The following is a 144,179-nucleotide window of genomic DNA, read 5'->3' on the forward strand; positions in this document are numbered from 1 at the left end:
CTTCTGTACCTAGGCTCAGCAAGGAGATGTGCTTCTGTACCTAGGCTCAGCACGGAGATGTGCTTCTGTACCTAGGCTCAGCAAGGAGATGTGCTTCTGTACCTAGGCTCAGCAGAGAGATGTGCTTCTGTACCTAGGCTCAGCAGAGAGATGTGCTTCTGTACCTAGGCTCAGCACGGAGATGTGCTTCTGCACCCAGATGTGTATTGTCTCATAATCAGATGAACCTCATGCATATGGCATATCATGATGCACATTGCACTCACAGTCTTTGTTTTTATGTTATTCATCTATGGAGAATGCATTATATTTTTATATAATTTCTTATGACCCTTTAAGGGGCACTAATGCAGAGCAATTTCCGTTGACTGGTTGTTTCTTTTTTTATAGTTTTTCTCCCATGAGTACCCGGATGATATCCCAAAATTCGTGACCTCTCCTGCACCACCTATATGCACAACTGTGACTGACCAACAAAGATAAAGTCATTATTATGAAAACAAATGAAATACTTTGAAGTTAATCATCTGCCAGTGATGAAAAAAAATTGTTAGGACTGAAAAATAAAGAAGTCAGTGTACATTTGTCTTATGACCATAGTTAGTTTCTTGACACATTTGTATGTATTTTGAAAGTTAGTTTAAAAAAAACCACAGTCTCCTTATACTTATAGTGAATTTAACACGTGACTGTAATATCTAAACATTGTATAAGTTACCAACATGAATCATATTTCACACACCTGCTGTTGGTGACCTAGTGCATGTTTTCTGTAATACAGATTCTGCTGAAAGCTACAACGAAAAATACCTCGTTCAGGAATGTATCCATCAATATCCACATGCAAGAACAATATTCCATTCATCTGCAGCTGGGATATGATCCTGCTCTATGTCTTGTGTCTTTCAACAGTCATATATGAGAAAAAGTGACACATCTTTTCAGAATTTTTCACACTATAGCCTCACTGGTCATGCTAAGATAGCTCACCTGTGAACTAATTTAATGATGTCCGCAGGAAGGATGTTGTTTTTATACTCATTTTTTGCGACAGGGTGTAGTCAATATTTGTTAGTAAATCCACACACATAAACACCGCCTTTTGACTCATCCGCTGTGGAAGTAATTAATCATTCAGCGTGTTATCAGGTAATCCTTAGGTCGATGTTTGTTTTTGTAACTGTCGGGTAATCCAAGTTGGGTTACCACTAACTACACCTGTTATAAATTCATTAACTGACCATCAAGTGAATGATGACAAATAACACAAAAAACAACTATCTAAATATACAGTTTTGCATTCTATCAGACTTTTATGAAACAAATGGTTTGCTAGCTACGTGCCTGTAGACCTCATAATTTTACATGATATGATTAAATATTGAGGTCAAAAACACAGAAATGGGATCAAATTGGATCAGTCACTATACCATCCAGGCATCAGGAAAAAACTACACTGCTGGGATATTTTATTTTATACAGACAAGGAACACTGGGGATGTTTTCAAATAATGGTCATCTGGCCTCCTCACTCCTAATGCAGACAGGAGCCCAGTTCCCGTGTCCGTCAGTCAAGGGAGTGGGTGCTGACCAATTTGCAGCTTGGTTTCGTACTTAGACTGTTGCGAGAAACATTATTTGCTCTGCATCAGTGCCCCTTTTAATCAACAGAATTTGTCTTTTTTAACTTAAGAAATGATCATTGTAGTATTTGTCTTGGATTTTTGTTTGTTTAGAATTATCTTAGGATTTTGTTATTGTGCAATCTTTTCAAGACCAAAGTTTGTGTCCATGTGGTCAGTAAACAGGATGTACATGCTCCAGCTCTGCGTGGATTACAACTGACCACTGGACAACAACCTCAGACTTAACTGCCTAGCAAAATGTAAGACACAATATATTTACTGAAACCAACTAACAGACAAAACCATTTTAATTCCTGCTGCACCTTATATCGTCATGTGCTATTTAAATAAATATTATTTTACTGCCATATTTGTTGTCATTAATTAATGCTATGCCTTCCTTAGGTAATCCAGGTTGTAAACTTGAGATTCTTTTATTCCAAATACCCAAGACTCATTCCCCAACAGCCTTGTATTGAAAGTCTTGTCTCAAGCTCAGCACAGGTCAGTCAAAGAGATGTTAATTTGATTGTCCGGGGTATAGACACTTTAGCAGATGGGACAGGACAGTAATGGTAGTGTACACTCTACACTGTGTTCTTTGTCAAGTTGACGATCGATATGATTAAAGGTCAGTGTGAGGATTGAGTGGACTGACCTCAATCACTGACCAGTCATTGGTTGTAATAAATCATCACCAAGTAAACAATGTATTTGTATAATCTGTACAAGTTATATTACATGTACATATACGATGTGTATAGTTTGTGGCCTGTGGCCATGTTACTGTGCTCTGGCCTGAGGCTGCTGCTCAAGAAGACACACAGCAATGGCGATGATATGGTTTTATATTGAGATGAAGAATGAAACTGTTGCTGACTGTCAAACCTGATAAAGAGAAAGATGTTTCCAGTGCAGCAACAACAACTGGAGTCAGAAAAAATTTAATCAAGTAAATAATTTTAGCAAATATTGAATAGTTTCAAATATCCTATAAATAATATTAAATATAATGTGTTATTCATGACAGGTTATTATTTTAAGTATTGGATTAAAGATGTTGCACTTTGGAAAGCACATGGTATCAGCCATGTTTATAATTTACACTAATTCTAAAACTGATTTACTTAATTAAGTGTATTTTTTAAATAATCAATATTACTTTTATCACTGAACTAATATTATTTCAAGAACATTTTGCACCCTTTTATGGGGAATTATGAAGTAAAGAGGCACATGGAAACAGGGAAATCCTCATGGACAAGGCTCAAGAAAGCACAAGGATATTGTGAAGTTGTATAGAGGCAGCATTCAACATCAAACATGAACAACACATGGACGTTTAACATCATGATGTTTATGTTGAATATAAATGTGTTTGATGTGATACATGATGAAATCAATTGTGATTGAGCTTGGTTTCTGACACTGTTAATAAAAGCACTGCAGAATACAGTACAACAATGAACATTCTGGTATGTATAAACAAACTATCATACAAGGAAGTCCGAATACCTGTAAAGGTTTGAACAAACTATCATACCAGGAAGTCAGAATACCTGTACAGGTATAAACAAACTATCATACAAGGAGGTCAGAATACCTGTAAAGGTATAAACAAACTATCATACAAGGAAGTGAGAATACCTGTAAAGGTATAAACAAACTATCATACAAGGAAGTGAAAATACTTGTAAAGGTATAAACAAACTATCATACAAGGAAGTGAAAATACCTGTAAAGGTATAAACAAACTATCATACAAGGAAGTGAAAATACTTGTAAAGGTATAAACAAACTATCATACAAGGAGGTCAGAATACCTGTAAAGGTGTATCAATTTCTAACATAGTCAATAAAGATGAAACAAAATACTTTAACCTTAATACCTTAACCAACAAGTCAGCCTTTCTTGAGCATGATGACAGTTCCAATGTTTAGTTCATGTACAGCTCGCATCACTACACTACAAGTGCTCACACCCAGGGGGTGATCATGAGGGTACATGACCATCAGGGTATGTGACCCCTAGGCCAGGTGTTCTCCCAATCTGGCCCCAAGGCCCCATGTGATCTACCAGTGTATGTGACCTCTAGGCCAGGCAGTCCCAGTGTATATTGCCTCTAGGCCATGTGATCTACCAGTGTATGTGTCCTCTAGGCCAGGCAATCTCCCAGTGTATATGACCTCTAGGTCATGTGATCTACCAGTGTATGTGACCTCTAGGCCAGGCAATCTCCCAGTGTATATGACCTCTAGGTCATGTGATCTACCAGTGTATGTGACCTCTAGGCCAGGCAATCTCCCAGTGTATATGAGCTCTAGGCCAGGCAATCTCCCAGTGTATATGACCTCTAGGCCATGTGATCTACCAGTGTATATGAGCTCTAGGCCATGTGATCTACCAGTGTATGTGACCTCTAGGCCAGGCAATCTCCCAGTGTATATGACCTCTAGGCCATGTGATCTACCAGTGTATGTGACCTCTAGGCCATGTGATCTACCAGTGTATATGAGCTCTAGGCCATGTGATCTACCAGTGTATATGAGCTCTAGGCCATGTGATCTACCAGTGTATGTGACCTCTAGGCCAGGCAATCTCCCAGTGTATGTGACCTCTAGGCCATGTGATCTACCAGTGTATATGAGCTCTAGGCCATGTGATCTACCAGTGTATATGACCTCTAGGCCATGTGATCTACCAGTGTATATGACCTCTAGGCCATGTGATCTACCAGTGTATGTGACCTCTAGGCCAGGTGATCTACCAGAGTGTGTAACCCCTAGGCCAGGTTATCTCCTGGTGTATGTCACCCCTAGGTTAGGTGATCTCCCAGTGTATGTCACCCCTAGGCCAGGTGATCTACCAGTGTATGTCACCCCTAGGCCATGTGATCTGGTGTATGTGACCCCTAGGCCAGGTGATCTCCCAGTGTATGTCACCCCCAGGTCAGAGCTCTCTTAGCGCTAAGATAAGTGCAATACATTAACACTAATTTACGACTATTTTAGTGCTAAAAGAGTTTCAAAAATCAAGGATAAGGTGATCTCCCAAGTAGCTGACTTTCAGATTCACTGACACCAGGCATTGTGAGCACAAGTTTGGTGCCGTCCTGTAGCCCTGTCCTTCGCTAGCTATCTAGGCCTATACAGCATGTCGTCATCCAAGATGGCCTTCCGTGCATGTGGTCTTCGCTTGTACTGGTCAGGGTCATCAAGGCGATAAGATGCTACGCTAGTTGGCCGGTCATCCACAGCAGCCTCAATGGCTGTGATAGCTGCCTGAGCTTCAGGACTGATGTTGTGGACGTCCCCGGCGAGGATGTCTTGAACGGCACGCATCATCTGCTTGACCTCCTCAAGCTGAGTAACAGTCTGCGGACAAAACGAGACAGGGCTGTAAACTGATACATTCAATAACATTGAATCTTTATGATCTTTATATACATTAGCATATTTCTTCCTTTGTTTTGGAGGGACAGGTTTTACTTTTTGTTAGTAAGACCACTTCCCAGGGTATACTTTTCCTAACTTTATGTGAACATCAACGCTCAAATGATACATGAGTGTTTGAAATCAACCACACGGCCATCAGGCCAACAAGGGTGCAGAGATTGAATTATCTACTTACAGGTACTGTCATTAAATTGATTTTTACATGCGCTTCAGTTATTGTTATGTAGCTTCATTAAATGATCGTCTACATTGTAATTACCCATCACTGACGGTATATATTGTGGCGGCCGGGACTCAACCTTTCAATAAACCTTGTCAGTCTTGTTTTCAGGAACAGTCAAACACTTCTTTTCAATGAATAAATAGCTGTTTATTCATGGGTATAAATATCTTTTTTTTCAGCACAATGCTCTTTTTCACTAAGTAGATCCCCCTCAAGCTTAAGGTTTATGTGCATGGACCAGTGTTAGGGCAATAAAAGTATGACCTATGGCTTCAGTGGTAGTCACTGTTATGTAGATATAGTGATGGCTTTATTACTTGGTAATCTGAATAACTCGATGGTTATTAAGACAATAATTTGTGTCTGTGTTCGAAAAGTGCAGTCTATTTATAGCATCAGCTATTATAATTGTAAGGACAAGGGGAACTTTCAGGCTGAATTATCTGCCCTTAGTTTGAGACTGACCTGTAGACTGCCAAAGTCAGAATGACCCAAACTGGATCGCATCATATTTACAGGTGCGAGAAAATGGTCACATGTCAGTTCTAGACCAATCAAATCACGAGATATTACGTCCCGTTACGTCCTTATTCTTTTGAGGGATCTACTTTCACAACATGAAACCACTGAAATACAGGGGAAGACGCATTACCTCAGAAGGTAATCTGATACGAAAATGACTATTTTTACCCACCAATTAATTGCGCGTAATTAATTCATTAAATGCCCTCCAGTATCATAAGATTAACAATTGCGTCTCTCTACGTCCTGCTACGTCCTTGCTGCCTGCTCAGGGGGACGCAATAACAACGAGTGACGTCGACTGGGAACAATGATGGACAATTCAAAGAGGAAGATTACAGATGTCAGGAGGCAATTGGAGCTTATCCGGCACATAAGATGTTTAACAACATGACTCAGTCGCTCATATAATTTGACAGTGGCACTGAAGTCATATTTATAGAAAACACGTTCATAAATAATAATGCTGAACATCGCGTATGACTACAACAGTGGGAATCACATAGTTCCCGTTGTCAGAATTAACATCGGCTTTGCAAGATGAACCGACATATGATCAAATACAATTCTGGGTTCACAAGATTACGTAAACTTATAATGCAAAACACTAATCTGAGTCAAAAGTAGCGGTATCCCCATTGCGACATAGGCTGGCGGGCGTCACCGAAACACGTAGCTCGGCCCAGATCACAAATTCACCAAAGAATGGTTAATTAACAAGTGTCACAGGGATTATGTCACAGTTTGTCGAAGGACAAGGTAAGATCAATCCATATCTGATAGTAAGCTTTCGAAACTGGATGCTTAGAACAAGGAAATATAAAAAAAAGTGTGGTCAGTTCAAAAGTGCTTGAAAATGTAAACAAGATCGTCTTGACAGGCGACGTTATTGACATTGACTCTTACAAAGTACAACTGTGTTCTAAACCAATAGCGTAATGTGATGGCAATGGCTTATGATATTTTACGAATGGCAATACATTATAATGCTTGAAACAACATGCTATCATCTTTGACAGATTTCTTACCAAAAAGAGATTTCAAAACACTGAATTACGTGAAAACGAGGTTGCCAATAATATTAGTATATACTCGCAAAACTAATTACATGATAATTATGGTAATAATTTCTGCACTGCCATTATAACTATAAAAATTACAAAAGGGAAATACATAAAAAGATATGTCATAATGACTAATCATTTACAAGCTTTTGTATCTTATGAATTTTGCAATTTAACTGGAAAAAATAATTTCTCAATCTTCGTGATGGCCATCACAATATGTTAGAGAAAACACTTTTCCTCGGTTTTGGTAGACAATGTAAAACCATCGGGGTCCCTCCCCCTCGAGTTTTACATTGTCTACCAAAAACTTGGAGGCGTGTTTTCTCCTATACATATTACATATTTCTGCTTGAAAGGTGATCTTGTTTCCCCACCCCCAGCTAAACCTGTAAACATCCCAAAATATTTACATATTTGATCAATATCAAGTTTATTTCTGCAGTGGACACATACTTGAACCTACATGTTACACATCCCCGGGCAGTTTCCTCTATCACATGTCAGATCACATCACAAGAATCAAGTCTTCTTTCACTGATTTACTGGTTGAAAAATTGAACCAAGAAATGATATTCAGCAACACAAAGCCATTTAGAAAGTGCTCAAATATAAGATGCTATAATTGGGATTACAACTTTTTAGCAAAGTACAGATTTTGGTACACTTGTAGGAAGTCGCGGTAGCTGAACAGGTTACACGGCTGACTTGTGTGCTGGTGACTCAGGTGTGGGTTTGATAGTGTTAGCTGAGAGGAGGTAAGCTTCACCACCAGGAGCTTCCATGTAAGTGCCTGGTACCGACCATATTATGGCCATTGTTGGATGCCACAGAGTTGGAGGAAAGCCTGAGGCATGTTTGTTTATAGGTTGTTCAGCTTGACCTGAGCTACTCTACGCATGTATGACCTGGGAGGTGAGATGGCACGAGCGTCTGGTCAAGTTAACTTCACTAAATTAGGGAGCAGAGAATGTTGTTATTATTGTATTCGTGCGAAACACCCAATCATTTCATGTATTAACTGAAATGTCAGTCACTTTCACAATCTGATTCACTGCTGTTTCTCGCTGACAAGCACCTGAACATGATACATTAAACCATCAGTAGCTAATTGTTAAAAGAAAGTTAGGACATTGCTGCTGACTTCTCAAACCTGTGATGTCAAATGGCGACGTTGCCTCGGTGGTTCGAACATGTTGACATTCACCTGACAAAGGCACACCCCTTCACAATAATAGACCCAAACAGTTGTGACATGGTCTCTCCGTGCATTAGTATTCACTTGATCAGGTCAAACTGAACAACCTTTACTATAGTGTTGGTGGAAAGCCTGACCTGAAGCATGTCTGTTTACTAGACCAGACTGAGTGAAATCACAAAGCCAGTGAGGAATCCAAGCCTCTGATGAAGTGACTTGTACAGCTCAGAGAGGCAACAGTTGCATCATTGTTTTGATGGAGCATATGAAGTCGATGACACCCACCTCATCCTCCATGGCCAGGAAGGCCTCCCCAGTGTCTGGATCTATCTCAAACACTGACTTCAGCTTCATCTGGACAAACTCCAGCATGGAGAATGGCTGCATGGTTTTGCGAGCTTCAAGGACACCTGTGATCTTTTCCTGAAACGCCATTGTCATCCTGTGTAAGGTCTTCATGTCCAGTGGGTCCTGTGAACAGGCAGTTGTGTTTTGCGTACCCAATAAATTGGAAATTACCGCCACATCAAATCTGTACTCAATACAGATTAATGTACTCGCCATGTATCATGAGCCTTCCGTAAACCTGTCCTGTATTAAACTCAACTGTGCATGTCTCTCTGTCACAGTCCAGTATTAAACTCAACTGTCCATGTCTCTCTGTCACTGTCCTGTATTAAACTCACCTGCACATGTCTCTCTGTCACTGACCAGTATTAAACTCAACTGTACATGTCTCTCTGTCACTGACCAGTATTAAACTCAACTGTACATGTCTCTCTGTCACTGTCCTGTATTAAACTCAACTGTACATGTCTCTCTGTCACTGTCCTGTATTACACTCAACTGTACATGTCTCTCTGTCAGAGTCCTGTATTTAACTCAATTGTACATGTCTCTCTGTCATTGTCCAGTATTAAACTCAACTGTCCATGTCTCTCTGTCACTGACCAGTATTAAACTCAACTGTACATGTCTTTCTGTCACTGTCCAATATTAAACTCAACTGTACATGTCTCTCTGTCACTGTCCAGTATTAAACTCAACTGTCCATGTCTCTCTGTCACTGTCCAGTATTAAACTCACCTGTCCATGTCTCTCTGTCACTGACAAAGATAAAACAGTCAACTGTACATGTCTCTCTGTCACTGACCAGTATAAAACTCAACTGTACATGTCTCTCTGTCACTGTCCAGTATTAAACTCAACTGTCCATGTCTCTCTGTCACTGACAAAGATAAAACAGTCAACTGTACATGTCTCTCTGTCACTGTCCAGTATTAAACTCAACTGTCCATGTCTCTCTGTCACTGACCAGTATTAAACTCAACTGTACATGTCTTTCTGTCACTGTCCAATATTAAACTCAACTGTACATGTCTCTCTGTCACTGTCCAGTATTAAACTCAACTGTACATGTCTCTCTGTCACTGTCCAGTATTAAACTCAACTGTCCATGTCTCTCTGTCACTGTCCAGTATTAAACTCAACTGTCCATGTCTCTCTGTCACTGTCCAGTATTAAACTCAACTGTCCATGTCTCTCTGTCACTGTCCAGTATTAAACTCAACTGTCCATGTCTCTCTGTCACTGACAAAGATAAAACAGTCAACTGTACATGTCTCTCTGTCACTGACCAGTATAAAACTCAACTGTACATGTCTCTCTGTCACTGTCCTGTATTAAACTCAACTGTACATGTCTCTCTGTCACTGACCAGGATAAAAAAGTCAACTGTACATGTCTTTCTGTCACTGTCCAGTATTAAAATGAACTGTACATGTCTCTCTGTCACTAACCATTATTAAACTCAACTGTACATGTCTCTCAGTCACACTCCAACATACAACTCAACTGTCCATGTCTCTCTGTCACTGTCCTGTATTAAACTCAACTGTACATGTCTCTCTGTCACTGTCCTGTATTAAACTCAACTGTACGTCTCTCTGTCACTGTCCTGTATTAAATTCAACTGTCCATGTCTCTCTGTCACTGTCCTGTATTAAACTCAACTGTCCATGTCTCTCTGTCACTGTCCTGTATTAAATTCAACTGTACATGTCTCCCTGTCGCTGACCAGTATTAAACTCAACTGTCCATGTCTCTCTGTCACTGTCTAGTTCTACACATATCTGTATGTGTTTCTGTCTCTGTCCAGTTGTACACTCAACTGTATCTGTCTCTGTTACTGTCGAGTAGCACACTGAACTCTAACTGTCTCTCTGTGATTGTCTGGTATACACTCAACTGTACACGTCTCTCTGTTACTATCCAATACTACACACAAACTCTACTTGCTGCTCTGTTACTCTCTTGTCTCTCTGTCTCTGTCCAGTACTATACTCAACTGTACATTTCTCTCTTTCACTGTCTAGTACTACATACAACTCTACCTCTCTGTCCCTGTCCATTACTACATTCAACTGTACCTGTTTCTCTGTCTTCCCTGTTCTGGCTGTTCCAGCCTTGCTGCTGCTGGTGTTAAAGTTGCCGCCAGTGTTGGAGTTCTTGCCACAAGTGTCAGGAGCAACATCAAGACTCTTCCACTTGTCATACTCCATGGCAAAGATGGTGAGATCCTGCAGGCCCTCGATGAGGTGACACACGTACTCAGCCTCCGCCGCGTTGCTGTGCAGCATCCGCCACGCCTCCACAACATGACGCTGCTCCTGGAACATTGGGGAATCTGGGCAATGCAAGGGTGGAGGATAAGTTACTTGGAGTCAGTTGAAGGTCAGGTATGAGGCCATGGATGGTAACCCATGTTATTCCCCACTCCTACCTGTGACATGAGGGTGCGGAGGAGCAGGAGCCGGTGAACATCCAGCCACTGTGCTTTGTTCCGGGCCTTCAGGATATGGTCGTCCAGGGACTGGAAGGCAGTGCGGATGTTGGGGCCACTGAGAGGGTTCCCGCTCCTTGGACCGCCATTCTGATAGTGGAAGGCAGCCTGCCATAGGAAAACCATGACAGATTTATTCAAGACGCAGGAGTAGCCCAATATCTACAGTGTTACTCACACTGCTATGCTATAATGTATCTACTGATTCACACACTGCTTTGCTACAATGTAACACAATAATGGTCTTAAACGTCCACACTCACCCTATCCTTTGTTAGGAAGAGGCACTGATAGAAGGAGCAGGGGTCTGAGGGGAAATACAGCTCCTTCCTGCAACACAACAGGCAGATCTTGGATTAATCACCACATGCAGATGTTAGATAAGCATAACATGCAGAACTTAACAAACACAACATGAGGATCCTTGATAAAACCCAATGTGCAGATCTTTGATAAAACACAATAAGCATATCTTGGATGCAACATAACATGCAGATCATTGGTGGAACACAATATGCAGATCATTGATAAAACCCAAAATGCAGATACTCATTAAAACCCAACATGCAGATCCTTGGATAAATCAAAACATGTAGGTCCTTGCTAGAACACAACATGCAGAACATGTACAAAACATGAGATGCAGATTGTGGATAAAACACAACATGCAGATCTTTCATAAACATGCAGATCCTTCATAAAATACAGCATGCCTGTCCTTGATAAAACACACAACATGCAGATCCTGGACAAAACACAGCATGCAGATCTTGGATTAACAGTGTAGCAGATTCTTGATAACACATATAGATCCTTTGTAAAATGTCACATACCTGGTGAAATAATGGTGAACAGATCGGCAAAACATTCCAATCACAGTAGAGCAACATTCTTGATCTTACAAATTACACAGTTACCTTAAAAAGACATACATATCTGACAAAACCCCAAGGAATGATTAAAGGTTTCCACTGCCACAACAAATTGAAATTCAAGGAACTGTCAGCATTCACTCACTGTTCAGTAAGAAAAGTAAGGAGTACATTTGAATCAGTCCTTATGTTTTCTAGGAATATGTTACAACTGAAACCAACCCATTTTAGGTCCATGGTAAACATGGAGAAGCACTTGATACTGAAAGCAGTACCTTGCCTTATTGTTCTTGATACAGAAAGCAGTACCTTGCCTTATTGTTCTTGATACAGAAAGCAGTACCTTGCCTTATTGTTCTTGATACAGAAAGCAGTACCTCGCCTTATCGTTCTTGATGCAGAAAGCAATACCTTGCCTTATCGTTTTTGATACAGAAAGCAGTACCTTGCCTTATTGTTCTTGATACAGAAAGCAGTACCTTGCCTTATTGTTCTTGATACAGAAAGCAGTACCTTGCCTTATTGTTCTTGATGCAGAAAGCAGTACCTTGCCTTATTGTTCTTGATACAGAAAGCAGTACCTTGCCTTATCGTTCTTGATACAGAAAGCAGTACCTCGCCTTATTGTTCTTGATACTGAAAGCAGTACCTTGCCTTATTGTTGTTGATACAGAAAGCAGTACCTCGCCTTATCGTTCTTGATACTGAAAGCAGTACCTTGCCTTATTGTTCTTGATGCAGAAAGCAATACCTTGCCTTATCGTTCTTGATACAGAAAGCAGTACCTCGCCTTATTGTTCTTGATACAGAAAGTCTTGATAAAGAAAGCAATATCTCCCTTTATTGTCCTTGATGCAGAGAGCCTTATCTTCCCTTATTGTTCTTGATGCAGAAAGCCTTATCTCCCCTTATAACTAAACTGGTCCTGTATGCGCGTTCTGGGCATGATAACACAGTCATCCCTCTCACAGTCCAAACAGACAATATCTATGGTATACTAGTCACCTACCCAAGACGGTCGTCAGTCAGCCAATGGAACAGGAAGTGTTTCTTCACACCCACGTACCGCCACTCATCCAGCTGCATGTATGCCTGGAGGACATACCACAGGGACAACTCTTTACACATCATCAGTCTCATGACAGAAAACAGTTCAGGATGCCACTATTCAGGTGTCAGTTACTCCTGCAGGATATGCAAATTTCAAAGATGCTCGTGGTACTCAAAACATGAAGTACTGATAAAAAAACAACAACATGACCTAAACATTGTAAATAAATATCATTACCTTCCCTACTCCTCCTACTTCCCTATCACTGAAACAACACACCACCACATACAGACCTTGAAGTAGATGGGCTCTCTCCTGGAACACACCATCTCGAACTCAGTGAGGAACCCTTGTCTGGAGTTGAAGATGTCCTCCCAGGACCAGCGGATTCTGTCATTGCCCATGTAGACTCCCATCACAGGGTAGGAGGACAACTTGATCAGGTCACACAGGTGGTTGTACACTGTGGAGTAGAGTTGGATTAGATCAAACAGATGGTTGTACACTATGGAGGACTGTTTGATCAGGTTACACTGTGGAGAAGAGATTGATCAAGTCACTGATGGCTGCACACTGTGAAGGTGGTTGATCAGGTAAAAAAGGTGCTTGTACACTGTGGAGGAGAGATTGATCAGAACACACACATGGTTGTGCAATCCAGAGAATTTTATCAGGTAAAATAGGTGGTTGTATACTGTGGAGGAGAGTTTGATCAGGTCTCACAGGTTGCAGACTGTGGGAGAGGAGAGTTTGATCAGTCACACAGGTGGTTACACGCTGTGTAGGAGAGTTTGATTGGCTCACACAGGTGGTTGCACACTGTGGAGCTAAGTTTGATAAGGTCATACAGGTGATTATACACTGTTGGGTTTGATTAGATCACACAGATTGTTGCGGTCAAATGGCCTATTTATAGTTACATTGGGATCATGTGATCTGTGGTAAGTCACATGACTAAAACAGGGAAGAGAACTTGGGGCAGGGGCATGTGGTGCTATGCAGTGTTTGGGAGGCTGGCACAAGTGACAGTGTCAGGCAGAATTCAGCGTTGCCATACGGTTTTTCAACCAGCAATAACAGGGACACAGTGTACACAGAATTATGAACAGAATAAAGGTTTGCTGTGTTGGAACCATAGAAGTTATTTGAACAGATATTTGCAGCGGTGACACAGATGGTTGCACACTGTGGAGGAGAGTATGATCAGGTCACACAGGTGGTTGCACACTGGGGAGAAGAGTTTGATTAGTTTGCACAGGTTGTTGCACAATATGGAGGAGTGGTTTGATCAAGTCACAGAGATGGCTGCACACAGTTGGGGATTTGATCAGGTCACACAGATGGTTGCACACTGTGGGGGAGGGTTGGATTAGATCAAACAGATGGTTGTACACTATGGAGGACAGTTTGATCAGGTCACACAGGTGAGAGTTTGTACTTGGCATCACAATGTGGAAGACCAGATTTGGGTTATATGGCACCCATGTGGCAAATCAAACTAGGTTTTCACATGAAGAGTTAACAGTTTACCCAAATGCTTACCCCACACCCTTGACCAGATGTTGAAAGTGATCAGGCACTACAGTTTACTACTTTTAACAAAACAAAGGGGCAACACAGGTTAGTTTGTGCAACCATTGTAATTTTTAGGCATTTTACGAAATACACAACCAGTGCATCTGTCAGTGGGTCACATCTTTCAGTGTCACATATACAGTGTATCACATATTTCAGCAGGTCGCATCTTTCAGTAGGTCACATCTTTCAGTGGGTCACATCTTGCAGTGGGTCACGTCTTTCAGGCCGTCACATTTTTCAATATATCACATCTTTCAGTGGTCACATCTTTCAGTGGGTCATATCGTTCAGTGTCACATATATAGTGTATTACATATTTCAGTGGGTAAAGTCTTTCAGTAGGTCACATCTTTCAGGCTGTGACATTTTTCAATGTATCACTTCTTTCAGTGGTTACATCTTTCAGTGGGTCACATCGTTCAGTTCACGACATCTTTCAGAGGGCTACATCATTTTGTGGGTCACATCTTTCAGTATCACATCTTTCAGTTCATCACATATTTCTGTTGGTCATATCAGTCAGTGGTTCACTTCAGCCACTTTCTTATAAGGATGTTCTTTGCGAACACAGTTTACTGTGTTTTAAAGATCATGTCAGCCTAATGCGGTTGAGAAATTAGAAGAGGTCATGAATATGAAGCATCCAGTTTATGTCAAGTTAATGCCAGTGCAAAGCTAGCATCAGCACCTCAGATCACTCAGTCACCTGGATGCAGCATGTTTGCAGAACAAAGAAACAAAACCTATGTTAACATAAATAATATTATCAACAGTAGAGCAAAAGTATCTTACCCATTTTAGCAAACAAGTTGAGAGCCTCACTCTCACATCCCTGAGGCCCCTGCATATAGTAGTGCTCCTCCAATGTCACAGAGTTCAGGTATGGCTGCATCTGTCCGTACAGCAGACACGACCCCACAATCCCCATACACACTCCGATCTGGGGATACAGTTGTACACTACAAGTTGTAGCTGTATCACAGAACAGTTACAGCAGACACAACCCCACAATCCCCATACACACTCCAATCTGGGGATACAGTTGTACACTACAAGTTGTAGTGATCACCTAAAACCATTTACACAAATATTTTTGGAATTATTAAGGGCTATTGGGTTTTTTCACGTTACCCAGATAAACTGCATACAACAGGTCAAATACTAGTTTTTTGTATGCAGTCTCAGGGGTAATACCTTTAGGGTCACAAAAGTGTTTTTGAAACATTGCCTGTTCACCCTTTGGGACGGCTTACGTTTATGTTTGTCCATAGTTCCCTCTTATATCCATATAGCACTGAGACTGTCCAGGTCATTACATATAAATAATTAAAATTCACTGACCACCCACTCACCCTGAATGGCCCCTTACGGTGGATGTAGTTTTTGGATGAGAAATTCTGCTGCACTAGACGGGCAAGGTTGACATAGGCAGCAATGTCTAGCACTGTCAGAGCACTCCGCACACCTGCCGACCAATCGCAAACTCAGGTGTTGCCATACACTTAGAGAAAACCCTATCATGAGCATGTAAACATAGGTTAGAAGTACAAAAGAAATGAGCTAGTTTCAAATAATATTAAAATAATGAATTAAATAGTTTCTGCTTTCATTCTACCATGTCATTCTGAGAAAGATGTCTACAAATCACAAGGAAAAGAGGGGAGACAAATCCAACCCATTCTGCCAGTGATGTACACTGGGTACCAAGGGGAATTAACTCCACATAGTGCTTACATATTAAGCACATACATTTTCCCCTTGTACAGTTTAGGGAAAAGAGAATTCTGTGACGTGACAGGGCTCGAGCAAGAAGTTTGATAACATGAAAATTATTAAAATCTAAATATTTTAGATATTTAAATACTTACCTTACCATAGGTCTTATGCATATTACCTCAAGCTTCGCTAGAAGAGATCAGACAGTCGTTGATTCGCCATTCCCTAGATAGCTACCTCATGTAATCTACGAATGTAGTCACGGAAGTGACGTGATCTCCCCACTCGTGCAAGCGCGAACAATCCAAAATCACTTTTACTGGCAACAGGAAGGTCTGAAGAGTCCAGAGTGGGGAGGAGCATCCAGCGTTGGGAGGGAGTCACCACCCTATGGTAAGGTAAGTATTTAAATATCTAAAATATTTAGATTTTAATAAATTTTTAACTTACCTTACCATAGGTCTTATGCATATGGCTTCGACAGATGGATGGTGGTGTGGACTCCGGAGGACCAACCCTCAGCAACCAGTGCACATGCATCAGGAGAACCTGGGAGACCCATGCCAACAGTCACAGGACAAACCTGGAAGCAGGACAAAGAGTAACCCAAGGGAACTCCAAAGAAAAAAACGACGCACCCTGAGGGTGAGGTTAATCTTAAGACCAACGGTAAGAAACAGTGTTATTACCTAATGGGCAGACGGCCGGGTAAGTTGCTGGGCAACCACCAACGGACTGAAAGACTGTAGTGTCTCCATGTCCTCAACTGCCAAGTCCCTCAGGTAGTGGGAAGCGAAGGCAGTAGACGACTTCCAAAAGCAGCCTTCCATAGTTTGTGGCACTGTGCAATTTCCAAGGAGGGCCATGGTAGATGCCAACGCTCTGATCTCGTGTGGGTTGTTCGCCACCGGATGAGGTAGATGCTTGGCATCAAAAGCCGTCAGGATCGTAGATCGAAGCCATAAGGCGACTGTTCCTGTTCACCTCCCCTTTGCAGGTAGTCGAAAGTGGGATGAACAGTCTTTTACGGGAACGTCTCTTAGAAGCCAACTTCAGGATGTAACATCTGAGGGCTCGAACGGGACACAGCAGCACCTCCTTTCCAAGTCATGTTGTCCCAAGACTGAAGATGACGGAGAAATGGAGAACAGCCTGTCTGGCTGTCCAGGGAGCTGATTCTTGGCCACAAAATCTCACAGGAGACCCAAGTGGGCTCGTCCATGCCTTGACTGCTCAAAGCACACCTGTGTGACATCCAGGGCATGATTTTCACGAACTCTAGCCGCGATAGCCAACGCTAGAAGGAAGACCGTCTTATAGACAAATACATGAAGGAGGCTTCCTCTAAAGGCTCATACGGAGGTCCTCTAAGATGTTGTAGGACGATGTTGAGGTCCCAAGCTGGAGGACGAAGCTTAACTTTCTGGTCCTCCAATTTGAAGGCCTTGAGTAGCACAATAAGCTCTGGTGCCTTGGAAATCTGTTTATCCGCTTCAATCGCCAAGAAGAAGTTCAAAGCCGACAGTCCCCAAGGTACTGCCTCTAAGATGCTTGCAGTTATGCAGGAACAGGAGGAAGTTTGCTAAAAACTGAGGAGAAACTGTCATAGGATCATGCGATCTTGAGCACAAAAAACTCTCAAATGAGCATCACTTGTCATCATATGAGGACCTAGTGGACATATGATGCGCACAAGCTAGGACGCTTGCCACGCATAGAAGTAGCCCTTCACTCTCAATGCCTTCTGCAGATGACCCAACCGTGAAGATGAAATCTCAGCGGGTCCGGATGAAGCTGCCGACTGTGCGGATGTCGAAGCAGACGTAACTAATCTGGGAGCTGGTACGACTCTCTGCTGGCGAGACGACGCAGGTCGGGGAACCATGGCCTGGCTGGCCACCAAGGCGCGGCCAAAAGCAGTCGAAGGGTAGAAACGACAAGTGTAGTAGAGGTCGAGGCGTCGTTGACCCTTGTTTACCTAGAAGGCTACTATAGAGTTGTCCGTAAGGATCATCAGTAGCTTGTCTCTCGGTGCTGTCAACCAATGATAGACATGCATCACCGCTTTCATCTTCAACTGGGAGATGTGAAGAGATAGATCTCCACTCTTCCAGACTCCTGCTGCAACCTCCTTGACTAGATATGCACTCAATCCTAGGAGAGACGTGTCTACCTAAAGATGGTTGTTGAATGACGGCTCTAATATGTAAGTTCCTACGCAAACATTGACCAGCGAGTCTACCACAGGTGTGGTGTCAAGACGTCCAGTGTCGTAAACCTGTCTTGAAATCATGATCCTGAAACCGCTGTCATATACGTAATAGTAGACGTCTACGTCTGATCATACCCTAAGGTGACGTGAGCAAATCGAGTAGACATTATCACTGACATAGTGATAACGGACAGAGCACAGCTTGTTTATAACATCGCATTGAACTTGGTCCCCCGAACCTGGGACGGCGATGTGAAGAATCAAATCCCACAGAGTTTGATTCTCAAGTCATCCAAGCTCACTTAACAGTCTGATAATGAAGTCCACCTCTCTCAAGATAAACTTGTATGTCGTGAAGAATGCGTCATTCTTCGACTTCAGAAGGACCACTCTGTTCATTATGAATGTGCTGACATTTCAATGACGTCAATTTATAGCTAGCTGGCTGGCTGTCGGATCAGAAACTGACATACATTGCTGCACGCCTCCTGACAGGCAGCGTTCAGACTACTGTTAGAGGATCTGTATGCCGACTAGAGAAATCCAATGCTGCTGTAGACAGCTAGTCTGGAGTGTAAACGACATCTTTCCATCGTAAAATGACTGTAAGTCACTGCAGACAACTTCCTAACACTAGAACAATAACAACACATTCTGCGCAGGGCGTTGTCCCTCGATGACCAATCAGACAGTAGATGTAACGTCCCTGGGATCCTTTGCAGGGCGTTGTCTCTCGGGGACCAGTCAAAATGTAGACGTGACGTCACCGGTGTAGCAGATAACTGATCATCAGGAAATCTTGTAAACGGTGATACCCTGCTAGCCTCTAGGCTTGACATTAACCATGCTGTTGGGTGAGCACATGTGTAAATGAGTAAAGTGTGCGAAAACCCTTCCACCGCTTGAAACTGATGTAGACAAACTGCTTTTCAGGTAGATGTGTTGGAATTTTCCCCAAAGATAGATGCTGTCCTCTCTTGTAATCGAAAAATCTTCGTGACAAAATGAGTAAAGCATGTGAAAGAAAACTGTCTCCGCTTGAAGCTGATGTAGACAAACTGTAATGTAAGGATCTTCGAGGATGCGACCAGTCCCTCCAAAGGACACCCAGTCTCCCGCCTACCGGTATCGGGATACCTGGTAAGGTGATTGATTCTCAAGGCGTTGTCTTCAGACCAGTCCATCACCGCCGCCAAGGTAGCTGACGCCAGCGCAGACGGCTTACGCATCCGCTTCAGTTCAGTCTCCATGGCCACCCGCATAGAATCCTGCACTCTGTAAGAGAGCTGCAAGGAGCCCAATAACTGCTACAGAGATTCACCCAGGACAGCCACGCTGTCCGCGAAAGCCAGGCTGCGTATCTTGTAATCGGACTTCCTGGACTTACAGGCTTTGAAATTCGGATTAGATGACAATTTTGCAAAGACCGCATCTAACACAGCCATGGCGTCCGCCACCATAGGATGAGGCGGGATGAGTAGCTCCGTAGATAAATGAAGTGCTGCAGGGTTGCTGGAATCAGCCGAAGGCGAAGGGCAGTCCGGTAACCTGTCAGCAATCCACTCGAAGACGACTGATAAGGGTATTTAAGTGCCATCACCATCGCCTCCTGCCTCCTCGTCAAAGTCCGGCCAAAAAACTTGTTCCTCCAGGTCCTCCCAGGACACGGAATTTGAATCACGCAGCAGTGTAGAAGACGAAGTTGATGCATGAGCAGCAGATTCCTTGGACGGGATCCAAGGAATCCGCAAACGCAGAGATCTAGAGGAGCGCTGAGGTGATATGGAACGGGAGCGCAAGCAACGTCTTCAGCTGGTAGTAAAGCGAGAGTCCTCATTCAAAGGGCGACGCGGGGATCGTGAGCTTGACCGAGAACGCCGACAAAGACTACTGTGGAGGGTACAGGATCGCTGACTCCCAGGGAACCTGGAGCGTGATCTGCGCTGAGAGCACTCGGCCTCCAAGAGCCGAGCCCGCCCTTCATCCAACTGTCGTTGCAAAACCTCTTCCCTGGACAACGTATGCAACACCCTGGGTATACGGTAAGGCGCAGGCGCAGACGCTGGTGCTGGCACAGGGTCCAGCGTCGGCGTCGGCGCTGGTGTCGGCATAGGCGCTGACGTGGGGATAGGCGCTGGCGCAGGCATAGGCGCCGGCGTAAGCACAGGCGATGGTGTAGACATAGACGCTGGTGTCGGGATAGGCGCTGACGTAGGCATAGGCACTGGCGTAAGCACAGGTGCTGGCATAGGTGCTGGCATTGGTGCTGGCATAGGCATAGGCGCTGGCGGAGGCTTAGGTGCTGGCGTAAGCACAGGCGCTGGTGTAGACATAGGCGCAGATCCATGATGGAATCCGAGCGAGGTGGTTCCGGGGAGAAACATACAGGCGTCACGGACGAACGCCAAATCCCAGGCGTCGGCACAGGCGCTGAAGGCGGTTGTAAGTCAGGGTCGTCCGGCAGAGATCCCAACGACGACGCTGGAGATGACATCCTTCTCCTCCGCTGTGCAAAATGCTTCCTCTTGAAGTCTTGAAATCCGCCACCAATAACGCCTTGCAGTACTGGCAGCGTCCGTCAAAAGAGCAGGCTAGAGACGCACAATCCGGCCACCAAGGGTGGGGAACTTTCGCCGATTTCTGCCCCTAGCAGATAGTGCAAAACTGGCGAGACATCAGCGACTGTCTGATCTCTTCTAGCGAAGCTTGAGGTAATATGCATAAGACCTATGGTAAGCTAAGTTAAAAATTGTACTGGTGCACACTGAAGCACTGAGTACAGTCATGCAGTGTGTGCATTCGTTCTGCAGAGTTATGTTCTTGTTTCTGTGCAAGAAGAGATGTGATTCCAAGAAGAGTCTAAAACTGCATACCGTAGCCATCACAGCCTGCCATGTAGTAGACGTAGTTGTCGGGGTCCGCTTCCTGTGGGGTCCCAGACATCAGCTGTGTCAGCAGTTTGGAGGACTTCTCATAACACAGGTCCATCCTGAGGCAGATAGCATAAGAGACATTAATTGCAACAGTTACTCCTCTGCTGTATACACAGTAATTATAACCTGATGTTACTCCCCCGTTGTCTACACAGCAATTCTGACCTGATGTTACTCTCCCGTTGTCTACATAGCAATTCTGACCTGATGTTATTCTCCTGTTGTCTGCACAGCAATTCTGACCTGATGTTACTCTCCTGTTGTCTACATACCAATTCTGACCTGATGTTTCTCTCTTGTTGTCTACATAGCAATTCTGACCTGATGTTACTTAACCATAGAATGCATAGTAAATATGACCTGATGTTAGTCACTTATAAATGTAATTGTCAGCTGATGTTGCTTCCCTTCTGGAAACCCAGACCTTCATCTCATGACAACAAATCCCTCCTCGAAACCCAGACATTGTCACCTCATGACAACTCTCCACCTCTGGAAACCCAGACATTGTCACCTCATGACAACTCTTCCTCTCTGGAAACCCTGATATTGTGACCTTAAGGGTGGGTAACACAAGGTCAGTGGGTGTTTCCATGGTAACCTCTGTCTACACTCACCTCATGACAGACTCCCGACATCTGGTAACCAGTCTAGTATAGGGGTTTGGGGGAAGGTATTTGCCTGTGAACAGTTCCACTTGAAAATCCTGCCACATCTCATCAATATGTGTGTCTGTGATGTACTGAAATAACAGCAGAAATTGTTAAAAAGCCAAAACATGCCAGCAAGACTCACTAATAATTCCCACAACTTCAACTGAACAGCAATGATTACTCTTGACTAAACTGCTAGATCTGTACCCAGCTTCGCACACTGCATTTTGTCATAAACAATGAAGTCATCATCCAAATCTGACAATATGTTAAATGATTGACTGGTTGCACAAATGTTAATAAGGGACTTTTCCACTTATCACTGTAAAGGTTCCAAGTAGATCATCTTAAAGACAGTGTAACTGCCTTAGATGGTTTGGTGGGGTACCCTTCTCTTCAGGCAATACGTAATATGCTCCATACTGGACTACTTTGAGGTTTCCTTGTGTGAGGGTGGATTAGCAGATAAGGCTAATCTGGTAGATGCAGTGTTGCTTGTCCCAGGAGTTGTATTGTCTTTGAAGTTGTATTAGGTCTTTGACCTTGCAAACAAGATCAGTCATAGGACTTTGGTCTGGTTAATCTAGTGTAGAACTTGTGGCAACAAGATCAGCAGCAGGAACACACATGCGTTCAGTCCATCCCAAGATATAGCCTGAGCGCCTGTGGGAGTGCCCAGACTTGAGGATCTGCTACTGGTGAGACAAACATTGTAATCTGGCAAATAGAGCTTGTCGCAAACTGATCTATGAGGGAACAGGGTCAGCAGCTGGAACACTTCCAGGTGCAGCATCCAGTCTGCAGGTGATGGCCAGACCAGTCTGGATGAGGTCATCAGCTAAGATGTTCTTCGCACATCGAATATGGCAAGTTTTCAACAATGTTGTGTCACTGTCCTTCCATCTCTCCTTTGTTGAAATATGCTCTCCATCATGACAGTCAACAGAATGTAGACAAATAGATGAAGGTCGCAAACTGACTCTTCTAAGTAGATTCCTCCTAAAAGTTTCAACTTGGTCCTCCATCACTGGTCCTCCATTATTGGTCCTCCATCACAGGTCCTCCATCACAGGTCCTCCATTACAGGTCCTCCATCACTGGTCCTCCATCACAGGCCTTCCGTCACTGGTCCTCCATCACAGGTCCTCCATCACAGGTCCTCCATCATTGGTCCTCCATCACAGGTGTTTGTTCAGATGTCACAGAAGATGAGTCATCAGAGAATACGACAATGTCTTAGTAATGATAACAAATATAATCAATATTATCCATTCACATATTACCCCTGGTCAACAAGTACTGAACACTCAGTGTGGAGAATACAACTGGTTGCCTGTAAGTCTTTCAACCATCGTATGATAGCAGGTACCCAGTTTACTGCTGGGTGGACGGAGGCAATTTTGGACAACTCACTTTTCAGTGAGACTACATGTATCACATGTGCTTTGTTGTGGGGCATGTCTGAAGGTCTAGAAACTCTCAGGAGTCATGCTCTGATTGTTACCTGAGTACACCACCAACAGCCACACACAGTCACACACAACCACACAGAGCCACACACAACCACACACAGCCACACACAGCCACACACCACAACAAACAACCACACACCACCACACACAACCACACACAACCATACACCACCACAAACAACCACACACCACCACACACCACCACAAACAACCACAAAGCAAGCCCTGCTGAATTAATGTAATTTGATGTCAACTCTTGGTTCGTCTTCAGCACAGCCATTGCCAGACGAAACATTCTTTCACGATCTCATTGATGATACTTTATGTAATCAACATGAATAAAATAACCTTATGGATAGCTACACACAACCACACACAGCCACACACCACACACAACCACACACAACCACACACCACCAGACACAACCACACACAGCCACACACCATCTTAAACAACCACACACCACCACACAGCAACACACACACACACACACCATCACAAACAACCACACACCACCACACACAACCACAAACAACCACACACAACCACACAGAGCCACACAAAGGCACACACAACCACAAAGCAAGCCCTCCTGCTGAAGTAATGTAATTTGATATGAACTCTTGGTTCGTCTTCGGCACAGCCATTGCCAAAAGAAACATTCTTTCATGATCTCATTAATGATTCTTTATGTATTCAACATGAATAAAATAACCTTATGGATAACCACACACTACCACACACAGACACACAGAGCCACACACAACCACACACAAACACATGCACACAACACCACACACAACCACCACACACACACAACCACACAGCACCATACACAGCCACACACCATCACAAACCACACACAACCACAGACAACTACACACAACCACACACACAACCACGCACCACCACACACAACCACACACCACCACACACAACCACACACCACCACACACAACCACAGAGCCACACACAACCACACACCATCACAAACAACCACACAGCACCACACATAGCCACACACCACACACACAACCACACACAACACACAACCACACACCACACACACAGCCACACACCACCACACACCATCACACACAGCCACACACCACCACACACAGCCACACACCACCACACATAACCACACACAGCCACACACAGCCACACACCATCACAAACAACCACACACCACCACATACAACCACGCACAACCACGTACCACACACAACCACACACCACCACACACAACCACACACCATCACACACAGCCACACACAACCACACAGAGCCACACACAACCACACACCATCACAAACAACCACACACAGCCGCACACCACACACACAACCACCAGACACAACCACACACCACCAGACACAACCACACACCACCACACACAGCCACTCACCACCACACACACAGAGCCACACACAACCACACACCATCACAAACAACCACACACAACCACACAGCACCACAAAACCACACACAACCACACAACACAACACAACCACACACAACCACACACCATGACACACACTCAAAAAGCAAGCCCTCCTGCTTAAGTAATGTAATTTGATATGAACTCTTGGTTCGTCTTCGGCACAGCCATTGCCAAACGAAATATTCTTTCATGATCTCATTGATGATTCTTTATGTATTCAACATGAACAAAATAACCTTATGGATAACCACACACTACCACACACAGCCACACACAACCACACACCACACACAACCACACACAGAGCCACACACAACCACACACAGAGCCACACACAACCACACACCATCACAAACAACAACACACCACCACACACAACCACACACCACACACAACCACACACAATCACAAACAACCACACAGCACCACACACAGCCACACACCACCACACACAGTCACAAACAACCACACACAACCAGATACCACCACACACAACCACACACAACCACTTACCACCACACACAGCCACACACCACCACACACAACAACACAGAGCCACACACACCCACACACCATCACAAACAACCACACACAACCACACTGCACCACACAACCAAACACCACACACAACCACACACAACCACACACAACCACACACCATCACAAACAACAACAAACAACCACACAGCACCACACAGCACCACACAGCACCACACACAGCCACACACCACGACACACAACCACAAAGCAAGCCCTGCTGCTGAAGTAATCTAATTTGATATGAACTCTTGGTTCGTCTTCGGCACAGCCATTGCCAAAAGAAACATTCTTTCATGATCTCATTGATGATTCTTTATGTATTCAACATGAATAAAATAACCTTATGGATAACCACACACTACCACACACAGACACACAGAGCCACACACAACCACACACAAACACATGCACACAACACCACACACAACCACCACACACACACAACCACACAGCACCATACACAGCCACACACCATCACAAACAACCACACACAGCAACACACCACACACAGCCACACACAACCACACACCATCACAAACAACCACACACCACCACACACCACCACATACAACCACACATCATCACACACAACCACACACCACCACACACCATCACACACAGCCACACACCACGACACACAACCAAAAAGCAAGCCCTACTGCTGAAGTAATCTAATTTTATATGAACTCTTGGTTCGTCTTCTGCACAGCCATTGCCAAACGAAACAGTCTTTCATGATCTCATTGATGATTCTTTATGTATTCAACATGAACAAAATAACCTTATGGATAACCACACACCACCACACACCACACACCATACACAACCACACACAACCACACACCATCACACACAACCACACACCACCACAAACAACCACACACAACCACACACCACACACAACACACAACCACACACCATCACAAACAACCACACACCACCACACACCATCACAAACAACCACACAGCACCACACACACACACATCATCACAAACAACCACACAAGACCACACACCACCACACACAACCACACACCATCACAAACAACCACACGCAACCACACACAGCCACACACAGGCACACACAACCACAAAGCAAGCCCTGCTGCTGAAGTAATGTAATTTGATATGAACTCTTGGTTCGTCTTCGGCACAGCCATTGCCAAAAGAAACATTCTTTCATGATCTCATTGATGATTCTTTATGTATTCAACATGAATAAAATAACCTTATGGATAACCACACACTACCACACACACAGCCACACAGAGCCACAGACAACCACACACACACACAACCACACAACACCACACACAACCACCACACACACACAATCACACAGCACCATACACAGCCACACACCATCACAAACAACCACACACAGCCACACAGCCACACACAACCACACACCATCACACACCACCACACACAACCACTTACCACCACACACTGCCACACACCACCACACACAGCCACACACAACCACACATCATCACACACAACCACACACCACCACACACAGCCACACACAACCACACAGAGCCACACACAGCCACACACCATCACAAACAACCACACACCACCACACACAACCAGATACCACCACGCACAACCACGCACCACCACGCACCACACACAACCACACAACACGTACCACCACACACAACCACACACCATCACACACAGCCACACACCACCACACACAACCACACAGAGCCACACACAACCACACACCACCACAAACAACCACACACACCCACACACCACACACACAACCACACACCACGACAGACAACCACACACCACCAGACACAACCACACACAGCCACACACCACCACACACAGCCACTCACCACCACACAGAACACAGAGCCACACACCATCACAAACAACCACACACAACCACACACCACCACACACAACCACACAGCACCACACACAGCCACACACAGCCACACACCACGACACACAACCAAAAAGCAAGCCCTGCTGCTGAAGTAATCTAATTTTATATGAACTCTTGGTTCGTCTTTGGCACAGCCATTGCCAAAAGAAACATTCTTTCATGATCTCATTGATGATTCTTTATGTATTCAACATGAATAAAATAACCTTATGGATAACCACACACAGCCACACACCACACACAACCACACACCATCACAAACAACCACACACCACCAAACACAACCACACACCACCACACACAACAGACTCCCTGTTTAGACCCTTCAAAATCAGCTTGATGTTCCCTGGACCAAGTAAGCATTTGCTTCTGCCAGAGTAAAGAGATAATGTGCTTCATATCCTACATTATATACTTTACATTATCATACAAGGAGCAAAACAGATCCCATAAAACAAACTCATTTTCAAACTCTGAACATCTTGTAACATTTGTGTAAGACAAAAGCAGACCTCACCTTCATAAGAACTGATTCTGTAGACATAATCTTGGGCGCTGTGTCTCTCTCAGTGCACATCTGAACATCAATTACTGAAAAAAGAAACATAGAGGCTACCAAAAACCAAAAATTGCAAACTGAGTCCCTCCCCTCTCCCACTCAGCTGCTCCCCTCCCCTCTCACCCTGCCGACCAGTGTCCCTTCACACGATCAGTCAGCTGCTCCCCACCCTCATCCTGCCAACCTGTGTCCCTCCACACGCGAAATCAGCTGCGCCCCTCCCCTCTCACCCTGCCAACCAGTGTCCCTTCACACGATCAATCAGCTGCTCCCCACCCTCATCTAGACAACTAGTGTTCCTCCACACAATCAATCAGCTACTCACCACATCCACCCTGCCAACCAGTGTCCCTCCACAAAATCAATCAGCTGCTCCCCACAATCATCCTGCTAACCAGTGTCCCTCCACACATTCAATGAGCTGCTCCCTACCCTCACCCTGCCAACCAGTGTCCCCCCACAATCAATCATTAGCTGCTCCCCACCCTCACCCAGCCAACCAGTGTCCCTCCATACAATCAAACAGCTGCTCCCCTCCCTCACCCAGCCAACCAGTGTCCCTCCATACAATCAATCAGCTGCTCCCCACCCTCACCCAGTCAACCAGTGTCCCCCCACAATCAATCAGCTGCTCCCCACCCTCACCCTGCCAACCAGTGTCCCTCCGAACAATCATTAGCTGCTTCCCACCCTCACCCAACGAACCAGTGTCCCTCCACACAATCAAACAGCTGCTCCCCACCCTCATCCTGCCAACCAGTGTCCCTCCATACAATCAGTAGCTGTTCCCCACCCTCATCCTGCCAACCAGTGTCCCTCCACACACGAAATCAGCTGCGCCCCTCCCCTCCCATCCTGCCAACTAGTGTACCCTTCACACACCCAATCAGCGGTGCCCCTCCCCTCTCACCCTCCCAACCAGTGTCGCTCCACACACCCAATCAACTGCGCCCCTCCCCTCTCACCTTGCCAACCAGTGTCCCTCCACACACGAAATCAGCTGCGCCTCTCCCCTCTCACCATCCCAACCAGTGTTCCTCCACACACTCAAAGTGCACCTCCCCTCTGACCCGGCCAACCAGTGTCCCTTCACACACCCAATCAGCTGTGCCCCTCCCCTCTCATCCTGCCAACCAGTGTCCCTCCACACACCCAATCAGCAGTGCCCCTCCCCTCTGACCCTGCCAACCAGTGTCCCTTCACACACCCAATTAGCTGTGCCACTCCCCTCTCATCCTGCCAACCAGTGTCCCTCCACACACCCAATCAGCTGCGCCCCTCCCCTCTCACCCTCCCAACCAGTGTCCCTCCACACACCCAATCAACTGCGCCCCTCCTCTCTCACCCTCCCAACCAGTGTCCCTCCACACACCCAATCAGCGGGGTGCCCCTCACCTCTCATCCCGCCAACCAGTGTCCCTCCACGTACCCAATCAGCTGCGCCCCTCCCCTCTGACCCCACCAACCAGTGTTCCTCAACGCACCCAATCAGCTGTGCCCCTCCCCTCTCACCCTGAAACTCATGCCTCATGATCTGCTCCTCTTCATGCCCATGTTGGTAGACTGCTGCATCAGTGTGCTGAACACCTGGCTGGGACAGTGAGTACATCGTTAAGGTATGTGTCAGTAAACTATGTGTCATCAGGGTACATGTCATCTTAGTATGTGGAAATCAGATTAAAAGAAACTTTTGAAATTAAATGTATTCCCTTGAGCTGATTCAAATATCTGGGGTCCAAACGACCAAATTACCAGAGGTAAACATGACCCCTGATCAGTATAAGAACTGGGAACAACCTTCACCTTTTGTTTAGCATCTCGCTTTAGTATCCGTGTAACAGGCCTCTTGGCTTCATCAGGAAACGTCTCCTTCATTTTCCTAATCAGAACCTACAAAACCAAAAGTATACTCATTAAACATTTTACATCAACAATGTTCTATGAATGTCACTTGGAAATGTCTGAATCGGTAATATGTCTAATGACCTGGTAACCTACTGATCTGGTAACATGCTTCATGACCAGGAAACCTACTGACCTTGTAACATGCCTGATGATCTGGAAACCTACAGACCTGTTGATATGGTAGGATTTCTACTGACCTGATGATCTGGAAACCTACAGACCTGTTGATATGGTAGGATTTCTACTGACCTGATGATCTAGTGTCCAGATGTGACATGGTGACTTACTTGCAGTTTGGGACACCAGAACATGGCATCCTCCACAGCCTGTATCAGCAGTGTCATGCAGTAGTTGTCAATGTTGCGAAAAGTCTCCACCACCTGTCACGTTTGCAAGCACAAATGACTGAAAGTTCTTGTGATAGTGAGTTAGAAACTGGCAGGTGGCAGATTGGCAGATAGGAAACAATAGATGAACGTTCCTACATACAAATGAAGGTATCTTCTACAAGGCTGAACTGACATGCTCCATATATTAAAAAAGCCAGTTAAGGTGTCCCTGACAACCCCCACGTTAAACAAGACAATCAAGGTGTCCCTCTCACAACCCCAGTATTAAAGAGGACAGTCGAGGTGTCCCTCTCACAACCCCAGTATTAAACAGGACAATCAAGGTGTCCACCTCACAACTCCAGTATTAAAGAGGACAGTCGAGGTGTCCCTCTCACAACTCCAGTATTAAAGAGGACAGTCGAGGTGTCCCTCTCACAACTCCAGTATTAAAGAGGACAGTCGAGGTGTCCCTCTCACAACCCCAGTATTAAAGAGGACAGTCGAGGTGTTCCTCTCACAACCCCAGTATTAAAGAGGACAGTCGAGGTGTCCACCTCACAACTCCAGTATTAGAGAGGACAGTCGAGGTGTCCACCTCATAACCCCAGTATTAAAGAGGACAGTCGAGGTGTCCACCTCACAACCCCAGTATTAAAGAGGACAGTCGAGGTGTCCCTCTCACAACCCCAGTATTAAAGAGGACAGTCGAGGTGTCCCTCTCACAACCCCCACGTTAAACAAGACAATCAAGGTCAAAGAGGACAGTCGAGGTGTCCACCTCACAACTCCAGTATTAAAGAGGACAGTCGAGGTGTCCACCTCACAACCCCAGTATTAAAGAGGACAGTCGAGGTGTCCCTCTCACAACCCCAGTATTAAAGAGGACAGTCGAGGTGTCCCTCTCACAACCCCAGTATTAAAGAGGACAGTCGAGGTGTCCCTCTCACAACCCTCATGTTAAAGGTCACATGCAACGTAAAACACAACTGATGCAGATTCTGATACCTTTCGGTATGCACTTACTGAAACAAATCAGAAAAAATGCCAATTCAACCTATAAAGTTGAAAAAAACATGATGAGAAAACAGCCCACAAAATCGAAGTTCAAATGATTCGCTAAATTTCCCCCAGCGCTGGGGGGAAAAGTGGTTACAACAGCTGTGCTGTGCTGTGTTCATAACGCATGCACAGTGAATAGGTTTGCTGAGCTTGAAACAGTGTGCATGTCTGGAGTATGAGGTCGTGAGCAGTAGTCTTATCTTGGTTGTGTACACAAACTAGTAAATAATCTACTCGTTACATAAGAAACTGGTTGATTGTGGTAAGCAGCCTCTGTTACAAAGAAAGCTCAATGTCTGGTTTATTGACATCTATATGTCTATCTGCCTGTCTCTTCCTATTATAGGATATTAAACTCGTTCCCCTTTCATATCAAGTTTATGTCCTGAGTGAAATAATTTTGGTTTGTCACTCGCTTCCCCTTTCATATCAAGTTTATGTCCTGAGTGAAATGATTTTGGTTTGTCACTCGCTTCCCCTTTCATATCAAGTTTATGTCCTGAGTGAAATAATTTTGGTTTGTCACTCGCTTCCCCTTTCATATCAAGTTTATGTCCTGAGTGAAATAATTTTGGTTTGTCACTCGCTTCCCCTTTCATATCAAGTTTATGTCCTGAGTGAAATAATTTTGGTTTGTCACTCGCTTCCCCTTTCATATCAAGTTTATGTCCCGAGTGAAGCTCGTGACAAACCAAAATTATTTCACTCGGGACATAAACTTGATATGAAAGGGGAACGAGTTTTGTATCCTATTTATTACCCACGTTCTAAAAAGTGAAAATATGGTTAAAATACAGCAATATTTTGCTTTCCTATATAGAACCATGTAACGTGGATTAATACATCATATTGGTGATTGGAATGTCAACCGCTTCACTCCAGGAAAACATACGCTGCGTAGAGGCAATGTATTTCCTCTACGGCACCAAATCACAAGAAAATAAACAAATTAAGACAGAATCAAGTCGTAATGAAAATTTAATTCTTTTCAGTTGAGGATTTGTTTTCAAAAGCATTAATGTAATTCATCAAAACACTTGTGAAGTGTAAATATTTTGAACTTGACTACGTTACCTAAATCTTGCCTAAACGTCAGTCAGCCATCACTGTCGAGCTGGTCGTCATGTTGAGGAGGGTTCACAAAGAAGAAGATTATAGGAAGCATTTAATTAAGAGTGACAAACTCAACAGCAAAGATGAACGTGAATAACAGGGAACTGTATGTCTCAAATAGTTGAGCTTATTGTTCTTCATCGGAGGACGAGTTACTGTAAACAATTCGGCGTCGCTTTGAGCAGGATGCCAGTGACACCTTCTCATCTCGGCTTGGAATTCCCACTTGTCGAGATTCGATGTTTATGTTGAAGACTCCAACGAAAATTGCGTCTGAAAATACAGCCTACAACCTCGAATGAAGACGATTTCAAACCAATTGTGTTTAGATTCTGGGAAGTGCTTTTGACCCCTACATAAGAAACCACGGGAGGCATGACAGTGACAATATGTTTGTGCGGGAGGACGCGAATGGATACGGGTGACAGTGGCAGTGATAGAGATACAAGAGCATCACTCATCTTTTGATGCATGTTACTGTGCAGTCCTGACAACGTACACGCAAAAGGTTTTCAATCTCTTCATAACATTCACAACACTTCCAACCAACTGTCCATCAATTTTGACGAAATCAATCTTTTACGGGCGACACCATATTTGTTTACACCCATGAGTGGCCTACTAGACGTATTTGTTTACGTATTTCAATAGATTGTTTTATGTTCATTTTTATTACAGAAACTTGAGTTAGCATAGAACTGAAAATAATGCTAGTAACCACAATAAATGAAATAAATTTTATCTAATTCCATAGAAGTGTTTCCGTTTTATATGCTCTCAGGCGTGAAAATGTGAATGAAAAGCATGAATGAATGAGTGATGAAAGTAGTACCAGTAATGTCAAAGTTCACGTATTAGCCAATCAAATCACTCGAAACACCTTTACGAAGTACCACATGGGTAGTAATATGCAATACACAGCTTCAATCATTGACCACATGCAATACACAGCTTCAGTCATTGACCACATGCAATACACAGCTTCAATCATTGACCACATGCAATACACAGCTTCAATCATTGACCACATGCAATACACAGCTTCAGTCATTGACCACATGCAATACACAGCTTCAGTCATTGACCACATGCAATACACAGCTTCAATCATTGACCACATGCAATACACAGCTTCAGTCATTGACCACATGCAATACACAGCTTCAGTCATTGACCACATGCAATACACAGCTTCAATCATTGACCACATGCAATACACAGCTTCAATCATTGACCACATGCAATACACAGCTTCAGTCATTGACCACATGCAATACACAGCTTCAGTCATTGACCACATGCAATACACAGCTTCAATCATTGACCACATGCAATACACAGCTTCAATCATTGACCACATGCAATACACAGCTTCAATCATTGACCACATGCAATACACAGCTTCAGTCATTGACCACATGCAATACACAGCTTCAGTCACTGACCACATGCAATACACTGCTTCAGTCATTGACCACAGGCAATTTGAACTTAACACCTACAAGGCTGTATGCCATAAACAAAATAAATTGATTTATGACTTGTGCACCCGAGTCCTGTCTCATTATCTAATTAGGCAGGTATGATACTTGTACATTTGACATGTTTTTATGTCTGTGGGTTGCAAACAAACTACACGTACATCCATTTTTTTGGATGACTGGGATCTGACGGAAACTGGTGCAAACTCTTGTCAGTTTCAAGTCCTGTTTTGTACTTGAACGAATGGCAATTTCCAGCCACGCAGCAGTTCACCATCTCTACTGAGAAGATTTTTTATTGGATCGAACGCAAATTCAGAGAACATGCATTTACAAAACTCAACATCTCTATATACATTCTTTATGGATAACAACTTCTTCCAGTGTATATGATTTTGTTTGACAATGGTATGTGAATCCATACTGAAACGACGCATCAAGTACAATAAAAGAAGTTGTTATCCATAAAGAATCTTACGTTCTTGTGATTCGCCATACTTCTAAAATGCCCATCAAACATATCATCTTTCTGAACACACAATGAGCCCTCAGCTTATCAGCAAATGAACCAGCCAATCGGAAGTTGTCGTTACACTTGAGTGCACATCCACCTGCTATGACTGGGCTCGGTCTCCAGAGGGCTTCGTTTCGAGGGAAGTAAGCCCAAGTACAACATATTGCACTTTTGAATCGCAATTGAATGCTTAATATTTTGTTTATGTGTTTTTTACAAGCAGCAATGTATATTATATGTCATGAATAAGTGATAATTGTGTTTTAATTATGTTTGATTTTTTGGTTGCATGCGTCCTTTAAACAAGACAGTCGAGGTGTCCCTCTCACAACTCTCATGTTAAACAAGACAGTCAAGGTGTCCCTGTCACAACTCACATGTTAAACAAGACAGTCAAGGTGTCCCTCTCACAACTCTCATCTTAAACAAGACAGTCGAGGTGTCCCTCTCACAACTCTCATGTTAAACAAGACAGTCAAGGTGTCCCTCTCACAACTCTCATCTTAAACAAGACAGTCGAGGTGTCCCTCTCACAACTCACATGTTAAACAAGACAGTCAAGGTGTCCCTCTCACAACTCTCATGTTAAACAAGACAGTCAAGGTGTCCCTCTCACAACTCACATGTTAAACAAGACAGTCAAGGTGTCCCTGTCACAACTCACATGCTAAACAAGACAGTCAAGGTGTCCCTCTCACAACTCTCATGTTAAACAAGACAGTCAAGGTGTCCCTCTCACAACTCTCATGTTAAACAAGACAGTCAAGGTGTCCCTGTCACAACTCACATGTTAAACAAGACAGTCAAGGTGTCCCTCTCACAACTCTCATGTTAAACAAGACAGTCGAGGTGTCCCTCTCACAACTCTCATGTTAAACAAGACAGTCAAGGTGTCCCTCTCACAACTCTCATGTTAAACAAGACAGTCGAGGAGTCCCTCTCACAATTCACATGTTAAACAAGACAGTCAAGGTGTCCCTCTCACAACTCTCATGTTAAACAAGACAGTCAAGGTGTCCCTCTCACAACTCTCATGTTAAACAAGACAGTCAAGGTGTCCCTCTCACAATTCACATGTTAAACAAGACAGTCAAGGTGTCCCTCTCACAACCCCCAAGTTAAAGAAGACAGTTGAGCTGTCTCTCTCACACCCCTCTTGTTGGACAGGACAGTTACCTGCTGGAGGTGAGATGTGGAGCCAAACTCAAAATCATCAGATGCCAGGAGATCCTCGACTTGGCCAGATATGGCCTTGCCAGCAGTGGTCAAGTCACTCGTCCTTTCCTGTCTGTAATGGAGCAGATGCAGGGAGTTATCCAAGATTCCAAATTAAAGTGTTTTTGACCAAATAGTGACTTGTTAAGAGATTGAGAAGTCTGTTTTTGAGGTCCTCTGATCAGGGAAGTCCCCTCTACCAAGGTTGATTCTGACTACAACTTGAGAGAAAAAATTGCAAATATTAGCTTTACCCATGGAAGTTTTGCTGACATTTGCCGTAAGCTTAGGTCAGAATATTGTAAATCATTAAATTTTTGCGAGCGTGATATTTTGTGAAAATTGCGAATGACTTGAGCTCGCAAAAATATCATGACGCAATTTGCTGGTAGAATGCAATGAATAATCAGCAAAGAACCTGTCCTATCTCCGCTTTATTATTAACCACTTCATATAATTAACAATAGATCTAGACAATACAGACATTAAGCAATGACAACAACGCGAAGAATGACTAATTACTAGCATTACTTGTAGTCATGTGTCACATGTTAAACAATGGATACCTGAACAAAAGTCTTTCAATCAGTACGTCCGATAGTCCAGACAGGCGCCAGCAACACAACACCTATTTCGTAGAGACTGTTTGAAAGACCGAGACAATCCAGTGGGCGTGGATAGGTTTCATGACACTTATCTGGAGATCAACAGCTTTGCCGACTCTGACTTAACTAGTTCTTCATCAGTGCCAATTTATTAGAGTCATTCCATTTAATTTAATCCCTTTGAACTGTTTTAAGCTTATCTGGCCTATGCAGCAAGTGTTGTTTTTAGGAAAACATCACTGATTGCATACACGCGGAAGTACTCCACTGAATAGTGTTCAAGATAATCATTAATATGTGATTGGATTTACTTCAGATAAAACTTTCAGATGCAAGTACGCTTTGAAACTAAACTATGTTTTGAGAATTAGGCAAAAATATTGTGACTCCCAAAAATATCTTGACACAAACATTTCGTGATTTACAGTATATAGAGTGCTGTTAAACAGACTAAGCATGATACTAGTTGTTGCTTAACAGAAATTTGGACAGAATTGGGGGAAACTTTTAAATAAGATATTAAATAAGATTTAAGATATTCATATTCTTAACTTAGGTTGGGTATTTGATCCGTGTGTACATTGACTGTTCAAGGTCTGTGTGTACATTGTCCTATCAAGGTCTGTGTGTACACTGAGTGTTCAAGGTCTGTGTGTTCTTTGACTGTTTAAGGTCTGTGTGTACATTGGCTGTTTATGGTCTGTCTGTACATTGACTGTCCAAGGTCTGTGTGTACATTGTTGAAGGTCTATGTGTGCACTGACTATTGAAGGTCTATGTGTGCATTGACTGTTCAAGGTCTGCATGTACATTGACTGTTCAAGGTCTGTGTGTCTATACTGACTGTTCAAGGTCTGTCCATACATTGACTGTTCAAGGTCTTTGTGTACATTGATTGTTCAAGGTCTGTGTGTACATTGATTGTTTAAGGTTTGTGTGTACATTAGCTGTTTAAGGTCTGTATTAGTACATTGACTGTTGAAGGTCTGTGTGTACACTGACCGTTCAAGGTTTGCATGTACAGTGACTTTTCAAGGTCTGTGTGTCTATACTGACTGTTCAAGGTCTGTCCATACACTGACTGTCTAAGGTCTGTGTGGATATTGACTGTTCAAGGTCTGTGTGTCTATACTGACTGTTCAAGGTCTGTCCATACATTGACTGTTCAAGGTCTTTGTGTACATTGATTGTTCAAGGTCTGCATGTACATTGACTGTTCAAGGTCTTTGTGTACACTGACTGTTCAAGGTCTGTGTGTACATTGATTGTTTAAGGTTTGTGTGTACATTAGTTGTTTAAGGTCTGTATTAGTACATTGACTGTTGAAGGTCTGTGTGTACACTGACCGTTCAAGGTTTGCATGTACAGTGACTGTTCAAGGTCTGTGTGTCTATACTGACTGTTCAAGGTCTGTCCATACATTGACTGTCTTAGGTCTGTGGGGACATTGACTGTTCAAGGTCTGTTTGTACAATGACAGTATCAAGATCAGTGTATACACTGACATGTACATGTTTTGTTGGACAACATATATGATGTAGTACTACTTCCACAGAGAGATATCTCAGAAATGCTCCACAATAATATTGTCAACATAGTTTACTTGGAACTGACAGCAGTTCTGTGTTGGAAGACAACATGCTGTTTATACTCACAGACTATTTGCCAGCATCTCTTCCACATCACGCTTGAACTCAGCTAAGAGTTGACGGAGGAAATGAATGTTGTCAGACTGAATGAAAAAACAACTTATGTCCAATGCAGTTACCAAAATGCTACTTACATGTTACAATGATACTTGTAGACATGGTATTCCTCTGTCTACAGTATACAGAACTTTGAAGAATATTCGAACAGGAACCGGGATAGAGCACAAAGCAGGGGCAGGTCGGCCTAGGAAATTCAGTGTTGTGGATCGCCGAAGACTAGGGCAGATTGTGAGTAGGGGCAAAGTGAAAAGTGTTGAGAACATCAGAAATGAAATGATTAGCAGAGGAAGTCCTCAGGTATGCAATGAAACAGTTAGACAGGAATTACAGAGACTTAATTGGGTGAAAAAACGTGGAATTCCCTCGCCGTTGATGAAAGATGCACAAAAGGAAAAACGTTTAAACTGGTGTCGGGCTCATGAAAATCAAGATTGGGATAACGTTTTCTTTTCGGATGAAAGTTCTGTTTGGCTTTTCCCTAATCGTGTGAAAATTTGGACCAAAGATACTGTCAAACCTATCTACCAGCGACCAAAACATAGCCCAAAGTTTCACATGTGGGGTGGCATATCAGCTCGCGGAGTGACGCCATTGTGTGTTTTCACGGGAAACTTGACAAAAGAAAGATACATTGACATTCTAAATGGTCACCTTCTTCCGACAGCACAAACATTGTATGAAGATGATTGGATTTTCCAGCATGATAATGACCCAAAACACACTGCGCACTACACAAAACAGTGGTTGTCGGGCGAAAATGTTCAAGTTTTAGACTGGCCCAGTTACAGCCCAGACCTAAACCCAATTGAGAATGTGTGGGGAGTCATGAAGGACAGAATAAACCAAAAGGGACTGAGAAATATTGAAGATATGAAGGCCGAGGTGGTCCAATATTGGGATACCCTGTCACACGATTACCTACAAACTTTGATGGGTAGTGTGCCTAGGCGTATTCAGGCATGCATTGCTGAGCGAGGAGGTCTAACAAAGTACTAAAACAAGACTGAGACTGTAAAAGGATGATGTTTTAACATGTTTATGTAAGTAAAACGCCAGAAGTTAATAAACGTAATGAGTTACATGACGCAACATGATTCTCAATAATTTCTGGGAATACTATACTTCACAATTACTAACATGACTATATTTGAGGATGTTAACACAATGGTACACATTGACTTACACCTGCAAAGCCTCGGATGAGTGCTCGGACAGCTTTGTTGTGCTCCATGAGTTGATGAAGTCGGCCTGGGGTGCCGTGCAGGACACAGTACACTTCAGGGAGGAGTTCCTTGTCATATGATATCCTGCAATGCAGTAGACTGAGTGTGACTGACTGAGCGAGAAAAACAGCAAACTGCCTCTCATCATCAAAATAATGACAAGAGAACCCAGCATGTGTTTCATCAGTGACCCATTATTGTATATCAGTATCAATGTTGTGTTCATCAGCAAGCCACTGTACTTTATTGGGAAGCCACTGTTGTTTATTGAGCAGCCACTGGTATGTATTGGAAACCCACGCTTGTGTGTTGGGAAGCCACCATTGTTTATTGGGAAGCCACTGTTATGTATTGGAAACCCAGCTTGCATGTAGGGAAGCCACTGCTGTGTGTTGGGAAGCCACTGGTATGTATTGGAAACCCATGGTTGTGTGTTGGGAAGCCACTGCTGTGTGTATTGGAAACCCACTGGTGTGTGTTGGAAAGCCACTGTTGGGCATTAGTAAGACACTGTTGTGTATTGGGAAGCCACTGATGTGTATTAGGAAGCTACTCATGTGTTTTTGGAAACGACTGTTGTGTATTGGTAAGAGTGATGAATTCACAGAGCTCACCTGTCTGTGAGAATGAGGATGATGATGTTGTACAGACTGTCAAAAAGCTCGCCGTAGGGGTGGAACTTGGAGACATTTTTCTGTAGATGTGCTCTGACATGGAGAGAAAAGAATAATATTTTTAAATCATCCAGATTCACTAACTGGTGGTCTCTTTATTCCCTGTGGCATTTTAGAAGTTGAGGAAGAAGATGAAAGGTATTATACTTTCTGGATGACTAAAGGTGGATGGATGACATGTCCATACAAAATCTTATACCGTTGACAAGTAAGAGTGAGGTACAACCATTGAACAGGGATTAATTAAAACAACCAGAAGGTACACATCAAAAGGATGACCAACAAACCAACAGTTCCTGACACATATGACACTTGACAGTACTTTTTCTCAGTGAAGTACAGAGCCTAGTTCTTTTGTTGGATTGAGTCCCATCCAGGATTTTAAGTCCCACTCTCAGAGTCATTCACCTAATTTCCAGCACACAAAGTCAGACACCTAACCTGCTCAGCCAATGCAATTTAAACAAAAATGGGGGTTGGACAACTGGTAGTCTTGATCATTGACTTTGTGCAACCCTCTGACAAGATGTAAATTGGCATGGCTCACATGACGTCTCAAAGTTTAGAATGTGGTCTAGTGAGTAACACAACACCATGAGTACCACTCCTGATGGCTGTATCCGCTTTCCCCTTATTCATTTCATATATGTAACAAAAAAATGACAGCAAAACCGTATCCCGCCCAGATTGTGAGTGGAAGACCGCACCAGCACCTACTTGAAAGGAGTTACAATCTGCCAGGCAAAAGGTCCAAAACCAGGATCTTCTCCAAGTCGGAATCCATCAATGCGTATTTTCCGAGGTCTGAAATGTTCCAGTCGTCCATGAACATGGATATGAATACTCTGTCGGTCCGTCTCCACTTGGGTCGTCCCTTGGCCTGTGCGTCGAGTGGCCTTTGACCCAGGTCGAGCTGGAAGAAATGTGAAATCGTTGTTTGTTTGTTCCTTGTTCCACACAAACCATAGTTTGTTCCAGCTTTATCACTGCATACATGGGGAGATGTAGATCGATCTGATTATATCTTAGAGTTCTGTATGGTGACACAGACCTACCTGCCTGTATCTTAGAGTTCTGTATGGTGACGCGGACTTACCTTACTGGATCTTAGAGTTCTGTATGGTGACACAGACCTACCTGCCTGTATCTTAGAGTTCTGTAAGGTGACGCAGGCCTACCTGACTATATCTCAGAAATCTGTATGATGATGCAGGACTACCTGACTATATTTAGAGTTCTGTATGGTGACATAGGCCTATCTGACTGTTTCTTACAGTTCTGTATGGTGACACAGGCCTATCTGACGGTATCTTTGAGTTCTGTATGGTGACGCAGTCCTATCTGACGGTATCTTAGAGTTCTCTATGGTGACTCAGGCCTACCTGATTTTATCTTAAGAGTTCTGTATGGTGATGAGGGCCAACCTGACTATATCTTAGAGTTCTGTATGGTGACACGGGCCTACCTGACAATATCTTAGAGTTCTGTATGGTGACACAGGCCTATCTGACTATATCTTAGAGTTCTGTATGGTAATGAGGGCCTACCTGACTGTACCTTAGAGTTCTGTATGGTGACACAGGGCACCAGACTGTATCTTAGAGTTCAGTATGGTGATGAGGGCCTACCTGACTGTATCTTAGTATTTTGGATGTCAACACTGTCCAGCTGTGGAGAGAAGATCGTGATGTAGGCCTCAGCATGACTCTGATTTAGAAACACTCCTTCGTGTAGAGATGCCATTGGAAACTCCGAAAAACACATCAGACTGCAATCAATACACAAGCCTGATATGTTTGCGTGTTTTGACACATTGAAATTAATATCACTGTGTGACAGTTTCATTCACTTTCCTACAAGTTGAGGGTCAAATCTACACCAGCATAACATCCGATCAGAGTCCTAAGGTAGATCAGTCTTCTAGGTGTTCTAAGAATCAAAATCTTACCCTTCCTCCCGAATCTCATCCACAACCTCGATGAAGTTGAGACCATACTGCTTCTGTCCACGCATGTATGTCGACATGGCTGGGTCCAGTCTGAACACACACTGCAATCAGAGCTCACTGGTCCACACCTAGTGTCTTCTATTTCTTAACATTTACGGAAATGATGTTTTATGAATATTATTTTATGCTGAAGTGAGTAATTATCCAGCTACAACACACTGACTTGGAGACAAACAGACAACAAATCGCAGACAGCCTGGCTACAATCAGGTTGTAGGTGTACCTGTGTTTTCATCCACAGCTTTATTTAACCCCCTGGATGCCGAGGGTTTTTTTTAGGCGCTCATTTTGATAAGGTTTGAAAAGCAAACATTGTGTGAGAATTAGGCTTGTCTGCTCCTGAATCTGCATACCGCTATAAAATTACATAGAAATGTAGAATAGTAAATTTCCTATCCATTGGTATAAATATAAGTGCGACTATCTCCATAGTGTGAGAAACAGACACTGAGAAATGTCAAAAATTTTGTTATGTGTTAAAAAACAGTAAAGTTCTCCGCTTTTCATTGTGCATGGATAAAAGTACTCTGCTACAATTCTTTTCTTTTGGCATCTTTGCGGAAAGTGTGAGCAATGAAAATACAGCCTGATATCTGAACAACATAAGTGTATTTGAAATGGGTGTATGTGCTTATGCATAACGTTATGAGCTCAACATAAAAAATGACCCGGGATAAATGTAAAAAATGGATTTATGACGTCAAACGTCGACAGAGAGGTCATGCACATATGTAGATGAGGGGGCATAACTCCGCTATGCTTAACATTAGGTCAGTGTAACTCATAACATAGAGAGAATTTGCTGTGGATATGGACAGTACAGTATATTTTTGGTATGTTTAGTTCACAGTGACTATTCCAGCATCCCATACATACATTAGTTCTTCTATTCTCATGTTCTCCTGATTTTTGACTAATTTTGCATAATTTTTAACGGAGTAATAGCCATATCTTCAGACGTATTGAAATTGCTGAAAATAATGTAATTTACTGAATAAAATTGATATTTTATACTTATCCTGACTCATGCTTAATTGCGTATCTCCTCATCCTGGCGAAGGTAGTGGAACACCTCAAAATCCCTCGAAGATCCCTTCTAAAAGAAGCAGACATAAAAATACACTCACCCACGAGTAGCCTCCTTTTACCCACACCCATGGTCAGCTGATCGGCCATGATTGTCACTCTCTCCTTAATAATCGCCCGACACGAGAATTATAGGAATTCAGCGTGCCTGTGAGGGGCAGCTGGGAGGGCTTTCATCATGAGTCAGGATAAGTATAAAATATCAATTTTGTTCAGAAAATTACATATTTTTCTCTTATCCTGACACATGTTTAATTGCTTACAGACGGTGGGTCAGGACACGCTGGATTCTGCTGGCTGTCAAAATTACGTCCAACAATTTCCCCCCAACAGGAACTTGTAACGGTGATAAATCGGTTCTGTTCTTCTAATATTCATTGTAGATTCTGGGAGGATCACGTCCAGTTGAACTTGTCTTCCGTAGAAGGCTTCGTTGACAGGCACGTGATGACATCAAAAGTAACTAGTATCCTGCTAGTTTCTGATGCAACTAAATATCAAGATATAGCAATCAAGACTAGTTGCGACCCATCTTCATGTACACATATCTCCATTACAAGTACAGTGTCCTAATCACTCATGCTAGTCTGTTCAAGACGCATGGACTTTCCACCATTATACTCCGCAGAGCGTCTGGCTTTCACAAGTCACCTGATAAATTGGGTGAGTGAACTCAGCGCCTTCAGGGAACTGTTAGTTGCTAAGCAACGACAAAAGGCCCAAACTGATGAATGCCAGTGATGTCCTCCGTGGTTATGTCTCGTAGGTAATGGCTGGCAAACACCGTGTGACCCTCCATTATAGTTGATAGCGAGCAATTTCCAACTAGCGCTAGTGTAGAGGCTAGGGCTCTGACTTTGTGCAGGTTGGAGGCTCGCGGAGGTTCCAATCCTGCTGCTTTATATGCTTTAAGTATAACAGCTCTGATCCACACTGAGATAGTGTTGCGGGATACTTCTTTAGGTGTCTCATTAGATATAGGGGTAAATAGGTGCTTCAACCGTTATCTTTTAGACTTGGTACAAGCAATGTATATCAATGCTCTGACTGGACATAATAAGTCTTGCGTATCATGAGGACCCAGGATTGAAGACAAGGCTGGTATGCAGAACTGTCTGTTCGGTTGACCTGGCAGTTGATTCTTTGTGATGTAATCCCATCGTAGACCCAAGTGAGCTGTTTCTTGGTGACTTGCATCAAACTTTGTTTGATTAAACTCTAGAGCATGAATTTCTGATATTCTTGCAGCTGTAGCCAAGGCAAGCAAAAATAGTGTCTCCTGAGTTAGCAGTTCGATTGAGGTCCAATTGAGCGGCTCATACGCATCACTTGTGAGATGTTGGAGTACGACACTTAGATCCCACGCTGGAGCTCTAAATCTGCGTTGTTGATCTTCTAGCTTGAAGGAGTGTAGTAAGGCAAGTAACTTACGTGAAGTCGGAACGTAGATTGCTTGTCGTGCACCTGTTTTGTGTGAGGATGGACGAGAAGATTCTTCAAATCTGGTAATTGTAGCACTGGGTGTCCTAACTCTTCTATAAGTGTTGGAAACCAATGTCTTGTTGAAACTAAAATACTTTATGGTTCAACTTCTTTATTATACAAGGTCACAACATTTCGAGACAGATTCTAGTCTCTTCTTCCGGTGAGGTGAGTTGACTGCTCTCAGTATGAGCTTGTATGCCGTGAAGATACGTCATTCTTTGTCTTCAGATCCTCAACCCTGCTCATTATGAGCAAGTTGACATGTGAAGGGAGTCTATTTATAGTTGGTTGCCTGTCTGATCAGAAACTGTCATTCATTGCTGCAGATCACCTGATAGGAAACGCTGGATCTGCTGTTAGAAGACCTCTAAGCCGTCTGAAGAATCAAATGACACTGTAGACTGCTGATCTAGTGTGTTATTGACATGTTTCCATTGTTGCAAATGTGAAAGTTTAACGTAGACGACTTCCTGACACTGGGACAATAACATCACATTCTGTGCAGGGCGTTTTCTCTCGGGGACCAATCAGGTTGCAGACATGATGTCAGCGGCAGGGTGTTGTCTCTCGAGGACCAATCAGGTTGCAGACATGATGTCAGCGGCAGGGTGTTGTCTCTCGAGGACCAATCAGATTGAAGACATGATGTCACCTGAGCAGCAGTCAACTGACCATCGTGAAATCTTGTTCAAACCCTTTCTTGCACTCAGACTTGTCCGTAACCCTGCTGTTTGGTGAGCACGTGAGTAAAGCTTGCGAAAAAAATTCTGCAGCTTGAAGCTGATGTAGACTGTCCTCATGGTAGAAGTGTCGGAATTCTTTCCCCGAAAATAATACCGTCATTTCTTGTGATCGAAGGTGTAGTCTGCAGTGGTATCTTGTAGTCGTCTCGAAGAATCTTCGTAACGTACGAGGGGATGTCAATAAGTTTTGAGCCTTGCATAGAAAAACACAAAATATTGGTATGAACCACATTTATTTTTCAACATAGTCTCCTTGTGAGTCTAGACACTTGTTCCATCTTTTCGGCCATGCACTGATGCCATCTCTGTAGAAGGTGCCATTTTGGTCCTCAAACCAAGCCTCAGTAACAGCATTAAGCTCATTATCATCCTGAAATCTACGACCACGCAAGTGTTTCTTGAGATTTGGGAACAGATGGTAATCACTTGGTGCTAGGTCTGGAGAGTAGGGGGGATGCGGCAATATTTCGTACCCGCACTCCTTTACAGCAGTGGCTGCAATGCCAGAGGTGTGTACTGGAGCATTGTCTTGATGTAGAAGAATACCACATCTGATCTTGGCCCGGCGCTTCTCCTTGATTGACTGTCGCACTTGCATCAACAAGTTAGCGTAATATTCCCCATTCATTGTTCTTCCTTTTGGTAAGTAATTCTATGTGGATGACGCCTTTGCTATCCCAGAAGACTGTCGCCATTACCTTCTGCACTAACCTGGAGGCTTTGAACTTTTTGGTCCTGGGAGAAGTGACATGTTTCCACTTGTATCTGGTTAGCATGGAGTTGCTTATGGTGACCCTTGTTTGCTTCATTTCATCTGTAAGCATTCTTGGCATCCATCTTGCGCACACCTTAGACATGACAAGATGTTCATGAAGAATTGTCTCAATGGATCCGTGTGAAATGCCTGTGGTCTCCTCTAACTCCTGGAGTGTGATTCGACGATTTTCCAGCACAAGTCTATGAACTCTGTCAATGTTTTCCTGAATAGTGCTTGTTGTTGGGCGACGTGGACGGGGTCATCTTCTGACTCTCTCTACCATGCTTAAATTCATTGACCCATCGTTTGATGGTAGAGAATGAAGACTTCCCATAAACTGCTGAAAGCCTTTCTTCAATGTTCTTTGCCGAGTTTCCTTCAAGAACTAAAAACTTAATTACTGCTCTATACTCAATTTTATTCATTTTCACTGCCTTGAGGGGGGTCTCTTTCTGTCAATGTGAGCTGTTCAATAACTTCTGAGAGTTGGATACCAAAACTTATATATAACATCAGCTACACCCCAAGGTTCAATGTCGTACCATAGGCTGTGACACCTGGGTATGAAAAATGATCAAGACTCAAAACTTATTGACATCCCCTCGTATTCATCGTTGAGAATTCCCCAATTGAGATGTCCACCCACTTGAGACACTTGTGTGGGAACAGCTTAAGGTAGAAGACTCCATTTGTTCAGACCCTAATCTTCAGTGCTTACCTCCTCTCTGGACTCTGGAGAACTTGGACTTGTTAGTGTAAAGCTGACTTGTCTGCTTGAGCACCGTTGTCAAGGTGTCGACAGACTTGATCATCATGACTTCTCTGGAGTCTTGGGTGACCATCCTTGCTACCTCATTAATCTTGTTGACGAAGTAGATTCAGTCCCACACTAGTTCAGGCGAGGTGTTCAGACATGAAATACTGATCCCTCATCTGAGTGACGAATGCTGACAGGATCATTCTCTTTTCCTCGTTGGCAGGTTTGCTGAACTTTGCGATGAGAGTCTCCCTGACGAAAAAAAACAAATGCGCGACATAGTTGTGTCAAGTCGAGCAAGTCCCTTGTTGTCTACCTTGTAAGGTTTGTTGCAGACGGGACTGATGATTTATAAGCTTCATCGACGTCTGGTGCTCTGACGATGGAATCCATAGAATGAAGAGGGAAGCGACGAACGTTGAATGATGGTACATGATGTTGTTGAAACTTGGTTGCCGACTTAAATGCCATCGATAACATCTCAGGAATCATAGATATCGGAGGTATTGGTGGGAACATAAGTGTATCAATGTCGTCATCCTTCATCATATAAGTAATAGCTTCAATAGAGTCCTTGGATGGTGAAGCTAAGTCAAGTCCATTTGTGATCCATGATGTAACTTCAGAGTCCGAAAATAGGGCTTCCTCTGATGACGATGCTCAATAATGTCTATCTTCATCCCTCCATGAGTGTGAAACATTCATTCCACGTTGACGATCCCTCCTATAAGAGTCCACGGCTAAGGGGGTTGATGATTGTTGACAGCGTCTTCGATGAACTGGGGAGAGAGGATGAAGACCTTCTGCGTTGACAAGTGAAGCCGCAAGTGCACTCACGCGAGCGGGAATACTCACTGGTGCGAGTGCACTCACTAGACGTAGGTGGATCTCTCTGTCCGGACTGGGTGCACTCACTCGACGTAGGTGGATGATAAGGGCGATGGTGACGATCTTCCTCAGCAGGTTCGTGCATACGCCTCCTCTTCATCCTCTGGAGTGTGTGCAGATCTAGTTGAGCAGCAGTCGATGTAGTTGAAGATTGTAGTCTTCGTTGTTCTTCAACATGGCCTCCAAGCTCATGTTGCACGTAGGTGTCTGTGTCGAACGGCTGCATTGAGTGCAGTCACAGCCGACTCGTAGAGATGTCTGCTGTGATGACCGAGGCTGATTGCTGACTAAGTCTACATTGTCTGACGATCATGAGCGGTGATGATGTAGTTGTGGCCGATCTAGGAGCAACCGTCCATGCAGTTGAAGATTGTAGATATCTCTTTCCTGTAGGGGGATGAACTTGTCCCCACAAAACGTCGAAGAATGTTGATTTTGCAATGACTTTGTTGCAGACGACTTCGTCTTCGACGACGATGGTGATCTAGGCTTCTCAGGCAGTGATGGCCCCGTACCCGGTGAAGTACTCTTCTGTGGTCTAGGGGACGACTTGCTGGACCCAAGGTATAACCGTGTTGACATGCTTGACTGGTAACTGGAATGAAACTCAGCAGTAAATCAAAAACGGTTACCAAACCTAAATCATCCGATCAGACATGACTAATGAAAGTCGACATTGCTTGTCCCTCGCACGCCTCTGAAAAGAACAAATTTATACAATAAATTCTGAAACAGATACATTTCTGTAAAATTCACAGCAAATAGTGGAAGAACATAAGGGCTTAAACTCCGGCGAAACTAAAAGCGGGTCAACTGTTGACAGACGTAATTTACACTGTAAACACGATTTCATCAACTGAGACTAAGTCTCGGTTGACGAAATACATACTATATCAACACACAATAATCACGAATAAACAAATTGTGACATATATATACATAATCCAAATACCACAAATGACATAAATATAGTTAAAGGACCGAAATAATTGAAAAACTTATCGCCGTAGTGGAGACTCCGGGCAACTCCAGCCGCCCTCGTCGGGCGATAAGGAGAGAGTGACAAGCATGGCCGGTCACATGACCTAGGCATGGGAAAAGGGAGGCTACACATGGGTGAGTGTATTCTACATCTACTACTTTTTAGTAGGGAAGTTCAAAGGATTTCAGTTGTTCCACTACCTTCGCCAGGGAAGAGGAGATTCCAATTAGCATGAGTCACGATAAGGAAAAATGTATATTTTAATCAAATTTGAATTTGACAATCTCGCACCTGGTCAATCAATTATCATAAGTGTTTTGACTACAAAACGACACAAACAAATTCAGTAAACAAAAATTAAAATAATACCTTTAATATGTGCATGTACACATCATAAAATGTTTTCATTTATACTATTAATTTTACTTATATGGTTGAACTGAATCCCTGTTTATTAACCTGTTCATATGAAACTGCAATATTAGTCCCAAAGTATTGAATATTGCACATCACCGGAACTAAAGTAATGGCTACATTTGATCTAACACTTGTGTAAAGATATGTGTATGGTAATACATCACAAAATCTGGAAATTTCATATGTAATTTCCTATGTAAATATTATTCAAACAATCAAAAACTTTCAAAGAAAAAAGCATCTGTATCGCTATATCCATGTGAGATATGCTACTGAACATAGGTAAATGTAGATACTGACATTACTTTCAAGAAAAAATATGTAAACACTACCAAAAATATACATCATAATACTGAAAGTGTAATTGGATGTAGAGGGTGAGTGTGTTTGCTTGTGTTCAGCTAACCTTCAGATCAAGGAAAAGGGCCAAGTATCTACAACAATTTAGACGTGTGACATCACTACCACTGACCAATTTCTTCCAACATGGCAGCTTCTCTGACAAGGGTACACAGGATTTTGCGAGGAGTCTTCCACTGAATCAAGGATCGTTTGTACAAAAATATGAGAAGTAAGTAATCAGAATGAGTCTGACTATCTGTGTACTGTTACATTTTGTATCATTTTCATTGTAAGTAAGAGGAGAAACCAGAAATGATGATAACTATCATTGTCATTCGGTGTGATTTTGCACCAGTCATGGCATGACATTGAATGAAAACTTTGACAATTTATTTTGCATTGTTTCTATTTCTAACTTTCTATATCTTGCTACAATACTCTTTCCATGCATATTCTAAAGGTATTGAGCCATTCAACAGATGACTGACATATATGTGATGTAATAGGTGTATCAATACTGGCCTTCACAAAACGTAATTTTGTAAACACTACCCAATATGGCGGAAAGCTCATTTCGGCATTCATGTAAGTGCTGTTGTCAGACTGTCATGCATGCTCACACTGTCAACCAGTGCCAGGTTCAAACTCACTCTCTTACTCCTGGAATTGTACACATCTGGCGCCTACCTCTACATATATAAACTTGTTCCCAATAACAGCATCGCTCACAGTCTGGAGAAACTCCGCCTGGAAGGGGAAACAATTAACCTCATCTTCCTTAACAAACAAACAAGAAATTTATTAAAATCTAAATATTTTAGATATTTAAATACTTACCTTACCATAGGTCTTATGCATATTACCTTAAGCTTCGCTAGGAGAGATCAGACAGTCATTGATTCGCCATTCCCTGAATGGCTACCTCATGTAATCTACGAATGTAGTCACAGAACGATGTGATCTCCCTACTCGCGTAAGCGCGAGCAATCCAAAATTCACTTTTACTGGCAGTAGGAAAAAAGGTCCGAAGAGTCCAAAGTGGGGAGGAGCATCCAGTGTTGGGAGGGAGTCACCGCCCTATGGTAAGGTAAGTATTTAAATATCTAAAATATTTAGATTTTAATAAATTTTTACTTTAACTTACCATAGGTCTTATGCATATGGCTTCGACAGATGGACGGTGGTGTGGATTCCGGAGGACTTTCAACTCTTCAGCACACGCACATGCACAGGAGACCTGGGAGACCAATGCCAAACGTCACAGGGCAAACCTGGAAACAGGACATAGGATAAGCCAAGGGAACTCCAAAGAGAAACCGACGCACCCAGTGGGTGAGGTTGATCTTAAGACCAATGGTAAGAACAACATAATTACCTAATGGGCGGAAGGCCGGATGAGTTGCTGTGCAACCACCAACGGGCCAAAAGACTGAAGACCCTCCATGTCCTCGACCACCAAGTCCCTCAGGTAGTGTGAGGCAAAAACGGTGGTCGACTTCCAAAAACCACCCTCCATATTCTGTGTCACCGTACAGTTCCTGTGGAGGGCCATTGTGGACGCCAGAGCTCTAATTTCATGGGGGTTGTTCGCCGTCAGATGGGGAAGTTTCTTGGCATCATACGCCGCTAGGATAGTCAAACGAAGCCACAAGGCAATCATGTTTCTGTTTACTTCCCCCTTGCAAGACGAAGAAAAAGGAATGAACAGCCTTTTCTGTCAGCGTCTCTTAGAGAAAGACCTCTGGATATAGCATCTAAGAGCCCTGACTGGACACAGGAACTCCTCCTCAGTATCATGTCGTCCCAGGATAGTCGATAAAGGCGGGATGGAAAACCGTCTGTCCGGTTGACCGGGGAGCTGATTCTTGGCAATAAAGTCCCACAGTAGACCCAAGTGGACTCGACCATGCCTCGCTTGTTCAAAGCGCACATGTGTGACATCCAGGGTATGAACTGAACTAACTAGCTGCCGTAGCTAGGACTAGTAAGAAGACCGTCTTTTTAGACAACAGTTCAAAAGAGGCATCCTCTAGGGGCTCATATGGGGGTCCTCTCAAGTGTTGTAAAACAACATTTAAATCCCAAGCTGGAGGGCGGAACTTGGGTGGGAGGTCCCAATCGTAGGCATCCAAGGCTTCAGCGACCAGAGTAGGGGCGCTTGCCTCTGCCTCGCCCTGGCGTTGAAGGGGTGTCCCGGCTGCGCTCCTGGCGCTTGCGCTGATTGTCGTTGTCCTTGGCACGGCCATGCCCCCTCCCAAAGGAGGAATGGATGGATTCCCTCCTAGGAATATATCGTTTCTTGCCGCTACCTCTGGCTCTGCCACGAAAGGCAGAACCCAGCGCCTCAAAAGTAGACAACGCTACCTCAGTGTTAGTCAACTCCGCATGAGACTTGTAGACATCCGGGATCTTATCGGCGAATAGAAACTTGGAGGTGAAGGGCGCACGAAGCAATTGGCGTTTAAACTCTTCCTGCCAATTGCACGCATCCAAGAAGCCGGAGCAACGAACAGATGTAGTCATGGCCAAAGCTGCACGCAAATGACCGAGGAGGTCATGAAGAACCTTGCCTTGCCACTGAAAGACTGTCGTGAGGTGGTCCACCCTGGAGGCGTTGTCCTCTGACAAGGCCACTGCAGCCGCTGAGGTGGCCGAGGCTAACGCACAAATAGGTTTCAGCATGCATTTAAGTGTCAGTGGCAGCCAACTTAGAGTCCTGAACTTTATAGGTCGAAAGTGTAGAACCTGACAGGCGCTTGAGAGAGTCGTCCTGAGCAGCTCCATTATCCGTGAAGTCTAGGCTGTGGATCTTATAATCCGACTTCCTTGACTTGGACGCCTTGATCGTGGGATTCAGTGAAAGCTTGGCAAAATCCTCGTCCAGGAGAGACACTGCATCCGCCACCATAGGATGAGGTGGAATGAGTAGTTCAGGAGACACTGTGATGCACAATCCGGACACCAGGGGTGGGGATCCTTAGCTGACTCCTGCCCCTTGCAGATAGTGCAAAACTGCCAAGTTGTACACAGTTAACTGCAACAGATAAACATAAACCGAAGCGTGAAACAAAAAATCAACGCTAGAGGGGAGAAAGAAAAACACCCCTACACAAAAAATGCAGCAAAAGTGCACCCCCAACAAGAAGTGGGTACGCATGTAAGTTCGCGACAGCGACGACCCAGCAACCAACATGTATGTGCCGTACCGCAACTGTGATCCCGTTGCTGTCTACATGGTCTGGTAGCAAGAACATCTGGTCTAAGAGTTGCTTGGACCTGGTCGTGCCCTGGTTCCGGATAATCCAAACGACAGTGGAATTGTGCCCCACCCTAGCAGGGCGCGTCCACGAACAACTCATGGTCGTGACTGAAGTCTTTCAAACAGACGCCGGTGCAGACATTCGTTTCTACCGTCCACCACCGAAGGTACTGATGTAGATGTGGAGATAGAAGGAACTTGGTTACCTGCGAAACACGCCACGTGGAATAAAAAACAAATGAAAAAAGGGGAAAACAAGGACAAATTACCATATGAAATGGCAGAACAGATGGAGGAAGCATCCGAAACAGAATAAAACCTCCTAACCCGCCATGGCACCTTCACAAACGACGCAGGAAAACCCACACCGAAGTGAGAGAAAAAATTTACAACACAAGGTAGCAAGGTAAGTGAAGTTAAATCCAATTTAACTAACCACGCACCTAGGGAAAGACACACACCTACCTGTTGAGAAACAACTTTATTCAACACAGATAGGAAACTTCGAGCGAACCAAATACGTCTGATCAGACGAACGCTAGAAGTAAAAGTGAATTTTGGATTGCTCGCGCTTGCGCGAGTAGGGAGATCACGTCACTTCTGTGACTACATTCGTAGATTACACGAGGTAGCCATTCAGGGAATGGCAATTCAACGACTGTCTGATCTCTTCTAGCGAAGCTTGAGGTAATATGCATAAGACCTATGGTAAGGTAAGTTAAAAATGTATTTATTTAGTCCAAGTACTGTTTTTCATTAAATTAAATATACTTTTTAACTTTTCATGAGTTATTTTGATTAGGGAAGAAAGAAGAAAAGTTGACCCCTCATACAATTTACGCTTTGCTGTTTAAAGCAGCACTCAGAAATATTCCAGCTATATGGAGGCAGTCTGTAAATAATTGAGTCTGGACCAGACAATCCAGTGATGAACATCATAGTATCTATCTATGCCATTGTGATACAATGATATGTATCAACCAAGTCTGTGAGACTGAGAACCCGATCCTGTTAGTCGCCTCTCACAATTTGAGACTTGGTTAATGAAGACCAATTCTGACTCAGATCTTCATGAGTTCATAAACAATGTTGGGAGTCATACTGTTACATGCAAATGATGATGTGATCATGTCGGAAGTGTTTCAGATAGTGGAGTAAGCTGTCATCTCAATGTTGACAGTAGTATTGACAAAAGATCAAGTGTTGGCACTCAGCAGATGTTGTTGACCATGAGACCATTACAAAACATATACAAAAACACCACATCACCCCCGCAAACATCCCCCTACCTTTCCCTCCACAAACATCTCCCTACCTATCCGTCCCCTAACATCCCCTACCTTTCCCTCCACAAACATCCCCCTACCTTTCCCTCCACAAACATCCCCATACCTTCCCTCCACAAACATCCCCATACCTTCCCTCCACAAACATCTCCCTACCTATCCGTCCCCTAACATCCCCCTACCTTTCCCACCATAAACATCTCCCTACCTTTCCCTCCACAAACATCCCCCTACCTTTGCCTCCAGAAACATCTCCCTAACTTTCTCTCCACAAACCTAGCTATCCTTTCACAAACATCCCACTACCTTTCCCTCCACAAAGATCCCCCTACCTTTCCCTCCACAAACATCCCCATACCTTCCCTCCACAAACATCCCCATATCTTCCCTCCACAAACATCTCCCTACCTATCCGTCCCCTAACATCCCCCTACCTTTCCCACCATAAACATCTCCCTACCTTTCCCTCCACAAACATCCCCCTACCTTTGCCTCCAGAAACATCTCCCTAACTTTCTCTCCACAAACCTTGCTATCCTTTCATAAACATCCCACTACCTTTCCCTCCACAAACATCCCCCTACCTTTCCCTCCACAAACATCCCCTACCTTTCTGTCCTGAACTCTGTCTGGGTCCCAGAACTCCTGGATCCACTCATTCTTGTTGTCGTCCACCAGAGTCGGTACGTTGACCCCTATGCAACACAGGCAACTCATCCCATACCAAGTAAACATCTACATTGAGAAAAATCTTAAAATTCTGTTTGTTATTTGCTTGATGGTTGTTTCTGCCTGATCTGCAATATTCCAGCTTCACTGACCTGTCAATAGTCAGTTCTTGACCAGAAAACAGTGATTCCAACCAATTATCTCCCCTTACTTACTCAGGGATTTGTGGTATGGATGGTTGTAAAATTATCTCCCCTTACTTACCCATGTGTTTGTGGTATGGATGGTTGTAATTATCTCCCCTTACTTACCCAGGAGTTTGTGGTATGGAAGGTTGTAATTATCTGCCCTTACTTACCCAGGAGTTTGTGGTATGGATGGTTGTAATTTTCTCCCCTTACTTACCTAGGAGTTTGTGGTATGGATGGTTGTACATAGCATCAATGTCCTTCATTAAACAGTTCACAAAGATTGAAACTCCCTGCAACAAGTACAAGAAGTTTATCAGGCATCATTAACAACTTCTTCACCACCACCATCAACAACTTAATTGATGACATAACCAACATCATCTACATCATCGACGTAACTTATAAATCATTAACACATCACTGATATCATGAACTTCATCCATATCATCTCTTCATCTTCATTACAATAATATCTGACCTCTGTCGCCTGTAGCCCTGCCACCAGGTACTCCAAGCGTATCTGGACGAGGTGAGACTGGGAGTAGAAGGTGCCATGGAATATGGTTGGTCCCACCAAGGCAACCATCACTTGTGTCTGTCAACATTGTCAGCATCATCATTCAGTACTACTGGATACATCAACACATATACTTTCTAGTACATACAGTATGGCAGGTAGCAATATACATACTTCAAGTGTCTCTCTTAGTCCCTGATATTTGCTTCAGCAATTTACAAACAAACATTCACACCAACACAGACTTTCGCTTCAGTTTGGTTTGACTGATGAGTTTGGGGTTTTTGTTCATGATGATCATCTTAGCTGTTTATGTTGAGGAACATTTGGGGACAACTGACAGTTGTACAGGAGCAATGAGGCATTTACTGTACCATTACCTTTATCTCTGTCTTTAACTTTACCACTATTTCTACCATTAACTTTACGTCTACCATTACCTTTACCATTATCTCTACCATTAACATTACCTTTATCTCTACCATTAACTTTACCATTCACTTTACCTAGAGTACTAAGTCATGTATATCCAACATACCGAGTATTCATCTGACTGGTACATATCATCAGGGCTGGGTGTGATATTGTCCATGAGCCATTTGTATCTCTGTAGGGCTGTTGGGTTGACCGTCCGCAGGACACTGGACAAACCCCACACAATCTCGTTGTCCTTTGGGGTGTACAGATTGAGCACTGATGTCTCCTGTAGGGGTGTTCCTGGTAAATAAACAGTACATGGTGTATATGTGTGTGTAGTGGTGTGTGTTTCTAACCTACGGTAGCACACTGGCAGTTCAGATGTCAGGACTCAGTTCCTCTCCGTCCAACACTCTAATGAGATTGTTCATTGTTCCCTTTCTCTTGTGACTTCTGTTGTGATTATAATGCACTTACCCAACACATATTCAATTTTTTCTGGACTGTGTGAATCTCTGTAAAATCTGAAACATGTAAAACATATATTCAAAAATTGATTGTGATATGTAAGAGGAAATGTTGCACCAAGACAACTATGTCACCACTAATTGACTATCACGTCATTTGAGGCATCTAAGCCAAACACAAAGTCATATGTGGATCAGTTGGAAATAACACAGGAATATTCATCATGAAGTTTGAATAATGACAAGAGGATCAGTGATTATATAGTCTGGTTCATAATTATTGAGAATTTTTCTTCTTACTTTGAGCTATCCTAACACCTCAGCTGATTCACTGATACTTAAAACTAAGTAATGGTATAAGGGAGGTAACTCATCTTGGCCTACTGAGTATAGTACAATTAGAGTTACCTCCCCTGAATTTGTAACAGACGTCATTTTCCTCAGCACTGTCAACAATGTCTGCTGAAGATAAAAGAAGGTTGATTTTTGAGTTGTGTAATCAAGGAATTGGTGATGTAAATACATTGGCAGAGAGAACAGGAACTCCTCTTTCTACTGTGTATAGGATTAGGAAGAATTTTAAAGAGGGAAAGGATTTTGGGCACCAGAAAGGAGCAGGGAGACCCAGAAAATTGGACTTCTCAGATCGCGTCCGGCTGGGAATTTTAGCGTCTAAAAAGCAAAGGGCAAGCATCTCCAACATCAGGTATGAAATGATAGAAAGGGGATCAACAGTTGTATCAAAATCTACAGTTAGAAGAAATTTGATTGATCTTGGATGGGAGAAAAAGACTGCAATTCCTTCTCCTCTCATGAAACAAGAACATAAAGACAGGCGTGTTGAATGGTGTTTGGCACATGAAAACTTTGACTGGGAAAATGTGATTTTTACTGATGAAAGCTCAATATGGGTATATCCCAATAATGTGAAAATATGGACAAAGTCTGCGTCAGCACCGTTGTATCGACGACCTAAATACAGCCCAAAGTTTCATGTATGGGGAGGGATATCCTTATTAGGAACGACCCCGCTGTGTGTGTTTGAGGGAAATCTGACAAGTCAACGCTACACTAACATATTAGATAATTTTCTCCTTCCAAGTGCACATGTGTTTTATGGAAATGACTGGATTTTGCAGCAACATAATGATCCTAAACACACCGCAAAACATGCCAAGCAGTGGTTTCAGGAGAAAAATGTGACTGCATTACCATTTCCTGCATATAGTCCTGACTTAAATCCCATTGAGAACATTTGGGGGATGATGAAGGAATGTGTGAATCAAAAGGGGTTGACAAAAATTGAAGACATGAAGAGAGAAGTGGTCCGATACTGGGACAGCGTAACTCACGAGACACTAACCTCTCTGATAGGAAGTATGCCTACCCGTCTTAGACTGTGCCGTGAAGCTCTAGGAGACTTGATAAAATATTAAATTGTTACCTACACAACATGAAAAGGTCAGTTCACTTTCACAATACATTCAATTTTATCTGATTTGTTCTCGTTTAATAATATGAAATGCTTTAGCTATTCTCAATAATTTTGAACCATACTGTATTTACTACGATAACCAAACACAAGAATGTCAGTGTTCAGTCTTCCACTCAACACTTTCAAGTTGTTTGCCTTCAGTTCACCTAACATCAGCATCAGTAAGTGGCCATCCAAGCCCCATAAAACAACGACAATGGTAGTTTCAGTGTCAATAAGCCTGAAATAATACAGTGAATAACCCACTTCTCTACATATGGACGTAGTCGAGATGCGAGGCCAGGGTAGGGATTGTACGGCAGCTTCTTGCGCTCCATCAGCATTCGGAGGAGTTGTGTCAGGTTCTCCTGCATCTTTGTGTCCTCCATGTACTGTCTGATATAATGCAGGGACTGTACCTCGTACCCCGGTGGTGCCCGGTACCGTGCCCGTGGTGAAATCTCACACAGTAGCTGTAACGGCCAAAATCGCATCATGTAGTTTTTTCTTTAGTGGTTAGCATTAACTAGGTGCTATGGCAGAGTTACGTGCCCCACAGTGCCCATGCTCGCTGTTTTTTTGGGTTTTTTTCAAAATTATGCCCAAGAAATGCCATCTCATGCAAACGGTATCTATTATAATATTATACATGCAATAGTATTTCTATCATTAATATTTTTATGCTGTAAGTTATGCAGAATAAGTCTTTTTTTGGGTTGTTTATCATATATTGCGTTGCTGTAAGTTCATGATGTGTAAACAATGTTTACAGTTAATTGGTAAAGTTCATTTTCAAGGTTCAAATTATGTTTGTAACATATTTCATAGCCTTTTGGTATAATATCATTTATGTCTTTGCATTCTGGTGAAAGTTTTTCTGTAAAGTTTACACTTTTTGTCACAAATTCCAAGTTTACCGTAAATATCCTATAATTTGATACAATCTTTATTTTCCTAAGAAATAAGCTAAATGTTTCATTCTTTTCTCTCATAAGGTTAGGAAAGCTTTTTGAAATATTTATTCCACTGTAGTTTTACAATATATTTTCTATATTGCATAAGGCAATTAGAACTTTCTTGGTAAAATTGCATAAGGCAACATCATTACTTTATTCAATGTTTAATGTATATATTTGTAGTGTTTGCATAAGGCAATATTTTGTAAGTATTATACCACAAATAATTCTACATTTCATGGCAATATTGCATAGGGCAATTACATATTTATCATTCTAATGCAGACTACTGGTATTTACACATTGTTCATCACAAGTAAGCATTTCTTTGTTTATTTTTTCAGTCAATCTGCATCAAGCTGTGAGAAGCTTTGTGAAGTTGTATGAATCTGTACCAAGTAAAAGTAAAGGACTAAAATCAAGATGAAGCAAAGTTGCACTTGAGTCCTACAGTAGCTGCACCCCATTGCCAATGGCAGGCAATTCATTTGATACTTCCTGGTAGTACTTCTCTATCTGAAATAACACTGAATCACGCATGATATCTTATCAGTGTTTTGTGAATGCAAATCAGTGGAAGGGAGGTAACTCTAAATCTGCAGAATCTAGCAATGGCTACAAAAGGATTTGCCTCACATTCCAATAAATAAATTTTGAAAAAATTAATATAAAGATGGGGAATTACATCTCGGCAACTTTACTAAGACAATACCTGTGGTTAAAACAGCAAGATGCACGATTCAAATCATAGGAATTATCAAACAGGTGAAGTGTACAATTCCATACCCATACTTCAAACCGTTCAAAATCAACATTAAGGTGTTCCGTAACATAAATATGTTGTTAATTTGTCCCTTGGGAACCATGGGTTGATGTACCCTTGATGTTTGCTTACATTTCCTGAGCCCTCTCAGTGACAGCCCTACCTCAGTGCCCTCAAGTAAGGCCTCCCCACCAGAATCTGAGGCAGGAAGAATGGATCCCTGTGTTGACTGGTGCCGTGGAACCAGACTCGGGCGCCGAGACGACACCCTAGAGTTGCCTCCTGACTTGTAGTTCGCTTTCTGAAATCAGACATCAAGTAAACAAGTTGTTACTGAAAACATCATTCTGCACCAACACCATTTGTTCCTATTCTTAAAGTTTACAGATTAATAATCTGCATCAGAAGCTAGTGATCCAGCAAGGTTGAGGTGTCAGGATCGAGCCCACCTGTCACTGGATGCAAAAACCTTGGAGTCAACTTTGTGTGCAGACTCTAAGACTCTCCGTGTTGTCACAACCCCTAGTGTGCAGTACACAAGCTTGAACTCACAAATCTGTTGGTATATGACCAGATGGTGGCCACATGAATACGTGCAAACACCTAGTTGCGGGTACAGCAATGTGCAGTAAACTTGGACAAAGTACTGTAACTATGTGTCCCAGTCCACAAACCTGCGAAGTGAGTACCTCATTAGGATAAAAGAGCCACAATAAACTAGGTGCGCCTACTAGTTGTATACTCCCCAGGTAGTTGTGTTTGATAATACAATGAGATGCTAAGATTGATATCCAATGATCGAGGAAGCAAATCCAGCACCTTGAGCAATCAATAGTTGCATGGATATGTGCGCTATATAAATGTCCTATAATAATAATGGTAACAGCGGTACTAGCAGAATGAAGGTCAAACAACTGTTCTTCATTGCCATCTATGAGGGAGAGTTTTTCACCATTTTCAACAGTTTAATGTATGAGAAACACCTATACAAAGGCTGTATGTCCACACATTTAGTAACCCGATGCGACGCCCTCCTAAGGTCACATGCAACGTAAAATGTTAACTTTGCAGATTCTGATACCTTTAACTCATTCATTTACTGCTCAACACCTGGAACCCCGTGCTGATTGCCTGGCTGGCTGTGGCGAGACTAATTAGGGCTATTCACGCCTGATATCCCAGGCAGGTTTCGGAGATTACAGGAAACTGTCTCGTCATACGAGCAAGTCCTGATTGTTTAATTGCGTTGTAAAGGTATATGTTGAAAGAAAGCAGGAGTGAATACATGTCATATATGTAACGTTTTATGTAATTTTATTACACTTTCACTTGTAGACTTTTGGTGGCGTGTGTATTTTCTTAACACGTTTGTATTCTTTGTACGTAAGACATACTTAAACAAATTGTCCCTCTCATATCATTGTGTGAGGTTAAATTGTTCAAAACATCTATGTCAGTGGCAGTAAAGAAGAGTTTACGCACATGCCTAATAATCTTGGTGCATGTGTATTTTCTTAACACATGTTTGTATTTTTTGTATGTAAGACATAATTAAACAAATTGTCCGTCTAATATAATTGTGTGAGGTTAAATTGTTCAAAACATCTATGTCAATGGCAGTAAAGACGAATTTACGCACATGCCTAATAATCTTCTATGAAAGAAGCGTTTTCGCTGATACGTTGCTAGTATATACTGAATATTTTAAGGTAAGTACTAATAAACTAATGTGTGACTTACATGGAACAGATTCACAGTTTGTCACTTTGGTTCATCTAGATTTAACGCAGAAAATATACGTTATCACACGAACATACATGTGTGCATATTGTATAATGCATTCCTTGCACATACATAAGACAAAGGGTCATGGGATGGGCGTCATCAAAGTTCCCGAATTTCGTATCTCAACTGTTGAATGTAGTGGCTGATTTGTTATCTATGACCAATTGTATCATGAGATACCTGTCACAGAGGAAACGACAGGTGATGGGGCGTGGGCTAAATTTCTGAAGAGCACTTTCGGTCACAAGACAGCTTGGATACAGATTGACTATTGGTTTGATCGTTGATCAATCGATATGCTGAATTTCGGCTTTATCAACTCTAGCTGTCATGAAAAAATTTGTGTATCGTAAACATACATACATAATCGTAAGGATGCCTGAAATGTACATGTAGGACTAACAAGCACTTTGACGAGTTTATTTTTCTTTAAAGCTCTCAAAGCGCTACAATCCGATTATTTTTACCCCGGATAACCCAATCCAATCATTGAGTAGAGATAGTATTTATTTGCATAAACATTTTGCGCACACTACTTGTACATCAAACACACTGGCGTGCTGAACATTTCAATATAATCTGCACATTGTTACGAATAAATATCACAATTCAAGTACATGTATAATAGAATTAAAATAACTTACACGATACTGATTTATTGTGATGTATACACATGCACTTGAATCTCCCCAAATATTTATGAAGATGGGCATACGTATATTTGTTTTGAAAGCAAACGAACTTCAGAAGATTGACAATGGATTCCACAAAATGAATGATTGAATGAATTAATTTAGAAAAAAGTTTTGGAACTTTGCCACCATTAATTCAATCAATGTGCAAACATAGTAACTTAGTATTCACTCCCAATGACGAGTAACAAACACTTACCTCCTGCAACAACATCTCATAATCCCCTTTCTTGCAGACGTGTTCATTTGCCAGTATAAGCCCCCGACATTGCAAGCAATTGTTATCAAAACACATTAATAGTTCTTCTGAAAGTAGTTCACAGAAAGTAACCTCTCTTGTAAGAAAAGCTAATCTTTGACATTACTGCTAGATGGATTGAAATAATAGGTACAATACAAATGTAAAATTTAAAACCCCCAATACGCGGCCCTCGCTGAATGGGAGGTGCTTTTTATCACCCCCAATATGCGGCTCTCGCTGAATAAGAGGTGCTTTTTATAAGCCCCAATACGCGGCTCTCGCTGTGAGAAGCTAATTAATTTGCCCCACATATGCGTCTCTCGGCCTTAATGAGTTAAGTATGCACTTACTGAAACAAATCATCAAAACTGCCAATTCAACCTATAAAGCTAAAGAAAATGCAATGAAAAAAAGCCTGTTAAAATCAGAGTTCAAACGATTCACTAACTTTCCCCCAGCGCTGGGGGAAAAATTGGTTACAACAGCTGTGCTGCGTTACACCCATAACACATGCGCAGCGAATAGGTTGGCGGAGTTTGAAACAGTATGCATGCCCACAGTATGAGGTCGTGAGCAGTAACCTAATCTTGGTTGTGTACACAAACAAGTAAATAATCTACTTATGACATTAAAACCCTTGTTGATTGTGGTAAGCAGCCTCTGTCACAGAGAAAGTTCAATGTCTGGTTTATTGACGCCTATATGTCTGCCAGCCTGTCTGCTAAAGACAACATGCAATACACAGCTTCAGTCATTGACCACATGCAATTTGAACTTAACACCTATCAGGCAATATGCCATAAATAAATTGATTTACGACTCTTGAACCCGAGTCCTGTCTCAGCCGCATTATGCAATTAGGCATGTTTGATAGTTGTTGTACTTGCAGTGCCCCTGATATCCTGTTAACCCATGTCCCCAACATATTCTGCAGTGCACCTGATGTCCTGTTAACCAATGCACCCAACCTATTCTGCAGTGGACCTGATGTCATCTTGTTTCCATTGTGCCCAACATATTCGGCAGTGCACCTGCTGTCTTGATAATCTATTTGGCCAATGTATGTGCAGTGCACCTAATATCTTGTTAACTCATGTGCCCAACGTATGTGCAGTGCACCTAATATCCTGCTAACTCATGTGCCCAACATATTCTGCAGTGCACCTAATATACTGTTAACCCATGTGCCAAACATATTCTGCAGTGCACCTGATATACTGTTAACCCATGTGCCCAGTGTATTCTGCAGTGCACCTGATATACTGTTAACCCATGTGCCCAGTGTATTCTGCAGTGCACCTGATATACTGTTAACCCATGTGCCCAGTGTATTCTGCAGTGCACTGATATACTGTTAACCCATGTGCCCAATGTATTCTGCAGTGCACCTGATATACTGTTAACCCATGTGCCCAGTGTATTCTGCAGTGCACCTTATATCCTGTTAACCCATGTGCCCAATGTATTCTGCAGTGCACCTTATATCCTGTTAACCCATGTGCCCAATGTATTATGCAGTGCACCTGATGTCCTGTTAAACCTATTTTCCATTACATCGATCTTGTAATCACAAAATGTCTTTAAGACCAATTCATGGAAATTGATATGTAGACTTTTTTCTCCGATAAAACAGCACATGCTTTATTATACGGTGATAAATACTAATCAGAACACTTAGTAGTTTTCTAAACTTCTTTATGGACTCATTTGTCACAATATACTGATTATTTATCAAAAAGTATTAATTCCATGACAATGAACGTTTTTCCATGATTGTCCATTCCATTAGTAGCTTTCTGAACAACAGAACAACATGTTTACCTGTTACTGCTGGGGACCAAGTAACTCCCTTGTAATATTGAGTTTGTAGGTCACAGGTCATTTATCATAATTAACCCTTCCCTTGCTAAAGCTAATATCACAAAGACTTCAGTCTCACTGTAACCAAGTTTCCTACCACTGTATATACAAGCTTTCTGAAACAGACAGAACACTACACTGTGTGAGGAGTCAACAACTACTCTTCAAACTGTCCCACAGAAACAATTCAGCAACAGCAGTCAGTTGGTTATTGTTTGTCACTTTGCCCACAGTTGCTTATTTTAATATCTTTTAGAATGATAACCAATCGGTCATTCATCAGCCCTCCCACTGATGTCTCTTTGTGCATATTATTGATTACTAAGCCATCTGAAATCACAGTCTGTGACAGGCAAATATTTATTCCTCTAAGAAAAAGCTGGTCCAAATTTTAAAACCTGCAATCTTGGATGCATCGTTTCCCTGGCTTGCAGACCGATTCGTAGATGTGGAAATCCGGGGGATTTGTAGACGAATTGAGCAGTGGATACGTAGACATTAGTAAATGATGTTCGTAAATGTTAGTTTGGTGTTATTATTAATTATGACATTAGTGTAAATGAAACGTGAGTAGTATAGGGAATAGGGGTTCTGGACCACTTTCAAGAAATGTCTCTACAAAGCCTTATTTACTAAATAAGGCTTTGGTTGGGTCATTAGCTCTTGCTACTATTACCCCTACTACAAAAAGGTTGGGTGTCTATGAAACAGTTTACCGTGTGTTGGTAGGAGGTAACACTGTGCCGTACGGTACGATCAATAATTCTTCTCTTACAAACCCCCTACCCGGCCCATCCCTCAAGTAGTACAAGTTAGGTTCGTCGGCTTTCATATCCACTTTATCTATGTTGTAAGTTTTGACTGACCATATAGGATCGGTGGCCCGCTTACGGCTATCGCCCTCGTGTTCCCCCGGCTGGTATAGATACCTCACTAGGGCCCTATCTGGTATCTGTTTCTCCTTCCCACGCAGTGGAGCGGCCGACTCTGCAACTATTGATGTTAGTTTGATAGCGTCTGCCGGTTTCTTACCGGTGAGACGGGTGACTTCATGGTTGATTGCCGACACCACCTTGGGTAACCTCGTGACCCATTCAGTCGATCGTTTTCCAGGGGTGGCCATCTCCCTAGCATACTGATAGCCGAACAAGCGCTCAGCCAAAGTCCTATTAAATCTCTCAACTATGGCTTGGCTGCGATGGGCTCCGGCCGTGCCACGCCTGACCTTTGTATCGTGTTTGGCTAGCAGTTGTGACACGGCACCCATGAACTCCCGTCCGGGGTCAACTTGCAGCTCTGTTGGCCACGTCAGCGGACTGCGTTTGTATATGCGTTCGAATCCTCTGGCTACCTGGGCCGAATCTTTCGTGGTCAAGGGTTCGGCTTCCTTGTAACGACTGGCTACGTCCACTACGGTTAAGGCATACTTGTACCTCTTGTCGTGGGGTAGGAACAGTAGGTCTGCCTGGTGAACGCTATTAGGTATGTTAATACCGAACCTCCTTCTAGGCACGTAGCGTGGTGCCGGCAAATAGATCTGCCACAGGGCTTGTTTTTCAAGCCACGCTTTGGCTTCCTCCGGGGGTACTCGCGCTATTTTAGCTAGCTTATCTACTGCGCTAGCTCCTTTCCAGTACCCACGCGGGCTGTAGTAAATAGCCTCAAATTTTTTCATGTCCATACGCGTATGTGTTTATCCCATCAATAGCTATCCAACGTTTCGTGTCCATAGGCGACAGGGACGTCTTGTTTATAGTCAGTCCGTATATCTTATGTCCATCACTTCTAAGTGTGTTCATTTTATGTCTAAAGGTACGGGTCTTGAACAGGGCTTCCTTGAATCTGGCGTGTTTGATGTGTTGTTTCACCACATACTTCTTAACCCCCTTAGCCTTCCGGATCTCACTATTGTCGGCTTTCAGTATGGAGTACATCTTAGGTCTCAAACCTATGTACTCGGCTATGGGCGTGCCAGCACACTCGTCCTTCATCTTACCTAGGACCTTTTTATTTACCGTACTGTGTATGGCATGGGTCTTAGGGTAGTCGCTGGTGTCGTATAAATCAAGGTGTTTTTTCATGTCCTCGTACACGTCCTCGGTTCGAATCTCCATCAGCAGGGAATCCGTGTCAGTGTACAGCACTTCACACCTGTCGCCGTACTGTTTCTTGAGCTCGTTGTAGTAAAAGTCGTACATCAGGTGTTTGGATAAATCGAGGATGCTCATCCCCACGTAAACAGGCCGGTTGAATTTTATGTGACTTTTCTTCATGTGTAGGGCAACCAGGTTGTGAATATCTTACTACGGTTGAATGCCGGACTGGCTATCAATCTCCTGAGCTTGTCTTCCTCACTCGACCGAACCAGCTTCACGGTCACACGTTTCCTCAGGTTCTCCATAGTCTTACCAAACACCGAGTTGTTCATGAGCTTGTAGAGATTTTTCTCAAAATCACTGGTGGCTTTTTTTCGTAGGTCTGTGTTCATTCTGATGTAGGGCTCCATCCATGGACTCTGGTCGAACATGAGCACCCTGTGTATTTTGGTCAGCCTCATACCCAACGACAGGTACAGCTGTAGGTTGCGATAGTGAACGATGTACTTGGTCTTATTCATTAAGTTAGGCACGAGTTTTTCAACGTCTGTCACACGCCCACCTGACAAGTTATGTTGGTACTCAGACATCCAGTCTGGGTTAACCCTCATACGTTCGGGGGCCAGGGGGTAGCTGTTGTGCGATGTGTGTAATTCCTTGGGATACTCTAAGTCAACCTCGAGGATATAACCTTTGTTCGAATCTGGTGCAACCCCCATAACATCAACGTGGGGTACCCATTCGAATCCCCCTGTAGGTAGATACTGACTCATGGCCCAGCCGTACAGGTTGTTTGCGTCGAGGTAGAGAATGTGATTAGTTGGTTTGTTAGGATCGTAACCTTTCACGTATTGATTATTTGCTTTCGCGTATCGTTTGGATGCCATGGAAATCCCACCTCGCAAACCTTTCTCAATGAATAGGTGCATGTCGTAATCTGTGAGCAATTCCAAATTAACTCCGGTCTTTTTAAGCAAGGCGTCCCACGACAGACCTGGGCTGGTGTAATACCATGCGGGGTCGAGTTTATACTGCTTGAAACATGTCCGCCTAAACGTTTCAAACACGTCGGCTAACAGCAGTACATCTGTCCTCAAGTACAGGTCGTGATAATCACCCAGGTTCTTACAACCCAGTTTATTCCATACGTTAGTCGCGTGCGAGTAATCATCTCGTGAGACGGACGCCTCATTCAGCTTGCTATAAAAGCAGTCAATAGGGGGTAGTCTGGTCTCGGTGAACTTAGCCCAACTATCCATGTACTCATAGGGGTACACACCCTTCCTCATAAGCAGGGGTCTAGTCTCGGCGTCTGTGTATCGATCGGTGATAGGGAAGGTATTGTTGGCCTTGACCAGACTGTCGAGTGACGACAGGAGGAACTGAAACGAGTCAATGAACCTAAGTCCGTTTAAGCTGAAGGAGATGTATCTCTCCATGTTGTTGGGGATGCACGTTATATTACCATCGATTTTCGCGATGGCCTGCATGATCAAGTGTGAGTCGTACCCTCTCAAGTTGTGAAAGACAACGGGGATGTTTATTGTCTTAGGGTTGATTTTAAGCTTGAGGTTGCACGCGTTGTGAGCGGCGCCTCTATACTTACCAGTTATGTGACAGTGATCTCTCACCGAATCACCGTTAAGTGGTGATTCACACACGTGACAGTTAGTGCTACTAGCGTGGGCTAGCCTGTCGACTCGGGTCAGACGCATGGGAGCGATTTTATACAATGCATTCCTAATAATTTTTTCTTCCTCCTGCAAACACTTTAGAAACCTTTCAGCCGCGTCAGGCCCCCTATACACTACCGGAGCTTTCGTTTCCCCGTCACAACGGACGACAATGTATCCAAACGAACAGGCTTTATGCTCTTGTGTCTTGTGGGTGATGGGAGCCTCGCCGGCGGCAGCCACTAAGGCTTCGAAGTCGGCATATATAATATAAGGCACAGACATTTGGTTCTTGTGGTTATTGAATTTTAGGATATTGTCACCTTCCTTAGGCATGTCGACTTGTATGGCCGTCTGCCCCACACCTTGACAATCATCCCGGTGGGATTCTAATAAATCAGCTCGGGTGAAGCCATGTAGACATCGTTCACAGAAGTGGGTCTTTCCTTTGTATGCTGATTGGTCATACAACAGCTTGCTAAAGTGTTTTATCCATGTGTAGTGATACTTTTCACCTCGTTGGATCATGAATATATTGATAACTTCGCGATCCTTCACCGGGCTGACCCTGTGTACTATTGTTGTGTTACCTTCGTGCCCAAAGACATTTATAGCCAGATTATTCTGTTTTTCTACTTTAGTGATCTGGGATATGGGGGTGGGTTCATCTATACCATCCCAGTTGAGCCCATCGTCTTGGGGATAGCTAGAAAGCCTATCTGAATGAGTGCCAGCTGGAAATAAGGCTGACCTGATAGCTAACCTCAGGCAATCGTTTCCTCTATTCTTAACGTTTACTATGGCATGTTTGTTCCTATAGTAGGGAGGCAAGGCTAGGTATGACCCGCCTCTGAACGGCACGTAGTTAGCTATGTCTAGATAGACATTATCGATTTTATCTACAGCCCACCCGGACCCCAAGTGTGTGTAGCGTTCTAGGTATTCTCGTATCTGCTGAAAACTGGTATCGATTGATGCGTCAATGGTCTCTGTATGTGTGACGACCTCTTGTTTACCTCGGAGGTAAGGCTGAACATATTCAGTGGTACTCCCAACCTGCTTATCGAGCGACATTTTCACTGTGATCTGAAACTTGATACTTCCTAAGTTATTTAGTTCCTGGTTGACCTTATCAGCTATCAGAGGCTTGATATCTGTAATGTCTATGTTTCTATCAACGTGCATGCGCCAACCTCTCAAATAGTTGCCTACAGCGCGCTCAGTGCGCACGAACTGTAGGTCAATAGCTCTATTCTGTCGTAATAATTCTAAAAGCTGTGGTTTTCTCATACGGGAATACCCGCCTAAACCCAAATCGTGTGCCTCGACTTTCAGTTGTTTTACAGTGGGACGTGCTACGGGGGCATGTGATAACAATGCGGTTAACCCGGCTCTCCCCAGGTTTGAATAACCCGTGTATCCAAGCTGTTTTGCTTGAGCTTTTAATTGTTTTACCGTAGGAGGGGCTTCTAAACCTAGTAATCTCAACAATGCTGACTTCCGCATTCTAGAATACCCGATCACACCTCTCTGTTTTGCGACCCGCTTGAGCTCGCTTACAGTAGACATCGTGTTTACACCTAAGAGAACCAATGTCTAATTGGTTCACAGTAAGGGGAGGTAACCCTTTCACGCACTGGAGTCTATCTTGAGCAGTCGCCTACGTTCTTTTATGTAGCCTTTTTTATTCTCGTAGATGAGTTGATGTCTGACTACGTTCGCTCCGTGAGCTTTACATAGACAGTAGTGTCCTTTAACCCCGATACCACACACAGAACACGTGTAGTTAGGACTTCCCATATGGAAACAACAGAACCCCTGATTCCTGCATTTCCTACCACAGGCCTCGGTCTTCCCCATAAGTATGTATTCGCATCGGTATGGAGCGGGTCTCATGTTTACTTATATAGGTATTTTAATTTAATTGCTTCGCAACCAACGCAGTAGCTGCTATACCCAACACTATGAAGCCCAGTTCACGATTCATTTGTCCCTTGGATGGTGTGTAGTACTGAGCGAGTGTGGGTTTATTGAGCGGTTCCAATTGTTTACCAGTTAGTAGATAGTATTCTTTCATTGCTTCATCGACATCGTAGAATGTTTTAATGGCATGGTTTTCACGCTTGAGTTGTTCGTTAATAAAATCGATCCTCTGGAGGCGTTTTTTAACGTACTCGTCCTGTGCTCTTTGTAATTTCTCAGTAGCGAGATCGTGTCGCTTCCTTTCTTCCTGTATTTCAGCCGCGTGATCATCTCGTAGTTTCGAGAAGAGGAAATTACTCCCGGAAAATGCCAGGGCATTCACTAACGCCCCACCGACCATCATAGCTATCGTGGCCATCCCTATATTTATTTCATTATATTATCAGGTATTATTCCTTGTTTTACTAGGATGTCTTTTGTGGCCATCGCCATACCAAGGTTCATTATGAGCATACCCATATCCTGCAGGTTGAAATCTAGCTTGATAGTTGGTTGTTTAAGCACCATTTTAGTCAACCGAGCGTACCCTACGGCTAGACTGGCTACCACTGTGGCGTGGTATGCGTCGTTGACGAACGTTTTCCCCTCAGACATTATGTATATGATATAAAATATTAAAATTATAACATGATATGCGGGTCAATAGTGGGGGATACCCCCACACCCCCACTGTTGGGGGTTACCTCACTGTTGGGTGGTGGCTCACTGTGGGAGGGTACCCCCACGTATAACCATGTTATAACCACGGCAGCAGTTACGCCTACAGCCAACAACAGTCGGGTTGGGTTGGTCACTTTATGTTGGTTACACCACCGTTTTTTACCGGCAGCTACTCTCTTAGGATTCTTCTGCCTGGTTACTGTGGGGGTCACTTCCCTCACTGGTTCCTGTGAAGGGGTCTCCTCCACTGTTGGGGGTACCTCCACTGGTTCCTGTGCAGCATCCATCTATACTATTATTATTATTCTTTCTCTCAAATTGACAATGTTTTGCCGTGATAATCGCCGCCGTCACTGGAGCCAACAACATGCCATATTTGTGGTACAGCCCGCAGCTGATAGAGCTCACGGCGTGTTCGATAAAAGGGTCTTTCTCGAGGTCCTCCCACAGGTAAAGTCGGCGCTCTGGTGGAATGGGAAGGAAGTGTGATACAATACCGGTGTATATCTGGGTCATAGCCGATCCTATTGTCTTTGTCATTTCTGCTCCGAGCCGGGACTCGTATCTAGCGTATAGCTTATCGATTTCTTCGGCTGACATTTTGTGAATTTTATCCGGGGTGTAGTCTCCAAAGTAATGTTTGGCTTTGCCGCCAACAGCCAACGCCACCAGTTTCTCTCGCTTGGGGGAATCCCCCACAGTGGGGCCTGCCGGCGGCGTGGTGGAGACCCCCAACTGTTCGAGCAATTCCTCACACTCCATCTTATAATATAACAAGTAAGATTTAGTTTTAACTATATAATACCCGATGCAGACAAAACACAGAGAAATGAAGGTTAAGTTGCACACGATAAATACTTCAAATATCATAGCTATATACTTAGCTTTGCTTAGCTTTGCTTAGCTTTGCTTAGCTTTGCTTAGCATACTATATATGCTACTGGTTGGTCGGTCTTTAGCACGAGCTTAGCGTGTTTAGTTTCAGCGAGCTGTTTCTTCACCCGCTCCCGTTCTAATTTACTCATCACATCGTTCTCTCTCAAACACTCCTCAAACGAATCCCTGTCCTTGCAGTGAAATAAGGCTACCCATCGCGTCTGCTCCCTGAGGTCTTTCAACACCGAGTTGAACTTCTGCGTTAGCACCCAGACGCTGTGATTTGCATGCCGGCCGGAGAAGGCCAGGTACGATAGCATGTCTCTCTTTTTTGTTATCTCGCGATTAGCGCTGCAGTCGTCCAGTATGAACAGCGTCGGTTCCCCTTTAAATTTCTCGTGAAGAGCTTTCAACCAGTCCTGGAGGCGTGTTCCAGGGTCGATTTTGTGTACGTCCGGGTCCGTCATCACCCAAGGTCGCGCGTACGTTTTATTCATGCTCAGAGTAGGGCACATGATAACGATGTTATCGAACACACCCTTGTAGTAACCCTCCAACATATCCAAGACGAAAACGGTCTTCCCACAGCCAGTCTGCCCGCACACTATGGCGCAGTGTGGGTCAGTGGGGAGGTGGGGCAGTTTATTGTTGGGGGGGTACCCCCGGGGGGTGTGGGGGTCTTGTTTATTGTTGGGGGGTGTGGGGGGGTACCCCCCATCAGTAGATGGCTTGCACGAATCTCCCATTGTCTATATTAAGTTGCGCGTCCATAATAACGTACAGATATAATTTCAACTTACCAGCGGTTTGAGCCTTCTTAGTAATCTGGATGGTTATCCCTTCGCTGCCGTTATCTATACGGCGCCCGCTACCGTGCAGTTTATCATCATCTGTGGATCGCATATCCAACCATAGGGCGTACTTGGTGGTCAGGTATTCACCGATCTGCACGGAGCCGAGGTCCAGGTCCTTTGTTATGTAATCCCCCACTGGTAGTTTTTTTATCTCATCCCACTGCTGGTGTGGTCTCATACCATGACTGAACAGCTGGTTGGGCACGCCCTCGATGGTCACTTCCACCTTTTCAATCTCTGGGTTGAAAAACTTCTCGCTGTCCCTCCGGAATGGATCGTAATACTCCACGGGGACGACCAGGATACCTTTCATCGATCGCGCCGGCACGTTCAGGTTGATATTCCACACAGTGTCGCTCTTATCTCGCACGACTGATCTATGCCTCAGTACGCGATCGTACAGGATAGCCATCTTCCCAGAGTACTGGCTTCGAACCTGCCTGGCCAGCTCCGGGCTAGTGACCATGTCGAACTCCAGAGAGATGTTGTCTATGGCATAACTGGCCTCATCACCGTTCGGCGTACGCACTACTTTGCTATAGTCGTTAAACGTGAGCTCGTATTCGAGCCTATCACCCAGCGCGGCCTGGTAAAACGGCGCGTGTCCCGTGAGCAACTCGAAGTCGAGCGGCACGCAGAATCGATTCCCGTATGTTCGAGCGATGGCCTTTTCACCGTCCGATAGCTTGTCTTGCTGGTCTTGCGTGAAGACGTATCCTATGCGCGCCCGGGTTGATTTGCTGATACCCTGGTACACATCATTGACTCGTTCTCCCTCGCTTTTCCAGAGATCCTTGTAGCAGTGAAACACGTCGCTGTCGTCGATGCTCAGCACCTCGTTACCGCTGATCTTGACGGTCGTTTTCTTGATGATAGCTCGACCCACGTTCCGCACTAGCTCGCGTTTGTCGTTGTCGGAGGTCAACGTGATATTGAACGCCAGTCGAACAGTGCCTGGTACAATGAGGTCATTCTCACCAAGGTTTGGAAATCTAACCAGCAGAGTTTGATTCTGGTCTATCTTGCTGGGATTGTTGGTGATGGTCACCGACTGGCGCACGGCTCTGGCTCCTAATGGCTCTCTCAATCTTCTGAAAGGATCTAATTTTCTGCCGTACATTGTTATATAAAAGAAATATATTTTTAATACTAATGGATGAAGACATAGATATGACGGAGATGCCGGGCGCTAGTGCCCAGGCATTCGATGATGAGCAGGAGACCTCATTTACTAGTTCACCATTGAACCAAGAACTCTTGGAAACAACGGTAAATGATTATTACGAAAGTTTAAGAAGAGATAAAAACTACGTTGAACCACAGGGTCGATACCATAAGAATTTTTTTATTGATACAAAGGGTGTTCTACGCCTTAAGTCTGACCCAGGGGTTGACCTCTTTAACAAGAGCAATAAAAAACCACTGGCCTTGTCAACTCTAGCCAGCCGCCATGGTGTCGAATTTATCCGTGAACATCTAAACATGAATGATTACGGTGGTGCAATACCTAAGGCCGTTAAAGAAGATCTGCAAGCTACCAGATCCCACCTCACCACTAGAGATGAAATGACACCACAGCGTGCTACAGAAGCCTCGGACAGCATAGAAAAACTGTTGAGCACCTACTGGGACAAACCGTTACCGGGGTTTGACTTTCCGGTAAGGGAACTGCGCGGCTTAGACGAAGCCGTGAAACGCGTGCGTGGAGAACTCGTGAACAACATGGGGAAACTGAACGAAATCGACGAGCACATCGCTAGGGAAAAAACCAAACTCAACGAAACTGAAAACGATGATATGAAGCGTCGTATCAATGAACGACTACGCGATTTAGAAGACGAGAGACGTACACGATTGGAAGCCGCTTCCTCGAATCGTGAACAGCTTCGATCCCAGATCAGTCGTATTCGGGAAACAATCGATAGAATACTGAATGAGGATACAACTTTAGCCAACAGGATTCGGATATTGTTCCGGGAGCAAGGGATCACCATCGCCAGCATTCTAACTGCATTGGGTTTCATCATATCAACCCTGGTGGTGTCACTGACAGGGGGAACCCCCACACCTGCTGGCGGGGGAACTCCCACTCCCACAGGCGGTGGTGTTAAAGACTGGATAAAAAAACTCGGGGAAGGCCTAGCTAAACTGGCTGGTAAAGCCGCCGAAGCCCTTCCCAGCATCCTGGGTAGCATCGTCTCGTGGTTGTTGAGCGCTCTGTCTAAAACTGCCATGTGGCTCAGTCAAAACCTGTGGGCAGCCATCGTCGCCGTGGCGGGTCTGGTGTACGTAGCGGCTAAGAAATCTTTAACCAAATAAGTCCCAAAGTTACCCCACCAACCACTAGGGCTGTTTTATTATCAATATGCTGCTGATAGGGGGGTCCCCCCACATGAATATGGGGGTGTGGTGTTGGTTGAATTTTAGGCTCCGGAGGTGGCGCCACTATACCCTTTTCACGTGGTGGGATGTGTGGGATATAGGGGGTGTTAATATCGGGGTTGATACCCAACTTTTGGTCCGCCGTGGCTATGACTATTTTGTTGTTATAACCCACCACTTTTTTTATTCTCAGTTGCATATCACTCGGAGCCATGTACAACCCCACGCCGAACACGTAATTGACTTTCGATCTGGCGCATTCTAACACGTTTTGGTAACGGTCGATGGCCCTCGGGAGATCAACTGGAGAATTGATAGCATCCTCAACGTTGGAAACGAATTGTGTCTGAGCGTCGTAAGCAGTTCCCTTACCGAGGATGTTGGAACGCGTCATCGACTGCGCACCCAACAGCGCCCACACGTACGTTCGAATCGAGTCGTTCAAGCGTATTGTACCAGCACGAGTGAATTCTTTCGATGTTTTTGAGATCATTTTAGTCCAGGCTGTGGCTGCATCAGGATTGGTTTGCTTTATACAGCTGACATGGATCTTTTCATTCGTTGTGGGGCCTGTAAATGTATGACGGTTTGGGTTGTATGAACCATCTTTAGAACCGGCATAATATGTTCCGGACCTGTAGAAGTACACGAGAACTATACCGAGACCATGGTTCACACCAGGAAGGCGAAAGTCTTTATTCGTTGGAATCTCAAACTCCCCACAAATATGTTCATAAGCGCGTCTATCATAGGGGTTATTCGTCATACTCCACGCTTTATCTTGGGGAAGAGGAGCACTTATTTCCTACAATATTCGTCTCGTTTGATAATAAATATGAAACAAAATAACCGCCTTACTCAGTTCGTCTATACCGTAGTCTGGTGTCACACCAGACCCTGTCGTCGCACACCACACAGCAAAGTTGAGTTGGTTCTGCCAAAACTGCATTGGATTTTGATTCCAGTTTACCACCGCCTGCGCGTTATTAACGGACACGATATATTTTTCAAAGATATCAATAAAGGTTGTTTTAAACCCCGTACCATCTGCATTCACCACGATTTTCAAGTGTACTAAATCCATATTATAATATATAATTCATATATTATAATATGTACATAACACTTCCAGGAATAACGAGCGGTGAGGCCGTTCAGCTGACGCACGCGATCGATAACACGTCAGGCCAACTCGAAGTCGCACTCTGCGATATCACCTACCTACCGCAATGGACTAACATTAATATCAGCAACAATAAGCTGTTCGTCAGTGGAACTCGCAGTCAGATAACTGACGGCTACTACAGCGTGTGCTCTCTAAACGACGAGGTCTTCAAACCCCTGGGAGCCGAACTCAAGATGAACGACTCAAACGGCACAGTGGTGTTAATCAACAACGGAAGAACCTCCTTGAGGCTCGGCCGACCATTAGCGAGGATACTCGGTATGTCTCCTGACGAGATAAAACCAACAACAACCGTCACAGGCACGAAGTTACCCGACCTAGTACCGTACCGAGAGCTGTACATTCATCTCGGTCAGGTGAGCACAACGTATAACATTCAAGGAGGTCACCCTTCCACTATACTGAGAGCAGTGCCGGTGAAAACTGAGAAATTCAACGACGGTAGAACCGAGTCGTTTTCACCACGGCAGTATAAGAGATTAACCCAGGGCAACATACCTGAGCTGACAATATCGGTGTTAGATATAAATCATAATCCTGTAAATATAGGATACCTCAGCTTAACGCTTCATGTAAAATGACCAGCGCACAAGGGCCCGGAGTGAAAAAATGCGTCAATATCGGGATCTCCGACCTCGGAGACACGCGCGGTTTCGACGCTCCCGGAGTAGATGGTAAATCGTACGCCTTGCAACTGAAAAACAACATTTACAAACGCGTTGAAATCCCCTCCGGTGGAACCCTAAGTGATATGATAGATACCACAAGAGCAACAGTCAACACTAAGTACGCCCTTGTCAACACCGGTGATAATAATTGGATAATATACCCATCGTTCGGTGGTAAACTGTTCGACTTAGACGATGTTGAGAGCACTACCGTCGTCCAAAACAAACCATATATGCTCGTCTTCACCGAAGATGACAAGTGGGTGTTGTTACCCGATAACGACTGGTTTCTCAATATTAGACTCGTCTCCCCCTACGTGTTCACTGATAACAAAGACAACCACCTAAACAAAGTCGTGAACAATGGAACCCTGCTCGTGGCTTACGTCCCAACTCAGAGACGTAGCATAGTCGTCAGCCCAGTCAACACTATAGCAGCCCACATGCTATCGAGTAAACCAGCCATACAAAACGTGAAATTGCAGTTGGTGTCTGAATTCGAAGGTGTGGTTAAGATACTAGAGAGTCTACCGGCAAACTCAACACTGATCATCAAAGTCTACCTAGGGGAACCATCGGGGAATGATGTCGAGATCGTGAAGGGGATCAAACTCGGGTGGGTGAAACAACACCAGTTTCAAGTTTGCAATGTTTACGTGCGGGTGGGTGTCGACTCCAAGACCAGTCTGCAGGGGGTCAACGTGATCGTGGAAAACAAGATATCACTAATCAATATCTTCCTGCCTGACAACATACACTTCATGGGTATGAAGTTAACCCCTGAATTATTATCAGAAAACCAGTTGGAAATTATATCGTAATAGTATAATAATGACCAGTCATCATCCCAACACTACGCTTAACGACCTAGGAGACACGGAGGGATTCGATCAGCCTGGTGAGGAAGATGAATTATATATCCTGCACTTCAAAGACAACGTGTACAGACGGGTGCCGTTATCAGATTTTAAAGAGCCCAAATGGCTGATCAACTTAACACTCACCTCACCTTATATCACAATAGACGAAAATGCGTGGATCTCTAAGATTAGGAACAACAGCATCTGGGTCGGGGATTTCATTCCGGATGGGAAATTATACATGAGAACTATTATTAACGAAAAAATAAGGTTAATAACTATAGTAAAAAATAAATTAACATTTAGCAATAATACTTATAGCATTGTTGATAGAATATTAAACCCTTTCACACTCATCATAGAAGTCTTATTTAAAAAATTAGACAATGAAAACACCTCAAGAGTACACCAAATTTTACCCGGGGTGTCAATACACTGGGTTGACGAACACCTAGGTCAATATTGTCGTATTGTTATGCAACAGGAAATCCCCTTGGGTCATATAAACCACTTAATAAGCCTCAGTGGGGTTTTTATTACAACAGGAAATTATATTAAACTCTCACCTATTACCATAACTGATGGTCTAGATCTTGTAGACTTCAAATTCATTAATAGACTTTTAACTGAACCCCAATTAAAATATCTTTCAAAATATATATTATAGGATGGGTCTGTACCCAGTCGTAGAGGAAGTAGCGAAGACGCTGGAAACCGTAGATGGGTTCCGCTTGAGGCAGTTATGTGATGTGAAACGCCAACTAGAACAAGACCGTGACACGCGGAAAGCACTATGTAAAAAGTACCATAGAGCTTTCAATATCGTGGACGGGGCTGACACTACCCTTATGGTAACCAGCATGGGACTAGGTGCGGCAGGCGTTGGGTTGTTAGCTACCATCGTGGCCGCACCTATAGTGCTAGGTATTGAAATAACGGCAGGGGTGGCAGGGTTAGCAGGATTGGCGCTTAAGTTAGTATCACGCAGACTTAATCGTAAGGCATTGAAACACGACGAGATCAGGGTTCTGGCCGAAGCAAAGCTGAACACAATGAGTGAGCGTATTTCCACGGCACTCTCTGATAGTAAGATCTCAGAAGAGGAGTTTCGTTCAATCCTCTCTGAACTCAAAAAATATAACGGAATGAGACAAGATATTCGGTCCAAGTCTCGTAAGTCTGCTATCAGCGAGGACGAGAAAAAAAAGTACATAGAACAGGGGATACAAAAAGCCCAGCAAGCCTTTATTATGAACACCAAAGAGATCGTAGGCGGTTCACGTTAAACTGTTTCATCGATATAAACGTGACATAGGCCCCAACTTTTTATAGTGTGAGGTATCTATACCAGCCGGGGGAACACGAGGGCGATAGCCGTAAGCGAGCCACCGATCCTATATGGTCAGTCAAAACTTACAACATAGATAAAGTGGATATGAAAGCCGACGAACCTAACTTGTACTACTTGAGGGATGGGCCGGGTAGGGGATTTGTAAGAGAAGAATTATTGATCGTACCGTACGGCACAGTGTTACCTCCTACCAACACAAAGTAGGCATAGTAATTACCGCCAACTTTTTTGTAGTAGGGGTAATAGTAGCAAGAGCTAAGGGCCCAACCAAAGCCTTATTTAGTAAATAAGGCTTTGTAGAGACATTTCTTGAAAGTGGTCCAGAACCCCTATTCCCTATACTACTAACGTGTATAAGTTTGGTGAAATAAAACAATATATTAGGTAAATATGATCTGTGTTTAAAAAACAACAACATGATGAGCGGCATGCAAATAATAATCTCTGGGTTTTCTGAAATAAAAACCAAATTACATAATAGGTAAGTATGATCAACATTCAACTACGGAAACAAGCCCAGAAGTAGCAGTGGAGAAGTAGGATAGAGTGGGTTGGTCACTTGAATAAACACACAGTATTTCACAATCAAAACAACTCACTACTTCCTGTTCCCACAGAATTGAGCAACATTCAAATACACAGACACAAGACCAGAAGTAGCACTGTAGAAGGTGGATGGGTCACCACCAAAGTAATTAACAAAATCCAATCAAAACAACTCACTAGTTCCAAGTAAATTAACATTCACAACAACTAACTGCAACCGAATGGCTTCGATGAGTAAACAGTGAAAACTGTTTAACAATTTCATTATTTTCTTATTTGCGGAATTCACTGACAAACATATACCTATACAAACAGTTATGGTATATAAAGCTCAAGATGGCAAAAAGAAATCAGTCATTTTATTGTTATTGTTCATAAATATACTAAATTATCTCCCTTGTTCATAAATATATTAAATTATCTCTCTTGTTCATAAATATATTAAATTATCTCTCTTGTTCATAAATATATTAAATTATCTCTCTTGTTCATAAATATATTAAATTATCTCTCTTGTCACAACTCAGTAGTCTTTCTTTCATATATTACGTTGCTTCACGTTTATTACGCCACTGAACACAAAGTGACATTTTTCACAACGAAAGAACAAAACAATCCCTACGTCATCAAATAATCATCATCACAACAAATTTTGTATAAATAATCTAAACACATTTACATAAAGAGGAGATACAGGATAATATTCATTCCTTCTTCAATCACACTTTTCAGGTCCTCAGCTGTTCCAAATTTCATATTGCTGAAAGAAAGCATAGCTTTGTATCACTGAAAACAAAACAAAAAAATCTTCACAATACATAAGCCTGGTGGTTTATCAGAATTAATATGCTTGCAGAATAATATTATTCAATTATATATACACTTCTACGAAATCACCATCTACGAAACAGTCTGGGTTACGAAATCACCGCATCTACGAACTGGTTCAGTCTACGAAAACACCGTCTCCCGTTTCCCTTTAGGACTAATTTCGGAATTTCCATTTAGGGGAACCCCCGCCCCTAAACAAAACATTAAAACAATAAAGGTTGATTCTAATCAGTCCTGCAGTGCTAATTAAGTGACTCGGTAGCTAACAAACTAACCTGAGAATTCCTGGTCCCTGGTCGAGACTGTTTTCGGTTCATTGTAAATGTTTTTCCTATGAAGAAACTTGTCTATAAGTCTGTGACGTCACTGATTAAGTCCAACTCCTTCGCCTTACTACACTGTCTCACACATAGAAAAAATATATTTAAGCATCATAGTTTCTTCTTCAGTGTATAAACAAGTTGAGTCTTCCAGCACTTTTGTGTGTCAAACCGAAACTTTCATAACATCCCACATCTTCGAAATATATTCTTGTGTGAAATCACACAAATGTATTGAATAGTCTTTGCCATTTTTTTTGTTTTTATTCTGTTTTGGTTTTGGGTGTTGTTGTTTTTTGCGTTGCCCCACTGATAAACTGTCTCTGTAAACAAACCATCAGTACATCATTAATCACGGGGCAGCTAAAATGGCTCGGCACAACACATCTTTCCCGCCCCGTATCGATATTGCTTTCGCCAGGTTATCGTTGCATATGACAACAACAAGATGGCGGCCATAGGAACTTATTTTATGGAACAACTTTGAATAAAATTGAATGTCCATACTACAGTCTGTTTTCCCTATAATGAATCTAGGGAAAAATAATTCCTAAAATGAGAAATTCATTGCTTCTGGAAAGTAATGAAAAAATTACTAGATTCCTGTCTTTCGTTATACATGTATGTATCGGCGAATAACTTGATGCGTTTGCCATAAGTGAAACCAGTATGCAAAAATTTAGTATATCAATAAAACCGAATATTGCACATTCAAGTGTTTGTGTAAAATTCATGTAGATTGATTTTGCTGATATTATATTGAACGAAACCCATGTACATGTTTATGTTTTAACGATTATTAAATATGAACGGCATTGCACCCGTTCCATGTTTATCAAGACAAATTAAGTTTCGTTTTTTGTATTATTTGTGCTTTACAGAACAAAGATGGCAGCCCCCAAAGTAAAACGTGCAACTGTGGAAAAGCCACATATTATCAAACATATTTCAAAGTCTACAACGGAAAAGCGTTTGATTGTCATTCTAGAAAATGCATCTCTTGAAACAGTCAAGGTAATCTTTATACAGTGTATACATTTACAAACAAACATCGGTAGTTAGACGTTTCGCTCCTTTGACAAAGACCTTCTGTTTTCGCGCGAGGTGCCCGTCAAATCGCCCCAGCAAATTTGGTTAAATCGCCCCAGATATTTGGTCAAATCGCCCCAGGGGGGTAGTCAAAACGCCCCAGTTTATTCAAAATGGTTTGATATATGCCATAAATGCATGGTTATGTCAACTTCCATACTATATTCTTCACATAATATTATGTGTTATATTATTAGTAATATCCCATGCCTAGGTAACACCGTAATACCAATTATTTGGTAAAGAGTTACAATCTGAATACAGTAAAAGGTTTGTATAAAATATTTATTGTAAATGCTGTAAATGCATAGTTGTTTGTTTGGCATTGTGTAATCATAACATCATGCTTTCCACTCGTCCATGAAATGAGTGGTCTACGGGACTGCTTTCCCTCGGTGTCTCTTTGCAGATGGTGCATGTAAAGGGTATAGGGGAACCTGTCCTGTCCGGAGCATAACTCAGAAACCGTTCAATATTTTTAGACCAAACTTGATAGATGTAGTTATCTCATCCTATGGTTGTGCCTTTTGCTATTTACTGTTTTTATTTTTTGGCATTTATATTTTCTTTGTTTCTCCATGGAACATTTTGGTGTTAGTGAGCAGAACTCAAAAACCGTTCAATATTTTCCTGCAAAACTTGGTAGATATATCAGTGAGAACCTATAACTCATTAAGGCCGAGAGCCACATATATGCGGCAAATTAATTAGCTTCTCACAGCGAGAGCCGCGTATTGGGGGTAATAAAAAGCACCTCTTATTCAGCGAGAGCCGCATATTGGGGGTTATGAAAAGCACCTCTCATTCAGCGAGAGCCGCATATTGGGGGTTTTACATTTTAAATTCGTGCTGTACCTATAATTTCAATCAATTTAGCAGTAATGATCAAAGATTAACCTTTCTTACGAGAGAGGTTACTTTCTGTGTTAATCAGAAGAACTATTAATGTGTTTTGATAACAATTTCTTGCAATGTCGGGGGCTTATACAGGCAAATGAACACGTCTGCAAGAAAAGGGATTATGAGTTGTTGTTACAGGAGATACGTGTTTGTTACTCGTCATTGGGAGTGAATACTAAGATACTATGTTTGCACACTGATTGAATTAACGGTGACAAGGTTACAAAACCTTCTTCTAAATGAAATCATTCATTTATTCGCTGTAATAGTTCATATAATGAATCGTAGACATAAATAGCAATACTGTATTACACTCGTGTAGATTTGAAATAAACCAAGTTACTAATTTAGACCTAATTCATTTGCGACTGTTGACTTTTAAAGTTGACAATAATACATAATCGAATATGAAGTGATAACTCTTGCATCTACTCATAATATACATATATAGTACACATAATCCATACAAAGGTAACTGGGGTATTTTGTTCAAGCTGTTTCATGCTTATTTGAAATGTGATTTTTCAATGCAATTTACATAAGCATTGTGTAAGAAACGTTTGTATTTCATCCCTGTAATTATCTTATCCTGTGTAATGATCACGTGTATCAGATCCATCGTCAATAAAAGGAGGATAATATATCAGTTACGGAATTGATGCGTGTAATCATTCAATGAGACAACACTAAATATATGAACACCTCTTTCAACCTCAAAATAACAGACTCTGGTCGATTGCATGTCCAGGTAAACTTTTGTCCCGTGACAAGTGTAAAACAAACTTATGCGCTGTTACATCATTGGACAACCTGTTTTGTGGAGTCACGCCCATTGCCAATCTTCTGAACCTCGTTTGCTTTCAAAACAAATAGACGTATGCCAGTCTTCATAAATATTTGGCGAGATTCAACTACAAGTGTATACATCACAATAAATCAGTATCGTGTTACTTTTTTAATTCCATAATACGTGTATTTGAATTATGATATTTATTCGTAACAATGTACAGATTATATTGAAATGTTCGGCAAGCCATTATGTTTGATGTACAAGTAGTGTGCGCAAAAAGTATACCCAAATAAATACTATCTCTACTCAATGATTGGATTGGGTTATCCGGGGTAAAAATAATCGGATTGTAGCGCTTTGAGCGCTTCAAAAAAAAATAAATAAACTCGTCAAAGTGCTTGCTCCTACGTGTACATTTCAGGCATCCTAACGATGATGTATGTTCACGATACACAAACTTTTTCATGATAGCTAGAGTTGATAAAGCCGAAATCTAGCATATCGATTGGTCAACGATCTAACCAATAGTCAATCTGTATCCAAGCTGTCTAGTGACCGAACGTACTCTTCAGAAATTTAGCCCACGCCCCATCACCTGTCATTTCCAATGTGACAGGTATCTCATGATACGATTGGTTATAGATAACAAATCAGGGACTATATTGAACAGTTAAGATACAAAACGTCCTATTCGGGAACTTTGATGACCCCCATCCCATGACCCTTTGTCTTATGTATGTGCAAGGAATATCATTATTCAATATGTATGCATGTATGTTCGTATATTTTCTGCGTTAAATCTAGATGAACCAAAGCGACAAACTGAATCTGGTATATGTAAGTCACAGACTAGCTTATTAGTACTTTCCTGAAAGTATTCAGTATACACTAGCAATGTATCAGCAAAAATGCTTCTTTCATAGATTATTATGCATGTGCGTAAATTCGTCTTTACTGCCATTGACATAGATGTTTTGAACAATTTAATCTCTCACAATGATATGAGAGGGACATCATTTGGTTTAAATATGTCTTACATACAATGAAACGGACTGGCAAACGTCGAGACATCAAATGCAGATGTTCAAGCTGTGATGTGTTTTTGTGCGTTGACTGTTTTGAGGCCTACCAAAAAGACTTGTTCCAAGGACGATAACGCTTTATGCACTAGTTGTGTTGTACAAATGGTACCGTATACCATTCTTGTCAGTTGTTGGGCACAATGTGTGAAGCCCACGCGATACTGCTGGAATATAGCTAAAATCGCCGTAAAACTAAATTCACTCATTCTCTTCAATTGTTGCATTTCAGTCGTTATTGTTTTACATTTCCAAAATACTAAGACATGCGTGTTCACCATCTGAGAACGAATACACTCATCATAGTGTCAGTCTACTCCCATATGTCTTATGTGTTTCTTTCATACATCATTACAGTAACTGATGTTATGTTTACAATACACAAATTGTTGCATGATAGTTGAGACAGCCGAAACACAACATAGCCATTGGTCAACGATAAAGCCAATAATCAATCTCTACCCTATCACTTTGAGTGTCCAAACGTGCTCTTCAGAAATTTAGGCCACGCCCCATCACCTTGCCCTTCCTATGTGACAGGTTCTCACGATACGATTGGTCAAAGTATCAGCCAATATAATGAGTGAGATATAAAACATTACATTCGGAAAACTTTATCCCATCACACGATGGGAAGCTTTGTTTAACGTTGAGTGATGATAAATGTATCATGCAATATGTATGTGTATGAATGGTGATGTATGTTTGCAGCGTTAAGTTCAGATGAACAAAGTGACAAACTATAAATCTCTATATGTTCCATGTTACTTACACACCTATTGATACTTTCCTTGAAATAGACAGTAAGCACGAGCAATGTATTGGCAAAAAATATAGACGATTATAATGCAAGACCCCCTCTTTATAAACTCTATTGTAAATAATATATTATAATTCAGTCCATACGATGAGAGAAACTGGAGGAATTTGTATATTTGTTCATCTCGTACGTACAAAGACCGCGTAGGTGTTGATAAAAATACAGCACACACTGGCAAAGGGGTATGAGGGACACAGGTAATAAATTACATGAAATGCTGTAATATATGTATTCACATCGGCCTCTTTCCCATTTACATCTTTACGACACAATTAAATAATCAGTACTTGTTTGTGAGACTAGACAGTTTCCTGTCATATCCGAGACCTGCCAGGGAAATCAGGCATGATTAGCACTAATTAGCCTCGTCGCAGCAATCAGGCAGTCAGCGAGGGGTGCCAGGTGTTGGGCAGTGGAGTGGCTCCAGGGCTTAATGAGTTAAGTGGTGCCTTTTGCTATGTACAGGTTCTTGTGAAGTATTGTTTTCTCGGTTTCCATGGAAATGTTTCGGACCTAGTCTGAAAAGTGAGAGGTGTGTTTCGTTTCCAGAGAAGAACTCAAAAACTTCTTAATATCTGTCAATAAAACTTTCTAGATATGTGTGGCAGACCCCAAAGTGGTGCCTTTTGCTCTCTACAGGTTTTTGTGATTTTGATAAGTATTATACCATACTTGTTGACCAAACCTATGAATTTACGGCCTCACTTTTTGACAAAAGTAATTTAAAAAAAATAGCAAATTGTTTTCATAAGTATTATACTCTACTTGTTGAGAAAACCTATGCATTTACGGCCGCACTTTTTGACAAGAGCAGCTGTAGATTGTTTTGATATGTATTAAGTCCCATACTAGCTGACAAAAACTGTACATTTACGGCCAAAAAAACATTCTATACAAGCCTTTTATTTAATTCTTGTAATTTAGAAAAGCATAGATAACACGCAAATAATTGGTGTTATATGTGTTGTCTATCCATGAATATTACTTTTGCTCTTATCAGTTTACTAGTTAAATATTTATCAGAAACATTACTACATAGTATTATGTGAAGGCTGTAACATTGAAATTTTATACAGATTGTAATTCTTTACCAAATAATTGGTATTACGGTGTTACCTAGGCATGGGATATTACTAATAATATAACACATAATATTATGTGAAGAATATAGTATGGAAGTTGACAAAACCATGCATTTATGGCATATATCAAACCATTTTGAATAAACTGGGGCGTTTTGACTACCCCCCTGGGGCGATTTGACCAAACCTGGGGCGATTTGACCAAATATCTGGGGCGATTTGACCAAATTTGCTGGGGCGTTTTGTCGCTGGGGCGATTAGACTGGCACCCTTCGCGCGCACCTGTTTGTGTTTTTTCCTCTCGTGATCAGAGAATCATTTGTCAATCGAAATATAACGAACTATCTTTTCAAACCGGCTAGAATACAGCTTGGAGCAGCAACTCGGTCTTTGGCGATTTTATTAAAAACAAGAAGTGCATCCCCTCGAAAGGCCTGTGTACATGCCTCCCACACACATCAGAAATGTGGACAGAAGTTTCTGATGCTCGTGAGACTTTTAAAATAATATATATTCGATGATGAGTGCGAAATTGTCCTGTTTTTGATCACGTCGCGGTGATTTGGTGATGCACCTTTGTAGGTTATATATTAAAGGGGTTAGATAGTAAACCGGGACTTAGTTTACTGATCTTTTGGACCCGCGGTGGGCGCCTGTGATCTAGAAGGGGTTGCCCAAGGGCTAAGGATCTTGAAGAGGGGTGCCCAAGGGCTAAGGATCTTGAAGAGGGGTGCCCAAGGGCTAAGGATCTTGAAGAGGGGTGCCCAAGGGCTAAGGATCTTGAAGAGGGGTGCCCAAGGGCTAAGGATCTTGAAGAGGGGTGCCCAAGGGCTAAGGATCTTGAAGAGGGGTGCCCAAGGGCTAAGGATACAGTAGCACTCTCATTAGCAAGTGCTCAGCAGTCCCTGGATAGCGCACCGGGTAAACTGCACTCTAGCCGTTTAAATATACATAATTCATGGTAAGAGTTCCGCCCATACCCCCTGACCCTATCAAAAACTAAAATTGCTAAAGGACATGCATGCCTCACCCTAAATATAGATTCAATAAAATAGAACAGGTATTAAACACAATGAACTTATTTCAGTGTTGTAATATTACACCGGGGAAGGACTCCCTTTTACTGTGTGAAAAGAGAGGGCTACGGGCGGAACTCTTTCCTTATTCATATGTCTTTGCATGTAATATTGATGTTTGAAAATATAATTGCGAATGTTAGTGTCGATAATAGGCGAGTGAAGATGCAAGTGCTGCTGAACATGGAGATACTGTGGTAGAGGACATTTTATGTAATCCTTGTAAGAACATAAACGATCGATTGCAAAACTATACAATGTTAAACTCTACTAACACATGTACTTACATCTAGTTGTGTCGTATCCACAAAATTGGCACATTAATCATGTTAATTCAATATAAGCATAGCACATAAATCCCACATCATAAATTCACATTCACCTAAGGTATCTGACACTGCAAACTACAGTTTCTGAGACCGTTTGAAGTGCCAAACTATCGATAGCAAAAGTGCAATCGATGCTAAGTCATTTCTCCCAGATACTGTAAGATTGTGGAATTCTTCGTCTACTGATCATAGAGAATCGGCTACTCTGGGTAGTTTTAAGAACAAAATTAGTGTGTCATATAATAATCAAACCTACTTTAATTTAAACTCAGGGTCAAGATTCTGTCAGATTATCTATGTCAGATTATTCGTGCCTCAGGCTCAGTTGCTGTGATTTAAATGCACATAAATATAAGTTATCATGCGAGTGTGTTTTGGGGTGGTTAATATCCTGCACTGGGAATAAACATTGTATTTAGCAAGCCTTGCTCGGTGACGCGGTTCCTACTAATTACGGAGATGACTGCATTTGGTCATCTAGTTCCCAGTACATTTTTATGTTAAAGCACATTTGGTTGTCGACAAATTTTAGCTAATGTTTGAAAAATAACCACAAACTCGAGTGGAACGTCTGAAACCTTCAAGCAACCCTTTGAACAACAAATACAATTTAATGTTAGCGTGAGTTTGTGCACCTGGATTCCAGTTCCGTTCTCTCGTTAACACTGATATTTCGATCGGGGAACTGATGTTTGTATCTCACTTTGTAGTCTACTCCATCTATCATAACCAGGTTGAGATCAAAGCACTGACAGTCCTGCCGTCCATTCGAACAGATCGACGACCCTCGGCACCGTGTTTGTTTACACTGTGACAGTAGTCCCTAAAATTTGCATATGACCTCTCTAATTTGCATCGGTATCCGTATATGACCCCAATGGATACCGAAAATATCCGTCTTCTTTATCCTGTTGAGAACACTACCAATTGTTTGATAAATATGAACAATTTTTATCTTCCAATCCATCTTGTTCTTGTGGCTACTCTTACAAAGATCCGAGTCACTATTTCTTTTCATGCTTTATTACTCTGACATAAGACATAAAATGCACTTCTATAGCAAAGGATATGATATCAAATCAATACTATGCAGCCACTCTAGTGGATCCACTAACGATAAACATGATTTGTGTTGTAATAGTAAGAAAGAAATTGCACTTCCGACACTGATGATCTTCATGTTATAGGTTGTTGTCAAGTTTTAATTGTTGATTGTTACAGTCTCAGAAAACTGTTGTTTATTGTTTGACATGTGCATGCTTTTCTCCTCACGACTGTTTTATTTGTATCCTGGAGTGGTATTAACATAAGCAATATGTTGCTTGTTTACCAATCCAGTTGGTTTATACCCAGACTGTCAACAACCAAGAACGATCCGTCCAAATTACTTGTCAACAGTCCGGGGAAAGGGAGATGATGTTCCACATGAGTGACTTCACGCTCAGTGTGCTCGCAGTTAACAAACCAATTAACTCATTAAGCCTGAGAGCCACTTCACTGCTCAACACCTGGAACCCTGTGCTGATTGCCTGGCTGGCTGTGGCGAGACTAATTAGGGCTAATCACGCCTGATATCCCGGACAGGTTTCATATGAGATAGTCCTGATTGTTTTATTATTTAATTGTGTTGTAAAGATATATGTTGAAAGAAAGCAGGAGTGAATACATATCATATATGTTACATTTCACGTAATTTTATTGCACTTTCTCTGGTAGATCTTTGGTGGCATGTACAGATATATTTTCTTGTAATATGTATTTATTCTTTGTATTTAAGACATGAGACATTCTTAAACAAATTGTCCCTCTAAATTGTGTGAGGTTAAATTGTACAAAGCATTTATGTCAGTGGCAATAAAGAATTTACTTACATGCTATCTATGAAAGAAGCATTTTCGGTGATACATTGCTAGTGTATATTAGGAAAGGAAAGTACTAATACGCTAGTCTGTGATTTACATGGAGCAGATTCACAGTTTATTCGCTTTGGTTCATCTAGATTTAACATGTTTAACGCAGAAAACATACATGTATACATATTGTATAATACTATTCCTTGCACATATATATATATATATAAGACAAAGGGTCATGGGATGGGGTGTCATCAAAGATCCCAAATAGAATGTTTTGTATCTCATCTGTTCAATATAGTGGCTGATTTGTTATCTATGACCAATTGTATCATGAGATACCTGTCACAGAGGAAATGACAGGTGATGGGGCGTTGGCTAAATTTCTGAAGAGCACGTTTGGTCACGAGACAGCTTGGTTACAGATTGATTATTTGCTTGATCGTTGACCAATTGATATGCTGGATTTTGGCTTTATCAACTCTAGCTGTCATGAAAAAGTTTGTGTATCGTGAACATACATAATCGTGAGGATGCCTGAAATGTACACACAGGACTAACAACCACTTTGGCAAGTTTATTTTTCCTTAAAGCGCTCAAAGTGCCACAATACAATTATTATTACCCCAGATAACCCAATCCAACCGTTTAGCACACCCCAGAAGTACATCAAACATAATGGCTTGCTGAACATTTAAATATAATTTGCACTTTGTTACGAATGAATATCCTAATTGAAATACATGTATTATAGTATTTATAATATGACACAATACTGATTTATTATAATGTATACACTTGCAGTTGAATCCCCCCAAATATTTATGAAGATGGGCATGCCTATATTTATTTTGAATGCCAACAAGGTTCAACAAGATCGATAATGGTCGTGACTGTCACTTCATAAAACAGGTTGTCCAATGATATAACGGTGCATTAGTTTGTTTTACACTTGTCGGGACAAAACTTTCAACAAGGGCGTAACTTGACATGCATTCTGCCACAGGTTGCTCAAATATCTCATTACTGTTGTCTGAGTGAATTGTATTATCCTGCTTTTATTGACGATGGGTCCAATAGAGACACTGATAATTACACTGGATCAGATAATTACAGACATCAAATACAAACACAATGCTGATGTAAATTGCATTGAAAGGTAACATTTCAAATCAACATTCAACAACACAAACTTTCAACAGCTTGAACAAAATTTGTATGGTTTATGAGTAATTTATATATTATGAGTCGATGCAAGAGTTTTCATGTCATACTCAGTTATGTAATATCAACTTTAGAATTATGAAAAATCAATAGTGAATGCTTTGTATGTCCTTGTCATTTCGCATCTTGTTTTATATTTATTAGGTAGTATTTGCATTTTGATGAAGGTTTTGTAACCTCATCACCGTTAATTCAAACAGTGTGCAAAAACAGTATTTTAGTATTCACTTCCAATGACGAGTAACAAACACTTACCTCCTGCAACAACATTTCATAACCCCTTTCTGGCAGACATGTGTTCATTTACCTGATTAAGCCCATGACATTGCTAGCAATTGTTATGAAAACACTATAATACTTCTCCTGATTAACACAAAAGGTAATTTCTCTCGTAAGAAAGGCTAATCTTTGATCAGTACTACTAAACTGATTGCAATAATTGGTACAGTACAAATTCCAAATGTAAAACGCACATGTGAGTCTCTCGCTGAATGAGAGGTACTTGCTGCTGACGAACATTTGCGGCTCTCGCTGAATAAGAGATGCTTTTGTTACCGCCCATATGTGGCTTTCGCTGTCAGAAGTTAATTAATTTGCAGCACATACGCGTCTCTCGGCCTTAATGAGATAAAAACACAGTGTGATATCAACAGTGCACCATATGTTTATTATACCCCACAAAGTAACGGGGTATATAGCGTTCATTCGGACCATATACATTCGCACAATATGTTTTGATACAGATATATAATATATAAGTGATAAAGGTATTAACACTTGAGAATTGTGACGATAAAGTCCATTTCAGTAATGTGAATGTTCAGCCAAGATGAAGCAACTCTGACATGTGATCCTTGTACTGTAGTTCAAGTCAGTACGTCTGTTGGCAAGATCGGCCTTCAACCAAATATACTGGACTGTACATCTCCAGTATGTTTTCAGAGCTCTGCCTCTGTTGACTCTGTACTTGAATCCATTGTGGTAAAGATTCTGACCTCCATTAATGTTGTCAGTCAGTGTACCCCGTGCCATAGCATTTGCCATTTTTACAGTGATAACAACAGTTTCCTGATCTATTATATATTCACAAAAGATACGTTTTCAACAGGATTTCAATAATCCTGCTATTCCCAATTTCACAACATAATTTCCATGGAATTTTTTGTTTTGTGGCATGTGAAACTCCAAAATGGTTATCCTTCCACTTGCATAACGTAAAATAATAGTCTGTTTGCAGTCTTAATTCTCTTTCAAATTGTTAAAATGATTAACTTAATTCATTTCCTCATGATATGTGCATAACGTAAAATAATAGTTTGTTTGCAACCTTATATTTCTTACAAATTGTTAAAAAGACTCAGGATTGACTAAGTCACTAAGCAAACATTCTTTAACACCATCATGGTTTGTTGACCACTCTCTCGATTTTACTCTATCAATGATTAGCAACATCATAATTTTCAGTTGTCGACAGATAGGGCTGACACCATCCGATTCCTCTTCTGGAAATAAATATGTTTAAACCATGAATTCATGTTTCACCTTTGTTCTGCCAAAGTTTCCAGGAACGAATTCACAAATTATGTCATCCTTCATATTTTCTCACGATTCCATGTGTAGAACATTTGTCAATATTTTCAACACACCTTAACCACCTTTCACAACATGAATTCTGTTAACATTATGAAAAGTAAAACATTCTTCAGCTCCCAAATTAAACTGATAATTTTTCCTTATCCTGACTCATGCTAATTGCTTATCTCCTCATCCCTGGAGAAGGTAGTGGAACACCTGAAAATCCCTTGAAGTTCCCTTCTAAAAGAAGCGGACGTATAATACACTCACCAATGTGTAGCCTCCCCTTTCCCACATGACCGGCCACATGACTGGCCATGCTTGTCACTCTCTCCTTATCGCCCGACGTGGGCGGTCCCGATACAGCGATAAGTTCTTTCTTATTTTGGTCTTTAAACTAAATTCTGCTCGTATTCGCTTTTTGGATATGTATATGCATTATATGTTATCAAATTTGTCATAATTATGTCATATTAAGCATGTATTTCTTCAATTGAGACTTAGTCCCAATTGATGAAATCGTGTCTGCTATGTAGATTGCAGCTGTCGGCATTTGATCCTCATTTAATTTGCCCAACATGCAAACCATTTGTTCTTCTAATAATCGTTGTAAATTTTGTATAGAATTGTCTGATTCAGAATTTCACGGTCTGTTTACAGACATGCTAGGGACAAGCAACGGTGACTTGCATTAGTCATGTCTAAAACAAGTGATTTAAATTCGGGTAATTTGTTAACCACATCTGCTGAGATTCATTCAGACAACATAGAATCGCCAGACAACACAGACTCCATCAACAGTAGATATAGATCAACCGTCACTACAAACTTTGCATTTTGACCCAGGAGTCTTCATGCAACAGCTCACAATGCAAATGATGAATCTCATGGAGCGACGTTTAGAAGAGGAGAGATGAGTGCACTCGTCATCATCATTTGACTACAGCTCAGCACGGCACTCGCGCCAGAGGATGAAGAGTCTCCCTCTTCACGTCGAGAGAGAGAACCAACCACGCCAAGTTAGTGTACTCGCGGGAGTGAGGATTCGCGCTGGCGTGGGTGCGCTCGCGATAGTGAGGAGTCACGCTTGCGTGGGTGCACTCACGCCGGTGAGGATTCCCGCTTGTTTGAGTGTACTTGCGGGTTCACTCATCAACGCAGAAGGTCTTCGTCACTCTCCCCAATTCATCGAAGGCGCTGTCGACAATCATCACCCCCGATAACCATGAACTCTTATAGGAGAGATTGTCAACATGGAATGAATGCTTCACACTCATGGAAGGATGAAGATAGACATTATCGATTGTCATCATCGGAGGAAGCCCTATTTTCGGACACTGAGGTTACATCATGGACCACAAATGGACTTGACTTAGCTTCACCATCCAAGGACGCTAACAAAGCAAATAGCTATATGATGAAGGATGACGACATTGATACACTTACGTTCCTGCCGATACCTCCGATATCTACAATTCCTGAAATGGTATCTACGGCATTTAAATCAGCAACTAAGTTTCAACAACACCATGTACCGTCGTTAACTCAGAAGGATCAGCAATTTATGGCCAATCACTTGGCATCTACTACAGCGGGATTGAAATTACTTTGTCGACAAGGTCTACTATCTACAGTGCCATGGGATGAGAACTTTACCAAACCTTTGTATCAAGTTCCATGGTCAGCACCTACTCTCTTCGATGGGAAGATTGAAGAGGTAGCTACGACGGTTGCTAAAAACTCCAAAGAAGTCATGATGATCAAGTCTATCGACACTCTGACATCAGTACTTAAGCAGACTAATCAATGTTACACCCTTAAGTCCAAGTTCTCCAGGGTTCAAAGAGCAAGAGATAAAACGTTCAATACTGCATAAACAGAGGACATCTTCTTTTTGTCGCTCCCGTGGAGGAAACAAGCACCCCCCAGACATCCAGCAGTACGTCTAGGGGTGGGAGAAGAGGACGTTATTGAAGATCAGGTTCGGAACAACTGGAGTCTTCCACCCCCAGCCGTTCCCGTACAACCATCTCAAGTGGGTGGACGTCTTCTACTGTACTGGGAAAACTGGAGAGTCCTCATAGACGACTAAGTCATGAAAATTCTGAGAGAGGGCTACAAGATCTTGCTGAGAACTATTCCACCGCTCACAAAAACAGTAAATGAGCAGTAGAAGTTATAGAGCCACAGAGTCTGATGCCTGGTTTCTATTCCCCAATCTTCCTGGTACCCAAGAAGAATTCCAAAGAGAAATTTCGACTTATATACAACATGCAGGTATTCAACAAGAACTTCCTTCAAAAACCAGAGCGTTTCAAGATGGTACATCTACCTCAACCACGACTCCTTATTCGTCCAGGAGATTATCTCGCCAGCATCAGTTTACAAGGTGCATACCTGCACATCCTGATTCATTGAGAGTCCAGGAAATATTTGCGCTTCCTTTTCAATGGTCAACACTACCAATGGAAAGTCCTACCATTTGAAATATCTTCGGCTCCGTGGCTGTTTACACGGGTAACCAAGACCATAGTCAACTATCTACACCTGAGGGGGTTCCACAGTGCCTTTTATCTGGACGATGGCATACAAGCGCATCAAGAGAAAAGTCAACTCAAACTGCAGTTAGATTTCGCAATCAGGCTACTAACACAACTGGAGTGGTTAGTAAACCACATGAAGTCGGAGGTAGAACCTCAATGAGATCTCAGTTTCCTCAGGATTCGTTTCATCACAACATCGAATCAGATTGTCGTCCCAGAGGACTGATGTGTCAAGATTCAAGACATGATAAATCAAGCTCTACTCTCTCCGCTGACACTTTGACAATGGCAGTGTCTATTGGGTCTCCTCACGTCAGCACAAGACATGACCAGAAGGGGAAGACTACAACTACACCCGTTACAACGTTTCTTGAATCTTCATCTCAACAACAGAGGTCATATTCCACTCCCAGACAACCTGAAGCTTGTTTTACATTGGTGGACTCACCGATCGAACGTTTGCGCAGGGACTTACATGATAGAGCCGGCATTCAACAACCATCTCTACGTAGATGCATCGCTGCAAGGAAGGGGAGCCCATCTAAACAATGAAGTAGCAGCAGGGATGTGGACCAAAGGAGAGCAAGCTCTTCATATCAACCAGTTGGAGATGAAAGTGGTCATTCATGCAATCCATCACTGGGTGACAATGTTGAAAGACAAATTACTGATGATACACACAGACAACTCAACAGTGGCCTTTTACATAAACAAACAGGGGTCAACAAGATCGCCATCTCTTCTACTCCTGACATTTCAACTCTTTGATCTAGTTGACAGTGTGAATTTCCAAGTAAAAGCGTGTCACATTCCAGGAGCTTGCAACATTCTGGCAGATGCTTTGTCTCGTCCTCTTCGTCCATCACCAACAGAGTGGATGTTGCATCGGGAGGCCTGTCAACAAATCAGCCAGACATTGGATCACCACAAATAGACTTATTTGCAACAAAGTTCAACAAACAGACAACAACGTTTGTATCTCCAGTACCAGATCCGTTAGCCTGGGCAACAGACGCACTGAGCATCTCATGGGAAGGACTAAACGCATTCGCTTTTCCCCCTCCAGTGCTGCTACCAAAAGTCATCAAGAAAATAGAACAGACCAAGAGGCTACAACTGACTTTAGTCGCGCATTATTGGCCAACGAGACATTGGTTTCCAACACTCATAGAAGAGTTAAGACAACCAGTACTACAACTACCAGATTGGAAAAATCTTCTCATTCACCCACACATGAAACAGACGCACGGAAATCAATCGGTATTCCGACTTCACGTGTGGAGCATATTAAAAACTGTTTAAAACACAGAGGATACTCGGCGAGAGCAGCTAAAGCAGTTACCTTAGCCTTGCGGAAATCCACTCGCACCCTTTATGATGACAAATGGAAGCGGTTTGAGACATATGCTAAGAAGAAAGGTTTCACGGCGATGGAGGCTACATATCCGCAGATAGCAGAATAACTATGTCACCTAAGACAGTCCAGAGGTCTGAAAGGTTCCACATTATCTACATACTTGGCAGCTCTCAGCTCAGTCATCCGTGGAAACAGGAACCAAGTTGACTAAAGTACCTGAGTTACTTGCCTTACGACGCTCTTTCAAACTGGAACATCAACAACGTAGATTTAGAGCTCCAGCATGGGATCTAAACATCGTACTTCAACATCTCACAAGTGATGCGTACGAACCACTTGACTGGACCTCAATCAAACTGCTAACTCAGGAGACACTATTTTTAGTTGCCTTGGCTACAGCTGCACGAATGTTAGAAATTCATGCTCTCGACCTAAACCACACAAGTTTTGACGCAAATAGTCAACAGACAGCCCATCTGGGTTTACGATGGGATTTTATTGCAAATTTCAATTGCCAGGTCAACTGGATAGGCAATCCTTATTGGACGTAAATTTTGACAGCCAGCAGAATCCAGGGTGGCCTGACCCACCGCCGTTTCCGTCGGATTCTGTGAGCAATTAGCATGAGTCAGGATAAGGAAAAATATATAATTTTGTGAATAAAATTGATATTTTATACTTATCCTGACTCATGACAAAAGCCCTGCCAGCCACCCCGCACAGGCACGCTGAATTCCTATATTTGCGTGTTGGGCGATATACAAGGAGAGAGTGACAAGCATGACCTGTCACGTGGTCGGGAGTGCGGGAAAGGGGAGGCTACTCATGGGTGAGTGTATTTTACGTCTGCTTCTTTTAGAAGGGAACTTCAAGGGATTTTCAGGTGTTCCACTACCTTCGCCAGGGATGAGGAGATAAGCAATTTGCATGAGTCAGAATAAGTATAAAATATCAATTTTATTCAGAAAATTACATTTTTACGTACGTCTCATTGAGTGATTAAAGTGAATGTGTTTTGTTTATATTTCTTTGAACGGATTATCGTGAGCGAATTAATGTACATGTTGTCTTAAGCATATACTTTCACTCAGTGTCAACTGTACCATATACAATTATCATCACCTTGCATACATTCTTACAAAAGACATAAATTGATGAAATTTCAAAAAATTGTCTGTATGTAAATAATGAATTATTTGAAATCTTTATGTCTGTATATATAGTATATATTATATAATAAATTAATTGAAATCTTTATGTCTGTATATATAGTATATATTATATAATAAATTAATTGAAATCTTTATCTGTCTGAATGTAAATTATGTCTATGTTTTATATTTAACAAATGAATTGAACTCTTTATGTCTGTGTTGTCAGTTGAGTCTGTGTTTTATAAATTGCAATCTTTATCCATTAAAGATAGTTATTTTAACCATCGTTACCGTTAATTAACCCAGGGTCGGTTTGGAGGCGGGGCCGGTTTGGGTTAAATATCAAGGGGACGGTTCGGCTTGGGTCCAGTTCGGGTGTGTTCAGGGTTAGGTACCCTTTACGATCCTTAGGGTTAGTCACTGAGTATTGTTGTGATACATAACACATATGGTCAAAACATGTCAAATAAATATTTTGTTATGTTTTGAGTGAATGTAATGACACATCAGTTGCTGACATGTTATTGTACTCTTTACCATTGTTATAGATTTGTGTCATATATCCCCTCAGTGGCTTCTCTGCAGCACTAATGTCCTGTATAGAGCCCCCATTGCTTAGTGAGGCCCGATCAGTGATCACTCATTTAGTCATTATGCTAAAGTCAAATTTCCATTTCTGTTGTGCCCCACACTGGCTCACAGTGATAAAACTTGATTACTGCTGAAAGCAATATGAATACCAATGTACTCACTCTGTACAACTAATGGTAAGATACATGGTATTCATGTTAGTCTGGACTCAATGTTGCAGGTTGGGAAACAGTTTGAGCTGCTTAATTGTGACAAACACAGAAACCTCAGCAAGAAGTTCAAGAAGGACATCAGTCAGTACAGACCAGACATCACACATCAGGTCGGTAACATTTCTAAGGATCTCACACTTCAATATTAAATATCAACACATTGACAGAACCAGTGTATTTACTACTTGATAATAACTGACACAATGGGAGTGCATGTTGTGTTATTTCAACCAAGTAATATTCACCTGTATCACTAGTGCCTGCTGATGTTGATGGATAGCCCACTGAACCGAGCAGGGATGCTGCAGGTCTACATCCATACAGAACGAAATGTTCTCATCGAGATAAACCCGCAGACTCGAATCCCCCGGACATTTGAACGATTCTGTGGTCTCATGGGTAAGTTGCTCATGTTTCCTGGACATGTTTCCCGGGTACTCAGTGTTGCTACTGGATTAGTTGTACTCACTAGGAGATTGTGGAAGCAAATACAGATCTTGGTTTATTCATGAACATTTGTTGACTTGACAAGTACAGTATGGTTCAAAATTATTGAGAATAGCTAAAGCATTTCATATTATTAAACGAGAACAAATCAGATAAAATTGAATGTATTGTGAAAGTGAACTGACCTTTTCATGTTGTGTAGATAACAATTTAATATTTTATCAAGTCTCCTTAAGCTTCACGGCACAGTCTAAGACGGGTAGGCATACTTCCTATCAGAGAGGTTAGTGTCTCGTGAGTTATGCTGTCCCAGTATCGGACCACTTCTCTCTTCATGTCTTCAATTTTTGTCAACCCCTTTTGATTCACACATTCCTTCATCATCCCCCAAATGTTCTCAATGGGATTTAAGTCAGGACTATATGCCGGAAATGGTAATGCAGTCACATTTTTCTCCTGAAACCACTGCTTGGCATGTTTTGCGGTGTGTTTAGGATCATTATCTTGCTGCAAAATCCAGTCATTTCCATAAAACACATGTGCACTTGGAAGGAGAAAATTATCTAATATGTTAGTGTAGCGTTGACTTGTCAGATTTCCCTCAAACACACACAGCGGGGTCGTTCCTAATAAGGATATCCCTCCCCATACATGAAACTTTGGGCTGTATTTAGGTCGTCGATACAACGGTGCTGACGCAGACTTTGTCCATATTTTCACATTATTGGGATATACCCATATTGAGCTTTCATCAGTAAAAATCACATTTTCCCAGTCAAAGTTTTCATGTGCCAATCACCACTCAACACGCCTGTCTTTATGTTCTTGTTTCATGAGAGGAGAAGGAATTGCAGTCTTTTTCTCCCATCCAAGATCAATCAAATTTCTTCTGACTGTAGATTTTGATATAACAGTTCTATCCCCTTTCTATCATTTCATACCTGATGTTGGAGATGCTTGCCCTTTGCTTTTTAGACGCTAAAATTCCCAGCCGGACGCGATCTGAGAAGTCCAATTTTCTGGGTCTCCCTGCTCCTTTCTGGTGCCCAAAATCCTTTCCCTCTTTAAAATTCTTCCTAATCCTATACACAGTAGAAAGAGGAGTTCCTGTTCTCTCTGCCAATGTATTTACATCATCAATTCCTTGATTACACAACTCAAAAATCAACCTTGTTTTATCTTCAGCAGACATTGTTGACAGTGCTGAGGAAAATGATGTCTGCTACAAATTCAGGGGAGGTAACTCTAATTGTACTATACTCAGTAGGCCAAGATGAGTTACCTCCCTTATACCATTACTTAGTTTTAAGTATCAGTGAATCAGTTGAGGTGTTAGAATAGCTCAAAGTAAGAAGAAAAATTCTCAATAATTATGAACCAGACTATATATGTCGGTCATTGGTGACATGTATTTCCTTTGCCAACAGTGGTGGTTGTATCAAGTCCTAACGTATAGGCGCCACTCTCGGTTATAATTTGCTGTACATCATATATTGTTTACTGCAGGACCACCTCCATGGAGAGCGGAAGGTTGTGGGTTCGATCCCCAGCCAGATCATGGTACTTGTTGGTCCCTGTCTGGCGCTTGGCATTAATGGATGCAACAGGGACTGGTCAGCTCTGGGTCAGAGTCAGTATGTGTCTGAATGGGGTATTCATGCTTAACTGTGGCATGATATCTCAGTGAGCTACCACTATAAAACTAACTAATTATATGTCTGTGCCCATACAAACAGCCACACATAGACAGGCTTGCATGTCGGCATATTAATGAAATATTCATAACTGCTACGTTAAGCCCCGTTTCACGCACCTTGTTCACTGCAATATGTTATGTATTCTTTGATTGTGGAAATAAGAATGTGGTTACTGTTTCAGTCCAGCTCCTGCACAAGCTCAGCATCCATGCTTCAGATGGCCCCCAGAAACTCCTAAAGGTGGGTCCATACTGACAGATACCAACAACACTCCCTGTTGTAATGTATCTTGGCTGCTGTGAGAAACCATTGAAAACTTTCTAATGTCTCTAGTTTCCATGAACATTCTCATACATTGCATCAATCTGTTTTCAATACTAATTAATTGTTGACTGTAGTAGTATAGGGAATGACAGTCCGAAAACACTTTTCAAAAACCCCTCTAAAAAGCCTCATTTACTAAATGAGGCTTTGGTGGGACTATTAGCTCTTGCTATTATTGCCCCTACTACAAAGCCACGCCATCACGTTTACCGTGACTTGGCAGGCGGTAACACTGTGCCGTACGGTACGATCAATAATTTGTTGTAAGTTTTGACCGACTATATAGGATCGGTGGTTCGCTTACGGCTATGTTATGTTTATATCGATGAAACAGTTTAACGTGAACCGCCTACGATCTCTTTGGTGTTCATAATAAAGGCTTGCTGGGCTTTTTGTATTCCCTGTGCTATGTACTTTTTTTTCTCGTCCTCGCTGATAGCAGACTTACGAGACTTGGATCGAATATCTTGTTTCATTTCGTTATATTTTTTGAGTTCAGATAGGATTGAACGAAACTCCTCTTCTGAGATCTTACTATCAGAGAGTGCCGTGGAAATTCGCTCACTCACTGTGTTCAGCTTTGCTTCGGCCAGAACCCTGATCTCGTCGTGTTTCAATGCCTTACGATTAAGTCTGCGTGATACTAACTTAAGCGCCACCCCTACCAACCCTGTCACCCCAGCCGTTATTTCAATACCTAGCACTATAGGTGCAGCCACGATGGTGGTTAACAACCCAACGCCTGCCGCCCCTAGTCCCATGCTGGTTGTCATAAGGGCAGTGTCAGCCCCGTCCACGATATTGAAAGCTCTATTGTACTTTTTACATAATGCTTTTCGCGTGTCACGGTCTTGTTCTAGTTGACGTTTCACATCACATAACTGCCTCAAGCGGAACCCATCTACGGTTTCCAACGTCTTCGCTACTTCCTCTACGACTGGGTACAGACCCATCCTATAATATATATTTTGAAAAATATTTTAATTGGGTTTCAGTTAATAGTCTATCAATGTATTTGAAGCCTATAAGGAGTAGATCATAACTAATGATAATAGGTGAGAGGCTAATAGACTTTTCTGTTGTAATAAAAACCCCAGGGAGGCTTATTAAACGTTTTATAGAACCCGTGGGGGTATCCCGTTGTATAATAATACGGCAATATTGATCTAAGTGTTCGGTAAACCAGTGTATTGACACCCCGGGTAAAAATTGACGTCCTTTCGAGGAGTTTTCCTGGTCAAAATACGTAAACATGACTTCTATGATGATTGTGTAGGGGGAGTATATCTCAAGCTGCCTTTCGTGTAAATAACTACTACTAAATGTTAATTTACTTTCTATTCCAGAAATTAATCCAATTTTTCCTTCATAAAAATATACCGTGGCTGTTGCTTCATTCCCCGTAATGAAATCCCCGGGCCAGATACCGTTATTCCTAATCTTAGAGATAAACTTCCACCTCTCTTTTGTTGTGATATAAGGTGAGGCGAGTGTTAAGTTGATCAGCCATTTGGGCTCTTTTAAATCTGGTAATGACACCAGTCTGTACACGTTGTCTTTGAAGTGTAGGATGTATAATTCATCTTCCTCACCAGGCTGATCGAATCCCTCCGTATCTCCCAGGTCGTTAAGCGTAGTGTTGGGATGATGACTGGTCATTATTATATTATTACGATATAATTTCCAACTGGTTTTCTGATAATAATTCAGGGGTTAACTTCATACCCATGAAGTGTATGTTGTCAGGCAGGAAGATATTGATTAGTGATATCTTGTTTTCCACGATCACGTTGACCCCCTGTAGACTGGTGTTGGAGCCGACACCCACCCGCACGTAAACGTTGCAAACTTGAAACTGGTGTCGTTTCCCCCACCCGAGTTTGATCCCCTTCACGATCTCGACATCATTCCCCGATGGTTCCCCTAGGTAGACTTTGATGAACAGTGTTGAGTTTGCCGGTAGACTCTCTAGTATCTTAACCACGCCTTCGAATTCAGACACCAACTGCAATTTCACGTTTTGCATGGCCGGTTTACTCGATAGCATGTGGGCTGCTATAGTGTTGACTGGGCTGACGACTATGCTACGTCTCTGAGTTGGGACGTAAGCCACGAGCAGGGTTCCATTGTTCACGACTTTGTTTAGGTGGTTGTCTTTGTTATCCGTGAACACGTAAGGGGAGACGAGTCTAATATTGAGAAACCATTTGTTATCGGGTAACAACACCCACTTGTCATCTTCGGTGAAGACGAGCATATATGGTTTGTTTTTGACGACGGTAGTGCTCTCAACATCGTCTAAGTCGAACAGTTTACCTCCGAATGATGGGTATATTCTCCAGTTGTCATCACCGGTGTTGACGAGGGCGTACTTAGTGTTGGCTGTTGCTCCTGTGGTATCTATCATATCACTTAGGGTTCCACCGGAGGGGATTTCAACGCGTTTGTAAATGTTGTTTTTTAGTTGCAAGGCATACGATTTACCATCTACTCCGGGAGCGTCGAAACCGCGTGTGTCTCCGAGGTCGGAGATCCCGATATTGACGCATTTTTTCACTCCGGGCCCTTGTGCGCTGGTCATGTTACGTGAAGCGTTAAGCTGAGGTATCCTATATTTACAGGATTATGATTTATATCTAACACCGATATTGTCAGTTCAGGTATGTTACCCTGGGTTAATCTCTTATACTGCCGTGGTGAAAACGACTCGGTTCTACCGTCGTTGAATTTCTCAGTTTTCACCGGCACTGCTCTCAGTATAGTGGAAGGGTGGCCTCCTTGAATGTTATACGTTGTGCTCACCTGACCGAGATGAATGTATAGCTCTCGGTACGGTACTAGTTCGGGTAACTTCGTGCCTGTGACGGTTGTTGTTGGTTTTATCTCGTCAGGAGACATACCGAGTATCCTCGCTAATGGTCGGCCGAGCCTCAAGGAGGTTCTTCCGTTGTTGATTAACACCACTGTGCCGTTTGAGTCGTTCATCTTGAGTTCGGCTCCCAGGGGTTTGAAGACCTCGTCGTTTAGAGAGCACACGCTGTAGTAGCCGTCAGTTATCTGACTGCGAGTTCCACTGACGAACAGCTTATTGTTGCTGATATTAATGTTAGTCCATTGCGGTAGGTAGGTGATATCGCAGAGTGCGACTTCGAGTTGACCTGACGTGTTATCGATCGCGTGCGTCAGCTGAACGGCCTCACCGCTCGTTATTCCTGGAAGTGTTATGTACATATTACATATATATTTATTTATATAATAGTTTTAAAATATATTCCCCTGGTGTGTTTTACCCTAAACTGGATGTAGATTTCTCCCCCATGAAGATCGTGGTTGCTCCTGAGTTGTATTTCAATGCCCAGCTTTTAGATGTGTTCGATAAGTATAAGCTTATGGTGACTAACATTGAGGCAGTCCACGCGTGGTTCAACAACCCTATGCAGTTCTGGCAGAATCAATTCAACTTTGCTGTGTGGTGCGCTACAACGGGGTGTGGTGTGGCATTGACCGACACTCGGCGTGGACCGCTAAGTCAGTCTGTGTTCAAATTCCACGTGTACTACCAGGTCAGACGTATCCTTAAAGAGATCAGTGCCCCCCTCCCACAGGATAAAGCGTGGGACGCAACAAACAACCCATACGATAGACGGGCCTATGAACGTATTTGTAATGAATTCGAAATAAACCCGAAGACGGATTGGCGTTTGCCGGGGCCGAACCACGGGTTGGGTATTCCTTCTGATGGCGTGCGATCAGTGAAAGAACTCAGTGATCTTATACTGAAACAAGGTAAACTACGCCCGGACTTTGCTTTGTCGAGTAATGAATGGAGGGATGATCGTATGAATTTTAAAGGTGGTGTTGCTTTCACAGTCCAGAAAGTGGAGCAGTCAACCGCAGACGGGTGGAAAATGTTCATGCTGGACACATCGAAAGGATTCACTCGTGCTGGTACAATACGCTTGAACGACTCGATTCGAACGTATGTGTGGTCGCTGTTGGGTGCGCAGTCGATGACGCGTTCTAACATCCTCGGTAAGGGAACTGCTTACGACGCTCAGAAACAATTCGTTTCCAACGTTGAGGATGTTATTAATTCTCCAGTTGATCTCCCGCGGGCCATCGAACGCTACCAAAACGTGTTAGAATACGCCAGATCGAAAGTTAACTACGTGTTCGGTGTGGGGCTGTATATGTCTCCGAGTGATATGCAACTGAGAGTAAAAAAAGTGGTGGGTTATAACAACAAAATAGTCATAGCCACGGCGGACCAAAAGTTGGGCATCAACCCCGATATTAACACCCCCTATATCCCACACATCCCACCACGTGAAACGGGTATAGTGGAGCCACCTCCGGAGCCTAAAGTTCATGTGGGGGTACCCCCCACACACCCCCATATTCAGGCCTCCAATCAGCAGCATATTGATAATAAAACAGCCCTAGTGGTTGGTGGGGTAACTTTGGGACTTATTTGGTTAAAGATTTCTTAGCCGCTACGTACACCAGACCCGCCACGGCGACGATGGCTGCCCACAGGTTTTGACTGAGCCACATGGCAGTTTTAGACAGAGCGCCCAACAACCACGAGACGATGCTACCCAGGATGCCGGGAAGGGCTTCGGCGGCTTTACCAGCCAGTTTAGCTAGGCCTTCCCCGAGTTTTTTAATCCAGTCTTTAACACCACCACCACCACTGGGAGTTCCACCGCCGGCACTTGGGGGTGTGGGGGCACCCCCCACCAGTGACACCACCAGGGTTGATATAATGAAACCCAATGCAGTCAGAATGCTGGCGATGGTGATCCCTTGCTCCCGGAACAATATCCGAATCCTGTTGGCTAAAGTTGTATCCTCATTCAGTATTCTATCGATTGTTTCCCGAATACGACTGATCTGGGATCGAAGCTGTTCACGATTCGAGGAAGCGGCTTCCAATCGTGTACGTCTCTCGTCTTCTAAATCGCGTAGTCGTTCATTGATACGACGCTTCATATCATCGTTTTCAGTTTCGTTGAGTTTGGTTTTTTCCCTAGCGATGTGCTCGTCGATTTCGTTCAGTTTCCCCATGTTGTTCACGAGTTCTCCACGCACGCGTTTCACGGCTTTATCTAAGCCGCGCAGTTCCCTTACCGGAAAGTCAAATCCCGGTAACGGTTTGTCCCAGTAGGTGCTCAACAGTTTTTCTATGCTGTCCGAGGCTTCTGTAGCACGCTCTGGCGTCATTTCATCTATAGTGGTGAGGTGGGATCTGGTAGCTTGCAGATCTTCTTTAACGGTCTTAGGTATTGCACCACCGTAATCACGCATGTTTAGATGTTCACGGATAAATTCAGCACCACCATTGCGGCTGGCTAGAGTTGACAAGGCCAGTGGTTTTTTATTGATCTTGTTAAAGAGGTCAACCCCTGGGGCAGACTTAAGACGTAGAACACCCTTTTTATCAATAAAAAAATTCTTATGGTATATACCCTGGGGTTCAACGTAGTTTTTATCACTTTTTAATCCTTCGTAATAATCATTTACCGTTGTTTCCAAGAGTTCTTGGCTCAATGGTGAACTAGTAAATGAGGTCTCCTGCACATCGGATGCCTGGGCACTAGCGCCCGGCATCTCCGTCATATCTATGTCTTCATCCATTAGTATTTAAATATATTTTATTTATATATAACAATGTACGGTAGAAAATTAGATCCTTTCAGAAAATTGAGAGAGCCATTAGGGGCCAGAGCCGTGCGACAGTCGGTGACCATCACCAACAATCCCAGCAAGATAGACCAGAACCAAACTCTGCTGGTTAGATTTCCAAACCTTGGTGAGAATGACCTCATTGTACCAGGCACTGTTCGACTGGCGTTCAATATCACGTTGACCTCCGACAACGACAAACGCGAGCTAGTGCGGAACGTGGGTCGAGCTATCATCAAGAAAACGACCGTCAAGATCAGCGGTAACGAGGTACTGAGCATCGACGACAGCGACGTGTTTCACTGCTACAAGGATCTCTGGAAAAGCGAGAGAGAACGAGTCAACGATGTGTACCAGGGCATCAGCAAATCAACCCGGGCGCGCATAGGATACGTCTTCACGACAGACCAGCAAGACAAGCTATCGGACGGTGAAAAGGCCATCGCTCTAGCATACGGAAATCGATTCTGCGTGCCGCTCGACTTCGAGTTGCTCACGGGACACGCGCCGTTTTACCAGGCCGCGCTGGGTGATAGGCTCGAATACGAGCTCACGTTTAACGACTATAGCAAAGTAGTGCGTACGCCGAACGGTGATGAGGCCAGTTATGCCATAGACAACATCTCTCTGGAGTTCGACATGGTCACTAGCCCGGAGCTGGCCAGGCAGGTTCGAAGCCAGTACTCTGGTAAGATGGCTATCCTGTACGATCGTGTACTGAGGCATAGATCAGTCGTGCGAGATAAGAGCGACACTGTGTGGAATATCAACCTGAACGTGCCGGCGCGATCGATGAAAGGTATCCTGGTCGTCCCCGTGGAGGATTACGACCCATTCCGGAGGGACAGCGAGAAGTTTTTCAACCCCGAGATTGAAAAGGTGGAAGTTACCATCGAGGGCGTGCCCAACCAGCTGTTCAGTCATGGTATGAGGTCACACCAGCAGTGGGATGAGATAAAAAAGCTACCAGTGGGGGATTACATAACAAAGGACCTGGACCTCGGCTCCGTGCAGATCGGTGAATACCTGACCACCAAGTACGCCCTATGGTTGGACATGCGATCCACGGATGATGATAAACTGCACGGTAGCGGGCGCCGTATAGATAACGGTAGCGAAGGGATAACCATCCAGATTAATAAGAAGGCTCAAACCGCTGGTAAGTTGAAATTATATCTGTACGTTATTATGGACGCGCAACTTAATATAGACAATGGGAGATTCGTGCAAGCCATCTACTAGTGGGGGTCTCCCCCTCCCCACTGACCCACACTGCGCTATCATATGCGGGCAGACTGGCTGTGGTAAGACCGTTTTCGTATTGGATATGTTGGAGGGTTACTACAAGGATGTGTTCGATAACATCGTTATCATGTGCCCTACTCTAGGTATGAATAAAACGTACGCGCGACCTTGGGTGATGACGGACCCTGACGTACACAAAATCGACCCTGGAACACGCCTGCAGGACTGGTTGAAAGCTCTTCACGAGAAATTTAAAGGGGAACCGACGCTGTTTATACTGGACGACTGCAGCGCTAATCGCGAGATAACAAAAAAGAGAGACATGCTATCGTACCTGGCCTTCTCCGGCCGGCATGCAAATCACAGCGTCTGGGTGCTAACGCAGAAGTTCAACTCGGTGTTGAAAGACCTCAGGGAGCAGACGCGATGGGTGGTCTTATTTCACTGCAAGGATAGGGATTCGTTCGAGGAGTGTTTGAGAGAGAACGATGTGATGAGTAAATTAGAACGGGAACGGGTGAAGAAACAGCTCGCTGAAACTAAACACGCTAAGCTCGTGCTAAAGACCGACCAACCCGTGGCTTATATAGTATGCTAAGCAAAGCTAAGCAAAGCTAAGCAAAGCTAAGCTAAAGCTAAGCTAAAGCTAAGCAAAGCTAAGCTAAAGCTAAGCAAAGCTAAGCATATAGCTATGATATTCGAAGTATTTGTCGTGTGCAACTTAACCTTCATTTCTCTGTGTTTTGTCTGTATCGGGTATTATATAGTTAAAACTAAATCTTACTTGTTATATTATAAGATGGAGTGTGAGGAATTGCTCGAACAATTGTCTGTGGAGGGTTCCCCAACTGGGGATTCCCCCAAGCGAGAGAAACTGGTGGCGTTGGCTGTTGGCGGCAAAGCCAAACATTACTTTGGAGACTACACTCCAGATAAAATTAACAAAATGTCAGCCGAAGAAATCGATAAGCTGTACGCTAGATACGAGGCCCGGCTCGGAGCAGAAATGACAAAGACAATAGGATCGGCTATGACCCAGATATACACCGGTATTGTATCACAATTCCTTCCCATTCCACCAGAGCGCCGACTTTACCTGTGGGAGGACCTAGATAAAGACCCTTTTATCGAACACGCCGTGAGCTCTATCAGCTGCGGGCTGTACCACAAATATGGTATGTTGTTGGCTCCAGTGACGGCGGCTATTATCACGGCAAAACATTGCCAATTTGAGAGAAAGAATAATAATAATAGTATAGATGGATGCTGCACAGGAAACCCCAGTGAGTCCCGAGGTGACGGAACCAGTGAGTCCCGAGGTGACGGTGGAGACCCCTTCAACAGTAACCAGGCAGAAGAATCCTAAGAGAGTAGCTGCCGGTAAAAAACGGTGGTGTAACCAACATAAAGTGACCAACCCAACCCGACTGTTGTTGGCTGTAGGTGTAACTGCTGCCTTGGCTATCTCGTGGTTATATACACGTGAGGGACGTGAGGTGGTACCTGAGGTGGTAACCCCCACTGTTGGGGGTGTGGGGGGTACCCCCACAGTCGACCCGCATATCATGTTATAATTTAAAATATTTTATATCATATACATAATGTCTGAGGGGAAAACGTTCGTCAACGACGCATACCACGCCACAGTGGTAGCCAGTCTAGCAGTAGGGTACGCTCGGTTGACTAAAATGGTGCTTAAACAACCAACTATCAAGTTAGATTTCAACCTGCAGGATATGGGTATGCTCATAATGAACCTTGGTATGGCGATGGCCACAAAAGACATCCTAGTAAAACAAGGAATAATACCTGATAATATAATGAAATAAATATAGGGATGGCCACGATAGCTATGATGGTTGGTGGGGCGTTAGTGAATGCCCTGGCATTTTCCGGGAGTAATTTCCTCTTCTCTAAACTACGAGATGATCACGCGGCTGAAATACAGGAAGAAAGGAAGCGACACGATCTCGCTACTGAGAAATTACAAAGAGCACAGGCTGAGTACGCTAAAAAACGCCTCCAGAGGATCGATTTTATTAACGAACAACTCACGCGTGAAAACCATGCCGTTCAAACATTCAACGATGTCGATGAAGCAATGAAAGAATACTATCTACTAACTGGTAAACAATTGGAACCGCTCAATAAACCCACACTCGCTCAGTACTACACACCATCCAAGGGACAAATGAATCGTGAACTGGGCTTCATAGTGTTGGGTATAGCAGCTACTGCGTTGGTTGCGAAGCAATTAAACTAAAATACCTATATAAGTAAACATGAGACCCGCTCCATACCGATGCGAATATATACTTATGGGGAAGACCGAGGCCTGTGGTAGGAAATGCAGGAATCAGGGGTTCTGTTGTTTCCATATGGGAAGTCCTAACTACACGTGTTCTGTGTGTGGTATCGGGGTTAAAGGGCACTACTGTTTATGTAAAGCTCACGGAGCGAACGTAGTCAGACATCAACTCATATACGAGAATAAAAAAGGTTACATAAAAGAACGTAGGCGACTGCTCAAGATAGACTCCAATTAGAGATTATACACACCTACGTATAGCTATGTCTGTGGAAAACATATTCAAATATGAACTGGCCTTATGGGGCAGCTTCAGATTTAAGATAATAGTGGATGTGGTATGGATTAAAGAGGGTGTTAAGTATACTCACCCCTTCGAATGGGAGCGGGATATCGCGTCTCAATACCATATAGAACGTTTTTCGAGTATAAGTGAATACAAGGAATACTATAACCAAGGTGAGTACTGGATTGAAACAGCCACACTATATATTTTACCAGGTACGTGGGACGATTTGACAGAATGTCTAGAATTGTACCCGGCCACCAGAAAATATTTTTTAAGAGTTACTGCCGACCAATTAGACATTGATTCTCTTAGGTGTAAACACTATGGCTACTGTGCGCGAGCTCAAGCGGGCCGCAAAGCAGAGAGGTGTTATCGGGTATTCTAGAATGCGGAAGCCAGCATTGTTGAGATTACTAGGTTTAGAAGTCCCTCCTACGGTAAAACAGTTAAAAACTCAAGCGAAACAACTTGGATACACGGGTTATTCAAAACTGGGGAAAGCCGGGTTAACCACATTGTTATCACATACCCCAGTAGCACGTCCAACTATAAAACAACTGAAAGCCGAGGCACACGATTTGGGTTTAGGCGGGTATTCTCGTATGAGAAAACCACAGCTTTTAGAATTATTACGACAGAATAGAGCTATTGACCTACAGTTCGTGCGCACTGAGCACGCCGTAGGCAATTATTTGAGAGGTTGGCGCATGCGTGTTGATAGAAACATAGACATTATAGATATCAAGCCTCTGATAGCTGATAAGGTCAACCAGGAACTAAATAATCTAGGAAGTATCAAGTTTCAGATCACAGTGAAAATGTCGCTCGATAAGCAGGTTGGGAGTACCACTGAGTATTTTCAACCTTACTTCCGAGGTAAACAAGAGGTCGTCACACATGCAGAGACCATTGACGCATCAATCGATACAAGTTTTCAGCAGATACGAGAATACCTAGAACGCTACACGCACATGGGGTCCGGGTGGGCTGTAGATAAAATCGATAATGTCTATTTAGATATAGCTAAATACGTGCCGTTCAGAGGTGGGTCATACCTAGCCTTGCCTCCCTACTATAAGAACAAACAAGCCATAGTAAACGTTAAGAATAGAGGAAACGATTGCATGAGGTTATCTCTCAGGTCAGCCTTATTTCCAGCTGCCACTAATCCGAACAGGCCTTCTAATTATCCACAGGATGATGGGCTCAACTGGGATGGTATAGATGAACCAACCCCAATAACCCAGATTACTAAAGTAGAAAAACAGAATAATCTGGCTATAAATGTTTTTGGTCACGAAGGTAATAAAACAATAATACACAGGGTCAGCCCGGTGAAGGATTGTCAAGTTATTAATTTATTCATGATTCAAAAAGGTGAAAAGTATCACTACACGTGGATAAAACATCTCAGCCGGTTGTTACACGACCAGTCGAAACACGATGGGGAAAAACACTTTTGTGTACGATGCCTACACTGTTTCAGTCGGGCTGATTTATTAGAATCCCACCTGGAGGATTGCCAAGGTGTTGGGCAGACGGCCATACGAGTCGACATGCCTAAGGAAGGTGAAAATATCCTAAAATTCGACAATCACAAGAACCAAATGTCTGTGCCTTATATAATATACGCCGACTTCGAAGCCTTAGTTGTGGGTGGGGATTCCCCCACACCCACTAGTGGGGGTAGCTTCACCCACAAGACACAAGAGCATAAAGCCTGTTCGTTTGGATACATTGTCGTCCGTTGTGACGGGGAAACGAAAGCTCCGGTAGTGTATAGGGGTCCTGACGCGGCTGAAAGGTTTCTAAAGTGCTTGCAGGAGGAAGAAAAAATTATTAGGAATGCATTGTATAAAATCGCTCCAATGCGTATGACCAGAGCCGACAAGCTAGCTCACGCCAGTAGCACTAACTGCCACGTGTGCGACTCGCCACTTAACGGTGATTCGGTGAGAGATCACTGCCATATAACTGGTAAGTATAGAGGCGCCGCTCACAACGCGTGCAACCTAAAGCTTAAAATCAATCCTAAGACAATAAACATTCCCGTTGTCTTTCACAACTTGAGAGGATACGACTCTCACTTGATCATGCAGGCCATAGCGAAAATCGATGGTAATATAACGTGCATCCCCAACAACATGGAGAGATACATCTCCTTCAGCTTAAACGGACTTAGGTTCATTGACTCGTTTCAGTTCCTCCTGTCGTCACTCGACAGTCTGGTCAAGGCCAACAATACCTTCCCTATCACAGATCGATACACAGACGCCGAGACTAGACACCTGCTCATGAGGAAGGGCGTATACCCATATGAGTACATGGATAGCTGGGCTAAGTTCACAGAGACCAGACTACCTCCTATCGACTGTTTTTATAGCAAGCTGAATGAGGCGTCCGTCTCACGAGACGATTACTCGCACGCGATTAACGTATGGAATAAACTTGGTTGTAAGAACCTTGGTGATTATCACGACCTGTACTTGAGGACAGATGTACTGCTGTTAGCCGACGTGTTCGAGACGTTTCGGCAAACATGTTTAAAGCAGTATAAACTCGACCCCGCATGGTATTACACCAGCCCAGGTCTGTCGTGGGACGCCTTGCTTAGAAAGACCGGAGTTAATTTGGAATTACTCACAGATTACGACATGCACCTATTCATTGAGAAAGGCTTGCGAGGTGGGATTTCCATGGCATCCAAACGATATGCGAAAGCAAATAATCAATACGTGAAAGGTTACGATCCTAACAAACCAACCAATCACATTCTCTACCTCGACGCAAATAACCTGTACGGCTGGGCTATGAGCCAGTATCTACCTACAGGAGGATTCGAATGGGTACCAAACGTTGATGTTATGAGCATTGCACCAGATTCGAACAAAGGGTATATCCTCGAAGTTGACTTAGAGTATCCCAAGGCATTACACACATCGCACAACAGCTATCCCCTTGCACCCGAACGTATGAAGGTTAACACAGACTGGATGTCTGAGTACCAACATAACTTGTCAGGTGGTCGTGTGGCGGACGTTGAGAAACTCGTGCCTAACTTAATGAATAAGACCAAGTACATAGTTCACTATCGCAACCTACAGCTGTACCTGTCATTGGGTATGAGGCTGACCAAAATACACAGGGTGCTCATGTTCGACCAGAGCCCATGGATGGAGCCCTACATCAGAATGAACACAGACCTACGAAAAAAAGCCACCAGTGATTTTGAAAAAAATCTCTACAAGCTCATGAACAACTCGGTGTTTGGTAAGACTATGGAAAACCTGAGGAAACGCGTAACCGTGAAACTGGTTAGATCTAGTGAGGAAGACAAGCTCAGGAAATTGATAGCCAGTCCGGCATTCAACCGTAATAAAATATTCACAGATGACCTAGTTGCCATACACATGAAGAAAAGTCACATAAAATTCAACCGACCTGTTTACGTTGGGATGAGTATCCTCGATTTATCCAAACACCTGATGTACGACTTTTACTACAACGAGCTCAAGAAACAGTACGGCGACAGGTGCGAAGTGTTGTACACTGACACGGATTCCCTGCTGATGGAGATTCGAACCGAGGACGTGTACGAGGACATGAAAAAACACATCGATTTATACGACACCAGCGACTATCCTAAGACCCATACTATACACAGCACGGTAAATAAAAAGGTCCTAGGTAAGATGAAGGACGAGTGTGCTGGCACGCCAATAGCCGAGTACATAGGTTTGAGACCTAAGATGTACTCCATATTGAAAGCCGACAATAGTGAGATCCGAAAAGCTAAGGGGGTTAAGAAGTATGTGGTGAAACAACACATCAAACACGCCAGATTCAAGGAGGCCCTGTTCAAGACCCGTACCTTTAGGCATAAGATGAACACGCTTAAAAGTGATGGACATAAGATATACGGACTGACTATAAACAAGACGTCCCTATCGCCTATGGACACGAAACGTTGGATAGCTATTGATGGTATAAACACATACGCGTATGGACATGAAAAAATTTGAGGCTATTTATTACAGCCCGCGTGGATATTGGAAAGGAGCTAGCGCAGTAGATAAGCTATCTAAAATGGCACGAGTATCACCAGAGAAAGCCAAAGCGTGGCTTGAAAAACAAGCCCTGTGGCAGATCTATTTGCCGGCGCCACGCTACGTACCTAGAAGGAGTTTCGGAATTAACATACCTAATAGCATTCACCAGGCAGACCTACTGTTCCTACCTCATGATAAGAGGTACAAGTATGCCTTAACCTTAGTGGACGTAGCCAGTCGTTACAAGGAAGCCGAACCCTTGACCACGAAAGATTCGGCCAAAGTAGCCAAAGGATTAGAACGCATATACAAACGCAGCCCGCTGACGTGGCCAACAGAGCTGCAAGTTGATCCCGGACGGGAGTTCATGGGTGCCGTTTCACAACTGCTAGCCAAACACGATACAAAGGTCAGACGTGGCACGGCCGGAGCCCATCGCAGCCAAGCTATAGTTGAGAGATTTAATAGGACTTTGGCTGAGCGCTTGTTCGGTCATCAATATGCTAGGGAAATGACAACCACTGGAAAACGATCGACCGAATGGGTAGCGAGGTTACCCTAGGTGGTGTCGGCAATCAACCATGAAGTCACCCGTCTCACCGGTAAGAAACCGGCAGACGCTATCAAACTAAAATCAATAGTTGCAGAGTCGGCCGCTCCATTGCGTGGGAAGGAGAAACAGATACCGGATAGGGCCTTAGTTAGGTATTTATACCAGCCTGGGGAACACGAGGGCGATAGCCGTAAGCGAGCCACCGATCCTATATGGTCGGTTAAAACTTACAACATAGATAAAGTGGATATAAAAACCGACGAACCTAACTTATACTACTTGAGGGGTGGGCCGGGTAGGGGATTTGTAAGAGAAGAATTATTGATCGTACCGTACGGCACAGTGTTACCGCCTGCCAAGTCACGGTAAACGTGATGGCGTGGCTTTGTAGTAGGGGCAATAATAGCAAGAGCTAATAGTCCCACCAAAGCCTCATTTAGTAAATGAGGCTTTTTAGAGGGGTTTTTGAAAAGTGTTTTCGGACTGTCATTCCCTATACTACTACTGTTTCTGGGATATAGGTCATCAGAAACCCCATCACTGACCATCTTCCTGTCGGTGCTAAGAAAATCATCATGTCCTTCAGTGCTGATGATTGTGTCAACGTTCGTGACCTTGTGCCATCGGATGAACCCGTCGTCTTTGTCATCGGTGCCATGGCTCATGGCAAAGTAAGCACTAAGGCACAGCATAGAACACAGAACAAAACAGCACAGTGTTGTAATGTCACAGAAAACAGAACAAAATAGCACAGTGTTGTAATGTCATGGAACACAGAATAAAATAGCACAGTTATGTAATGTCATAGAACACAGAACAAAATAGCACAGTGTTGTAATGTCATAGAACACCTCATTTTGATTAACACATCACAACATAACACACAGCATTACATATCACAACATACAAATGTCATAGTGTCCCAGTTACATAGATGCTCATGTTGTTGCTCACAGGATTTTCTGACCCAAACTTGATTATTTCCAGACCGCCTTCATCCAGCTGGAATGTTGCTGAGTGGTGTGTTAAACATCCAGCAAGCAACAACATAGAACACTACATATTGCATTGAAATCGCAAAGCTGCATTTCTGCTTTAATGCCTTTGTAGGTCTGCAGGCTACTTTTCTAAACTGATTCTGCTTGTCATGAAACATCCTCTAAAATACTAATTCCTCTTTCCACTACTACAAACGTGACAGTGGCATTTCTGTGATCATGTCACTCCCCTGTTCCAGGTTGAGGTGGACTACGTAGAGGAGACCTACTCCATCAGCAACTACCCACTGTCTGCTGCCCTTACCTGTGCCAAAGTCTGTTCGGGCTTCGAGGAAGTCTGGGGAGTTGTATAGCCAGGAATTGGGGAAGTTGATGTAAATAAATCTGTACATAGCTCACAGCATGTCGCTTTGTGTTTCAAACATCTGTGTTAAAATTGGTCTTGAGCAAGCCACCCTCTCAGGATTCACTGACTTGACTTGATGCAGGTCATCATGCCCCAGTTGTAGAGCAGACTGAAGCTCATTATGTCAGTCATATGCTCGTCTGGTCCAGACTCAATCATGAAAAGATAGTTACATAGCTGGAACATTGTGGAGAACAAAGACATTAAACAAGACCATACTCAGCTTTATTACCTTACACTAGAACAGAGAAACAAGGCTCACGACCATACACTAGAACAGAGAAACAAGGCTCACAATGTCACACTAGAACAGAGAAACAAGGCTAACTGCCTTACAGTAGAACAGAGAAACAAGGCTCACAACCGTACACATGAACAGAGAAACAAGGCTCACAACCTTACACTAGAACAGAGAAACAAGGCTCACAACCGTACACATGAACAGAGAAACAAGGCTCACGACCATACACTAGAACAGAGAAACAAGGCTCACAACGTCACACTAGAACAGAGAAACAAGGCTCACTGCCTTACACTAGAACAGAGAAACAAAGCTCACAGCCGTACACAAGAACAGAGAAACAAGGCTCACAACCGTACACAAGAACAGAGAAACAAGACTCACAACCTCACTCAAGAACAGAGAAACAAGGCTCACTGCCTTACACTAGAACAGTGAAACAAGGCTCACAGCCGTACACAAGAACAGAGAAACAAGGCTCACAACCTCACACAAGAACAGAGAAACAAGGCTCACTGCCTTACACTAGAACAGAGAAACAAAGCTCACAGCCGTACACAAGAACAGAGAAACAAGGCTCACAACCGTACACAAGAACAGAGAAACAAGGCTCACAACCATACACAAAAAAAGAGAAACAAGGCTCACAGCCTTACACTAGAACGGAGAAACAAGGCTCACAACCTCACACTAGAATGGAGAAACAAGGCTCACAACCATACACTAGAACAGAGAAACAAGGCTCACAACCTTACACTAGAACAGAGAAACAAGGCTCACAACCATACACAAGAACAGAGAAACAAGGCTCAACCTCACTCAAGAGCCGAGCAACAAGGCTCACAGCCGTACACAAGAACAGAGAAACAAGGCTCACAACCGTACACAAGAACAGAGAAACAAGACTCACAACCTCACTCAAGAACAGAGAAACAAGGCTCACAACCTCACACTACAGTAAACACATATAAGATGATCCACGACCTGACAAATGACCCCAATTGGCATACTTGGGAACGCCCCACAGAACAATCCACTTGAAAGAAGAGGGAGACAGGTTGTCTGATAAATATCCAGAAGTTCATTTTCCCAGTGTGTTTCACGCATGAATTGTTATAGCACACTCGATTTGGGAACAGGTACAATCCCAACAAATTGAATCAACACAATATACTGAGCAAATATGTTTAGGACCACAGATCCATTTCACGAAGCAAATGACATTTTCCTGGGTTTTTTTCAACAAAATTGTTGAATATCTAAAATGCTTGTCAATGCCCCAATTATCTATTTGTCTTCGTCTTAACTAAAGGTTAGCGTGGAATATCAGTATCTTATGCCTGAAATTGCAGTCTTATCATTCGAAGGAATATGCGGTGTTGTTTTAATGGGTAAAGTTGACTTTTCGTCTGCTAATTATGAAATAGATAATAACTACATATAGCTAATTGTGTTGCATTTAACTTTTTAATATGTTAAAAGTTATCTGTTACTGAATGGTGGTGGCTAAATCAGAGTAGCAAGGGGGAAATATTTTTATCCCATAATTTTGTTCCTATTTCTATGTACGGGCTGATTTTCGTCCATCATTCCGCTGGTGATCAACCCGGAATACATGTCTTGGAAATTTATATAACCGGTTCCAGAGAAATGGTTAGTATTCAAACAATATTTCCAAATTTCTGTCATATTTTTATTATGGTCACCAAAATTGTGTACAGAAAACTGAAAATACCTTTTGACATTGATAAGTCAGTGAGAAATATCTTTGTACACAACTTTGTCGGTTTGGGGATTACTCAGTACCAGACTCAGTAGATTTATCAGTGACTAAAAAAATACAAAATACAGACAACTCACCAAAGATAACTCTTTTTTTATGACAAAGTATGGGAACAGTAAAAACCTGATATAGTATGTGTCAATTATTATACAAGACACAACAATGCTGGAAAATTAGGCGGACTTACTGATTTATGCTTTAATTATCGCTCTCTGAATCAGTCTCGGTGTCTGAATCACTTGCAAGTCCTAAGTCAATCACTAGTCTGTCAATTTCCCTTTCTACTGCAATTTCGCGTTGCCTTTAACCATCTTCAATTGTTTTAACACGTTTACAACATTCTGACCATTCTTTTGCACCAATTGCAGACATCCTTTCATTTATGGCATCTCTTTTTGTGAACTGCAACTTTTGTGAGGCGACATAATTTTTCACATTTGCCCAAATTAACTCAATCGGGTTTAGTTCTGCGCGGTATGGAGGGAGACGTAGTACATCATGACCATGTTGCTTCAACATTGTGTCTACTCTGTAGACGGCCCGATTTGTTGGATTTTGCAAGAAGCAATAGTTCGGCTTTAAGCACTTTCTCATCAAATGAGATATTGTGCCTTTGTAGTCATGCTTTTATGTCATCTTTTCTGTTTACGGTTGTTGGACATTTGTCCACTTGCTTGCTATGATATGGTGCATTATCCATAACGATGACAGAGTGCAGTGGAAGGTTTGGGATCAACTTTTCCTGGAGCCATTTGGAAAAATTATCAAAGTTCATCTCGCCATGATAGTCTGCTGATTTGAGTTTGGAATCAAAAACAAGCAAAGCATTTGGAACAAAACCGTTTTCACCCCCTGCATGAACCACAATAAGCCGAGGTCCGGTGCCAGATGGAGGTTGAACCCCATTTATTACGACTTCACCCTCAAGTTGCCAACACTTTGGGACAATGTGGTGTACATGCAACCATGTTTCAACCATTAAAGATGAGTGTTCGATTTTCTTCTCTGTGTTTCTTTATTGCACTTAAGTATTGCAAACGCTTAGAAACAATGTCTTTGCGTTCCATTAAAAGTTTACGGTTTCACTGCGTTTTTCGACGCCTAAACCCCATGTCTTTGAGATTTTTTCGAAAACTTTCCTTAGAATCCTTGTAGTTCAACTGGCACTTTGCCATATCATACATTGTATCCAGAGTGGGTAGTTGTTTTTTTACGCCATATAAACTTTGTACAAATTGACGGACTGCACACCGGTCGAAATCATCAAGTTTGTAAGTTTTGGGTTTGCGCAACTTGGTGGGACTGATAAATGTAGGTCCACTCACACTCCTACCACCTTCTGCCTTAATGGGCTTTAAAGTTGCCGTTGAGAGTCCAGTAGCAAGGCTACTTTGTGAAAGAGAATCTGCTTTGGTTGCACAATATTTGTCCATATGCATGATAACATTGTATGCTATCTCCCATGCCTGAGAATGAACTATTTGCCCATGTTTTCCTAACCGGGACATTTTTTACTACAACTGAAATCTGTTTAACAGTATTGAGACAGGTGTAAAACAGTAGTGAGACAGGTGTAAAACAGTAGTGAGACTGGTGTAAAACAGTAGCGAGACTGGTGTTACTCAATAGCGAGACAAGTGTTAATCAGTAGCAGTATTGATTTCATGTCACGGTTACCATGTATTGCACATGCATAATCATCAAGCTACCTGTAGAAGCCAAGTGTACTCGCCCAATTCATTGTACCGCCTCTCTTGTCACAAATGCGTTTAGTGTGCAGGATCATCTAATATGTGTCTAGCAGCAGAATGGAGAAACAAGGCTCACAACCTCACACTAGAACAAAGCAACAAGGCTCACAACCTCACACCAGAACAGTGCAACAAGGCTCCCTCTCATCTGAATAATGGAATTGTATCTGCATTTTCTATCAACTGTTATGTTGAATAGGAGAATGCATCCCGAAAAAAAATTACTAGGATTTTGTAGCACAAGAATAAAGAGAGATTTGGAAAAACATTTTCAAAGTACTTGAAGTTAATAGTCAAGTACATACTCTTCCCAAACTTGAAACATAAAATGGATGAAGTCAGTAGCACTATTCAGAGCAAGAATGTGAGAGCAGCCTAACCTTTTTCCAGTATGGGTCAGATTGTACTGTGATCTCTCCTAAAGACCTTTTCAAAGGTTTATGGAGAAGTAAGTTTAAAAACAATTTCTTGCACATAACCAACAGCGGGGTTCGAGGGTGTGACGACTAGACTGTCACTTCTGTCCACATCTGTACATACTGGAGAAAAATGAGATGTGCTCCATCACAGGATTGTTATCTAAATGTTTTGGGAAGAAGGCAGAAGTTTAGTTTCAGCAATAAAACCCAGAGTAGGCATGAGATGTTCCCAGTAACTTTACACCCCAAGTAACCATTAGCTGACCACTGGAGATAGTGGACAGCATGCCAAGATTGCTGCCAGCCACCATCACTTAAATGCAGTGAGGGTTGCCACATAAGAAGTGTTAGAAAAGTGCAAAGCAATCTCACACTTTCTAACTATATAGTTTAAGAAGTTTCACCACATTTGTGTTATTTTATATATGTATACAGAAAAAAACCCAAACATTCCACTGTTTATTTTCTCTTAGAATCTAAAAGATTCTGTACTTTATACAAAATAATACTTCCAGCAATAGCTGAGTTGAGACTGTCGACAGCAGGTGACATTGGAATCGTCACACACTGACCAAACCTGTCATATGCAAATTTCTTTGCTGCAGCACTAACCCCTGTGGTTTCTCCTCCGACGATCACAGTGGTGCCCGCCCTGGGGCAGGCCAGTTTGTCATAGTCGACAAAACTCATTGGAGCATGATCAAAGTACTGCACATGGTCTCTGTCTAAATATTCCTCGTGGATATCCAACACACCCTCCTCCATCAGAGAACCATACTTCTGTCTGTAATCAGCCATCTTGGATTCAGAGATGTTGCCATCACCTTCGTCCTCATGTGAAAGTTTCTCAAAGTCATCCGGAGTGAAAGCTTTCCGTTTAGCCTCAACTTTCTCTTGTTTTCCTGTCTCTGCGATGAAAACGTCATCATCATCACATGTGTAGTTGACAAGTAGCTCCCATGGGATTCTGGCCAGGATGGGGATGTGGAAATGGCTGCCCATCCCTGCTCGCAACACCTTGGGTTCCCAGACATCCACACAACCTGCGTACAGACAGACGCAACAAAACTGTGATATAACCTGCAGACTGAACAAGGACTGTGACTACCACATACAATATAACTTGGCCTGACACCTGGCACTACTTTCACAGTCTAAACCTACTCAATGAAGGGAGATACATGTAACTGACTCTTTGTATGCCAAATGAGGTATCTCACTCTTGTAAACCAGTGGAGATAACTTTAGAAATCCAATCAAATTATACTGCTCGCAAAAAGTAGGGGATAATGAAAGTAAAGACAAGCAAAATCAAATAAATGTTTAATCAACTATGTACATGTGCAGATGAGTAAGTCTATGAACTGTTTTCAACAAATGACCTTTGGTAATGATGCGTATGACCTTTGTGGACATTGTCAAGTTCATAAGGGTGGTAATCCAAATGTCACAGTCCACTTAATAGCGGGTAGGTCCACCCATAACAGCCAAGCAAGCTTCACACCAACGTCTCATACTCCTGATGAGTCGACTAATGTCAGGTTGGGGAATCCTCTGCCATTCCTCTTGGAGTGCCATGCCCGGTTGCACCAAGTCTTGACACGGGATGACGTCCCTGCACTCGGTATCCGAGCATATCCCACACATGCCCAATGGGAGAGATGTCTGGGGACACTGCTGGCCATGGAAGAGTTTGGATTTGGTGTTGCTCGACATGATCAAGGACAACATGAGCACAGTGAGCCGGACGTTATCATCCTGGAACACAAAACCGTGACCGTGGCGACATGCAAACGGCAGGACGTGTAGCATGATGATGTTGTCACAGGAATAGAGACCAGTGACTTTCCCTTGGCAAACATGCAGATCGGTCCAATCAGTCATCATGATCCCATCCCACACCATCAAAGATCCCCTTTCATACCAATCATGTAGAATCATTGAAGCTAGTAGGTGGCGTTCCCCACAGCCACACCAGACCCAATGACGACTATCATTGAAGTCGTGAACCTTGACTCATCGGTGGGACCACCGGCCATTGGTCCACCTCTGATGACCTTGACACCACTCTCTCCAGGCCTGCCTGAGTCGGTCTGTTAGGGGCAAGAGAATGTACGGTCGCAATGATCAGAGGTGGGCAGCATGGAGGCGGTTAAGTATCGTCTGTGTTGAGATACGATTCCCAGTGGCCTGTCTGTGTGCTTGCTGCAGCTGTGTCGCATATTGTCAACAGTCGCAAAGAGCTCCAGTGATGATCCATCAGTCATTTGGGGCACCCACTTCGTGATTGGTTGGCTACATGTCCAGTTACTTGGTAACATGCCCACAGCCTGCTGATGACAGGCTGTGAAACTCAAAGCTGTACTGCTGTATAGGCTTGAGTTCTTCTCCCCTGGATCATCCCTATGCCTCTCAATCATTCTTAAAGTCTTCATATTGTGCAAATTAGTGGAAAGATGGTATGCCACTGTCGTTGAACAGCATTTATAACCATCATTGCACATGAGGCACATACATTTGGCCAAATGCACACGTGAAACATGGTGTGATTTTCAGACCCACACCTGGGACGTTTGGGCGCAACATAACATCCTGAGATCAAAGTGCATCATGGGAGGAGGGCTCAGTGATTGTCCTCAAGCCCTGAGATCAAAATGCATCATGGGAGGGTGGCCCAGTGATTGTTCTCAAACATATCTAAAGTAATAAGAGGAATATACATTCCTATGGTGTAGCCACTGATTTCAACTTCAATATCCCCTACTTTTTGTGAGCAGTATATTTCACAGTGTGTTTACAGCACCAATAGAAAGGGTGTTTTGATACATTTGTTTTTTGATACACAGGCGGGATCGTGTTACCATGCTTTCAGATCAGAATGGCAACAATAAAGTAGGAAATGAAGTGATCACTGTTTGACAAGACCCAACCTTCAACACAATCACCTTTAGTTGTCAGTATCCGACGGCAACCTACAGCTGATGCTGTACGGATCAGGGTACCCATGTTGCCAGGGTCTCGGATGTTGTCACAGATCAGGGTCAACGGCAGTTGTCTCGTCTCGGGGTGGGGACACTCTCCTTGTTTAGGCTTCTCAAATATTGCTGAAAGACAGAGTTTAATCATGTTGCATGTTTTCTGAACAAGGCCATACTATCTCAGTATTTTGTTACACTATTCCACATGAATATGATTGCATCTTTCTCAAACAAGAGTCATCAGAAGATGACATGTCTCCCCAGTCCCCACATATTTGAAAGGACAAATCATCTGACAGTTACTTGATGTTTTCTTATATTAAGTTTGAATCATTTCCATGGAAGTCATGAAAAATATAAATGACATATATCTGTAAACAGCAAAAGGCACCACTTCAAGATCTGTCTCATATATCTGCCAAGATCTGTTGAAAGATGTCAAATGGTTTTCAAGTTGTGCTCGGGAAACGAAGCCTATCCCTCCATTTTGTGACTAAGTCAGAATTGTTTCAATGGAAGCCGTGGAAAATAAAAATGCCAAAACATTGTAAATAGCAAAAGGCACCACTTTGTGGCCTGCCTCAAATATCTGCCAAGTTTTGTTGTAAGGTATTAAATAGTTTTTGGGTTTTCGTGCTCCGGAAACAAAGCCCATTCCTCGATTTTGAGACTAAGTCTCGTTTCCATGGAAATTGGAAAAATGATTAATCAAAATAATCTGTAAATAGTAAAAGGCACCTCTTTAGGGTTCCCCCTACATATCTGCCAAGTTCTGCAGAAAGATATTTAGAAGTTTTTGAGTTGTGCTCCGGAAATGAAACCCATCCCTCCATTTTGAGACTAAGTTCGAAACCTTTCCATGGAAACCCAGAAAATGATAAATCGTAAAAACCTGTAAATAGCAAAAGGCACCATGTTGGGGTCTGCCACATATATCCAACAAGTTTTGCTGACAGATATTAGGAACTTTTTGAGATGTGCTCCGGAAACGAAACACACCTCTCAATTTTGAGACTATGTCCACGTTTCCATGGAAACCGAGAAATATTAAATCACGAAAAAATGTAAATAGCAAAAGGCACCACTTCAGGTTCCGATTAATATATCTAAGAAGTTTTGCAGAAAAATATTGAACGTTTTTTTTAGTACTGCCCCGGAAACGAAACACACCTCTCACTTTTGAGACTATGTCCAAAACGTTTCCATGGAAACCGAGAATATAAAAAATCACAAAAAGCTGTAAAGGCATCACTTTAGGTTCTGATTGATACATTTAGTAAGTTTTGCAGAAAAATGATGAATGCTTTTTCAGTTCTGCTCCGAAACGAAGCCCACTCCACCATTAGTCTAACGCCAAAATGTTCCATGGAAAAACAAAAAACATAAAAATGCCAATAATCTGTAAATAGTAAAAGGCACAACCATAGGTTCAGATTATTATATCTATCAAGGTTGGTCTATAAATATTTAACGACTTCTGAGTTATGCTCTGGAAACTAAATGATTATGGACGGACGGGTGGACGGATGGACAGACAGATGAGGAGTCGACTATATCCCCCCCACATTACACACTGTTGGGACAACAAATGAACACAAATGCGAGTATTTTCAGTTTCACATAAATTAAATTACAGTAAGTGCAAAATTTTAGAGAATCAATATTATTAACAGTTTTCTTCAACCTACTTTCATGTTCTATTTGAAATCTGTCAAACAAGTAATTAAATTGTATTGGCATATTCCTAAATTCGTTTCAGCTGGTTGAGACACTGTACAGCTGTGTTACAGCATGTTTTGAGTTCTCTTCCAATACATATCTGGAAAATGCAGCTTGTATAACAGTGATAACAGTAACCATGGAAACAGAAACATGACATATCTTCCACTTCTCTTACGCTCTTGAAAGACAGTGACATTGTTTGTAGCATCATGTGATGGATGATAAGATGTAACTTGATCACATTTCTAATATGAAGAAAGACTTTTCATTTCTGTTTAACAATACTGAAAGAATATCCTACCCATAATTCCTGCTGGTGTGTGTGTATCAGACCATGACTTTATGTCTTTATACTGGACCTTGTACAGGGGCACATTGCCAAGTCTGAGGGGACCAAGTCTGGCCAGAAAGTCTGTATCACAGAAGTAGATGCTTTTGGCTCTGGCTCCGGAATCTATGGCTTCTCTTATAAGACGGAAACCCTCCAAGAGTATTACTTTCTTCTTTTCTCTTTCTTTTCCTGATTTGGCAGCAAGGATCACCTGGCTGAAATTCATAGCACTTAGAATGAGAAGATAAGTCAAGCTGTTACGTTCAACTACTGCTTGTCCTACTACAGATGTCTGGTTAGTACAGGTACTCTAGGAATAAGACTGAAACTGCATTGTTACTTACAGTTACACCTACAGCTTCTGGAGAAATCAAGTATACACAACTAACAATTTACACATCATTGTTTATACTGATTTTATAATTGGTTTGTGATTTCCTAAACTCATTAATTACTTCTGCTAGTACCCTCAAGCGCATGTGGTAATGGAGGTCTTTTCGATCACTAACATACATCCTACTGGCAAACAAGCATAAGCTAAGTACCGACCTGACAACTGACCCCTCTTATTAAGCATCACTGATGCATAATGATGCTTGCCATTGGGAGCATAGGGCCCCAGAATAACTGCCACCAAATGTAGCTGCTAAACTGACCAGGTGGGAGAATTATGAGTAAGGTGTGTGAATTAATTTCATCGATGTGCACTCCACATGCACTAGCCTAGATCTGCTCTCTTTCAGACCAAATGGGTTTGCTCTTTGCTATGCACCTCCTGCTTCTCATAAACGCATTCTCTGCACCTTTCCAACTTGCCCTTGTTTGTCAGTAGGAACATGCCTTGTTACAACACAGTCTTTACATCCATAATGTACTAAGTTTACATGACTCTTGCTGATTAGAAACTATGATGAGTGTAGATGTGAATGTTGATTAACACTGTAGTTGGTTACATAACTATCTTACAGTCATTAGACCCAAGCACTATTTCCCCACTGGTCTTACCCAAAACGCCTGTCTCCTTCACGAAGTTTTTCGTATTTGGGCAGATTTCCTTTGGTTGACGTTTCAAGAATTTCACTACTATCCTTAATGCTTGCTGGGGATATTCCTGTTCTTGGTTTTATAGTGAGTTTTGGTCTCGACTTATCAGAGTGTCTGTCAACAAAACTTTTCTGAACTGGATCCCGATTTTCAAATGGGACATAGGGGTTACTGCGAGGATTGCCAAATGTCATTTTATTCTTCCATTTAATCAGCTCTTCACCAACATTGAAAACACTTTGTGCACCTCTTCGCGTACCACGTGCATAGCTTCTCACTTGAAATTCTGATGGTATTCCTTTTAAACCCGAAACCATGCGAAGGGACCTCTGACAAACACGCGATGACATGGAGGCAGACATCTTGCACCGGAAATTTCTTCCTAAACTGGTTCAATTGCTGGTTCGCGCAGCGAGATAGACTGGAGTCCACGTGAGTGTCATGTGACTATATATGTAACGCGTCAAGAAAGTAAACAATAGTGACCGGTACCTATCTTAAGGAGATACAGAGCCCGGTTATAACTGCATGTCACGATATTGTTATCAGTAGCTGAGAAACACGGGTCTAGCAGTGTACCCCGAGAAACTTCTAAAATGTCGACGAGACGTGCTTTGCATTTTGTTTTCAAAGTTGGCAACAGAACTGAAACAGCCAAGTTCTACAGAGATGTTCTGGGCATGAAAGTGAGTCTCTAGTACTTCTTTTTCTCTGATTTCTTTGGGAAGATTTCGATCGGGTAAAAACAGGTTTGTGGTCAGGTTTGAGGTTACGTAGGTAACACTGATAAAATGCATATCAATTTATTTTCATGTTCCTTTGAGATAGATCTTTAAGTTTTCACTACAGATATTTGGAAATATGTATTATGTAAATGTATTCATGTGTGAAGTGAACTAAAGTGGTATTGTTATCCAGACAGTTTGGGTAGCTCGACATGTCTCATGTACTGCACACTCATACTCTTCATTATCTCTTTAACCTAGTTGTCATTCACAAGACCAGCAGTTAGGGCTGGTCTCACGAAGGGTTTCAAGTGCTTGGTGGAAGATAGAGCCATACTTAGACACATACAACAATCAGGTTTCTGATGTATTTAATGTCTAATATAACTAAGTTTTATTTCAGAAAATTTTAAAAGATTTTGGGATCGTAGGTGTGCATCCCTGTGCTTCCGATATGGGGATTTGCCTCTGAAGGGTGTTTGGAGTAAGACCATTGGTCTCCTCAATGATATCACATCAGAGCTGTGGGGTTTATTCTTTCATGGAATATGTAAAAATGGAATTCTATTTTCACCAGTTTTTGCGGCACGAAGAATTTGAGGAAGGATGCAAGGCTTCCTGTAATGGGTGAGTGTCATGATGCTGAGAGCAGTAATGACCCCTACATTATGGTCTTTGGCTCAATGTGGTCATCTAGAATTACCATACTGACCGCATTTGTGAACTTAGATTAAAATGATGTATATATGGAAAAGAGCACACCCCAACTGTAATAACAATACCTTTAAAAAGGCCATAACACATAAAGAGATGAATAACCAAAATAAATCTGTAAGTAATGCATAACAATGAACTGAACCCAAAGATCTGATGACTGTACCTCAATAACATTCAAATAGACTGAAGATGTTGAATACCAACATAGATATTGCTCATGGAGATATGAACAAATTGTTATCTACCAATATAACAATAACCTCTGAGTTCTTATGAAGCTTTACATGCTGAAAAGACCACATAAGCATGAAGAATATGAATCTTCATATTGTGATAGCAACATTAATAAACATGCCTCTGACAGGACTATGGTTTATTACATGTAGTTATAAGTGCAACGTCAGACTGAAAGTAAGAATACAAGGAACTTACCAACATATTCCTGCTTCCAGAGTTCCAAGAGGTCCTAGTTGGTGTGAGTGTACTGTGAGAACTGCCCCAACTAGAATGGTTTGGAACATATAAGAGTTTGGTGGATGTCGGAGAGGACAACCTCTCAAAAACTGAAAAAGATTCAAACATTGAAACTGATACTTAAAACTTAGTAACTGGGTTTCTCAAGCATCAGGTTTTAATATATAGCAAAATGATTAATTAATTTTATGAAATCTGAACATGTGGTAGCAGGTATTACTGGTTACTTTCACATATACATTTAATTGTTCTGGAGTAACTAATAATTAAGATATAGTTCCAATAAAGTTTTAAAAATAGTCTACCAATGAGATTTATAGAAGAAAATACTTCATTCCTCCCAAAATAAGCAAGTTTATATAAATTATACCATACAGTTTAAAATTAAGTCTTATGGACCCATGAATGTTGTGACAAACACACACAGGCCTCTTAAATTGTATAGAATTCAACTTAATACAAGGTTTCGTCACAGTGAGTATGAATGAAAAGGTGTGTAATAACATGAACTTAGACAGGTTCTCCACTCATTGTGTACAACTACAACACATACATGCTCTATGACTGTGCAAACAAGGGCCTTGTTTGCCAGTGGCTTATACGGTGACCTGTGTAAACATTCAAGTCCTAGGATGTTGCCATAGTATGTGCCTTTAGCAGTGGCCATCATGTAGAATTCATTGAGAAGTAAACTGATACAACAATACTTGGATATAAGACATGGAGTAGGTTCTGTCAACATAGAGGTGTATGTTTGCCTCATCCTGCAAGTATCTTGTGCCACCTGTGTCACCTGAATAGCCTGAGTCACCTGTGTCATTTGTCACCTGTGTCACCTGAGTCGCCAGTGTCACATGAGTCATCTGTGTCATTTGTGTCACATAAGTCACTTGGCTCACCTGCGTCATCTGTGCCACCTGAGTCACCTGTGTCATTTGTCACCTGTGTCACCTGAGTCACCAGTGCCACCTGAGTCACCTGTGTTGCATAAGTCACCTTAGCTAATCACTTGCCTTCCAAAGAATGTCTGTTCGTCAGCTACCTGTTTAATTCATTTTTGTTAAAGGTCACATGCAACCAAAAAATCAAACATAATTAAAACACATTTATCACTTCATGACATATAATATACATTGCTGCTTTTAAAAAAAAACAAATAAACAAAATTATAAGCGTACAATCATGATTCAAAAGTGCAATATTTTGTACTTGGGCTTAAAAATTCTTCAAAGGCATTTAGAAGTTGGTGAGGTAATACAAGACACTATTATGGACTTACTTCCCTCGAAACGAAGTCCTTGGGAGACCAAACCCAGTCATAGCGGGTGGCTGTGCACTAAAGTGTAACAACGGCTTCCGATTGGCTGGTTCATTTGCTGATACGCTGAGGGCTCATTGTGTGTACAGAAAGATGATCTGTTTGATGGGCATTTTAGAAGTATGGCGAGTCACAAGAAAGTCAGATTCTTTCTGATAACAACTTCTTTTTTGTGTGCTTGATGTATCGTTTCAACGCTGGGGGAAATTTAGTGAAACTTTTGAACTCCTATTTCGCAGGCTGTTTTTTCATTGCGTTTTTTTTTCAACTTTAAAGGTTGAATTGGTATTTTTGATGATTTGTTTCGGTAGGTGCATACCGAAAGGTACCAGAATCAGCAAAGTTGTGTTTTACGTTGCATGTGACATTTAATACATGTCTGGTGTATTTCAGTTTCTGTGACATAATGGTGCTTCTTGTGTGTAAACAGTATAGTCAGGGGGGACTCAGGGGCATATGATCAATGTCATGTTTGTAAACACAGATATTTAAAAGGGAATGTGACCAAAATAGTCATTTTTCCTTTGTGACAAGTTATTTGAAGGATTCCAACCCAAAATGTCTATATCTGTTAGTCCGTACGACGGGAAGTGGAGCAAGTCCATGGTTGGATATGGCCCAGAAGACAACCACTTTGTTGTGGAGCTCACCTACAACTATGGCATCGGATCGTACAAAGTGGGGAACGACTTCAGGGTAACTAACTCATCAAAAGTATATCAAGAATTTTAGTAGTGTCAATGTTTGAAAAATGAGAAACTGTATAAGCATATTTATGGACAGTTCTTGAGTTGACAGAAGAATCATTGATTTTTCTAAAAATTACATTTTAGGAGCCCCCATTTTCATTTAGGTCGTTGAAGTGAGTGTTGTAAAACTGAAAAAATCATTTTTACTAGTGCTCAGTTACTGATGCATGTACAAGTTCTGAAAGAAGAATGAATAAAATCTAGTTTCCATTTGGAAAAAGTCCTAAGCAACAAGCTGAAGAATTGCTGAATGTATTGTAGAACAACATTCCCAGAATGTGTAGTTGACTGAAACAATCCTGTATACTCACACAATGTGTAGTTGACTGAAACAATCCTGTACACTCACACAGTGTGTGGATGACTGAAACGCTCATGTACTTTCACACAATGTCTAGTACACTCCCATATTATATAGTTGACTAAAACACTCCTGTACCCACCCACAATGTATAGTTGACTGAAACACTCCTGTACACTCCCACAGTGTTTAGTTGACTGAAACAATCCTGTACACTCCCACAATGTGTAGCTGACTAAAACAATCCTGTACACTCACACAATGTGTAGTTGACTGAAACAATCCTGTACAGTCACGCAATGTATAGTTGACTGAAACAATCCAGTACACTCTCACAGTGTGTCGTTGACTGAAACATTCATGTATGCCCATGCACACCAGTCAAGCAGCTTGTCTCCTTCTGTAGGGTTTGACTGTGTCATCGGCAGCCATACTGGATCGTGCTCAGAAGAATAATTATCCAATCTCTACTGAAGATGGGCAGACGTTCCTCCTAGCTCCAGATGGCTACAAGTTCAACATCATCAGTGAAGATGTTCAAGGGGGTGAGGGATTCATTACAAGAAGTAAACATTGCTGCAGATTCGTGAGTCTGTTATTGCTCTGTCTGAGATTGTTATTAGATGAGAAAATGGAAACTGACCAGAAGATATCTGTTGCTGTGTGTTTTCTTTCTGTGGCATTCTTGTACAGCAACCTTGAAGATTAACCTCTGTAATGGGGAATACTTTCAAAATGTGCATGCTGGTGGTATGGTTTGAATATTGATTAAAAACTCTGCAGAAACATATTCATGTTAAAATGTTCAAGACTCTCCCGGTTAGCCAGTGTTGCCAGTGCATATTTGTATCTGTATGCTGTTAGGTTGTCCTGTAACCTCAGAAATTTATTGTTTGTTCAGACCCTGTATCAAAAGTCAGCCTGGCATCTTCAAACCTGCAGAAATCAGTAGGTATGTAACCATGGTGATTGGAGATCTGGGGTTGACTGGGTGAAGTGGAGTAAAATGTTTTGATTCTGAAGAACAGTAAAGGTGTAATTCAGTACAGATGACATGAAGGAGAGTAAAGGTGTAATTCAGTACAGATGACGTGAAGGAGAGTAAAGGTGTAATTCAGTACAGATGACGTGAAGGAGAGTAAAGGTGTAATTCAGTACAGATGACGTGAAGGAGAGTAAAGGTGTAATTCAGTACAGATGACGTGAAGGAGAGTAAAGGTGTAATTCAGTACAGATGACGTGAAAGAGAGTAAAGGTGTAATTCAGTACAGATGACGTGAAGGAGAGTAAAGGTGTAATTCAGTACAGATGACACGAAGGAGAGTAAAGGTGAAATTCAGTACAGATGACGTGAAGGAGAGTAAAGGTGTAATTCAGTACAGATGACGTGAAGGAGAGTAAAGGTGTAATTCAGTACAGATGACGTGAAGGAGAGTAAAGGTGTAATTCAGTACAGATGACGTGAAGGAGAGTAAAGGTGTAATTCAGTACAGATGACGTGAAGGAGAGTAAAGGTGTAATTCAGTACAGATGACACGAAGGAGAGTAAAGGTGTAATTCAGTACAGATGTCATGAAGGAGAGTAAAGGTGTAAGTCACAAGAAGGGTAAATTGTGTTGCCATTGTTTACAGATTTCTGGTCAAACTTTGCTGGGATGAAAGTTTATTCCCAGACAGAAACCACAGCTGTTCTTGGCTTCGGTGACAAACAGGTGAGGCGGAAGTGCTGGGTTCCTGTGCTCGTAACAAGTACTGTGTTTGTTTAAAGACACATGTCATGTGTTCCCATTTGAACAGATGAAATGCTGTTGATCTCTGGATTGTCTGGTCTCGACTCAGTTATCTACAGACCGCCACAATATGATAATTATCAGCCCCCAGGGAAGCTGCCACATAATTCATTAAATTGATCTTAACATATTTATATATACTACAATATGAAATTGAAAAGTTTGAATGAATTAATGCAATGTTGAATTTAATTGACTCTTGTGTCATCTACTGGCCAAACATTAATTCAAGTGAACCTCGTAGAGCTATGTCCTTTGGAGCACTCTTTGCAAATATCCTACAACACAACTTGTGATTGTGATAATTTTGGCAAACAGTGACAACACCACATGCAATAGTTTTCAGTGTACAGAGCAATTGTTTACAATCCAAGTATGCCAACTGTTCTCTGTTTCAGTTGCCAATTTCAGGCAAGTTGTCAGGGATAATACGTCTTTACTGCATCAACATTTAGCTAAAGTGTGTGCATATGCCCCCGGTGTATCAAATATAGGTCAAAGTATTGTGGAAAAGTTGTGACATTGTGACTTTAACGACTACAATATGTGTTGGGCAGGTAAGTATGCCTAGATATGTCTCCACAAGTGTTGATTCCTTCTATTTAATATCCCGAGCTTGCATTGCAATTTGTTGACTCATGTTTTAGTGTAAGCTGGAACTGGTGGACATTGGTGGCACTGTGGATCATGCCTCAGCCTTCGGGAGGGTTGCTTTCTCATGTCCCAGAGAAGAGGTGAGGTGCTTATGTGAGGTGCTTAAAATACCTCTGTTAGAACCAGTGTATGAAATAAGCCCCAAACCCAGCCCAACATCAGTGGTTGTTAACTTCCAAATTTTATCAACCGTAAATGGATGTAACCAGACCAGACAATCCAAAGAAAATAAATCAGTTATTAGTTAAAGTGAGTATTTTGATTAATCTGAGTCACCACAGTTAAGCTCATTGCAATTGTCCATGTTGCATTCAGTCATATTGAATCATATGGCGAAAATACAGTAAAATCTGTTGATATGTTACATATTATCATGATTATATTTTGAGCTAGAGGCCTGTTACTGAATATAATGCCTGCCCTGCCCTGCCCTGCCCTGCCCTGCCCTGCCCTGCCCTGCCCTGCCCTGCCCTGCCCTGCCCTGCCCTGCCCTGCCCTGCCCTGCCCTGCCCTGCCCTGCCGCCCTGCCTGCCTGCCTGCCTACCTGCCTGCCTGAATCATACATGCTGTGCAATTAGTTTACAAAACTCTGTGCATGGATAGTTGTCACATATTCAAAGAGTAATTTTCATGTCTAAATGTAATGCTCAATTTGAAAAATATAGTTTAAAATGTGATGAATTTACTCACATTTATGCAACAAATGTCTACAATTTTTACCAGACCTTCGGGCTGGCTGGCTAGCTGTAAATTAAGACCATCTGTAGAAACTCTTGTGGGGTCTGACAGGCCTTATTTCATATGCAGTTACAGCATTTTACACTGGCTGTGGATGTTTTTATCATCAAATATTTTGTCTTGAAAACATTTTAATATTTAGATGAAAAATTTAGTTGAAGCGAAACAAGGAAGCTGCATGTCTTTCTGCGCATATCCCTCTGGAACATGATGGGAAGTAGGGGAAAGTCATCTGCTGTGTACATTTCACAATTACACATATTGATTACACAATGAAATGTGTTTCAGCTGCCTGGTATTGAGAAACTGATGAAGGACAATAACCAGACAATCTTGACACCGCTCATCAGTTTGGACACGCCAGGGAAGGCAACAGTAGAGGTGGTCATCGTGGCTGACCCTGTGAGTTCCCTCAGTCTAGGTTGTCATGGCAGCTGACCCAGTAGGTCCTCTCACTGAAGGTTGTCATCATGGCTGACCCAGTAGGTCCTCTCACTGAAGGTTGTCATCATGGCTGACCCAGTAGGTCCTCTCACTCCAGGTTGTCATCATGGCTGACCCAGTAGGTCCTCTCTGTCCAGGTTGTCACCATAGCTGACCCAGTAGGTCCTCTCACTCCAGGTTGTCATCATAGCTGACCCAGTAGGTCCTCTCAGTCCAGGTTGTCATCATAGCTGACACAGTAGGTCCTCTCTGTCCAGGTTGTCATCATAGCTGACACAGTAGGTCCTCTCAGTCCAGGTTGTCATCATAGCTGACCCAGTTGGTCCTCTCTGTCCAGGTTGTCATGGTAGCTGACCCAGTTGGTCCTCTCTGTCCAGGTTGTCATCATAGCTGACACAGTAGGTCCTCTCAGTCCAGATTGTCATCAAAGCTGACCCAGTAGGTCCTCTCTGTCCAGGTTGTCATCAAATCTGACCCAGTTGGTCCTGTCTGTCCAGGTTGTCATGGTAGCTGACCCAGTAGGTCCTCACAGTCCAGGGTGTCATCAAAGCTGACCCAGTAGGTCCTCTCAGTCCAGGTTGTCATGGTAGCTGACCCAGTAGGTCCTCTCAGTCCAGGTTGTCATGGTAGCTGACCCAGTAGGTCCTCTCTGTCCAGGTTGTCATGGTAGCTGACCCAGTAGGTCCTCTCAGTCCAGGTTGTCACCATAGCTGATCCAGTAGGTCCTCTCAGTCCAGGCTGTCATCAAATCTGACCCAGTTGGTCCTCTCGCTCCGGGTTGTCATGGTAGCTGATCCAGTAGGTCCTCTCACTCCGGGTTGTCATGGTAGCTGACCCAGTAGGTCCTCTCTGTCCAGGTTGTCATCATAGCTGACACAGTAGGTCCTCTCAGTCCAGGTTGTCACCATAGCTGATCCAGTAGCTCCTCTCAGTCCAGGTTGTCATCAAATCTGACCCAGTTGGTCCTCTCGCTCCGGGTTGTCATGGTAGCTGATCCAGTAGGTCCTCTCACTCCGGGTTGTCATGGTAGCTGACCCAGTAGGTCCTCTCTGTCCAGGTTGTCATCATAGCTGACACAGTAGGTCCTCTCAGTCCAGGTTGTCACCATAGCTGATCCAGTAGCTCCTCTCAGTCCAGGCTGTCATCAAATCTGACCCAGTTGGTCCTCTCGCTCCGGGTTGTCATGGTAGCTGATCCAGTAGGTCCTCTCACTCCGGGTTGTCATGGTAGCTCACCCAGTAGGTCCTCTCAGTCCAGGTTGTCATCATAGCTGAACCAGTTGGTCCTCTCTGTCCAGGTTGTCATCAAATCTGACCCAGTTGGTCGTCTCTGTCCAGGTTGTCATGGTAGCTGACCCAGTAGGTCCTCTCAGTCCAGGTTGTCATCATGACTGACCCAGTTGGTCCTCTCAGTCCAGGTTGTCATCAAATCTGACCCAGTTGGTCGTCTCTGTCCAGGTTGTCATCATGACTGACCCAGTAGGTCCTCTCACTCCAGGTTGTCATCATGACTGACCCAGTTGGTCCTCTCAGTCCAGGTTGTCATGGTAGCTGACCCAGTTGGTCCTCTCAGTCCAGGTTGTCATCAAATCTGACCCAGTTGGTCATCTCTGTCCAGGTTGTCATGGTAGCTGACCCAGTAGGTCCTCTCTGTCCAGGTTGTCATCATGACTGACCCAGTTGGTCCTCTCACTCCGGGTTGTCATCAAATCTGACCCAGTTGGTCCTCTCACTCCGGGTTGTCATGGTAGTTGACCCAGTAGGTCCTCTCAGTCCAGGTTGTCATCAAATCTGACCCAGTTGGTCCTCTCACTCCGGGTTGTCATGGTAGCTGACCCAGTTGGTCCTCTCAGTCCAGGTTGTCATCAAATCTGACCCAGTTGGTCGTCTCTGTCCAGGTTGTCATGGTAGCTGACCCAGTAGGTCCTCTCACTCCAGGTTGTCATCAAATCTGACCCAGTTGGTCCTCTCTGTCCAGGTTGTCATGGTAGCTGACCCAGTAGGTCCTCTCTGTCCAGGTTGTCATCATGACTGACCCAGTTGGTCGTCTCTGTCCAGGTTGTCATGGTAGCTGACCCAGTAGGTCCTCTCAGTCCAGGTTGTCATCAAATCTGACCCAGTTGGTCCTCTCACTCCGGGTTGTCATGGTAGCTGACCCAGTTGGTCCTCTTACTCCAGGTTGTCATCATGACTGACCCAGTAGGTCCTCTCTGTCCAGGTTGTCATGGTAGCTGACCCAGTAGGTCCTCTTACTCCAGGTTGTCATCATGACTGACCCAGTAGGTCCTCTCAGTCCAGGTTGTCATGGTAGCTGACCCAGTTGGTCCTCTCTGTCCAGGTTGTCATGGTAGCTGACCCAGTTGGTCCTCTCAGTCCAGGTTGTCATGGTAGCTGACCCAGTTGGTCCTCTCTGTCCAGGTTGTCATGGTAGCTGACCCAGTAGGTCCTCTCAGTCCAGGTTGTCATGGTAGCTGACCCAGTAGGTCCTCTCTGTCCAGGTTGTCATCAAATCTGACCCATTAGGTCCTCTCAATCCTGACTGCTTTCCAGGTGAATGGTCACAATACATGTATGTATCATTGGTCATCTTAGTAGATGCAAAGGAAATTAGTGGCTGCTGTGAAGTTTTTATGCCGGACAAAATGAGTTAATGATGTTAGTATTTTTATTATTGGTATTTCATTAGTGTGCCAATGAATAAATAGATCATTATTCTTACTTGGAAAATTTACATAAATTTGTAGCTGTTTTTGTCCAGTACATTTTGCCAACCAAATGTTTTACTGCCAGGAAACAATTTCCTTCCTATGTAAACTATTATTTGCTGATATTCCAGGATGGCCATGAGATCTGTTTTGTGGGAGATGAGGCATTTAGAGAACTGTCACATGTTGACCCCCAAGCTGATGACCTTCTGACAGAGGTAAGGGGTCAATGTGGTATGTGGCAGTATTGCAACATACATGAAGCAGTGTTGGAATGTAACAATTTCACTTATGCATTGCTTGTGAGACTGACATGAAAGATTTTGTTTGACTGGCTGTGAGATCAGCGCCAGACATGCTTCCTAGAGGAAGATCCATGTTAGAATTACCCTTCTGTAACCCATGCTTGTCATAAGAGCTGATTTGATTGATACTGTAGTCATATCCGAATGCTGTAGATCGATGCTCATCATATCGGTCACTGGATTGTCTGGTCCAGACAGCTGTCATATGGCTGGAATTGTTGAGTGTGACCTTAAGCAACAGACAAAAACAAAACACATAGCATCCTTGAGTCCGCTAGATGTTGATTCTGAAACCTTTTGTTTCCAGGCTGTTTCCAAGGACAAGAGTGATGAATGGTTTGCAAGGAAAGGAAAGAAGAAGGCATCAGCTTAGATAGTACACACACTTAACCTTAACAGAAACAAACAAATCATGTTACATATACTTGGTTTAGAAACACTTTGCCTCCATGGTAACGCATGAGCTCTACATGACATGGGTTTAGAGAGTAAACACCCTCTGGCTCCATAGCAATGCATCAACTCTATATGACATGGATGTAGAGAGTGAATGTGCTTGGCCTCCATGGCAATACATCAGCTCTAACATGGGTTTAGAGAGTAAATACACTCTGCCTCCATGGCAATACATCAGCTCCACATGACATGGGTATAGCAAGTAAATATACTTGGACTTGGCGTTCGAAATAATCGCTGGCCTGGAGGCTCAACACAGGTTGTTGTTGTATTGAGCCGACAGTTTCAACTATTTCCAGGCCCTCGTGGCCTTCAGTAAATTATCTGTTTGTTTTTTTTCAACTAGAATCTTACACATAACCTTTGCTACACTGAAGTTCAAGAATTATCCATTATCTTTCATGTTACAATAACTTACACTCTACAGTTTCACTTCCTGGTATTTCAGCACATTGCGCATAAGAATGTCAACACCAGTCTTTAATAAATGAAAACTTCTGCGCCATAGACTTTGCTGATTGATTTTGTAGAAACAGTCTGAAACTATGTTTAACGTTTAGTCAATTTTTGTTTTTATTATTTTGACAAAATGGGTCTGCAGATATCATTCAGGGCAACTTGCAAATTAAAGTATTGCAAACACTGCTTGGCCTCCATGGCAATACATCGGCTCTACCTAACATGGGTGTAGAGAGTAAATAGATCGTGGCCTCCATGGCAATACATCGGCTCTACCTAACATGGGTTTAGAGAGTAAATAGATCGTGGCCTCCATGGCAATACATCAGCTCTACCTAACATGGGTGTAGAGAGTAAATAGATCGTGGCCTCCATGGCAATACACCAGCTCTACCTAACATGGGTGTAGAGAGTAAATAGATCGTGGCCTCCATGGCAATACATTGGCTCTACCTAACATGGGTGTAGAGAGTAAATAGATCGTGGCCTCCATGGCAATACATCGGCTCTACCTAACATGGGTGTAGAGAGTAAATAGATCGTGGCCTCCATGGCAATACATCGGCTCTACCTAACATGGGTGTAGAGAGTAAATAGATCGTGGCCTCCATGGCAATACATTGGCTCTACCTAACATAGGTGTAGAGAGTAAATAGATCATGGCCTCCATGGCAATACATCGGCTCTACCTAACATAGGTGTAAAGAGTAAATAGATCGTGGCCTCCATGGCAATACATCGGCTCTACCTAACATAGGTGTAGAGAGTAAATAGATCGTGGCCTCCATGGCAATACATCGGCTCTACCTAACATGGGTGTAGAGAGTAAATAGATCGTGGCCTCCATGGCAATACATCGGCTCTACCTAACATGGGTGTAGAGAGTAAATAGATCGTGGCCTCCATGGCAATACACTGGCCCTACCTAACATGGGTGTAGGGAGTAAATGCACTTTGCCTCCATGGCAATACACCAGCTCTACCTAACATGGGTGTAGAGAGTAAATAGATCGTGGCCTCCATGGCAATACATTGGCTCTACCTAACATGGGTGTAGAGAGTAAATAGATCGTGGCCTCCATGGCAATACATCGGCTCTACCTAACATGGGTGTAGAGAGTAAATAGATCGTGGCCTCCATGGCAATACATCGGCTCTACCTAACATGGGTGTAGAGAGTAAATAGATCGTGGCCTCCATGGCAATACATCGGCTCTACCTAACATGGGTGTAGAGAGTAAATAGATCGTGGCCTCCATGGCAATACATCGGCTCTACCTAACATGGGTGTAGAGAGTAAATAGATCGTGGCCTCCATGGCAATACATCGGCTCTACCTAACATGGGTGTAGAGAGTAAATAGATCGTGGCCTCCATGGCAATACATCGGCTCTACCTAACATAGGTGTAGAGAGTAGATGCACTTTGCCTCCATGGCTATACACCAGCTCTACCTAACATGGGTGTAGAGAGTAAATAGATCGTGGCCTCCATGGCAATGCATCGGCTCTACCTAACATGGGTGTAGAGAGTAAATAGATCGTGGCCTCCATGGCAATACATCGGCTCTACCTAACATGGGTGTAGAGAGTAAATGCACTTTGCCTCCATGGCCACCATGGCTCCATACACCAGCTCTACCATCCACTCACTCACTTGTCAGTATAGTTCACACTGTGACACAATCTGTGTAAAGTGTACAACAAGGAGGGCTCCATGTGCTGTGGCGTTCCGACATGCGCTGCCAACTTCATAGAGGTCACCACGACAAAGAGAAATAGGGGTATGCATCTGTGTTTGTGCACATGCGTGTTTAAGTTGCTGTATACTTAGGCGTGAGGAATGGCGAACGTCCAGTTGCACATTGTACAGCCATTGTGCATCAGGTCGGTCCTCGCAGTGCCCAACAACCTGTTAGATTAGGGTTAAAAGCCACCAGTGCCTACAAATACCGTAACACGGTCATACAGCTACCATAACACATGCCCACATTTATGGTAGTTGTTCATGATATCGCTGAAACATTACTGTTGTCTTTAATCCAGTAAGTAGTCGTTAGAAAACAAGAATGTGTTCCTTAATGGCGCCTGGTTTTGGAGCATGAGTCTGTCATGTGACAGAAGAGAACATGCCCAGCGCTTTCAGCTTTTCAGGTCTGTAATTTCTACAAAGGACTTATGAAATATCAAAAGAATTAATTCATTCATCAGAACAGTTCTTGTCCATATTTTGTGCACCCCTAAAGCTGGTCAAGAAATCTTCCTAATCAAAGCAATTACCTCACCATGTTCATTCTACCAGGGTTACTCTACAACTTCTTCTACACATGCCTAATCATCACAACACACAAGGCAGTGACTTAGACGTCAAGGACGTTTAAAAGGTATAGTGCAGGCACAGATAATCTCAAATTTTGGGAGTTTTTTTATTGACTTTACAATTCAGTTGAAATGTTTTGCCATGGTTCTCGAGATCTCTGGATGTATTCCCTGAACAAATCTGTGAGATGGACGAGACAGACCTGTACGTATGCCACATACAGTCTCACAACTGGCCATCACTGGCAAGAAGAATCATGATGAAGAATGGAGGAAATGCCCCTAGAACTGTCTCACGGCTGACCAACACTGGCAGGGAGAAGGGGGGAAGTGTCCCTAGAACTGTCTCATAGCTGACCAACACTGACAGGGAGAATGGAGGAAATGCCCCTAGAACTGTCTCACGGCTGACCAACACTGGCAGGGAGAAGGGAGGAAGTGTCCCTAGAACTGTCTCACAGCTGACCAACACTGGCAAGAAGAATGGAGGAAATGCCCCTAGAACTGTCTCACAGCTGACCAACACTGGCAGGGAGAAAGGAGAAAGTGTCCCTAGAACAGTTTCACAACTGGCCATCCCTGGCAGGAGGAATGGAGGAAGTGTCCATAGAACAGTCTCACAACTGACCATCCCTGATGTAACGAAAAGTTCCTTATAAGCCAACGAGTTTCATACACCTGTGTTGTCAACGCATGAATGTGGCATACCAGCCTGCACTTCAGGTACAGCTGGGCGCAGTTGTAACCAAAATCTTTTTGCGGTATTAACTGTCATTGGGAGGTAGATATTTTACCTAGCATATCGAACAGTGTAGTCCCTCTATGAATTTCTTCTTTTGTTTTGGAACCACGTATTACATAATGCTGTAATATGAACTGACGTTCAGAAGAAAGTACACCGCCTAAATTCGCTTAATAGGAGAAATATAACAAAACTGAAAAATAGTTTCATATGTGTAATGAGACACAAGTTCAAGCGAAACTTTCAGCATGAGTATTGTTGTAGTACAATCAAACATGAACGGGGTTCAAAATGACACGTTTGATTAATGTAGATGAATAGTTCAATCTCGATTAACTAACACGGGATAGTGAAAAAAAGCAGATTTCACACACAGACACAAGTCTGTACTCAGCATTTGGAATTCTTGCTCTTTCCTCTGTCGGAGACACCCATGAAGAGCCACCTCCTCGTGGTGGGTGCTAGGTAACGCTAAGTGTTCTTCTCCTTTGTGGACCCGGGACAGAATGTGTCCACAGCACCCCATTGCTTGTCGTAAGAGGCGACTAAATTGGGCAACCTGTTTGCCGTGGGTTGCGTCCCGTGTCGGTGGAGGACGGTAGTCTGGTGGTTGAGGGCAGTAGGAGACTGAACCATTTTGCTCTTATTGCTCAACACACCACTTCGGCCCTTACTTCACCTAGACGGGTAGTAGAACTGGCCCAGTTCAAACAATCGGCTGGTCACGCCAAGCCCTGAGCTACAACTAAGTAATGCTCAAAATTTATAAAACTGTTGATTTGATTTTTCATGCTTGGCTATTTGGAGATTGTTATTTCAAACAAATCATTTCATGTATGTTTTTGCCTAGAGTCGTATGCCCAGAAGGCGGTGGCTCATGGGCCAATCTGGTGGAACTATTAATCTTTTAATTTTTCTTCTGGAGTATATCATCCGGGTATCCTTGGTGCTGCAAGCTGGAGATCCGCTTGTTTTTAGCATTGTCCTTGTGATACTCCGTGGTGGGTGGGGAGCTCGGATGACGAATCATTACCACTTAGCATGGAATACCAAACCCCAAACAAAAAAACGAAACGTCCACTTGACATTGATTATGATGAACAGCGACCTTCCAAATCTGTTGGTTATTGGCCTCGTTTCCCACTCCTTGAGACTCTTGATCAAACTCCATTAAAGCTGAATCCGTTTGCTATATCAAAAGGTATCAACGGAATAGCGGGAGAAATTAAAGACGTGAAACGCTTGCGTTCAGGATCTCTGTTGCTTGAATGTAATAGAAAACAACAAGCAATCAATCTGCTGTCCACTGAAATGTTTGTTGGAGTTCCGGTTAAGGTGTCTGCATATAGAACTCTGAACACCAGTGAAGGTATTGTAAGAGATCGAGACCCTCTATTGGCAGATATGACTGAGTTTGACATTGTATCGGAAATGAAGTATCAAGGAGTGATAGATGTAAAAAGATTTTCAAGCCGGAAGAATAATGAGGCTGTTCCAACTAACACATACCTGTTTTCGTTCTCTGCGCCAAATCAATCAAGGCAGGTTACTGCAATGTTAACGTTGATTTGTACATCCCCAATCCTTTGCGGTGTTTTAAATGCCAGAAATATGGACATGGCGTGAACACTTGCACATTGTCTGTTGTGTGTGCTCACTGTGGTGAGAAAACACACACAACAGAAGATTGTGACAGTGATTTTAAAAAATGCACCAACTGCTCAAGCGATCATTCGTCATTTTCTAAACAGTGTCCTATTTGGAAAGAGCAAATGGAGATTAACAGAATAAAGTTTACTCAAAATATCTCCTTTTCTTAGGCAAAAAAACTGGCAAAGAGATCTGATCTTGCAGAGAGTTATGCTACAGTAGCAAAAACACCATCTAAGTCTAGCTCTAAAACAACAAAATCATCTACAGGCTGCCAAACTACCTTGACTTGGGTCAATTGCAACTCTCCACAGATGCTATACCCTGCTCTATCATCACAGACTGAGGAATCACTTCCTCGTACCTCACAGTCTTCTTCTGATCACAAATCAACATCATCTCAGTCACACTCAAAATCTCAATCGACAGCTGATAGTCAACACACTCTTAAAAGTAAACCTAAGCCTAAGCCTGATGCTTCCAAACAACAAAGTGGCAGAGCTCCTAAAGGGTCACAAAATAAAATTCAATTGTTCAACAAATATGGATCTCTTGAAGACATGGACGTTTCTGAAAACATCCATTCTAGGGCAAATAGCTTGTCGTCCCTCCAAAAGAGTGCGTGGTAGATCCCCAATAAATTCCCCCAAAAGATAGTTTATTCCAACAATATTGTACAGTGGAACTGCAGAGGACTGAGGACTAACTTACATGAATTACAGCTATTAGTCCAAGATTTTACACCTTCAGCGATCTGTCTGCAGGAGACGTATTTAAAACAGATATTTTGGATCTTCGTCATTACAAAGTGAGTGAGTGAGTTAATATTTAGCGTTACATTGGCAATATTTCAGCCATATCGTGACGAGAACATTTTGATACTGAAATGAAATATGTAGACATTATAAAAACCTGTCGTCAAAGGACAGTAAAACCACTAGAATATCACATTTACAATTAAAACTAGTGTGGAGAGTTAAAACAAATACCACTATTTGGACAATACAACATAAAATACGGGTTGTAGATCGCCAACAACTGAAGGTAGATCACCATACCAGGGACCGTCATTACAAAGCATATCATTGCTTTTCACCTCCAGGTGATAAGGCCACGGGAGGATCTTCCATTCTAATCAAAGAAAACATTATCCATAGCCCCGTTTCACTTAATACTAATCTTCAGGCCGTTGCAGTGCGACTAACTTTGCATGTTGCATTTACATTATGCTCTCTCTATATCTCTCCGTCTTTGACGTTTGCCAAAACCGATCTTCAAACTCGGTATGATCAACTCCCGAAGCCCTGTATTATAATGGGAGATCTGAATGGGCACAACCCACTCTGGGGTAGTGTAACTACAAACGCTAAAGGTAAATTGTTGGAGGACTTTTGTTCTGACAATGATTTATGTATTTATAATGATGGTTCCAACACATATTTACACCCGGGTACAGGGACTTATTCGGCTCTCGACTTGTCACGGACAAATTCAGAACTGTTTAATGAATTCGAATGGTCAGTCCACGATGACCTCTGTGGAAGTGACCATTTTCCCACTATACTAAAATCTGTAACTCCAACTGATGTTCCTAAATCATCAAGGCGGGATTTTAAAAAGGCTAACTGGGCTTTATATAAAACACTATGTGCTGAAAAACTTAAAC

At 42.7% G+C, this 144,179-nt stretch overlaps 4 protein-coding genes across 4 annotated transcripts; 2 read left to right on the forward strand and 2 right to left on the reverse strand.

Moving 5' to 3' along the window:
- Positions 1-2,966: 2,966 nt before the first annotated feature.
- Positions 2,967-80,490, reverse strand: LOC137257761 (uncharacterized). The gene is made up of 31 exons (XM_067795186.1): positions 79,981-80,490; positions 59,325-59,462; positions 57,710-57,915; positions 55,979-56,025; positions 55,623-55,801; positions 55,046-55,162; positions 54,782-54,857; positions 54,317-54,402; positions 49,850-49,909; positions 41,646-41,746; positions 41,326-41,465; positions 40,415-40,610; positions 39,638-39,730; positions 38,984-39,107; positions 37,747-37,823; positions 35,448-35,559; positions 30,060-30,152; positions 29,671-29,757; positions 29,380-29,458; positions 27,826-27,899; positions 21,910-22,034; positions 21,233-21,348; positions 15,784-15,896; positions 15,224-15,371; positions 13,147-13,316; positions 12,812-12,894; positions 11,194-11,260; positions 10,871-11,038; positions 10,518-10,757; positions 8,374-8,559; positions 2,967-5,000 (listed from the first exon to the last, which is right to left on the reverse strand). Exons 1-31 carry the CDS (start codon positions 80,020-80,022, stop codon positions 4,761-4,763), a joined length of 3,783 nt encoding a protein of 1,260 aa, XP_067651287.1. The 5' UTR covers positions 80,023-80,490; the 3' UTR covers positions 2,967-4,760.
- Positions 80,491-80,903: 413 nt separating this feature from the next.
- LOC137257784 (ribosomal RNA small subunit methyltransferase NEP1-like) lies at positions 80,904-115,692 on the forward strand. The gene is made up of 6 exons (XM_067795219.1): positions 80,904-81,039; positions 97,708-97,809; positions 97,957-98,098; positions 100,025-100,083; positions 114,818-114,967; positions 115,534-115,692. The coding sequence occupies exons 1-6, from the start codon at positions 80,914-80,916 to the stop codon at positions 115,645-115,647; spliced, it is 693 nt and encodes a 230-aa protein (XP_067651320.1). The 5' UTR covers positions 80,904-80,913; the 3' UTR covers positions 115,648-115,692.
- Positions 115,693-120,340: 4,648 nt separating this feature from the next.
- Positions 120,341-126,420, reverse strand: LOC137257793 (rRNA methyltransferase 3, mitochondrial-like). Its single transcript, XM_067795233.1, has 4 exons — positions 125,931-126,420; positions 124,896-125,140; positions 122,840-122,998; positions 120,341-120,937 (listed from the first exon to the last, which is right to left on the reverse strand). Exons 1-4 carry the CDS (start codon positions 126,329-126,331, stop codon positions 120,354-120,356), a joined length of 1,389 nt encoding a protein of 462 aa, XP_067651334.1. The 5' UTR covers positions 126,332-126,420; the 3' UTR covers positions 120,341-120,353.
- Positions 126,371-137,844, forward strand: LOC137257800 (glyoxalase domain-containing protein 4-like). The gene is made up of 10 exons (XM_067795246.1): positions 126,371-126,655; positions 127,272-127,321; positions 129,779-129,899; positions 130,660-130,798; positions 131,155-131,205; positions 131,886-131,965; positions 132,691-132,777; positions 133,724-133,837; positions 136,715-136,801; positions 137,196-137,844. The coding sequence occupies exons 1-10, from the start codon at positions 126,566-126,568 to the stop codon at positions 137,259-137,261; spliced, it is 885 nt and encodes a 294-aa protein (XP_067651347.1). The 5' UTR covers positions 126,371-126,565; the 3' UTR covers positions 137,262-137,844.
- The last annotated feature ends 6,335 nt before the right edge of the window (positions 137,845-144,179 follow it).

The sequence above is a fragment of the Haliotis asinina genome, chromosome 1 (genome assembly GCF_037392515.1).
Source record: "Haliotis asinina isolate JCU_RB_2024 chromosome 1, JCU_Hal_asi_v2, whole genome shotgun sequence".
NCBI classification, from domain to species: Eukaryota; Metazoa; Mollusca; class Gastropoda; order Lepetellida; family Haliotidae; genus Haliotis; species Haliotis asinina.

Excerpts from the sequence above, each read along its gene's own strand:
- LOC137257761 (XM_067795186.1), bottom strand. The coding sequence starts at position 80,022 with ATGAACCGAAAACAGTCTCGACCAGGGACCAGGAATTCTCAG. Across the intron at positions 41,747-49,849 it reads ACAAGTTTATATATGTAGAG|TGTGTGTTCAGACTGGACCC; the intron begins GTAGGCGCCAGA and ends CTCTGATTGCAG. Across the intron at positions 39,108-39,637 it reads ATCCTCATTCTCACAGACAG|GATATCATATGACAAGGAAC; the intron begins GTGAGCTCTGTG and ends ACTGCATTGCAG.
- LOC137257784 (XM_067795219.1), top strand. The coding sequence starts at position 80,914 with ATGGCAGCCCCCAAAGTAAAACGTGCAACTGTGGAAAAGCCACATATT. Across the intron at positions 100,084-114,817 it reads GCCCCCAGAAACTCCTAAAG|GTCATCAGAAACCCCATCAC; the intron begins GTGGGTCCATAC and ends TCTGGGATATAG. Across the intron at positions 114,968-115,533 it reads GTGCCATGGCTCATGGCAAA|GTTGAGGTGGACTACGTAGA; the intron begins GTAAGCACTAAG and ends CCCCTGTTCCAG.
- LOC137257793 (XM_067795233.1), bottom strand. The coding sequence starts at position 126,331 with ATGTCTGCCTCCATGTCATCGCGTGTTTGTCAGAGGTCCCTTCGCATG. Across the intron at positions 125,141-125,930 it reads GAAGGAGACAGGCGTTTTGG|CCAGGTGATCCTTGCTGCCA; the intron begins GTAAGACCAGTG and ends TATGAATTTCAG. Across the intron at positions 120,938-122,839 it reads TCGGATACTGACAACTAAAG|GTTGTGTGGATGTCTGGGAA; the intron begins GTGATTGTGTTG and ends GTCTGTACGCAG.
- LOC137257800 (XM_067795246.1), top strand. The coding sequence starts at position 126,566 with ATGTCGACGAGACGTGCTTTGCATTTTGTTTTCAAAGTTGGCAACAGA. Across the intron at positions 133,838-136,714 it reads TGGTCATCGTGGCTGACCCT|GATGGCCATGAGATCTGTTT; the intron begins GTGAGTTCCCTC and ends CTGATATTCCAG. Across the intron at positions 136,802-137,195 it reads CTGATGACCTTCTGACAGAG|GCTGTTTCCAAGGACAAGAG; the intron begins GTAAGGGGTCAA and ends TTTTGTTTCCAG.